The sequence below is a fragment of the Labeo rohita genome, chromosome 6 (assembly GCF_022985175.1).
Source record: "Labeo rohita strain BAU-BD-2019 chromosome 6, IGBB_LRoh.1.0, whole genome shotgun sequence".
NCBI lineage: Eukaryota > Metazoa > Chordata > Actinopteri > Cypriniformes > Cyprinidae > Labeo > Labeo rohita.
In genome coordinates this window covers 35041851-35169350 of record NC_066874.1, presented here as the reverse complement: position 1 = coordinate 35169350, position 127500 = coordinate 35041851, and the positions used below count along the sequence as shown (strand labels likewise).

Sequence of the window (127500 nt, the reverse complement as noted above, 5' to 3'; positions counted from 1 at the left end):
AATTAAGAAAAAAGATATATATATACTGTACTAATGTGCCAAAAATCACTGAAGAATTTGAGAAATTATTGCAATGATTATTATTAATGTAACTTTATTTTAGTATCATTGCAATACTGTTTTATTCATGTTTTTTATGTTTTATTTTTATTTATTTTTTTCACTTAAAAAAAAAAAAATAAATAAAAATATTTTATATATTAATTTTGTATTAATTTTATGCATTTTTTAGTTTCAGATATTTTAGGATATCAAGTTGAACTAAATTAAAACAAAAAAGGTGGCATGGCAATATTTATTTTATATCATTTAGCATTTATTTCAAGTTTGAATGTTTCATCCAGTGAATTTTACATGACATTTTAAAGACAGACTGTTTAAGTTTTCCTGCTTCCAAATTTTATATTTAATTAATATCTTTACAAATTTCCTGTTTAGTTAACATCTTTATATAATAGATAACAGTTTTTTTTATTTTGTAACACACTGACTCTTATTTATTGCACACTTGCATCACTTTTTTCAGTCCAGGTTTTATCTTAACCAGCATTATTGTTAATGGACATTAAGTATTCTATATTTTGAATGTTTGTTTTTCGGTATATATGTATACATATATACATATATACATATATATACATATATATATATATATATATATATATATATATATATATATATATATATATATATATATATATATATATATATATATATATATATATATATACACACACACACACACACACACACACACATTACACTTCTTTTACTGTGGTAGAATTACTAATGTGGTTCACTGCATTTACATTCATTCATTCATTCATTTAGCAGATGCTTTTATCTTAAGTGATTTATGAGTACGTGATTGATTGTTTCTGTTCTTGTGTGTGTGTTTCAGTGGGTTGGACATGGCGGCTCTGCTGTGTAAGCTGGGCTTCAGTGAGTCTGTGGTTCAGTCCAGGATGGCGGCGGGCACCAGCACGTTTGTTTTAGCGTACGCCGTCCACAAGCTCTTCGCTCCGGTGCGGATCAGCATCACGCTGGTGTCCGTGCCGCTGATCGTCAGACACCTCAGGAAGACGGGACTCTTCAGAGCCGGCCCGTCCGGCCCGTGAGCTCCGACGACACGTTCATAAGCTTCTCCAAAGCGCTTCATTCATACTCGACTACGACACTAATTTACTGCGGTGTGCAATGTGACCGTGATGCTTTGGGTGGAATGGTGTAGAGACGAATCGAGTGCCTCTCGCAACGCGACCGCTGATTCGAGTCATTTTCTGATCAGGACTTTCATGAATGTTCTTCAGTTTTAAGCTCTACAGTCCTTATGTGATGTTTGATGACATTTACTGATTTTATCAGCTGTGATTTTTCTAAGTTTATTAGTTAATAAAGGACTGTGATGTGTTGGTTTGTCTTATTGTAAGACAGTTGAATTCATTTAGTTCACACTAATGTTAATCACCTCTATCAAACAGGCTTTTTAGGAGATTTCAGGACTTTTGTGACTGTTAATTATATTGAAATTTTCATTGTATAATATTGGAAATCTTAATATTGTAAAGACAATGTTATATTTGGCTGTTTAATTATATAATAAAATATATGCCTTATAAGGACTAACTGGTTTTGTTTCTTTTTTTTTTCTTCTTTCCTTTTTTCTTATGTGAATAAGTATCACGGGTATATTTGTAGCAACAGCCAACAATACATTGTATGGGTCAAAATGATTGATTTTTCTTTAATGCCAAAAATCATTAGGTTATTAAGTAAAGATCATGTTCCATGAAGATATATGAAGGTATGTTTCCTACCATAATTTTATCAAAACGTTTTATTAGTAATATGCATTGCTAAGAACTTCATTTGGACAACTTGGTGATTTTCTCAATATTTTTTTTTTTTTTTCGTTTTCCCCACCCTCAGATTCTAGATTTCAAATAGTTGTATCTTGATCAGATATTGTCCTGTCATCAGTGGAAAGCTTTTTTTGTTCAGATGATGTATAAATCATGCTTTCAATGGTCACATGGGTTTGACGTCTCTGCTGGTCTTCAGTTTGCACAGAAACCAAAAACAACAGCACACTTCATTTTTTTCAACACCACAGTTTATTTGCATGCAATTTTTAAAATCATGTGATTTCATGCAGAGAAAAGTACATTTTATACCATCTCAAGACTTTTCACATTAAAAGCTTGTTTTTTGTTTAGTTTTATATGGGTTAAAAAAAACAGGAAATATTTCTCAGAAAAAAAAAAGAAAAAATTTGAGATGGTATGTAAGATAATCACAATGATTTGAAGCAAGACCTTTTTTTCCTTTTAGGTTTATTACACGTTTTGCACATTTGAGACATTAAACAGCAACTTTGTATGGCACATTTACTCCTATTAAAAAAAAGAAAAATACACAAAAATACAAAAAGTATATTAAATAAATAGTAGTAGTGATGCTAAAAACCATGATTTGAAATAGAATAGTCACTTCAACAAAGTGCATCTCAGGACAACATTAAAAGAGTAACTAATTTGACAGGAGAATTAAGTTTTTCTTTTTTTTTCTAGATGTAAAACAAGACTTCACTAAATGTTCACTAATGTTTTTTTCTTTAAAAACTCGAATGTTTTCACAAACACAGCACAATAAATAAAAAGAAACATTTAGAGGCATTTTTTATTTACTCATAAATTCTGAAAAAAGATCTGAGGAATGTACATATTTACTTTTTTAAATTTTCTTCTAACGTTTTATCAAGAAATGTGTCCATTATGACTTTCCTTGTGTTACTCCTTGAAAAATAAAGCACAGCAAAAAAGAACCCAGAACATGTTTTTGCAGCAGTTTCTATATTTATTCATGGATCAGTGGTGTTTCTGGAAATGCTTCACATTGAGTAATAGAAAACCAAAACACAGTCTGTGCCAAAGCTTTCATTATGTCAGCAGCGCCCTCTAGTGCTCAGAAATCAGATGGACATCACTAAAACTCATGGTCCATACCATACAAAAAAAAAAAACTTCATATAGATGTTAAACGGATAGTTCACCCAAAATGAAGTCTTAAGTTTAAAATTTTAAGTTTTTTTTTTAGTTAAATTAAAAAATATATATATATATATATATGTTTATTGTGCAAAATTCTGTTCAACTAAAAACATAGTTGATATACTCAGAGAAAAACCTGAGGAACTCTAACGTTCCACCTCGACCTATACAAACACCAGCTAACACGTATTTAACACTAATGACGCTTCACATACGTTCATGAATCGCAGTACCTTCAGTCGCCAGTAGGTGTCAGTGTTTGATCATCATATTCTGTTCCGATCACAATATTAATATTCCTCCATGTGTGATTAATCAACAATGAGTGTTCAGCACAGAAAGAGACGCTTCAGAAAGAAGCATATTTATTATGTCAACAAACACTAAACATTATCATAGTTAATATTAATTGAATGAGTCCTAGTAAAATTAAGATCATCTTTATATTTACAATATTAATCTTGCGGCTCTGATTATTTAATTGCATTCTCTATATGGGAGTTCAAACATCTCATTTCTTGCATGTGCAGATACCAGTGTACGCATTTCAGAAAATGTCCATTACTGAGTGTGTTTAAAATACAGTCTGCAGAGACAGAGTGAAGCATCTGTCTGTGAGTGAGCACCTGTGTGTGTGTGTGTGTGTGTGTGTGTGTGGACAGAAGGCCGTCCTGTGAGGCTCATTACGGAGCAGCGGGCCGGCCGCATGTCTGTCCCCTGCATGGCCCTCATGGCTATGTACAAATTGGTGACAGTGATCGGCCGTCGCAGCGCTGCTCGCCCGGACGCTGTCAGAAAGCGCTTTCAAACCCTACAGACGCCAGCGAGGCCTCCTGGGAGCCGCTGTCTGAGGAGCCCAAATGTGCCAATATGGAGGCAGTTCTGGAGAGTTTCGTACAGCAGAATCTCCTGCAGACGGTCAGTGTGTCAGCGCATCAACCCCAACTCCAGCGGCCCATCCACCGACGGACCAGGAGACGTCAGATCCGACACACATCTGAACATTTAGATACAGCGGCGCTTCTCAAGAACCCTCAGCACCCACAACAACACTGGAAAACACAAACCTAGCAGGGCTGTGAGCGTTAAACAAGATGCCAGGACTTTTTTTAACCAATGCATTTACATGAATGTTCCAGTTCTTCCTGATTTACTGGAAAACAGGATTTTAAACCCTGAAAATCTGTTTTCTAATTTGGTGTTTCTGGACAAAAATGGCGGCCTTTTAAAATCACCGGTCAATCTGATTTCAAAAGTATTAGAAGTGAAAAACAAAAGCGAGGAGACTCCAACGAGGCCTACGATCGATCAGCTCCAAAACAAACACAAAACCTGTGCTAATTGAAAGAAAACAAGTTTGAAGTTTGAAAAAGAACCTCTGAAAAATATCTTCTGAAGATTGAACCCAGTATTTGGTGATTATATAACATCATAAGAGATTTAGAAGCAGTTTTTAAAAGGTTGGTCATTTTTGACCAGAAAACACCACAAGTACAACAAGATGCAAAAGTTTTTTCTATTTTTATTTTGTTATTTTTACCTGATATAATATTTCAGCATGTATTTTAGAAAAGAAAATTGTAAGTAATGCATAAAAATGGTTTTACCAGCATATTTTCATTTGCTTCTGAATTTTCAAAAATATTTTTTACACAATTTTTACTGGATACAATATTTCAGCATTCATTTTTAGCTTGGCACAACTAATAAAATGTAGATTAATTATTAAAGTGCCTATGGAGATATTATTATATTTTATTATTTTCCAGCTCTAGAATTCAGACTTTTAAATTGAGGTTATTTCTACGTCGAGATTTTTGCAGACTGTGGGAATTCTATGAGATTTCTAGTTCAACGCAGTTGATGTGACAAGAATAAAAAAACTCTTTTTGTGATATTTCAACCTAATTCAGACATTTTTACATGATTGAAGTGTAGGAAATTAAACATCCATTTGATTGGTTAAATTAAAAACAAAATGAAGATCTGAAAATTGAGAACACTGCAAAAAAAAAAAAAAAAAAAAAAAAAAAAGTCATAAATATCTAAACATTGTTACATCAAGATTTTTTTTTACTGAAGATGCAAAATGACTTTTTGTTTTCAAAAAACAAAATGAAGTGAGTTTATGATTAAAACAAGATCAAACATCTGCCAAGAGACTTTTAAGTAGAAAAATCTACTTCATTCAATGGCAAACAAGTTCTCATTCCTCATTGACAGATATTTATTCTTGTTTTAATCATAAACTCACTTCATTTTTCAGAAAATAAGACTTGAAATCTGAAATCATTGTTCTTCCAAAGAATGAAGAATTGTTGATATTTTTACTGGAAGCAAAACAGAAACACAAAATAAGAGGAAAATCATGTTTTGAGATTTGATTAGAAATAAATCAAAAGCACTAAAGTCACACGATGGTCTGAAAGGACAGGATCGTTAGTGGACGAGCTGCTGATCACATTCCTGCTGATTTTATAAACATGATCAAAAGAATCACTTCAAACAGCAATCACTCGTTCTCATCCGTCCACCTTCCCTTCGGTTTCTCACATTATCTCTCCACATCTCTCTCTCTGCACTTTTGTCATCTGTGCATCATGGCTGAGGTGTGTGTGTGTGTGTTAAATGCAAACACACAAACACACACACCTGATTTTAAATGTGCCACTCTCACAGGACCAGTTATTTATTTTTCCACAAAGTCTTTTGGGATGCGTTTCTGTGCCGATTTGACTGTGAATATTGAATCAGGCAATTATTGGGAGTTTCAGTGCTGGAGATACGAGGTGTTCCAGTGCTGACAGAGGAATAAAGCGAAGGCAGAAGAAAGGCGCAGTCGTGTCAGTGTTTTCTGACAGCTCGGGGTTTGTGTGTTTCTGCCTTTAACTCACCGACGCTGGTCTCGGGCTGCGTTTCATTCGACATACGGCCACACCAACATCACTGACCGCAGATCAGCTCCACACACTCAGAGCAGATTACAATCCAAACTACGACAAACATCAGTTTACTTCACCTTACATTTACTACAAATACAGTTGAATCACCACTGAACCGACTGGAGCTCAATAATCCCACTATTCTTGTTCTGTCTAGAGCTGCTTTACTGATGAGTTTGAATCAATCTCTTTTTTGATGTTGTTTACATCACTGATTTCATGTTTATTACTATGAATCTGCTATTAAACAACATTTTTTTTTTTTTTTTTAAATAAAATGCTATATTGTATATGGCAATTTTTTTTCTGGGCAAAATACATTTAAATATATGTTAAACAGATTGTTTAACACTGATGCCCAATGAAATATACTTTTGAAATAAAAAACATATTAGTTTCAAGCTTTATATACCAAAATAGATGTCTGAATGTATTTCAGGGACAAGAAAATATATTTCCAATCAAACAGTAGCCTATATTTCAGCTTTCTTCATGACTTTTTTTATTCATTTTTTATTCTGTTTACACAGAATAAAACTTTCTTCAGTTGTGATATATGTGAATATATTTTCTTGGAATGAAATATATGGAGGGCCAAATGTACTCTCTCTCTCTCTCTCTCTCTCTCTCTCTATAACTGGATCAGTAAGGGATCAGTAAGATTTTGGATGTTTAAAGAAGCATCTTCTTCTCTTTAAGACTGTATTTACTGGATCAAAAATACAGTAAAAACAGTAAAAATTGTGAAATATTTTTTGAATTAAAAATAATTGTTTTCTGTGTGAATATACTGCAAAATATAATTTATTCTTGGGATCAAAGCTGAATTTTCAGCATCATTACTCCAGTCTTAATTGATCCTTCAAGAATATAAATATAATACATGTAAGCTATATATATATATATATATATATATATATATATATGTATGTATGTATGAAGAGTTCATTTACAAAAACACATAAAATCATGTTTTTTCATTGTGCATTCCAGTTAATCCCATTTAATCAAATAGCAGTTCAGTTATTTTGATTAAGTAAAAATAAGTAAAACATGCAGCTAAAAGCAACAAAAAAGTAAAAAAAAAATTGAATGAACTATATATATATATATATATATATATTTGAAAATACATAAATGAAATATAAGAACTGGATGATAATATAGTTTACATTTATTATACTTATATTTCTGAAGGATGATGTCACAATTAAGACTGGAGTAATGATGCTGAAAATTCAGCTTTGATCACAAGAATAAATTATATTTTAAAGTATATTCACACAGAAAACAGTAATTTCAAATTCTAATAATATTTCACAATTTTTACTGTATTTTCGAGCAAATAAAGAGAAGAAGATGCTTCTTTAAACATTCAAACTCTTACTGATCCTAAACGTTTGAATGAGAGTGTATGTGATAATACAGTGTTATGTGATAATGGTTTACATATATATGAACGTACTTTATACATGCAGATAAAGTTGGATAGATTTATAGTAGTTGAATAATTTGTCAGTTAAACCATTGACAATAAGCACAGGAACATATTCTACATATAACAGGTGATGGTGAGTGATTGAGGTTAGTTACCATTGTTGGTTTTCCTGCTGAAGTAACGGCGCTGCGGTGTGGCGTTACTCCTGCATCCGCTGGTCTGTAGGTGGCGCTCACGAGCCGCCGCTCCTCACGCGTCCACATGCCACCGCGCGCGCTCCTCAAAGCGACTGGAACGCAAACAGACACACAATTTCTTTCAATTAGCAGGAGTCGGGCAGCTCAATAAATTTGAGTTTGTCGTGAGAGACGCGAGGGCGCTGTACTTCGACTCGCTCATAATGAAGAGTAATGTGAGCGCGAGCCGCTCCTCGGCCTGCTAACCAGACGCTCACAGATGACCCTCAGACACACACACCAGCGCTTTCACAACGAACCGGCGGCCCGAGAGTTCACGAGGAGAAGAGAGTAAAGCAGATGACACGAGATCATCTGAACGACAGAAGGAGAACCGCAACGTCTCACGCCTTCAGCTCTCCTCATAATGATGGAAGATATCGAGCGTTCCTCCTCAAATGAAAGACATCTGTCACGGATCGAGGGTCTTTCCTCTCGAAAGCGGCGTAATATCAATAATATTAACTTCAGCACATAATAAACCTGCGGCTCGGACACAAATCAGCCCACACGCGCTCGCTGATATTTCACTACCGCGAGGAATCGATTTTGCAATATGGGGGTCTATCAAACGAAAACGTGGACCGGTGAATCTGTGCCATTTGCCTGGGCGACGCATTAAAGATGACGCTGTTGTTTGAGATCTCCACACCAAAGAAATGGGATTAACTAAAGGTGGAGAAGAAAAGCTTTTGTCTGAAGCCTGAGATTCCCCCAAAACCTCTCATGAGAAGAACAGAAGCAGGAGAACGATGATCTTCCCTCAACAGATGATGCTCGGCCTCCTTTCCACTGAAGCGGAGCCAAAACTCAACCGGAGGAGCGCTGAAACGCTCAATACGGGCCCATGATTCCACCGACTGATGACCGACTACATGACCCGCACACAAAGAAACACTTCACATGTTATCATACAAAAGCAAACAAACATGATCTTAAAATCAGTCTTATTTCTGCCATTTTTGCCAATATTGTATGGGATGGCAGAGGCTTACTATATATATATGTATATAGCCTAGTGAATAATAAATATACTAAAATGTATTTAAAAATATTTTTTCATGCTAAGTATATTACAAATACATTTATACATTATGTACTTAATAAAAATACCATGCAATTATACTTTTAGTATACTAAACTGGTATAAGTCTGCTGAATTGGAACAACTAATTTTATACTTAATGCACTTTAATTGTGCAGAAGTGGTGCTGAAGTTCAACTAAAGATATACTGACGTGTATTTGATTGTGCAAAAGTGGAACTACTGATACACTTTACATAATATCAGTCTGTAAATGCAAAATATTTAAAGATCATACAATACTCATCAATAGTTAATATTCATCAATATTAAAACATAATTTTGGCTTAACATTAAGAAATGTGCATTGTGCACAAGTAGCGCGCCAAATAAATTTTAATTACAGTTTTTCTATCAGTAAGTCTCAATATGTCAGTAAATATGTTAATAGACTTTAACGATACTTAGTATAAAATAAATGCATTTTAAATCTATTACTTTTTCTACTAAGTAGAGAAAGAGATACATACATGTATTCAAAGACTTATTATTGCATGTTTGGAAATGGTATAAAAAAGCAGAAACTAACAGAAAACAAACATATAATAATAAATAATAATAAATATTTAATTTTTTTATGTTAAGAATTATTAATTTGCTTGACATTATTAATTCATAGAGTCTTTATTATATATATTGTAAAATAAATTCATTTTAATAATATATATTAAGTACTAAATATATTATTAATAATATATTAATACAGATATATGCATATATTTAAAGTTTCTTTTTTTTTTGGTGATTGTATAGGACAGCCGAAACTTGATTATATGTGTTATAATATTAATTTAATGTAATATTAAAAATTTTAATAACATTTTTATATTAAGTAGTTATTATTAATTAATAGTATTTATAGTTAATTATTTATTTTAATGCTCACATTATTTAAATAAATATAAATATAAATATAAATATAAATAACTAAGTCTTTAACAATATTCAAAAGTCATGTTTTTTCATTTTACATTCCAATTAATCTCAATCAAACTACAGTTTGGTTATTTTGATTAAGCAAAAAAAAAAATAATAATAATAAAATAAATAAAATAAAATAGCGCTAACTGACACAATAAAAAAAAAAAACATGATTTTTGAAATGATCTATGTTTGCAAATAAACTCCTCACATGTGTATATGTATATATATTTGCCCTTTTTGACTATATTATAAAGACAAAGTGGATAGAATGTATGTGAGAGAGGGACACAGCTATGAACATAATACGTTTAGATGGATTGTTATATATTATGTATTTCTCTGTGTGTTTCTGCCTCAGAACAGACCTTAGACTCGGTTTAGTGTCAGGAGCATGAGCCGAGAGCAGCTGAGCAGCAGAACAGGTCATCTGATCAAACCAGAAGAGCTTCATAAAACTACAGCAGAGAGGAAAAGAGAAGAGAGGAGCACAGAAATACTAGCAATCGTTGGTGCGATTGTGCCGTCGGCTGCAGGCTGTCGTTTGGCGTCGGCGCGGCCCGTCACGACTCGAGCCACAAACACACCATCATCACTCACACAACCAGCCGAGAGAGAGAGACAAACACACACACACACAAAGAGACAAATAATTCAGTTTGTAATGACTTCTCTGCACAACACCTTCATGTAATTCCATTATGGATTTTGCCATAAAGTGATAAATTCATTATTGGGGTGGACAGTAAAAAGCAGCAATAACATCCTCTAATATGCACATTATTCACGGCGTTACTCCGAGAGCTGATTTCTGCTGCTCTCCTCTTTCATTTATGAAGCTCTTTTTTCGGGGTGAGATGGGAACGGGATGCATTGTTCTAAAAACTGAATTACCAACGGCGTCCCGTCACTTTAGCGCCGCGGCTAATGTGAACTCGCCGCGCTGAGGCTTTTTGCCATCATCCGTTTAAAAGGTTTTTTTTTCTGAAAGACATTGGCTGAGTTTTATGACACTGACACGCGTGTGAAAACCGAGAGCAAACGCTGCAAGATCACGAACAACCGCCTCACCAATCTGGAACAGAATCAGCCTCGCACAGTTTCTAGAGCTTCAAACTCTGAAACTTCTTCAGTGTTAAATACTGTATTTCACTGTATTAGATAATAATTACATTTTTTTTAAGAGAAGTTATTTTTAGAAAATAAAGGAGTAGTGCAAAACCCACTGCCAAAAAAGTTGCAGGGTGTTGCTCTGTGGTTGTCAAATTGATGTTATGCAGTTGTCAGGGTGTTTCTATGCTGTTGTCAGAGTGTTGCTATGTGGATGTCAAGGTGATGATTGGCTGCTGTCAGGGTGTTGCTATGTAACTGTCAAAATGCTGCTATGTGGTTGTCAGGGTTTTGCCATGTGGTTGCTATGCAGTGGTCAGGGTGTTGCTATGTGGTTGTCAGGGGGTTGCTACACAGTAATCAGGGTATTATTATGTGGTTTTCAAGGTGTAGCTGTGTTGTTGTTAGGGTGTTGCTATGTGGTTTTCAATATGTAACTGTGCAGTTATCAAGGTGTTTCTATGCTGTTGTCAATGTTGCTATGCAGATGTCAAGGTGTTGCTATGTAACTGTCAAAATGCTGCTATGCGGTTGTCAGGGTTTTGCCATGTGGTTGTTAAGGTGTTTCTGTGTGGTTGTCTTGGTGTTGCTTTGTGGCTGTCAGGATGTTGCTGTGCAAATGTCAAGTTGCTGCTATGCAGCTTTTAACGTTTTTTGAGTGGTTGCCAGGCTGTTGCTATGCAGTTGTTACGGTTTTGCCATGTGGTTGTTAAGGTGTTGCCATGTGGGTGTCAGGGCGTTGCTACGCAGTAATCAGGTTGTTATTATGCAGTTTTCAAGGTGTAGCTGTGTGGTTCAGGATGTTGCTATATGGTTCTCAATATGCTGCTGTACAGTTGTCAAGGTGCTGCTATGCAGTTGTCAGTGTTGCTATGCATTTTTCAAGGTGTTGCTATGCAGTTGTCAGGGTTGCTATGCATTTTTCAAGGTGTTGCTATGCAATTGTCAGTGTTGCTATGCATTTTTCATGGTGCTGCTATGCAGATATCAAGGTGTTGCTATGCGGTTGTCAAAGTGTTGCTATGCAGTTGTCAAGGGGTTACTGTGTGATTGTCAAGGTGTTGCTATGCAGTTATCAAGGTGTTGCTGTGCTGCTCTCAGGGTGTTGCTGTGCAGGTGTCAAGGTGTTGCTATGCAGTTATCAAGGTGTTGCTGTGTGTTTGGCAGGGTGTTGTTGTGCAGTTATCAGGGAGTGGCTATGTGGTTGTCAAAGTGTTGCTATGCAGTTGTCAAGGTGTTACTGTGTGATTGTCAAGGTGTTACTATGCAGTTGTCAACGTGTTGCAGTGCTGTTCTCAGGGTGTTGCTACGCAGGTGTCAAGGTGTTGCTATGCAGGTGTCAAGGTGTTGCTGTGTGGTTGTCAAAGTGTTGCTATGCAGGTGTCAAGGTGTTGCTATGCAGTTGTCAAGGTGTTGTTGTGTGGTTGTCAAATTGTTGCTATGTTTTTTTTAAGGTGTTGCTACGCAGGTGTCAAGGTGTTGCTGTGTGGTTGTCAAAGTGTTGCTATGTTTTTTTTAAGGTGTTGCTACGCAGGTGTCAAGGTGTTGCTATGTGGGTGTCAAGGTGTTGCTATGCAGGTGTCAAGGTGTTGCTGTGTGGTTGTCAAGGTGTTGCTATGCAGGTGTCAAGGTGTTGCTATGTGGGTGTCAAGGTGTTGCTATGCAGGTGTCAAGGTGTTGCTGTGTGGTTGTCAAAGTGTTGCTATGTTTTTTTTAAGGTGTTGCTATGTGGGTGTCAAGGTGTTGCTATGCAGTTGTCAAGGTGTTGCTGTGTGGTTGTCAAAGTGTTGCTATGTTTTTTTTAAGGTGTTGCTACGCAGGTGTCAAGGTGTTGCTATGTGGGTGTCAAGATGTTGTTATGCAGGTGTCAAGGTATTCTGATGCAGTTGTCAAAGTGTTGTTGTGCGGTTGTCAGGGTGTTGCTATGCAGGTATCAAAGTGTTGCTGTACTGTTGTCAGGGTGTTCAAATTAAGGAACTGAATGTTGTTTTGTTTTGATTGTACAGTGATATACTATACTACAGCAGTCAGTGATATCTGGTGTCAAGCGTCATTCAGATGTGTCTGGTTGTGTAAGTATTTGACTGTTGAGAGTGTGACTCACGGAACTGTTGCGTGCGGTTGTGTTCCGGTTCAGGACGGTGACTGACAGACTCACACTGATCAGACTCACAGATGGCTTCAGTTCTTCATGTGAGCGTTCACTGCTGCAGACGAGCCGCCCACTGCTTCACGTCCCTGTTCCTCCGTCTGTCTCCTCCAGAGCCTGAATCACAAATAATTCATTAACAATTTCATTCTTAAGAAAAACATCTTTTTATGCAAATAGATCAGATGTGGTGTTCTGTGAGCTCACGCTGGACTCTCAAACTTTCAGAACATCTCGTTTTCTTCTTGCTTACCTTCACAAATGAATCTGTAGAACAAGCTCTCCAACACACATCACACACACGTTTCTCTGTTTCTCTAACCTGTTCAAACATTTACAGCAGTGTTGTGTGAAGTCTAATGTTCACACACATAGAGCTGCTTTAAGATTGATGGAGGTGACGTGTGTGAGGTCGTCTGAAGTTTGAGATCACGCAGGTTTGCAACAGGTGCCGTTCAAACACTGACATTCTCAAACACTGATACCTGATGGAAACGTATTGATTTTGCTTTGTTAAAGATATAGAAGAGAAATTACCACTGGATTTCATTTAGAAATACATTGTTTGGTCTTTCTCAAGAAGGCTTCTCCGGATTTGCCTTCAGATCTGATCAAACCTGAAAGACAAAGAAGTTCAGCGCAATCTGTTTAAAAGTGAATCACTGATTGTGTTTATGTTCTTATTATTTTATACAGAAGCCCTGAACTGCAACCCCCCAAAAAAAAAAAATATATATATATAGATAGTGTCTTAAATCTTTCCTGAATGAAGTATAAGATATTTTTACTCTCTTTCTCCAAATGTTTTTCTCTATTAAATATTTCCTCTCTCCAATGACTTTTTTTCTCTTCAAAACAAAAAAATTGAAGAGAGAAAAAAGTTTTAAAGTGAAAAAAGTTTTTGGAAAGAGAGAAAAAAGTATTGCGAAGAGGAAAAAATTCAGATGCAAAAAAAAAAAAAAAAAAAAAATCTCAGGACCCTTGCTTTTTATATATTTTTTTCTCCATAATTCTATTTTTTTCAGTTGCAGTGCAGAGTTTCTTTTCCTTCAGGAATTAAAATCAAAGTATATATTTAAAAAAATACATTTACAGCTGTTGAAATAATCCTGCATGCAAATTATTATCCAGAATTAATACATGAACAAACTGATAGTTTTTCCACTGTTTTTCCACAGAAATACTTAATTTCAATTTAATAATTTTCATTATAGACATGTTTCCTTCTTGCATAAAAAAAATATTTCTTGAATATACTACAAAAATTATTTTCAGAAACTGAAAATTGGAGTAGGTTTGAAAAGAAATTAATTTCAGTTTATTTTTCTTTATAAAATAAATACAATTTCAGCTGTAAAGCAGCTCCAAAAGGACATCAGACTCATTATTCAGCACAATCACTCATCTGATAGTGTCAGTTAAACTGATAATATTACTGGAGTATTAGTTGTCTTTTAAATTATCTAAAGGACACGTGAAGATATAAATGGTGGATATTTTGAATATCATGACTTATACTTCAGATTGTGCACATAAAGACTGAAATGAAAGCTCATGCTAAATGACGTCCAGAGTGAGATGAGGTAAAGGAAAGTGTTGACAAAAGTTCTACAGATTCAGCTGACAGGTAAACATCGTCTCATTACACGTGTGTGAATCACATCTCAACAGATGCACAGATTCATCAGCCAGAGGCAGACGTGAGAACATGTGAACATGTGAACACAAGTGTGTGTGTGTGTGTGTGTGTGTGTGTGTGTGTGTGTGTGTGTGTGTGTGTGTGTGTTCGACCACCTGCGTTCATACGGATCCAAACATCAAAGCAGAAGGAACAGAACTCAAACGTGCTTTTCTTCAGTCTGTGTAAAACACAATCAATTCCTCAGAGATGTCATTTCTTGACGTCTTTCAGCTCCTTCATTCCAACATCTTTAACAATAGAAACCCACATGACGAGACGCTCCTGTTCAGTTTGTAATTTAACTGTTTTCAGAAAAGAGGGAAAACTACAGGTGTGATGTGTTAAAGAAATAGCTCGAAGTCAAATACAAATTCTGTCATTTACTCTCCTGTGTGATTTTCTGCTCTCTCCATGATCAAGGTTTGCTGATTTACATCAAGAGGTCTGTAATATCTGGAGACAATTCGTCATACACATTCATCTATATGTCTGCCATCACTTCTGAACAGCCTTATTTTAACCACATTCATACTTTAGAAATACATAAAATGTGTGTGTGTATTAAATTTTCACAATGAACAGATTCATGCCGATTCAAAGCAGTTTGAATAAATGCATTGTATCTAATGCAATCATAATAAATGTGATTTTTATTTATTTTGTTGGTGTACAGAAATATTACCTGTTTATTTATGTATTATGCATTATGATTGTTAGTTTGATTCAGTGTTATTTTAGCATCATCAAGATCCTCTTATAGTTTCTGTTAAAACTTTGAATTAAGCATTCATTGTAGTTTTAGTCATTTTGTTGTGTGTTTTTGACATTTTAGTTTAGTTGGATTTAGTTGGTTTAGTTTTGGTTGTTTTTAAAGATGTCTGTATAATTTGTGTGTGTGTGTGTTTTTAAGCTTTAGTTTTAGTTCAATATAAACTAAATTAAACTGAGATAAGGTAGTGAATAGAATAAGATAGTGTTAAAATAAGCTTTAATTATTATTTTGTATGTCAAATAACACTGTGTGATCCAAATGAATGTGAATTTGATATGCAGTTTAAATAAATACATCTCAAATGTATGCCTAAATATTGTTTTGAGTGCTCATTTGGTGTTTTTGTTGTTGTTCCAGTCACACAAACTCTAAACATCACATGAATCTGATGGAAAATGCCATGAATGTCTCTGATGATCTGATGACACACGTGGTCTGTATGCGCTGATAATTCTGTATTCAGCGTGTTGTAGAATCACCTGTAATTAAGAGTGTCGGCGCTGCAGGCTTTAAATCGCAGCTTTTAATGTCATCAGAGTGTTTCAGAGCAGCTGACATCAGATTATGGGTTACGGTTCGACTCAAAGCTTTTGACTGTCAGTCTGTCTGTGTGAATATTCCCCGAGGTCAAAGGTCAGAGCTCAGGACAGGCTGTTAGTTGGCAGAGACTCTGAAACGTGCCAGAAGACGGCAGACGCCTCGTCCTTCTGTCGCAAAGACCTTCCGGTGACTTTAAAGACCCGCGGCTTTAAACACGACCCATTTAAAGAGATGAATATTCATCACACCTACGATATATACAGCATACAAACGGGTGATATTTTACTATCACAGAGACACTGTTATAATATTTTAAATGAGCTTTTATTAATCAGCATATTAGAATGATTTCTGAAGGATCATGTGACACTGAAGACTGGAGTAACGATACTGAAAATTCAGCTTAAATCGGAATAAAAGTGCACAATTTTTACTCTATGTTTGATTAAATGTCACGTCACTGGGTTTGACTCGCAGTGGTCAGTGCTGATTGGATCTCAGTAACTGTCCGTCACCCGTGACTCTAACCCTCTTACATAACTAACTCTCCACACTTGTCCTCACTTTCAGCCACATTGACTGCATTCACTGTTGCTGTGTTGTGGAAGACAAAGATGTTTAAAACGATGTACAAGCAGGCGAAGAAACATCCTGGGGTGAGTTTAAGCCTCATTTGACATTTACTCCTCATCAGTAATGAGAAACGCTTAAATGACTGCAGCTTCGGCGTCACGCTCGCTATTGTGATGATGCGTCACTGGAATAGATTGTTTTTCTGAGAACAGGTGAGGTTTGTGAAAAGATGTTATTGACTTTCCATTTAATATGAGTATTGTAGATAATCCCATCTCAAAATGAGCATCACATTGAACGGTTTTTAATATTAGTCAGAGTGAAAGATTTATTTCCATGCATATAAAACAAAGGGATAAAGGCCTGAACATTACCCCAAACGGACAAAACAGACATTGTTTGCTGAAACAATCGCTCTATTAATGACAATAAGCATGTGATGACCCAGATTCATGCCGCTTGTTTGGCAGGTTACCAAGACCAAATGAACGACCGTTACGTAAACGTCACTGAACCGCATTAAGCCGCCAGCGTGTTTAACGTTGACATAAATTAGGAGTGATTATTATGTAATCTGTGCCGTTATACATCAGTATCATTTCCACAGCTTAATCTCTCTTTCAGAGGCTTGACATGATGTGAAAGGAGCAAGAAAAACCATACAATAAATACATAAATAAATAAATAACTTCTTAATCAGCCTGCTTAAATATTATTTAATTATTGCATTTCTGAAAATTGTTTTATCATAAATACCACAGATTTTTCTGGATGTAAACTAGTTTTAGGATTTAGGATAAGATAACTTTACGATGTTTAGATAATTTACTGGAAACAGTACAAACATACCAATTGATAAAGTGATTTTTGCAGTCTTTGATATTTAGATTTATGGAAGCTTGTTCCAGCCACAGAATTTAAAAAAATGAATGAATGAATAAATAAATAAATAAAATAAAAATTTCTTTCAAATTCTTAGTTTATATCTCACAATTCTGACGATTTACCAAAAAGTAAGAATTACAAAATAAAAGAATTGCGAGATATAAACTCACAATTTTGAAAAAAGTCAGCAATGCAATATGTGCAATTGCAGTTTTATAACTCACAACTGTGAGAAATCCAAATTGTAAGATAAACAGTCACAATAAAAACAAAAACAGAATTGCTGGATGTAAACTCAGAGAAAAAGATATAAACTTGTAATTATGAGAAAGTCCATCAGAATTCAGACATTTCACTTTTATCTGAATTGCAAGTTTATATCACACAGTTATATAACATGAAGTCAAGAACATCAGCCAGAATTCAGAGTTTAAATCTTGCAATTCTGAGTGTTTCAAATTGTGAGATGGAAAGTAACAATTCCCTTTTTTTATTTTTTAATTCCAAGGTGGAAACAGGCTTCATCTACTTTCATAGCAAAGACTCTCTCTTTCTGTCAGCATTTATTGTACGAAAGGACAGAAAATTCTTGGTTTTGCGGCTGCTGAATAAAGTTTAAGAGTTGTTGCAGGTCAGGAGCAGATGTTGCAGCAGATGCTGTTAAAGCTGTCTATCTCTCTCTCCCCCTCTGTCTCTGTCTCTGTCTCTCTCTCGGCCATCACACAGGTGTTACAGTGACTAACAAGTGTGACTTCACAAATAAATAAGAAAGTTGTCGTTTTCCTCACTCAAAAGTGTGAACGCTGAATATGACGCTCATGAGTAGAGCAGAGGAGCAAAGCAGCACGTCTGATGTGTTCATACAGTCTGTCAGCGTTTGTACAGTTATCACGTTTGATCATACGTGTACAGCATAAAAACACCTAAAATGATCAAAAATGGAATCATTTTAAATAAAGCGTTCAGCAGAAGCGCAAAAAGGTAATCGTGATAAACAAAAGTGCAAAACAATGCAAACTAATTATAGAGAAAATTACTTTCATTTTTGTACTTTCAATCGATGTTTCTTTTTATTCACACAGTATTAAGAGCCTGCAGCACTAGAACACTAAAACTCTAAAAAGCCACAAGCAATTAAAAATCTAAATCTAAAATATAAAAAAAATTTATTATTTAGTTACGCTTTATTTTAAAGAGTCCTAGTTGCAGTATAATAATCCTAATACAAGAATAATAGTCCTAATCTATAGGGTTAGGATTACAGCTCAAGTAAATGTTGATCTGAAACTTCATCATCACCATCATCATCATCAGAGAGCATAGATTTGATTTTGGTTGTCTGCTCTCAAACCAGCTAGGCATTTGTTAAAACCGCAGGTGTGTGTCCGACAAACACTAATAGACATCAAATGACCACAGAACGCCCGTCAGGATGGAGTCGAGCTGCCAGATGAAAGAGGAACCAAAGCAAACACATGTTGCGCTCGGCTTACGACGCTTAAACATATTTGATAAGCTAATTTGAATATCTCCCAGTAACCCCTGGGGGATTATGCAAATCACTGTTACAGGAGGCAGTTTTGACAACATAAGGCTAAGTCTGTGTCTGCCTGTCTCTCACTTTCTCAAACGCAGGAAAAATGTGGCGATTTTGGCATCCAAACTGATGCTTCGCATTTCCTCTTTTAATATGTATTTCTATTCTAATCCCTGTCATCATTTACACACACACACATACACACACTGAAGTCTCCCGGTAGGGTGTGTGTGTGAGATCCTGTCACTCAGTCTGATCGGCAGCGGAGTGTGTCACACGCACACACACATTAGTGGTTGCATCCTTGTCCGCTCAACCCAGACTGACACACACAGTGTGTCTCCATGCATATAAAAGAGTGTGTGTGTGCATATTTGTTCATTTAGACCTGAAACCTACTCAAGTACATGAACACACACACACTTCTAACTGCACAAGCTCCATTTCACACGTCGCTGCGTTCTGAAACGTGTCAGACGGCATTCATAACACACCTCATGCACTTCCCTTCTTCAGCTCAATGATGAAGCAGCAGTTTTTGCTGAGCAAGTCAGTTTGTTACTTAAACCAGATGAGTCATTACTCAGGTATTTACATTTATGTATTTGGCAGACACTTCTATCTAAAGCAAACTTACACTTCATTCAAGGTATATATATATATATATATGCATTTTCTTGGAATTGAACCCATGGCTTTGGCATTGCATGCACCATGCTCTACAATTTAAGAAATGCTACAGGAAAGCTAGATATCTACACTTATGCATTCGGAAAACACTTTCATCCAAAGCCACTTACACTGCATTCGAACTGTACAATTTATCAGTTCATGCTTTCATTGAGAATCGAACACAATGCTCTGCTATTTGAGGAATGCAACTAGAAAGCTATATATCTACATACATGCATTTGACAGACTCTTTTCACAACTCACACATTTTCAATTCATGCACTGCCTAGGAATCAAATCCATGACCCATGAACCCATGCTCTACAGTTTAAGGAACGCTACAGAAAAGCTATATACCTACATTTTCATGTAGGCATTTGGCAGACAATTTTATCCAAAGCCACTTGCAATGCATTCAAGGTTTACATCATTTCAGTTCATGCATTCCCTGAGAATCAAACCCATGACAGAAAGCTATATATCTACATTTATGCATTTGTATCGACATATCGACATACACTGCATTCAGGGTAAATAATTTATCAATTCATGCATTCTCTGGGAACTGAACCCACAACCTTGGCGTTGCAAGCACTGTATTCTACAGTTTGAGCTACAGGAACGCAGATCAATCTAGATATAAACATTCTGACGGTGTATCTATTTTTTAAGTTTAGTATAGCATTACAGTAGCTCAAAAAGTGAATCACGACTCTTGCAACACCAATGTCGTAGGTTTGATTCCCAAAGAATGCATAAACTGATAAAATACACCTTGAATGCAATGCAAATTTCTCTGCATTAAAGTGTCTACCAAATGCATCCATGTAAACATTGTTGAGATGTTGCTGCATGATTGTTTATAATTTTGCAAAATGTAAAGTATATTATCATCCAGCTCTAATGTGCTAAATGCAACTATAAGGCCTGAAAATATTTAGACAATATAAACAATAACAATTTCTGTAAATCCACTTTGACAGTCTATTTAAAAAAAAAGCGCAATACAAATAAATTTGACTTGACTTGAGTAGCACTGGGATACGCTCACCTGAACTCACACTGACGTCTGATGATCGTCTTGTACTTTCAGCTCATCCCTCAGTTCCTCTTCACAGTAGTGGGTTTGAGTGGAGCTGGTCTCTATCTGATCCGACTGGCTCGTGCACCTTACGTCAGGTGAGATGAAACCAGACCAGACTAGCAGAGAACACCTAGATAGCACCTACAAAATCATCACTTTACAATACAGTGCTCATGTTACTGAGCATTTACCGTATATTGTGGCATAACATTAATGAAATACACATATTTAAAGGGATAGTTCACATAAAAATGATCTGTCATCATTTCCTTACCCTCATGTTGTTCCAAACTGTTTGCATTTTTTCCATTGGATGTTCCAAAAAAAAAAAAAAAAGAAGAAAATGACCATATGATGAAACTTACAAACTAAAAGACAATCAGTCACATGACTTCATATTATTGAGCGCTGCTACTTTAATCTTGTAACAGCACAGTGTAACATGTAACATGGGTGCTGTAATGTAAGTGAAACAAACTATTAACTGTTGCAAGTGTTAAAAAAGTGTTGCAGACAACAAAATATTTTTCTTCATGTCTGATGTGTGAATGTATTTTCTTGGACCGAAATATATGGAGGATAAAATATAATATAAATGCTTTTAAAAATATATTTAATTTTTCTTAAACATAATTTTAAAAATATGCAAAAAAATGACCAAAAATATATTGGTAGAATATATAATTTTATAAATATATTTTTGCATATTTTGAAATATATTTGCTTTTCTCTTTTTTTGCTGTATAGGTTAAACACGATTATTTTAAAAATATGTAGAAATAATGTAAATGAAAAGCTTCAGTGGAAGCACAGATCTTCAATTAACAACACTGGAGCTCAAAACAGGTCTGTTTTTAATGGTTTGTAACTTACTGTTACAAATAAATTTCCATATATGGAGAAAATGAAGTTCCAGACTGTTCTGATTATTATTAATAAATTTAACAATTTATTGGACATTGACGCCACGTTGCTGTCGCCATGATTTAATAAAATGCCACTTGAGGCTGTTCATTAGTGATTTTACCATAGTAATAGGGCGAAGAACACTTCTTACCCGAGGTAAAATCATAACCGTTATGTTGGTTTAGTCTGTTGTGTGTTCATTCTTCTTCCTGAAGAACAAACTTTGCTTAATGAACGACGGCAGGTTGCCAAATAACTGGCCTCCGTCACCTCCGCCTGATAATTACCCTCCTTTACAGCCGGTCCTCCTCCTCCTCCTCCTCCTCCTCCTCCTCCTCCTTCCACTGCTCTGTTTTCACTCGCTCTCTCTTTCCTCTCCGGTCTGGCCTTACCCTCATTCTGTCAGCTGGGACAGGAAGAATAACCCTGAACCGTGGAACAATCTCGGCCCGACCTATCAGTACAAGGTAAACAGCCTGGCGACTGCTCTGTGATCAGCTGCAGACTGACAGGGCAGACAGATCCGTCACAGATCCGTCACCCCCGCTGTTCCCGGATCAGCCCAGTTTCATCTGCTACACCGGAGCGATGCGTGACAGGAGCTGCACGCTTGCAAACACGTTTGTGGAAACCTGCAATTGTAAGGTTTCAAAAATGGCGACGATTTAAAGGGGTTGCGAAATGGAGTGAAAACATCTGAGATATTTACACATATGACAAGTTACTCTACAATAAAGATGTACACAAGTTTCAGAACTCAAACTATCTCCCCAGATTGAAATATTTATATGTCTCGTGACGTCACGATTCCCCTCAACACGGCCTTGTGGACTGGGGGCCAAAAGTTTACCATTCAAATTTGTCAATTTAACACAGTAAAACAGTGTCTTTATATGTACTAAAGCAGCACAGTAAAAAAAGTCAGTATACACACAAAAAGTTAAAAAAATTAGGAGCAGTCAAAATATCAGGAGCGCCTTCTAATAGTCAAAAAAATCTCACTCCTTAAAGTGATTTACAGGGGAATTTTGATTTTACCTTTGTAATGGCATTTTTCTAACTTTATTAAAAGTATGTCATCTTTTATGTCAATTAAAAAAAAAGATATTAGCTTTTTAAAATTTCTAATTAAAACAACAGAATAAGAATAAGTTACCAATCAAATGAAATCAGTATTAACAAAAATAATTTGTACTAGAGGTGCACAGAAGAACACAAAGTGTCTTGTAGGTGTATTTTCATGTGTTTAATGAGGCTCAGAGGGGCATGAGTGCAATCAAATTCATAAATGCATGTTGAGATTAATGTTTAAAATATTAAATGATCTAAATAACTGAAAAGATACTTTAAAAATAAAACTAAATCTGCCAGTAGGTGACAGCAAATCACTGATTTAATTACTGAATCATTCATTCATTTGATTCGTTTGAACGGCTGATTCATTCAGGAATAAAGCAAGTGACTGTTTTTACGCATATTCATTAACGAAACAACATTGTGTTTGAAAGCAATTGAAAAAAAAAAACAATTGTGAATTGTTTCAAACTATTTTTGATGACGAAATAGAGCAAAATCAGACAATAGCGTTATAATCAGATGATGTAAGTCACTTCATATTAACTTCTTGTTTATTTAACTGTTGTATTAATCAATATCTCATTTACAAACTCTCTTAAAAATCATTAAAAGCTCATCTTAGTTCATCTTTATAATCGACAAATCTCTTATTTAAACTCTATCTACACTTTATGAAAGGTTTCGTGGAATACATGTCAGTGATACATTACTCTTATGTTGAAAAAACACGTAGAAACCTTTAAATCTCCCCTCATGGCAAACTCAGATAAGCTGATCGTGTCAGTCGCACTGATGCTCCGAAATATCGTTTCATAGTTGCACGCAGTAGTTTTCAGCAGCAAGTGCGACTGAAATGGTCACATCGTAGAGTCCTGCACATCCATCAATCCCAAAATCCAAACTGCTTTTGAATACGTCAAGTCAGTATAGAAATTGGATGGGGGCAAAAGTTTTTAAAAGGAACATGTGAAATTTGACTAGGTCAAGATGCACTTTTTCGAACATGTTACTGTTAAAACGAGGACAGCAACCAACAGAACCGCTGTATCTGTGACGATACATGCATATGTGACACAATGTTATGTTGGTGTCTATATACACCATTACACAGACAAACAGTGTGTGCTGATGCTCAAATTTCACCTGTTCCGTTTAAAGATTTTTGGACCTGTCAGCCTTCCATATCCATCAATCACAAGATCCAAACTACTGTTGTATAAAGATGTCAAAAAAGGCAGTCAAACTCAAACTGAACCCCTAAAAACTGCATAGCTTTCCTAAAAACACCAGCATTAGAAATGCATGGCTTAGGTTTATTTTTAATGACGTGCCTGAGAGACTGAAAAATAACGCTTCCATTTGTTCTTCACTTTTCACCACACTTACAATATCTTTTATTGAAAGATGTGCCACTGCCAAGCATTTTGTCCTAGGAGGAAACACAGATAATACATCTATTTTTAATCTTGCAGTGCGTTTGTAATAAACGCCAAACCAGCGTTTAACGCTACAAAGACTCCAAGTGTATTACCATGTTGTAATATGACAACTAATGACAGTACTTTTAAAACTATAGACCAAAACGAGCTATTTGTGCAAGCAAAAGCAATTCCCAACACTGCAGTCATTATGGTTGCATTATTTAAATTTCTTCTGCCTCTGTAAAACTGTAAAAGAGGGCGTGGCTATGATGCAATGAAATTAGCCAATCACAGCAGTGGGCGTTTACTTCTGTTTCTGCCACTTCAAAATTGAGTTTTCACAGAGAGTGAGAATGAAGATTCTCACTGATAGACCTTTTTTGTGCAAAAACTTTATGAACTAACCTAGAGAAACAATGTAAAATCTGAAACTGCATTTCATGACCCATTTCAGATGCACTTCTAGATGCACCTGAGGCTCGTGTGAAAAACAGCGCTCGTTCACGTCTAAAGAAGGAATAATTTATATCGCAGCGGGAGAATGTTCTGTTCTCGTTTGGAACATCTTGATCACCTCCAACGATTAATGAAAGTATTAACACAGGCAGATGGAGAGAATAAGAGAGTTTCCTCTCCTTCTTCCGGGAAGTTTGCGTTCAGGCGCACGAAAGGTCACGATTCGACATGTTTGATTCTCAACAGGAGCCAAAGGTCAGAAATCAAGAATCCAGCGGCGTCTCAACATTAATCATAATGAGAGAAACAGAAGCAGAGAGAGAAAGAGTGCGATCAATGAGAATATGAGAATAAAATAACAGCGGCTGAAGAACGTTTCTCCTGTCACGCATTCACAACGGAAACACGCTTTCTGTCATATAAAAGCTGACGCCCCGAGACCTTTTCACAAAAACAGCAAAACACGAACGCGGGAATTGCGCATCTGTGAGGTTTTTCAGCCTGAAAATGCTGCGTCTGATCACTGAGGAACAGCTAATTCTCCCCAACAAACATTTACAAACTCAACTTCTTCTTAACATCACACTGATCAGTAGACATGTGCATCATGCACTGACAAGATGTAAATATTCTGGATTCATTTCCTTTATTAAATCAGCTCACAAACCCTCTCTTATACACTTCCTCTGAAAAAAACAAACAAACACAAACACGGAGCCGGATCACGTAATGAGGGCCAGCGGAACCTGTCAGACAGTCTGTGTGTGCGTGTTTGCGCTCCTGTTTGTATGCATGTTGTTTTGTCTTTTATGATATTCTGATGATCTTAATTTACGCTAACTACATTTAAATGTATTCTCTCGCTCTCTCTACACAGTTGGTGGCCGTCACCACAGACTATGAGAGTCTGAAGAAGGAAGGACCTGACTTTTAAAAGACCTCAGTGGAACTACAGGCGCACACACACACACACAAACACACACACACACATTTTACTAAACGATGCATCCCTGGATGCTCCTGCTGCCACTGCAAACAAATGAAATCAGTTCTTTTAATAGCTAGAAACACAAACAAAACATATTTTATAGCCATTATTGTTCGTTCAGAAAAAATAAAATTAAAAACATTCTAATTGTAAAGAGATCATGAAATGATAAAAAAATACCTGGCAAACAATCAAATAGTCATTTCTACTAGATGATTTCATACCAACACTGGCATGAGTTAGATTCATAATAGACTTTCTTGTATCTCATCCACCATCCTGTGTGCATTTTCCCACTGATCTCACTGTAAGTCATTCTTGTGTTCTTTAGCCAGAAGAGTAGTTTTTGGTGTCTTTCTGTTCTGTATCATCAAAGATCTGAAAATAAAGACATATTCATGCAAACACCAACACAACATGTTTTTTTTTAAGGCTTAAAGGGGTCATCGGATGCTTATTTTCCACAAGTTGATATGATTCTTTAGGGTCTTAATGAAAAGTCTATAACATGCTTTGGTTAATGGTAGTGTAAAACAACACTTTTTTTTACCTGGCCAAAATCAGTTCTGAAAAATCATCCTGTTCTGGTCGATGTTGCTTTAAATGTTAATGAGCTCTGCTGTCCCCGCCCCTCTCTTCTCTCTGTGGAGTGACGAGCCTGTTTACTTTAGCCGCATTTAGCCACAAAACTTGCTAACTAGCACATTATTAGGAAAGGCGACTGCAAAGATTCATAAAAAAACCCCCGCTTATACTCACTTCTGTAAGTGAAGCTGGATCACAAATGATTCATGCAAACATAGACGGATATATGTAGATCGGGAGGCGCATTCCCTTCACAAACAAACGTAATCCACTGCATCTTTAGCAGCTCAGATGTCGGGAGTAAATGACGACCACTATGTTTATTATTATATCCAACATTCTTGTCTACGTCCCTGTTTTGGCATCAAAACAATGACGATCGGACCGTTTCAGCTCATCAGGGCGGGTCTAAGGTAAGACGGCCGTGTCAATCAACTATCGTGGGAGCGGCCTCTGATGGTGTGTCGTCACAGAGACGAGATGCTGAAAATGCAGATTAAACAAAAATTTTCAAAATCATTATAGGGTGCTTGTGTACACACACTGCCAACACACATTTATCTTCAAACAACATGTAAAAGTGAATTTTGCATCTGATGACCCCTTTCAAGAAGCTGTTCTGTCATCATTCCAAACCTGTATGAGTTAGTTTCTTCCGTCTTCTTCATTTAACTCATATGCTATGTTCCAAAACGTATAAAATCATTCGATAAATTTGTGTGAGAAACAAAGCCAAATTTACTTTGAACATCACATCTGTGCACGATCACATGTGATGTGTGAAGATGCAGAGCGGTTTGATTCTCAACTGATCAAAACTTTCCGTGAAAATGTTCATTTCTGTCTGAACTATTCTGTGAAACAGCATGAGAATGAAATGTGTTTGTGACACGCATCGCAGTTTTGAGTCTCTATTTGTTTGGGAACACAAACGTGCGGCGTCTTTGTCCAGCCGTCGAAAACCAAATTCCTGTGGCCCTTTAGAAAAGCTTCTAAGTTTGTTGTGGGCATATTTGCGGGACATTAGGAGGCAGAATTGCCGGCCGGCGTGCGCATAGTGAGAATAATGCATGTTATCTAGCAGCAATCACTCCTGTCCTCCGCACAGCTGGGTACCGACACACACATCCAGCGCTTCAATAAAGGATACGCTCCTCGTCTCCCCGCGTTCACACACACGCTCTCCGCTCACCTGCGGCGTGTGTGCGCTGCTTCTGTCAGGCCTCCAGCACATGCTGACAGGTAATCAGGCTGCTTGAAGAAGCGCATCAGGCATAATCACACACAGACACACACACAGGGGCCGTCATTACCTAAGCGGAAGGCGCGGCGACCCGTCATGATTGCATTGCCTCCATTTGTTATTCTTTGTATCGCTATTCATCTGCAGGCCAAAGGCAATCTACACACACAGCGAGCACGAGACAGTGAAACACCTCAGACCGTCCCGCAATACAAGCACAGATAACTACAACAGCTACAATATCAGAAATAAATACAAATATGCATATTCTGCTTTGATATATACGTGCAAGCTGTAAAGATTCATTCGAGTCTCGAGATTCGTGATGGTCGCGTTTGTCAGATCATCACTAATCAATCAATCAATCTATGAAAAATGAAAAAAAGAGCATGCTTTTTAGTTTAATTACACCTTTTGTTGCATGTCATCAGGGTGAAATCTTATGCGTTTGTATTTTTATGTTCATTTGAATTAAAAAAAAAAAATTATCTAGGGAACAGAGATGCTAATTAACTTGTACTTTAAACGTTATGTACAATGCATTGGTTTTAGTGTTTGTGCTATAATCCCTATACAAATAAACAATGTCAAGCATCTTGATGAATTGTACTGAATGTATGCAATTAACAATTATTATTTAACACTTACAGAATAATATGAAAAAACTCATTTTTTTAACATTATACATAACATACTTTTTGATTACTTAAAGATTAACCGGCAACAGTGAACATGCAAATGTTGTTAAAATACTGAAATTATATTTCGGACGTCACATTAATAGTCAGTAGATGTGCAGTTCACAAAATTAAATCTAACTTTATCACACTAATGCAGTCAGTTTGGCAAAATTAATGTCATTTACATAGTAATAAATGGTTAAATGACTAAAATGAGTGATAATTCAAATACTAGTATACACTGGACTAGTGGAAGGCATGTGCAATTACACAAAATCTGGAAGACTGTCCAAATGTAAGTGAACAGACTTGAATCAATGAATTATTAATAATTTACTGGCACAGTGTGATATGTAATCATGTAATCCATAAAAAAGTAACTAATCTCATTGTGAGCATTTGAAAATGTAATGTAATCTAATTACAAATACTTCATTTTTGGAATCTGATTAAATAATCCAGAAAACATGTAATCAGTTACTACCCAGCACTGAAGGCAATACATATGAACAACAAAAACATCTTAGGGAAGCGGCGCTGTCAGTCAGTTCTGTCCTCCAGCTCCATGTGCTGCATCACACACGTTTGAATGTGTGTGTGTGTGTGTGTGTGTGTGTGAGGTGAGAACAGCTCCTTAAGCCGCTGGTCACAGCTGAGACTTCAGTGTGAAAATCTGCTGCTTTTTGTGTGTGTGTGTGTGTGTGTGTTCAGCGTCACGGCTCAGGTGTAAACAAACTGGGTGTCAAACGTACACAGAAAATGCACTTCAAATATGAGTACTGGAACAAAACATCCCTCCAGTATGTAGATAAAAACACACGAGTGAAAGCAAAGATGTTCCACATTTAACTGTGCTTGATGCTAAAGGTGAACTGTCCATTAGCGATATCCTGCAATTCCAAGTTCATATCTCACAATTCTGAGTTCATATCTTGGAATCCTGAGTTTATATCCTACAATTCTGAGCTCAAATCCCGCTATTCTGAGTTCATATATCACAATTCCCAGTTCCTATCCTGCAATTCGGTATTCATATCTTACAATTCTGAGCTCATATCTCACAATTCAGAGTTCATATCTCACAAATCAGAGTTCACATCAAGCAATTCCAATTTCAACTCACAATTCCTATTTTATCTCACAGTTCTGAGTTCATATCTTACAATTCCAGTTTCACATCTCATAATTCCAAGTTCCCATCCCACAATTCCAAGTTCACATTCTGCATTTCCAAGTTCATATCTCACAATTCCGAGATCATCTCTCGCAATTCTGAGTACATATCTTGGAATCCTGGGTTTATATCCTGCTATTCTGAGTTCATATTCCACAATTCCGAGTTCATATCTCACAATTCCGAGTTCATATCCCACAATCCTGAGTTCATATTTCAGAATTCTAATTTAATATCCCGCTATTCAGTTTATATTCACAATTTTGAGTTCATATCCTGCAATTCCAAGTTCATATCTCGCAATTCCGAGTTCATATCCCGCTATTCCTAGTTCATATCTCGCAATTCCGATTCATATCCCGCAATTCTGAGTTCATATCCCACTATTCTGAGTTCATATTCCACAATTTTAAGTTCATTTCTCGCAATTCCGAGTTCATATCCCAGGATTCTGAGTTAATATCCCGCTATTCTGAGTTTATATTTCACAATTTTGAGTTCACATCCTGCAATTCAGAGCTCATTCTCACAATTCCGAGTTCATCTCGCAATTCCGAGTTCATATCTCGCAATTCCGAGTTCATATCTTGCAATTCCGAGTTCATATCCCACAATCCTGAGTTCATATTTCAGAATTCTGAGTTAATATCCCGCTATTCAGTTTATATTCACAATTTTGAGTTCATATCCTGCAATTCCAAGTTCATATCTCGCAATTCCGAGTTCATATCCCGCAATTCCTAGTTCATATCTCGCAATTCCGATTCATATCCCGCAATTCTGAGTTCATATCCCACTATTCTGAGTTCATATTCCACAATTTTAAGTTCATATCTCGCAATTCCGAGTTCATATCCCAGAATTCTGAGTTAATATCCCGCTATTCTGAGTTTATATTTCACAATTTTGAGTTCACATCCTGCAATTCAGAGCTCATTCTCACAATTCCGAGTTCATCTCGCAATTCCAAGTTCATATCTCGCAATTCCGAGTTCATATCTTGCAATTCCGAGTTCATATCCCACAATCCTGAGTTCATATTTCAGAATTCTGAGTTAATATCCCGCTATTCAGTTTATATTCACAATTTTGAGTTCATATCCTGCAATTCCAAGTTCATATCTCGCAATTCCGGGTTCATATCCCGCAATTCCGAGTTCATATCCCGCTATTCTGAGTTCATATCCCAGTATTCTGAGTTTATATTCCACAATTTTAAGTTAATATCCCGCAATTCCGAGTTCATATCTTGCAATTCCGAGTTCATATCCCACAATCTTGAGTTCATATTTCAGAATTCTGAGTTAATATCCCGCTATTCAGTTTATATTCACAATTTTGAGTTCACATCCTGCAATTCCGAGTTCATATCTTGCAAATCCGAGTTCATATCTCGCAATTCAGAGTTCATATCTTGGAATCTGAGTTCACATCCTCCAATTCTGAGTTCATATCCTGCTATTCTGAGTTCATATTCCACAATTTCGAGTTCATCTCTCACAATTCTTGTTTTTTCCAGAATTGAGAGAAAACCGCCTGAATTGTAAGATAAAAAGTTGTAATTACCTTTTTTGTTTGTTTATTCCATAGCAGAAACAGCTTCCATATTATAGAAATAAAAAGTGACTTGATGTAGGCCTATTTGTGCAAGTACAGTAATGCTGTACAACGACTGTGTGTGTGTGTGTGTGTGTGTGTGTGTGTGTGTGTGAGGTTCTGCTCTTCATGGTGTCTCCTCAGAGTCTGTCAAGCTCTTAATTGATGTGTGAAGCGTCTTCCTCTCTCATCTTTCCTCCTCCTCGTCTCTCTGCGGGACTGTTATTGCTCTATAAGAGACACTTACACTTTATTATAGGATAATTACGGCACATTAGCCATTGTTTGGAGTTTAAATGGGACTCTAAAACGCCACTTAAGCCATCGACTCCGTAACGCCACATCACGGTCCTGCAGGGCTTTAATTATGACACGCGTTCAAACGCCGACGTGCCACTCCAAATAAACGAGCGCAATTAATTACGGCCGCTGCCGTTAATCCGTCCCTCGCTGAACGCCGCTGATTTATTGTCAAATTAACGGCTGTCTGTGCCTGCAGGAGGAGGAGAGAGAGATTCCCGATCATGTCAGCTCATCCTGAGATCCCGACACAAACACAAACCGACACGGACGAACGACGCGAGCGAATCCTGAACCCGCGACACGAACACACTGGGATTCACTCATCATCAGCTGCTTCAGCTTCCACTGGGATTTTACCTAACCTGACACACAGAATGACAGAAAAACACTGACATCTCAGTGAAAAACTCACATCCCACCCCACCCTCACATCCCAAAAAAAAAAAAAAAAAAAAAAACAACCTCTTTTAGGACCATTAAGACTTAATAGTATAGTAGAATATATAAATATTCTACTATTAAAATAAATAATATTATTTTCACATCACAGCAATTAATCAGGAGTTAAAATGGGGATAAAATGTTTAATAAGAGATAGTGTGTGGAAACAGAGTTTGTATTGTCAACTACAATAAACTACAAAAAAACTAATATCTTTAAAAAAAGTTCATTACTTGAAGTAAAAAAAAAAAAAAAAATTACTCAATTAAAATAGAAATATTTCAGCTACTGTAGTCGCTAAGGTAAAATTTCTCATTTTAAGTAGAAAGATACTGTAAAAAAAAAAAAAAAAAGTATATTTTAGAAGACCATTTCATTTTCTAACTTCAAAATTTCACATTTAATTCAGTGTTACTTGCTACTTCCTTGTAATTATTTTTAATGTTTACTAGCAATTTCCGAGTGAAAATTGTTTCTACAGTATTTATTCAGTGTATTAAAATAACTAATAAATTAATTAAAAAAACGAATAAATAAATACATTTTAATAAAATGATTTTAGATATATTTAATAATTAATATATAGACATTTTAAGAAACAATCTGTAAATCTAACAGATTTTAATATATTTAAAAAATCTATATAGACACAAAAAACCTAATAAAAATGACAAAAACAACAAGAACAACATCAACAAAATGTCTAAAACTAAGTAAAATTAAACAGAAAATATAAAAGATAAAAGTACAATCCTACATTGAAAGAAATGGTGTAGAAACAATTTTCAATAAATTAATTACAAAAAATAAATGTGTTTTCTTGCTTCTTTATTTAAAAAAAATATTATTATTAATAATAATTATAATAATAATAATATTATATATATATATCCTAAATCTAAAATAATCTCTAAAGCACTGGTGAAACTGGTTTAAACCATCAGTAAATGTACCTCTGTAAATGTAATGCTAAAAATAGATTGGATTCAAAAAAAGTTTCGTTCTTATTATTGTTTCTTGTGATTTTGGGCTCTGATTTGAGCTGGACAGACTCTCTCCACAGATGCTGCGTTTTAATGCTCCCTTTAATCCACTGATTAACAGCAGCTTTTTCAGTCTGTCACATTACGGCGAGATGTATTTTTAAATGCACGTTCCTGAATAATCCTCTGACTCAAAACACATTATTCCTCCGAGGACGACGGGCCAGAACGACTGCTGCGATCAGAACGCAGCCGATCGATCATCTCCACCCACGGCGCACACACTTACACTGAAAAAAAGAGCAGCCAAAAGAGTTGCATTTTCCTACGGCACGATTTTATTGGGATTAGAGGTTTTTAGAAAATCATTTGTAAAGATCTGTCCATTTAAAAAGAATCATTTTGTGATAAAAAGGTGTTTTGTCAGGCAGAATCCAGGAGAATGAAGGTGGAGGATTGCAGACGTGTGCAACGTGAAGAAGAGGCTGAAAGTATTTATCGATACCAGCGCGTTTGTTCACAATCGCGCCGTACGCCACTGCGGTAAACGCTCAGAAATCGCTCGAGATGAGAGCCGACCCATACAAACTCCAACAACACAGTTACAGTCTTTACACACACTACTGTACATTTACAAAACAGCTTCGATTATCAAAGGAGGAGAAGAACGCAAGTAGAAAAACGGCTCAGAACGAAAATGAGAATCGCAGTCTGTAAACATTTAGCATCATTAGTCTGTTAGAAATCTTTGTTCCTCGCTCCAAATGTAAGATAAAGATGTTAGTCGAGTCCTGAACAGCAAAAAAGGATCATACGTGAGGAATAAATCATCCGCAGCAGGGAAACTCGCTTCTAATGTCACTGAATCTACCGTCACAAACCGTCCAGCGCGTTCCGTTCCATCTCGTTCGATCCGTCCGGATTCTGGAGCTGTGCTGTGAACGTTCACGTCAGAGTCTATGCGCACTACTGGTTGTTTTAAGACTTTAGTTCCAGCAAATGATTATTAATGTAGTGATTGATCTTAAAGCTAAACCTAAAAAAAACAAAACAAAAAACAAACAAACAAAAAAAAAGAAAAAACACGCATGTTCGCAGGTCTAACGGTTGATCTGCTCCTGGTTACCAGGATCGGCTGCTTTAATGGTCGTGGAATCCAGGCATGGGGAACGGACGGGCGAAAGCCTCCACGCGACCGCGCAGATCAGCGATACGAGACGCCGTCTCTGCGTCCTCCAGCAGGAAACTCTTGAAATCTGACAGTTTTTCTGAAGGGAAAAACAAAAAATGTAAGAGAGACTGCATAAGACAGAACAACATTAAAGCTGCAATAATGTTAATTTTCTGCATATATCGGATCAAAAATACAGTAAAAATGTTGAAATATTTTTAGAATTCAAAAAGGCTGTTTTCTATGTGAATATCTGTTAAACTGTAATTTATTTCTGTGATGCGCAGCTGAATTTTCAGCATCATTACTCCAGTCTTCAGCGTCACATGATCCTTCAGAAATCATTCTAATGTGCTGATTTGATGCTTATTTATTACTATATAAATAAACAGCAAATCAGCATATTAGAATGATTTCTGAAGGATCATGTGACACTGAAGACTGGAAGAAGAGATGTCTTTAATGTCACTTTTCATCAATTTAATGATATAAACCATGATATTTAATAGGGCTGAACAAAATTACAGATGCCACAACTAAGTAATCATTAAAAGCCACAATTACAAAAAAAATTATTCTGCTTTCTTAAGATGTGTGTGTGTGTATTTTTCATATTATTAAGGGTATATTAAGTTTTTTTTTTTTTTTTTTTTTTTTTTAATTTTTACTTTTTTTATATTTAAAGAAGACACTATATATAAAAATGTGGCATGCAGTTGCTTCAAACAATGGTATAAAGCCATTCAAAATGTCATTCAATGTAAATTGTGATAATCATAATTGATAAACGCATTATGAAGGGAATAATTGACAATTATGATCATCTCTAATATTTAATAATAACAACCCATGACTGAGCAGAAACACTCAGATCTCAGAGTCTGTACTCACTGGTCTTCTTCTTGACGTCCAGAGCGATCTTGATGCCCTGATCGATGAAATCCACCACCTGCTGGAAATCAGACTCCTTGAACTGGCGGGACGTGAGAGCAGGGGTTCCTGGGAAACCAGAGGCATCAGTATTTGTGTGCGTGTTTGAGCATGTGTGCGTTTATATCTGTGTGTGTGTGTGTCTCACCGAGTCTCAGGCCGCCGGGCGTCAGCGCGCTCTTGTCTCCGGGACAGGTGTTCTTGTTGGCCGTGATGGACACCAGCTCCAGAACCCGCTCCGCACGCGCTCCGTCCATCCCCTGAGGCCTCAGGTCCATCAGAACCAGATGATTATCGGTTCCTCCTGAACAAACCAACACAACACTGATCTTCAGTCAAGTCAGTCCATCTGGAGGACGCTCTACGGCCGCTTCAACACATTTACAATTTCCTGATATAACAGCTCTGGATTATGAGGTTATTACGCATTAAATAAACATGAACAACCATTCACAACCCATTCGACTGCCATTATATATATAAAACAAAACCTGATTCTCTCCCTGATGAACTGACTGCATGTAAAAGCATCTCTACATGAGGGACTGATGATGTCAGACGAGGAGGACAGGTTTTTCAGAGGTGTTATGACATGTTATAACATTGTGATGAAAGATTATGAAGACAAACACCTATTTGTTATGAAAGCCTGTTTCCACCACAGAATTAAAAAAAAAATAAAAAGCCTATCAATAACTTTGAATTTCTCTCTCACAATTCTGACTTTTTCATTTCCAAATTGTGAGAAAAGGTCACAATTACTTTTTATTTTTTTATTTAATGTTTTCTTAATCAATGTCTTTAGAATAAAGTCACTGATGAAACTGAAACTCAGTGACTGTAATGAAATGTTTCCACAGTTATTGAAATGCACATTTTGTAACACTAAACGTTGCCAGTTATTTTAGTATCATTGAGATACTATTATTTAATTATTTTTTTTGCTTTCATGTTAATTTTAGTTAAACTCTTAGTATATTTGTCGTTGTTTTAAAATATGCCCATATAGGGTTTTTTTTTTAATACATTTTGTTTTAGTTGTGGTTTTAGTTATTTTAAATAACTAAAATACTAAATAAAGAGAAATGCTGCCTTGGAAACTTAAAAATAAATGAAATAAAATAAGTTTAAAGTTTTTTATATTTTATTTTATTTCGAGAAACAACTGTTACAAAAATTAACCATGGCTTTTACTATAGTTAAACCATGGTAACTACAAATGAACCATGGTTTTGGTATTCTAAACGTAGTTTAACCATGGTATTTGTTGTAAAACTGTGGTTTTAAAAATGTTAATCAGTATGCCCCCCCCAAAAAAAAAAAAAAAAAAAACACGTTTACTACACTTTTACTATAATAAAACCAAGGTTCATTTTGGTATAGGAAAAACATTTTTTTAAATGGTTTTAGTTTTAGTTAACTATAATAACCTTGTTTTTTTTATTATATTATTTTAGCATTAAATTACAGAGAACGAGTAACGCTGCTGTATGCGAGTTTCTAAATTTAGTCTCTCTATTTTTTCCTTGTTTGTAAAGTCAAACAAACGCAGTTGTGGATTTGTTTTGAGATTTTATTAGGGGAACACAAAAATTACATTTACACTTTATAGTAAGGTGTTAATCAGACTATTAATCAGACTTCTGCTTATGAGAACCTCAGAAATGTGCCAACGCTTAAAGTAAAGAATAGTGCGAGTTTTGCCGTTTATCAGTTTAACAGCAGTCGAACATAATCGTGATCCAGGTGAGACTGAGTCATAAACTGATCTGCAGCTGCTTCACACCATCAGAACAGAACGGAAGCACAACAACAACATGTGCGTCGATATGAAGCGCGTCCGGCGCGCGCAGACGTTCAATTATCCCTGCATATGTCATTCCTGCAGCGGTTACCAAGGAAACACACGGCGGGAAAAACGGCAGCCGATTCACGCGCGTTCACCGAAGGGCCGTTCGCACCGAACCAATAACATCGAGCGCACAAAAACATCATTAAAAGCGCTTCAGCGCCATAAAATCATCAAGACTTCAAATGAAGAGCGCAGCGCTGGACAAACATTCGTTCGGCTGCTGTTTTCTTCAATAAAAGTGATTTGGATGCGCCTCGAACCGGCCGACGACACATGAGAGAGCCTTTCTGTGAAACTATAATGAGGAAATTAGCAGCAGAAGAGATATTCTTTAAATAACCCAGTGTGAAAAATAAACATCACAAACAATTATTAAACTGAGGACTCTTAAATTAACTCCTTTGCTTTAGGTGGAAGAATGAAGTAAGTCTGACATCAGTGCAAGTATGCAAATGAGTTAAGAACTTGATCAATTTTACTTCAACAACAATAATAATAATAAAAAAAGTCTCATTTTAATATTCATTTAAATGTATCTCTGAGTGTTTTTTCCTCTTATGGTCAAATAAAGACGTCTCCAAGTGTCAGCGCTGCACTCCATCATCCTCAACACACAGGACTTTTGCATCACTTATTTTACACTAAATATACACTAGACCAGGGTTTCTCCAGGTTTTATGAGGGTACATTTAAGACTTTAAGACCTTTTTAAGATCAACTAAAATTTAAGGGAAAAAAATTAGGGGAAAACAATACAGCAATATGTTCTCCAAGTATAATTCAAGTTTTACTTTCAAATTAGCAACAATTCAGCGTCTAGAAATTGTTTTTAGTTCATTTGAGTTTTCCCTCTTTTCCTCGCTTTCCTTCGGTAAAAGCGCCGCGCACATTTTACTTTCACTTTCAAATTAGTAGCAATTCGGCGTCAAGCAGTTGTTTGCTTTTTTAGTTCTTTTGAGTTTTGCCTCTTTTCCTCGCTTTCTTTCATTAAAAGCGTTGTGCGCATTTTACTTTTCAAAATCCAAAATATTTTTTTAAAACAGGCGCATTTGCATTTGGTTTTGAAACTCTTCCGCCACAGTCTCATGGTCTCAGGTCTCTCTTCTTGTCAGTCAGCTCCACTCACTCCTTCAGGTGATAAATGAAATGTCTTTGGCGCACTGCATTGAGCAGCCGCGTTCAGTTTTAATTGTATTGTCTGTTCTCTAACTGAACTAAATTATTTTTATTACTATATAAAAAAATTTAACCAACAAGTTCTTCAGGTGACTGACAGCACATGCCGCCACCTATTGAAAGACCTAAGTGCAGAAATTACATTTTCACTTCACTTTAAAATGAAACACACAAGGAAACAATCCCTCATGAAAATTAATGCCATGATCATATGAATTTAAGACTTGCTGCTCTAATTTAAGACATTTTTAAGGAAAGGCAGTTTAAGACTTTTTCAGCATCAAAGTAGAGACACAAAACTCTCAAAATAGTTCCGTGAACAAAAACAGGGTTTCTGCAGGTTTTTAGAGACCTTCAGCAGAAAACTTCTGAAGGGAAAACAACACATCAACATGTTCTCTAAATGTCTGGAGAGCAAAATGAGTTGTATTAACAACACTTCAACATTTGAAAACACAACTACCAACAGATCTCTATTACTTTTTAATTAATTTTACAAAATAAACAGTTTATGTCTTGAATATCTCTGCTATCAAACACTAGATTATTCAAATAATGTTTTCTGTAACTTCTGATCACACTGCAAAAATTAAGTTTTTTAAAATCAGTGTTTCTGTCCTGTTTTCCAGTGCAAACGACTGAATATTCTTAAATAAAGATGCATTTACTTAAGGAACAAAATGACTTATAAAGTCTTTTTTTTTTGAGAAATTGATCAAAACTCACTTCATTTTTTGTTAAATTTGTCAGAATATCTTCATTTTGCATCTCCAGCAAAAGCGTCTTGATTTAAGGACGTTTAGATACAAGACAATCCACAGGAAGAGTTTAGATTTTTTTGCAGTGCATGCAATATTTACTATCATCAGTTTATGAATTTAAGACTTTCTGCTCCAATTGGAGACCTTTTTAGGCCTTAATTTGCAGAAGAGTGAATTAAACCTCACAGAAACCCTGAAAAACATCCTCTACACGTTTTTAAAAGCACTGAAGGGTCCATTTGACGGTTCAGCACGAACCACATCTATCCTCACTACTGGTTCTTAATGTGATCTGGGTTGCATTTCCTTCTGTTCATGTTTTTGAGGATAAGCGCGCCTCACAAAGCCTGTCCACTGCATGATTATATGACAGGATGACATTTAAAGAAGCACCAGATCTCAACCATTAGTAGAGCTTCATGCGTCTGAAGGTCTTTGGTGTGTCAGTGTGTTATGAAGACGCTCCCTACTGCTGCACTCCACACAACAAACACTGAATGATTAACAGAACTGTTCATTAATACTGCAGAGTATAATCACCTGCTTTAGTTAATTAGTTCATTAAAACCTTTATTTGTAGAGGTTTGAGTCTCACTACTGCAGCACACACTGACAGAACCGAGGAAAACTAACTTCATCTTCCAGGAGGATCCGCTGGCGTCGTCTCGGTCCCAGACGGACACGTTCGGCTCACCTGAAGAGAAAACCTAGAGCGCGGAACCAGACGGCAAGCGCGCGAAAACCCACCCGAGACCAGCGTGTAGCCCTTCTTCAGCAGCGCGTCGGCCATGGCCTTGGAGTTCTTCAGAACCTGAGCGACGTATTCACGAAACATGGGCGTCGTGGCCTGAGGAGAGACCCGATGAAGAACTATCAATTATCAAAAATCATAAATGAGCTCCCAAGCGCACCAGCCATTGTTCAGAAGAAGATGAGAGGGAATAGAAGAGAGAGGAGCTCCAGAACTCAGATGATGCTGCATATGGAAGCGCAGGATATTAATTCAGCGTGAATCAAAGCAGAAAGAGGGGTTGATCGGTACATCACCATGGACAACATATCAGCTGATATTTGGCAATTTAAAATTATTGTTTAATTATTTGCAAAATAGAAAAAATAAAAAGTAAAAATAAATTCTTTATGTTACACAATTATCAAGTACATTTTTTTCATATTCATTTTCTAAAAATAGAATTTAGTAAATATTACATCTGGCATTTTTATTTTTTTTCTCGCCCAAAAAATACTGTAATACCATTACAGAATCCAAAGTTGCGAAATAAATTTTAAAAAATTATTTGTCAAGCTCTTTTTCAATATGTACTCATTTCAAATTAAATACCAGTCAAAAGTTTTTGAACAGTAAGAATGTTTTTAAAAAAGTCTTTTCTGCTCACCAAGCCTGCACTTATTTGGTCCAAATGACAGCAAAAACTGTACAATTTAGAAATATTTCTAGTATTTAAAATGGCTGCTTTCTATTTTAATATATTTGAATATATTTTTGAATTTATATCTGTTATCAAAGCTGAATTTTCAGCATCATTACTCCAGTCTTCAGTGTCACATGATCCTTCAGAAATCATTCTAATATGCTGATTTGCTGCTCAACAAACATTTATGATTATTATTATTATCATCAATATTTAAAACGGTCGACTTTTGCTTTAAACTGCTGTTTTAAATTGATGATAAAGACATTCATAATGTTACAAAAGATTTCTATTTCAGATAAATGCTGTTCTTCTGAACTTTCTACTCAAAGAAACCTGAAAAATTCTACTCAGCTGTTTTCAACATAACTAATAATAATAATACATGTTTTTGAGCAGCAAATTAGAATATTAGTATGATTTATGAAGGATCATGTGACTGAAGTAATGATGCTAAAAATTCAGCTTTGTAATCTCAGGAATAAATTACATTTTAAAATATACTCAAATAAAAACAATTAATTTTAAATAGTAAAAATATTTCAAAATTGTACTGTTTTTGCTGGTAGTGTATATTTAGAAAATATTCTATAAAATAAATATACATTTTGTTAAGGTGGAGTGGTACCTGTCTGAGAGCCACGGCGACGCCGGCGATGGCGTGATTGTGCGGGCCGCCCTGAAGTGAAGGGAACACAGAGAAGTTGACCTTCTCCTCCAGGTCGTACATGACCTCCTTGCCCTTCTTATCCACCGAGCGCACGCCCTTACGGTAGAATATAAGCCCCGCCCTGAAAGAGGAGGAGAAACCATTAATGATGGAGATCACCAGAAAAACACAGATCAACCACCCACATCATCTAGTACTTTTTCTAGATTTTTTGTTTTATATTTGTTGTACAGCACTTTGGTTTCAACGCCTGTTGTCTTTTAATGTGCTTTATAATTAAACTAAACTTCTAAAAATGTGCAGTGCATATTGCATGAGATCCCACAATGCAATGTGCTAAAACTGACCTTCAGCTACCTCAGTCTGATGTGATTTTAATAAGGTTTTGATCAGGCATCCGACATTATGACATTTTTACACTAACCTAGATTAAAAATAAAAACTTTTTTTAATGTAATGTCAACATGTGACAATGTAACAATGTTACAAACTTATAATGTAACTGTAACTTACTGCATGTGTTTTGTTACACTACCATTCAAAAGTATCTTCAAAAATTGTGAAATATTATTATAATTCACAATAAGCGTTTTCTAAGTGAATATCTGTTAAAATATAATTGATTTCTGTGATGCGCATCTGAATTTTCAGCATCATTACTCCAGTCTTAAGTGTCACATGATCCTTCAGAAATCATTCTAATATACTGATTTGCTGCTCAACAAACATTTATGATTATTAGCAATGTTGAAAACAGTTGTGCTGCACAATATTTTATTTTTCAGGATACACAGATGAATAGAAAGTTCAAAAGAACAGCATTTATCTGAAACATTATAAATGTCACGTGATGAACCAAACTACTAATTTCTTTTAAAAAATGAATCATTTGTGCACCGAACACTGGCGGTGTACCAGTACTGCACACAGGCTTTGAGTAATGGATCACGGCGTCACTCGTTCAGCCGTACCTGGATCCTCGCAGCGATTTGTGGGTGGTCGTGGTGACGAGGTCGGAGTGTTCGAACGGCGAGGGAATGGCTTTCCCGGCCACCAGCCCGCTGATGTGAGCCATGTCCGCCAGCATGTACGCGTTCAGCTCGGTGCACAGCTGCCCGGAGACGGAGACAGACGAGAGTAATAAAGAGCTTTGAGTAGATTATGAAAGCATTTAGAAGCTCAGATCCGCGCCGCTCGCAGCAAACATCACAATCAAAGCGTTCCCGTTATCGTCCCATCGGAGAGTGACCTGACGAGATCCGCGCGCTTCTCCGGGGAACGAGACCCAGATACCGCAGGCGCTTCGCAAACACTTCTGAGCATGACGCCACGCTTTCAGGGTAAAAATAATCTCCAGATGATTATACACTGATAATTTTATGCACACTGATACTCTTAATCTGTCGTGGAGTGTGTGTGTGTGTGTGTGTGTGCGTGCGTGCGCGCTGCTGACCTTGTGTTTATCTTGCAGTGAAATCAGGCCACTGTGAATTCGAGCAACAAACATGAAACACACACAATCTCAGCCTCCAGTAGAAACCTGGAGCACGTCACACAAAATATGAAGAAAGAAGCTCTCAGAGATACAGATACCCTAGCGAGTGCCCTACATAGACAGCACACGGCATAGTGAAACATACATGCATTTTGACTTAGGAGGCATGACGTTTGGGCCTTCACATGCTGTCTATGTAGGGCACTCACTAGAACACATACAAGCTTAATAAATGAGAGTCGAGTCGTCATGAACTGAATGAGTGCTGCTGAATGGGATTCCGTGTATTTGACCGTCCATCAAACATGTTTAAACATCATTTCATCAGTGGTAATGAGAACAATCATCATTCTTATGTCTGTTTGTGTGTCTGTGATAGGAGATGTGATTAAAAGCTGACAGTGACACTGCAGTTAGAGTGTGTGTGTGTGTGTGTTCACTGTACTGTGATCAGAAAGTGTGAGGATCAGTGAGTGTGTTTGTCGTCTCTGAGGCGTCAGGCTTGAGCAGTTAAACACAAATGTGTCAGAGAGACAGACGAGTGTGTGTGAATAAAGAGCAGTCGAGACAGCAAAAATAAACTCAGGGAAAAAAAACGTTCAGCGTTTTTATCTAAATGTGTGTTTGCCCTGTTTGCACAGTTTTAAATGCAAACGCTTTATCAGTGTAAAAATACTTAAACCATTAAAAACAAACAAATTCAAAAAACCTGGAGAGGAAATCTTACAGTATAAACATTGTCATAAAATAAACTCTTATTTAAACGTCTTCATTTCATGCAAATATGATCAACCAAGATGTAGATGAGTTTGGATCCTCTGCAGTGAACGGGTGCCGTCAGAATGAGTCCAAACAGTTGATCATTTTTTTTTCCTCCAGTGAAAAAGTCCATCAGAAACCAGCCACATATTTGTTTAAAGCCGTTTTGTTTTGTAAATGGTGTTTGATCTGTGTAGATTTCTCTCCTGATTCAGACCAGACCACTTTTTCACTGGAGGAAGTGTTATTATGGATTATGGCCTCGTATTTTAGTCAAAAACATCCATTAAAGATGGGTTTGTTTCATCTTTTGTCTTCTCAAGATGTGAACTGATGGACTGGAGTGGTGTGGATTATTTGTGGATTATTGTGATGTTTTTATCAGCTGTTTGGACTCTCATTCTGACGGCACCCATTCACTGCAGAGGACAGTAATGGAATGACACATTTCTACAAACCTGGATTAATTGAGGATGAGCACATTCTGTGGGTGAACTATTCCTTTAATTTATGTGTTTATTTACGTGCAGCTAATCCTTTACGCAAATTAAAATGATCAAAATAATTGAATATTCAGAAATGAAAGAGAGACAGATTCAGACCTTCTTGATGCGGCTGTAGTCGATGAGGCGAGCGTAAGCGCTGGTGCCGGCGATGATGAGTTTGGGTCGGAAGAGTCGAGCCGTCAACTCCATCTGATCGTAGTCTATCAGACCGGATTTAGTCTGCGATGAAGAGACAGAGACTGTTAGCCATTAACACTATATTTCTGCATTCAGAAGCACTTTTTTGACATCCAGGTTTATCATCAACAGTTTCCCCAAACACACAATTTATTTATTTTAATCAGAAAATTAATCACAAATGATTCATCATGAACATGTAAATGTGCTGAATAAAAAAACGTATAAAAATACAAATAATAGACAAATTAAATTATAAATAAATTAAAACATAAAAACATTCATTTTTAATTAATTTAATACTTTATTTTTCTTTATTTACTTACTTTTCAATTTAATTTATCTTCTATTTATTTGTATTTTTATTATTTTTTATTCATTATAAATATAAAAACGAACAAAAATAATTAAATACAAATAAATCAAATCAATAAATTAAAAATAAAAAGCAAATAAATAAAAATGACAAAAAATACTTATACATAAAAATAAAATAAAAAAAACTGTAAATTAATTAAAAATGATAAAGATTATAAAAATTTATAAATAAAATAATTATAAATATAAAAACAAACAAAAATAATTAAAATCGCTACATTAAAAATAAAAAGTAAATATACAAAAATTATTTTAAAAATACAAACAAATATTTACAAGAAAACTCTTTTCTTCATTTCAATCCTTTAAAAAGAGCAATTGCAAAATACTCATACTTTCAGCTTATTTTCTTCATCGGGCAAATGGATTTACTACAAACACACAGTCTGTCTCACTGCTCGTCCCGTCTCACTCTCAAGACTCTCAGACTCTCAGTCTTCTGTCCTGTCTTAGTTTCTCTCTGAGATCTGGACAGCAGATAATCTCTCTCTCCGTCCGTCTGTCTGGTCACTCCATCACACTGACACCCGTCTGAGGGTCACGCTGAGTGTGTGTGTGTGTGTGTGTGTCTGAGGGCCGCCTGTCGATTTCCTATTATCTCTCCTATAGAGAGGACACTGACCACTCATCCATCACACACACACACTCTCTCTCCAGTTAACTCTTTATTAGGCTTTTATTATTTAGTGTCACTACGGTTATAAACAAAGCCACAAACAGCCGTAGTAAGCAGGAGGGTCAGGCGTGATGTGAACTTACGTTGAGTTTGTAGGGCATCGACTCAAAGTAGATGGAGGTGGCCGAGATCCGCTTGACGTCAGACATGTATCCGTGAGTGAGACTGACGGAGACACACAATTCATTACAGTCTATCAGACGAGCGGCTGAACGAGAGAGCGAAAGCGTGAACGAGTGAATGAGGGTCACTCACTGTCCGCCGTCGGGCAGGTCCAGGCCCATGATGCGCTCGTGAGGGTTCAGGACGGCCGTGTAAGCGGCGAAATTAGCTGGAGATCCGGAGTAGGGCTGAACATTGACGCCCCACAGCGCCGGGTCGAGGTCAAACGCCTCCAGCGCCCTCTTCTGACACAACAACTCGATCTGATCAACCACCTCCGCACCGCCGTAATACCTGCACACACACACACACACACACACACACCAGTGTGATCCAATCAAGCTACCAACCATCAGCTGAATATCAAAATGAATAGTTTTTAAAATGAACCATCAAATAAATACATATATAAATACATTAAATATAAAAAAAATTAAATGTATCAATTAAATAAAAAAAGAAATAACTAAAAACTATAAAATTAAATAAAAATGCCAATAGAAATAGCTAAATAAAACATCAATGAATCAAAAATAAGAAAGAAAACAAAAAAAAATATTACAAATAGAAATAAATCATATAGAAATCAAATAATAATAAAGTAAATGTTACAAATAAGTAATACAAACTAAAATAAATAAATTAAATAGATGAATTAAGCATAACAAATAAAAAGAGGTAAATAATAAAATGATAATACAGATAAATAATAGTTAAGTTACATAAAAATGAAATAATAAAAATATTATAAAAATACAAATACATTAAAAAAAATGAATGAATGAATGAATAAATAATGAAAAAAAAACAATGAAAGACAAAAATTAAAGACTAATTAAGGAATAATAAAATTCTCATGTAATTTTAAATAAATTCATATATTTGTATCCAAAAATACACACACAAACACATGCACATGTAAACCACATCAGACTAGTGTGATCCAATCAACCTACCAGCCTCATGAATAAATTAATTATAACTACATGCATAAATACATTAAATACAAAACCTATATGAAATAGATATATTAAATAAAAAAGTAATAAATAAATAAAAACTATAAATTAAAATACAAATTCAAATAAAAATAGTTAAATAAAACATTAATTAAATAAAAATATGAAAGATAAAGAAAAAAGTAAACAAAAAATGATAAAATATTACAAATAGAAAAAAAAATCATTCAGAAATCAAATAATAAACTAAATGTTACAAATAAATAATACAAACTAAAAATAAATTAATTAAACAGATCAGATAAATTAAATAAAACAAAATATATAAACTATAAATATAAAAAAGAGGTAAATAATAAAATAATGACAATACAGATAAGTTATAGTTACGTTAAATAAAATATAAATAAATAAATAAATAAATAAATAAATAAAAAAAAAAATATATATATATATAAATAAATAAACACACATAAACACACATACATTTATATACAAAAATGAATGAATTAATAAATAACGAAAAAATACAAACACATATGAACGAAATAGATATATTAAATACATAAACACAAAAAAAATAAAAAGACTAATTATTAGAATTAATGTACACATAATTAATGCATTTTTAAAAAAAATTAATATATTTATATCAAAAAAAACACACACACACCTTTTTCCCGGGTATCCTTCAGAGTACTTGTTGTTGAGACACGAACCTTGAGCCTCAAGAGCCGCACGACTGCAGAAGTTCTGTTGAGACACACACACACACACGGGGTGAACACTTGTCGTTCACTGCACACTCCAGTCATCATGTGGAGAAAAACGATCTGCCAGCTGCAGACAGACAGACAGGTGTGTGTGTGTCTCTCTGTCTGTGAGACGCTCACACAGCGTTATGCTAATGTCTGACCCCAGATCAGAGCAGATAACAGCTCTCCACAGAACACCCACAGTCACACACTCATGCAGAGAGCAAAATAACAATACAGCTACCAGCACAAACACATCCAGAGCTGGAGGAAGATGAGAATCGTGTGATGAAGATCTCAGGTGTGTCGGTTTCTCATGAGCCATTAGATTCATAATGAGTGAATGATTCAACGACTCACTCATTAACACTTTCTGACACCTACTGGTGCTTTTCAATTTTCTCAGCCCAAATTCATGTGCAATTCATTTGTGATTAATTCAATTAATTAATCAGCACATCATGTAATGAATTAGACTAATCTGAATGTCATGTGGAGTGACACGGGTCAGTCTGTGTGTCTGTGGGTCACCTCAGAGGCGATGAGCTCCAGTCCTCGGCACTGTCTGTCCTTCTCCTTCTGCAGAAGGTCCCACATCTCCGGGTCGTCCTGAGCCAGACTCTCCTGTCCCGTCCACGAGCGCTCGTCGTCGGCGAACGCCGCCGCCGAATGCTGGGATCTGACGCCGGCCGTGGCCGTAACGCGCCGGCACACGGGCTGAAACGCAAACACAAGATCAATCAGCACCAATCAATGACTGACAGAAACACAAACAGCACTTCTAAGAACATTATGAATATATAAGACTGCTCAGAAAAATGACTACAAATAGATCAATTCACTCACAAAATATCACCAATCAAATGCAAAATGAACCAATATATTATATCTATTATAGATATTTAAGTATTAAATAAATACAATGATACATTTATACTATATAATTATAATAAAAAATATTTTAGCATCTTTATTTAAACAATGTCTTTACATAAAATGTGTGTGTACTGTGTATATTAATTATGTATATATAAATACACATACAAGAAAGCAATTTAAAAATATTTACAGATGTATATTTGTATATGCATAATTAATATACACAGTACACACATATTTTATGTAAAGAATTTTTTTTTAATATATAAAATATATAATTTAAATATTTGCTTTTTTGTAAATGTGAATCATTATATATAGAAATATAAGTAATGTTTTCATAATAATATTAAAATATATATGTAATTTCTAAACATTTAAAATATTTTATTGAAATATTTGCTTCTTTATTTAAACATGCAGCACACTTTATATTAAATAATATTTTATAATATATAAAATAATATAAAAATATAAAAATACACAAATGCATATCATATAGCTCTTGCTATTATATAAGAGCAGCATGATTCATATGGCTTTATGATGGTGCAATAATAAGCACAGTATAAATATATTCTTATGAAGCACAGATCTGATGCCTGAAGGTGTGTAAACAACAAATCTTTTTTTTTTTTTTTAAGATGCAGAATATGACTGATGAAAATATGGAATATAGAGAACAACTGAGGCCAGAATATCTGACATACAGACGGAATCAGAGAGAATTAAATGAATTCTACAGTTCTACAGTGTGTGTGTGCGTGTGTAACGGGCCATTGGTGAGATACAATAATCAGCATGACGCTTTAATTCTGCTCCAATCAGCAACTCTCAACAGAAACTTTACAGCCGAGTGGAAATTCAGCATAACTGCTTATCTAATCTCACACACACACACACACACACACACACACACACACACGTGTCTGGTTCTCCAGCAGTGCAGCAGATTAAGGGTTTCTGGGTGTTGTTTCTTTCTTCGCCGTTTCATGCTCGACACATTTCAAGCGTTCTCACTTTCTCAACTCACAGATCTTCCTCCTCTGTGTTCAAGATCAGAAAAGCACTAAAATTACCACAGTATTACTAAATGCACCAAGCTAGTACCACAGTACAGTTTGAAGTCCATGGAAAACCAAGTAAATGTCTGGAAGTGGAATAACGTGCCGTCAGCTGCTCATTCTCACACAATCCTTCTGAAACGGCTTTATATTGTGAAAATGATCAAACCCACTTACACAACAACTACATACAAACGCATAAATAAACAAATAAACACATGTACCTGTATGCAGTGAGAAGACGTTTTTATCCAAAGCCATTTACATATGATGAACATCACATGCACTTCATCAAAGTCCATTATATTCACAGTACACAATGCCAGATTTATTAGAAAGTAAAATAAATAAATAAATTTACTTATTTATATATTCATTTATTTATATTAAGTAAATATTAAATAAGAAGGGCATAAACATACTGTTAAATTAGTAAATTCAATAAGTAAATAAAAAGTATATAATTGAAAAAAAAAATACGTAAATAATTAAATACAAATTTGAAATGATTGTGAATAATAAGTACATAATAAAATAATTAAATAATAAGTAAATAAATGACTTTAAAAATAAATAAATAATAAATACATAAGTACACAATGAAAAAAGGTAAGGCTAAAAAGTAAACAATAATATTAATAATTAAAAAAGTAAATTTTAAGTATATAATTAAACAAACAAGTAAAGAAATAAAATAATGAAATAAGTAAATAATACAACAAGTATACAATGAAACAGTTAAATAATAATTAACAAAAGTAAACAAACATGATTAAAATAAAAATTATGATTTTTTTTATGCAATAAGAGAGCATGAGTGATATGAGATTAGCATTTGTGTGTGTTTTGATGAGTTTATTATAATTTCAGAGCATCAGTAAAGAATTTTTAATGCTAGTGTACCATGGTAAAACCACCTCATATCATTACTGTACCGTGGTATTAATTCTCTCTCTGTAGCTCCTCCCACTTTGACCTCTGACCCCTGATTCATCTGAACTCTTTTTCAGGACACACTGTGCGGCACTGAACCGAACATTTCATAATTAACAGTAATAATGCTAATGAGCTCCCTCATGGGGTCCTGACGAATCGCTCACTTAAAAACTGTTATTAAAAAACAATTAGCTCAGCGACGCTACGCATTCGTCTAAAAGACGGACTCCAGCATCACAGCGGCCGAACGCCGGACGTCCGTCCGTCATCCGGCGCGACCGCAGGGCGTAACGACACCCGGGCGTCCCGTCACCTAGCGACTGCAGCACAATCATCGGAGAGAGTTCGAACGGTCGAACGTGAGCTGATTGTGAGACGTCTGCATGTTCCCATCAGCCCCTCTGACTGAACACACACAATCTAATTGAATTATGTAGCGAACGCCTTGTTATTGCAAACATGTAGAACAAACATCCTGCTCCATTTCAGACTCAATTTCCTCTAAACACAAACACACAGTTTGCAGTAAAAGCATGAAGTGATCACACACATTCAACACAACACAACCTGCTCCGTCAAAACATCTGCAAAATGCATCAATGCAAACAGTTGAATAAGTAAATAAGTACAAAATGAAGTAAATAAAAATAAATAAATACTAAGGCTGCACGATTATGACAAAAATCATAATTGTCGATTATTACCTTGAAATTGTAATTGCGATTATTAATCTTAAGCACGCAGAATAATCTATATGGATTTATTTTATTTCATTTATTTGTAATTGCGCCTTTGAACGATTGCATAATTGTGGCATCTGTAACTGTAATCACGATTAGAAATTTGTTTAATTGTGCAGCCCTAATAAATACATAAATAGACAAATAAATAAATGTATAAAATAAAGAACATATTAAATAACTAATAAATAACTATATAATAAACCCTTAAATAGGTCAATAAATAAACAATGAAATTAATAATTAAATAAGTAAAAAATAAAAAATAAATAAGTAATGAAACTATGAAATAAGTAAATAAGTAAAACAATAATAAATTATTAACTTAAAGTAAATAAAAATGTAATAAATACATAAATAAACAAATAAATATATATAAAATAATGAACACATTAAATAATTAATAAACACGTATATAATAAACAGTTCATAAATAAGTTAATAATAACAATTTATAATTAATAAATAATAAATAATAATAGGTATATAAAGAAACAGTTAAATTAGTAAATAAGTGAAAAAAATAAAATAAATGAGTACATAATGAAATAGTTAGGCAAATAAGTAAAACATTAGGGAAATAAATAATGAAATTAATAAGTGCATAATTAAAAAGTATATAATTAAACAAATAAAGAAAAAAAGAAATTAAACAATTAATAAATATGTATATAATGACACAAGTACATAATGAAACTAAGTAAATAAGTAAAACATTGGGTAAATAATGAAATTAATAATTGAATAAGTAAATGATTAAATTACAAATAAGCCCATGATTAAAAAAAAATCATTAAAATAAATAAAAGTAAATAAAATAATAAAATAATAAAATAAACACTAAAATAAAATAAATAATAATACATAAACAAATATATACATATAGAGAGAAAGACAGAAACTCGGTTTGTTCTAAAGACACGATTTAGCATCTGCTGGCTCTGATTCCCAGTGAAAGCATGAATTGATCACATGCACACCTTCAATGCAGTGCAAGTCACAAAAGCATCTGAAAAACGCAAAAGTGAAAATGTAATGAATGGAGTGGCATGACTTCTGTTAGTGTGTTCACCCACCCCTCTCACACACACACACACACACACACACGGGTCACCACAAACTGATGGGCCGCGTCCTTTGCTGTCGCCACTGCAGGGACACAGACGTGTGTGTGTGTGTGTGTGTGTGTGTTTGTCTCTGGAGTCACTGTAGTCTCACAGACGTGGCCAAAAACCGCCCACTTAGACTGGAAGAGACCATCTGACTGACATGTGACGTGACCAACCACTGATCGTCATCACACACTCGCTCTAAAACAGTCATAATCGAGAATAATAATAGCTTCAAACCCTACAATAACAGAAGTGGAAGTATGTAGTGATGAAAACATGACATTTAAATATGTTCAAAGACTTTGAAATGAATACTTTCTAAAACAAATGAATGCTTTTATTCATCAAGGACACATTAAACTGATCAGAAGTGCCAGTAAAGACATTTATAATGTTACAAAAGATTTCTATTTCAATTAAATGCTGTTCTTTTGAACTTTCTATTCATCTGTGAATCCTGAAAAATAAAATGCATCACAGTTTCCATTAGGGCTGCACAATTAATCAAATTTCTAATCGTGTTTACAATTACAGATGCCACAATTATGTAATTGTTCAAAGGCACACACATACAAAAAAATCATCATAACAATAATCATAATCGTGCAGCCCTAATTTCCATAAAAATATTGGGCGGCACAAGTGTTTTCAACATTGATAATAAGCAGAAATGTTCGTTGAGCAGCAAATCAGCATTTTAGAATGATTTCTGAGGGATCACGAATGCTGAAAATTCAGCTTTTAACACAGAAATAAATTACATTTTAACAGATATTCATATAGAAAACAGCTGTTTTAAATTCTTATAAAATTTCACAATTATTAATGTATTTTTGATCAAATAAACGCAGCCTTGGTGAGCAGAAAAATCGGAATATTTCAAACTTGAAAAACTTAAAAGAAATGGTTTTGCAGCAGCTTTAAAATAAACACTTTCCCTTTTACAGTCATATACTTTTAATCTGAAATTTTGATGCTGCAATAAAAAAGTTAATGGAAAACAATATTTGTCAACAACTAAAGTGCTTCCCCATTCTATAAAAAAATGAAATAAATAAATATTCAGCACTTTACCAGCTATTAAGACTATTATTATAACACTAAGAGAGAAAACAGGATGAAACAAGAAATAAATGAAACGAGGGTCAGATCTGAAATATTTTTGGGAGCCACAGAAAGACGGATGACAGACACACACACACACACACACACACACACACAGAACTGATGGATGTATTGTTTCATCATTTCAGGCGTTGTCTGCTCACATCTGCTTTTACGGTTCAGAAAAAAGCAAGAAAACATTTCATTTTGCTGATTATTTTTGTTATTTCCTTTCTCTTCAGAGCAAAGAGTCAATTTTACAGATGACTGCTGTCCATCACGCCGGCGCTAGACAACAATCAGCGGCGTAGCGCGGGTGTCGGAGGTGTCAGGAATATCGCTCGGGATGACACCGGCGCTGCCAGCGACTAATGGGCGAGCGGCCGCGACAAATTGCCGTCCGATTGGGCTCAGAATGACACGGGCGTCAGGAGGAGCGCGAGTGTGAGCGAGAGGTCGGCCGCTTCCTCCCGTCGGGCCAAAGGGAGTGACACGAACAATCAGGAGTGTGGAAAGCCAATTTCCCAGAGCGGCCCGCGACATTATCGCGCTAATCCAGGGAGATGGAGCCGGCCGCGGGGAGCACGTCTGCGCTTCGCCGGTGCATGATGGGACACTTCTGCGCTCGCCGAGGTGAAAGAGCGGGAAACCTCGCGCCGCGCGCCGGAATATTTCACGCGCCAGCGCTACGACAAATTAATATGTATCTAGTTTAAGGCTCCGAAGCGGCGGATTTGAGAGTCCAGATCTGCCAGTGAACCCCGGAAAGCTTCAAACCGGGACTCTGCTGGCTAAAAATACAGATGAAAGCATTAAAAATATATCCTGATCAATTATTAAACATGCATGAATATATAGGCGACAATCTGAATATGAAAATGAGCTTCTCACACGAGAGCTGCTCACTCAATCATCTGTGTGGCGCTTTTATCGCATGATGATGTAAAGTCAGACTGGGATTTGAGAAGAGATTCGATTCCATTTGTTAAAACCTACTGAAATCAAACGATTCTCATGGATCTTGAGAACACTTTCCTGAATCTACAGCAAAATAAAAAGGTGTTTCTATGTGAACTGACTGTGATGGAAGACTGGACACAAAAATATTAAACATAAAACACATCTTTCTGTCATGTTTTAAAATTGCACACAGCGTGAGCAGCACAGTCTGATTCACAAACGACTCTTTAGAACGAATCAGTCAAACTCATGAGTCGGATTCAGCTCAGTGATTATTTTTACTCACTCAGTGAATCAGTTTTTATTGTTGTCCATCTCCAAATATATATATATATATATATATGGGGTGTCGCAATACACATTTGCATTGAATCGTTCGGTACAAGACTTTTGACTCGGTACACATTACAGACCGAGCGATTCGTTGGACTAATCCTTTTATATTTGGAAAATAAAAGAGCTTAAAATGAGGTACTTTTTTAGAGTTTTCCCTCTTTTCCTCGCTTTTAAACCGCATTTTACTTTCACTTTCAAATTAGCAGCAATTTGGCATCAATTAACTGAATGGACAACAAACTCACTTTTATTAAACATAGAACCTTTAATTCATTAATAAAACGAAAACAAACACACCATGCTATAGGCCTAATATAAAATAACTAATAACTTACACAAAGTTTAAATATAAAACACTGAAAATCAGCAAAACATGGTGGTACCAAATAAATAAGAAATGAAAAAAGCCTCCAAAATCATCTTAGATAAACAGCAAAAGTCAGAAGGTCTTCCAAATTCTAACATATTTTTAAAGCAGGCGCTTTTGTATTTCGTTTTGAAACTAAATCTTTCAGCAACTTCTTGTCTTTCTCACCTTATACTTTATAATGTTAGATTTAATAATTAAAACAATTGTAAAAATCAAGGAAATTACTCTGGCATTTCTTTCTTTTTGAAGTTATGAACCATTATATTAGGGATGCACCGAAATTTCAGCCACCAAAAATGATTTTGTTTTGCTAGTGTTTGAACAGCACACGAATACTGCAATCAATCAGCATCACAGATCACATCAATATACCACAGTATTACCATCTGACAGCATTACTGTACCATGGTACCACCATGGTATTTCTACTGTAAGCTTATTGAACAGCTAACATGATCTAAACACAGAAACACACTAGTCAAAGCTAAACTCACCACACCAGATGACTGCTTAACTAGTCTCACATCACTTTTACAACCCGTCTGAATGAACCGGAGTCCTGAGGTCTGTTACCACAGTAACTCACCAAAGCATAAAGGCATGTACAACTACACAATAAGGACGAGCCGCTGATCTGAGACCAGTGTGAGAGAGCTTCAGACCAGCTGACACAAACTGAGCCGAATCTGATGATGACACACAAACACACGTCTTTCATAAGCACAGAGTTTTCTGTGTTCTGTTTGCATTCTGCTGTCTGGATGAATCTGCAGGAATGTATTTGTGAGAGGTGTGGACACAAAGCTGACGTCTGATTGGCTGTTCAAAGTATGAGCTTTGGCATATTATGTAGAACAACAACAGGTTAATTATTGAGTCGTTCGGCTGCAGCTGCTTATGAAAGACGACTGATAAGAAGACGGCTGGTCAGCAGACGGTCGAACCGGACTAAATAAAAGTGCGACCCTTTAAAAACCGGTTTACTGCACGCAGAACAAACCAGAATGAAAACAATTTACATTTATTTGAGAAGCAAAACTGTGCATTTGATTGTTTTTTTTTTCTCTTCACACACTATTTTTAAAATATTTTTTTAAAAATAGCTTTGTTTTTCTGTTTTAAGCACTAACCACACATTTTGTTCATATGCTTCTTTGCATTAATATATGCAGTATTGTTAAAAGAGATTAAGAAATATAATGTTAAAAAAAGATTAAATCAAATAAATTCACAACAGGGTTTTGTAATTAATGGTAAAATGATAATACAACAAAGAAATAAATAAATAAATAGATAGATAAATAAATAAATACATAAACAAATGCATTTAAATAATGCATGTAAATAAATAAATACATACATTTTTGCATTTGGCACATGCTTTTACCCAAACCAACTTTTACTGCATTCAACAACTTTATTTTTATTGGTTCACGAATTTCCCAGTACCAACAAAACAGGTTTAAACATCCTTAAAATGACTTGCATTTACCTTGAATGAAAAATGTGGAAGATGCTATGACTTGTTCTACAAAAATAAACTGCATTTATTCTCATTCAGGTTTACAAATATCGTTCTACAAATATTTTTTCCACCATTTCAAGCAAAACCTCACAGCAGTTTGTTAAAGTTATGCTTAAAGCAAGAAAACCTTTCATTTTACTGGAAAACAGACAAAATACTGATAATGAAAATGATTTTTTTGGTGCAACAACACTTGAACAATCAATATCAAACACTCCAGACTTTGATGGCAGAAACACAAACAGCAGATCCAAATGGTCAAAGCTGCTCAGAAAACACTTTCTACAGAACTCAAGTGACTACTAACTAACGCCCTTCAATAAATCGGGTTAATTCAGTCATCAGATCAACGACAAACACAAAAGACGCATTTGTTTCACATTCAGAAGCACGTTCAGCTCATTTCCCATAACAGCAAAAGCACGAAAGCACGTGAATCACAGACATAACGAGAGACACGCGACTGATGAACCACACACACTTCTACACACCACGGTATCAGACAGGAATACCACGGTACTCTCTTGTCAGTGGTTTAACAAACCAACAGTTACTAGCAGGAAATCAAGTTTCATAAAAACATGCCAGCAAGTGCCAAATACAACAACTCTGAGCTGAATGTTTTTCAAAAACTCTGAAAAATAAATTCAGTATTATTAGCTGATTGTAAGAGCGTGTGTTAGTTAAGAAATACTGTGCTGTACTTCGCACTGAAACACATCTGATCTCTGAAACATGACGTTGCTCTTACAAACTCAGCAGAAAAAGAAAAAAGACAAACACACTCAGATGCAAAAGACTGTTTATCTCACAATTCAGACTGCTCCGAATTCCAAAATCTAAACTCTGAATTCCAACTTTCTTTCATGCAATTCTGACTTCCTTCTCAGAGTTAAGACTTCACATCTTGCAATTCTGTTTTTCTCCTTTTTCCATCTTAAAATCAAACATAAAAAGGAAAGAGCAACTTTTATCTCACAATTCTGTTTATAACTTGCAATTCTGTGTTTACATTTCACAGCTCTGAAAAGAATTGGAATTGAACTGAAAAAGAGATAAAGTCGCAATTATCTTTTGATTTTTTTAATCTAATAGCAGAAACGGGCCTCCATAGATTTCAGATGTAAAAGCACTGTAAATAAAGCACTGCATGTGAATGTATGAAAATGCATGTGAGTGTTGAAGAGGAATCATGCTGAAACACATCACGAGTGGTTGCATCATCTAACTAGTATGACCAGACTAGTTAACACAGATCTGCTGTTTACATCCTCACAAGCATTGCCTGACGTCTCAGAGTTCAGTAACTTAATGTTCACTGTTTGTAAGTTTAATCTTAAGTTAATGACGGATCACAAATCCAAACATTCGAAACTGTCAGAGATTGTTATGCAGCTGAAAAGTTGCAGCTTGTGAAACTTCTGCCGGAGGACAAAACTACACCCACAAACTACACTTGTAAACACCAGTCCTTTTAAAAACCATAGAAACGTGATTTAGAGACTATAATCGAGCAGTGAATCCCGTGTGGAGCTCACACTCAGATCAGACTCTCGTGCCACGTCTATCGGATCCTCCGCGACTCCACACGCGCTCCAGACACTCAATAACACACTCATTCACGGGTCTGCAGGTAAAATCTACATCGACACACAACGCTTGTTCTATCATGCATGCACACTGATGAATATTATCGCTGTATTGATGCGATCCGGAGCTTACAGCGATCATAACGCGAGCTCTCCGTCCGCTTTTGCGTTATTGTGCATTATAATACGGTTATGAGTGTTTAAACTCACCCTGATCAGCTGTCTCAATGTCAATGTCAACATGGTAAAGCAAGTCAACTTCTCCGGTTCCAGCAGGTTTTTGCGTTCGCACGTTTTTGTCCGTCGCCTTAATGACAGCAGCGGATTGACGATAAGCGCGAGTGCTCATGGGAAATGTAGTCCTGTAAGAGAAGCGGCAGCTGCGCAGTAGGGAGTTTACGACGCTGGCCTACAAACTGACGTCATGACTAACGTCCAATACATGAACTGAAGTGATCTTTCTTTTTTTTATTTTATGCTGTACAGAAAAACTACAGTTGATTGCATTAGATTTTATGATTTATTTTCTTTTTTTTTTTCGAGTGTTTCCTACACGGGACGAACTGAAGCAGTTATTTTATTTTAGTATGGAGATACTATTATAGTTTTGTAAAAATATTTTACATTTGTTTATATATATATATTAGTTTACATTTGTGTTTTACCCCTTTTTAACTATCCTTAAATTTTAATTGAGGTAATTTAATACATCAAAGTAAACTATAAAAAAATGAGAATTTTTTTGCTGAACAAATATAAACAAACAAAAAAGTTATGTATATTATTTAATTCCAGTTTTTAGTTTTTTTTTTTTAAATAATGGTTTAAATTTGAGTTAACTGTGGTTTTCCATAAAATATCTCAATTAATGTAACTTCATAAAAGTTGCATGCATAGACCAATAATTATGTAATATTTGTTGCTGACACGGATTGCTGAAATGTCACCTCAAAAACTCACAGAGATAATTTTACATTTTGCATTGATTCATTATTTATAGTGGCATTAATTAAATACACTATAGTCTTTTATTTGTAAATAAGTTGTAAATAAAACAAAGATTATTAGAGTTTATTTCACAAGAAAATACTGGTGATTTAATTAAAATTTCATATTTAATTTAGTGTTACTTGCCTTTTCTTTGTAATTAAGCTGAAATTCAGTAGGAAACTGTACACTGTTTTTCCAGTATAATTACATTTATTTACATATATGACCCTGGACCACAAAAACAGTCAGAAGGGTCCATTTTTTTTAAAAATCTGAATAAATGAGCTTTGGATTGATGTATGGTTTGTTAGGACAGGACTGTATTTGGCTGAGATACAGCTATTTAAATCAGGAATCTGAGAGTGCAAAAAATCTAAATATTGAGAAAATCACCTTTAAAGTTGTCCAAATGAAGTTTTTAGCAATGCATATTACTAATCAAAAACGAGAAAGTGAAAATGGCACAAAAATCACACTCTATGAACTCAAACACACTTACCGTCTGCTAAATAACTAACAGTCAGCAATTAAAAGTGCTGATAAATGAGCCATTTTTTGCTCTTTCAGCTTCTGCGATGTGATCAGAGTTCAGACGTCACCCGACGACCCTAAAAACAAACTGATCATGTAAAGAAAATGCACTCTTTACACTATATGCACAATAATTTACCATGGTAAGAAGTCATGTAAGCACATGTGAACGGAATGTAATCTTGAATCTTTCTTAAAGCAGAATCATCATCAATCATATGATAATAACAGCAGGTCAGTCAGGTTAGATTTAATTATTTATTTGTGATACATTATTTACACACAATTTCCCCCATGTATACTATACACGTCATCAAGCAATACTTTAATCACAGAACTGCTGCGTTCCTCTCATATCTCTGACGGCCTCGGATTCACAGACTGATCGGTGTCCAAAAATAAAGAAAGACGCTTCCGTTCGGTGCTCGACTTGAAAAACAAGACAGGGAAAGTAAAGGAGAATGAGACGGGAAATCATTCCATCTGCGTCAGCGTCTCACCCATATATTTGTCTCTGTGTCTCTTCAAGCTTTATTCAGAGTAAATAGATATGTCTTTAATTTCATCATATATAAAGGTAATTCATACGGGGGTGGATAACATTCTGTTAAATACATTCATTTGGATCTGTTTATTATTCTCTCACACACAGAGTTCCCGCAGGTTTTTCCTGCTCAGTGTTTTCAACATTAAACCTGGTTTTAAACCCACAATGACTCAAGTAATCTGTTTAACCTGAAAGCTGTGGAGCTTCTGCTGATGAATCTGGACATGGAGCTACACTCTTCAAAATAAAGGTTCGTTATTGGAATCCATGGTCAATGAAATGCTCTTCCGACTAAGGAAAAATGCTTCTTATTTTAAGAACTGATCACTGAAAGGTTGAGGAACCAAAAAGGTTCTCATCTGAAAAAAATTAATACAACCTCACATTGTGTCAATCACGCTTACACACTGCCTCCGAAATTTTCGTGTCACAAAAAAATTCTGATTAGGTCCAGTTTTCTGTGTTTCTGCATCCGTAGCAAGCCTTTTGATAGGAAAGGATGACAAATACGAAAAGACAAATACATATGAAAATTTCGGACTCAGTATGCAGTGACCTTTACACACTGACTCTGAAACTTTCTTCCGTCATAAAAAAAATTGGACTGGTTTGAAGTTTCTCCGTTTCGCATCTGTAGCAAACATTCTGAGAGCTGTTTTGACAAATATGAACATTTCAGACAAAATAAAGTTGATAGTTCCATGAAGAACCATTAACATCCACAGAACAAATACAGGCTCTTTATAGTCTAAAACGGTTCTTTAGATCATTAAAATGCTCTTCGGACTAAGACAAAATGCTGCTTCTTTTAAGATCTGATCACTGAAAGGTTCTTTGAGGAACCAAAAATGGTACTTTAAGTCCGAAATTCTCGTCTGAAATTTTTGCAAAAAAATAAATACAACCTCACATTTACACACTGCCTCCGAAACTTTCGTCTGTCACAAAAAAATTTGGATTAGGTTCGATTTCCTGTGTTTTTGCATCTGTAGTAAGCCTTCTGATAGAAAAAAAGATGACAAATACAAAAATGGGAAAAATGCATGCAATGCAAATGAAATTTCCGGCTCAGTATGCAATCACCTTTACACACTTCTTATGAAACTTTCGTCCGTCATAAAAAAATTTGGACTGGTTTAAATATTCTGCGTTTTCACATCTGTGGCAAACGTTTTGAGAGGTGTTTTGACACCTTGAGGCTCTGTGCGTGACGAATTTTGACGAATATGACAAAAACACATACAAAAATCTCAGACTCAGTGTGCAACTTTAAAATGAAGTTGATAGTTCCACGAAGAATTATGGTTCCGTTCCATTAACATCCATGGAACCAATACAGGTTCTTTATAATGTTCTTCACACTCAAACAAAAAGTTCTTTTAAGATCTGATCACTGAAAGCTACTTTGAGGAACCAAAAATGGCTCTTTACTCTTCAAAATAAAGCTGATAATTACATGAAGAACATCTAATGTCCATGGAAAAAAAATACAGGTTTCTTTAGATCATTAAAATGTTCTTTGAAACATTTGAAACTTTGAAAATGTTCTTTGAGGAACCAAAAGGAACCTTTATTTTTAAGAATGTAGTTTAAGGGAAAAATCTTACACTGTAAAAAAAAAAAAAAAACTTTCAAAAAGTTTCAATATAATTTGTTACCCACTTCTTTAACATTTTTAGTTCAGTCAACTTGAATTTTTTAGTCGCTTAATGTTAATTTAAGTGACTGGAATATTTAAGTTGACTAAACTAAAAATCGTAAGTCAGCTGGGTAAAAAATGAAGTTGAAACAACTACTTTTGTTTTACACTGTAAAAGAGGTTCTGCTTCAATAAAATGTTCTAATTTTCTCAAACGAATACCAAGATTTTGTTCATCATCATATTTCCGTGAAGTCATAACTAATTAATGTTCCTGGTTGACTCATCGCTCATTCTAAAGAAAATAAATGTTTGTCTTCATCACCTTCCTTCACGACTGCCATCAAAAATCAATATTTTTCATCCATCTGTTATTGAAACTCTATATTTTCATCATCATCATCATCATCCAAGTCTGATGGCATGTTGACTTTAACTAGCGGCCTCATTTATTAGTCAGTGAAACCCTGATCAGACCGTTAACAGGTTTGTCATTAGACGCCAGTGAAGGATCTGAAGAAACCAAGCGCTGGTTTTCGTCTCTGCGTCAGTTTCCGTTCTGAAATACGTACGCGGGATCGGTAGAAAAACGACACGTTCCCTGTTGGTCTAACAGTCGACGGACGAAAACGGACGAAAGCAAGAAATAACTCAAGATTAAGAGCAGGGATCAGGGCGGTTCTTTCTATATACAAAGAAAAGGTGGATGGAAAACGCCTCGTGAAGTCCCAGCCACACGTCAGCACGTCGCGAGCTTCATCCGAAATACGGATGTTCGCTCTGAAAGTTGTAGTCCGGACAGACCTTCTGCACCAGCTTGTAGTCGATGCTGAAGAAGGAGATGAAGATGCAGATGACTTTGAAGGGTTTGGCGCAGAGCCAGGACGAGTGCGACTGGGTGTTTTCGGTGAAGCAGGTCTGGGACGGGTCGTACAGGCAGGGTTTGGGCTTCTTGGAGCGGTCCGTCTTCTCGTACTCGACGCGGCAGTTGAAGGTTTTGATGTCTTTGGGGTCGATGGTGGACTGGTGCGGCTGGTGGAACTGGATCTCCGGGTGAAGCGGGTTCTGCTGCTGGAGAACCTCGAACTCCACCACTTTGGACGGCGGGACGATGCTCACCGACACGTTCCCCAGGCTGGAGGAGTTGTGGCGGAAATAGACGGTGAACGTCCCGTTGACGTGGTCCACGATCTTGCCCGTCACCAGCAGGCTGAACTTGAGCGTCTTGACGTTGAAGTAGAAGTCGCCCCAGCCGAAGATCTTCTTAGTCTTCATGGAGGTTTTCAGGGAGGGTTTGCGTTTGGGACGGTAGCCCGTTTGGTCCAGGAGCTGCGACTGGTTTCGCAGCCATTCGTACGGGTTCTGGATGCCGAAGGTGGGCGGTTTGGGCTTCATGGGCGTGTGGTCCATCGTGGAGAATATCCTGGACGTCTGGTACGGAGGTTTGACGCCTCCTGAAGGAGCCGCTCCTCCTCCTCCTCCTCCTCCTGCCGGAACTCCATACGGGAGGCTCTTGAGGACTGTGCCGGACGGTCCCTGCTCCAGGTAATCCAGAGATTTGCCCACCTGTTTCTCCAAACCGTGCACCTGCGGAGACACACACACACACACACACATGGAGACGTCAGAATTTGTGACCTTTGACCACAAAACCAGTTCAATTTTTGAAATTTCCATTGATGTATGGTTTGTTAGGACAGGACAATATTTGGTCGAGATACAACTATTTGAAAATCTGGAATCTGAGGGTGCAAAAAAATCAAAATATTGAGAAAATCACCTTTAAAGTTGTTCAGATGAAGTTCTTAGCAATGCATATTACTAATCAAAAATGAAGTTTTGATATATTTACGGTCAGAAATTTACAAAAAATCTTTACGGAACATGATCTTTACTTAATATCCTAATGATTTTTGGCATAAAAGAAAAATCTATCATTTTGACTCATACAATGTATTTTTGGCTATTGCTACAAATATACCTGTGATACTTGATGGATTTTAAAAAATAAGAAACACAAACATTTGATTTAATTAGGACTGTATTTTTGGACTAATTCAGAATCAGATAAATTTAGATAAATAGTTAAACATTTAAATATAACAAATTGAAAAAATAATAATAAACTATTTAATTTCATTTAACCATCTCTATATTTTAAATATAATGATTGAATATTTTTTAAAAAGTCAAAAACAAACATTTGACTTTGAAATAGTTAAGTAAGAAAGAGATCATGACTAATTCACTTCTTTTGAAATTAATACTAATTTCATTAATAAACTGACATAAAATGTCAACATTTAGATATAATTAATATTTTTTAAAAAGTCTAACCAATAAAAATGACCAACACAAAGATTTAAATTTGAAATAAGAAATTAGAAATATAATAATCATCATATCATCATGACTGTAATTCAAGATAATTAGATTTATAGTTTATAGACATTTAAATATAATACTTTAAAATAAAACAATAATTATAAATATATTGAATTATATTTAAACATAGTATTTTGTTCTATTTAAACAATATAAAATATTTTACACATTTTGAAATCACAAAGATACTTATTACATTTAAAATATAATATTTAAACATTTAAAGCATTTTGAAACACTCTTAAATGACAAACATTTGACTAAGAAATATGATAAAGATGACCATTAATTCGGATTCAATTGATTTTTAATGAAATAAATTATAATTAGCATTTTGAAAGAAATCTCTCAGATCCTGTGCAGTGCACACTGTGTTCTGTGTAAAAAAAAAAAAAAAAAGCCCTAAAAAAGCATGCATTATATGAAATGATGATGATGTCAAACAGTAGTACAGTATGCTACACTGACGTCACATGTTTAATTTAGTGAGTACTTTGCTTAGTATAAACACTGTGTAAACGTCTTAAATCACGACAGTCCAAACATACAGAGTCGAAAAAGAGATCACAGCTAACATTACGTCCACTTCACTTGTCACACTGGAAATAGAGGTCAGGTTTCGTGCAGTGCATTGTGGGATACAGTGTTCTGTGCTGTTTTTCAGTCATCTGTCACACAGAGACATTTCCAGCATCCGAACGTTTCCTCGCATATAAAATCGAACCATGTGCTACAGTCCCACATAAACATTTGTCCAAATAACACACACAACATATAATAATGTAATCTTCTGAAAAAGCATGAATCAATAATAAATCAGCAATGCATTGATTCTGCGATGTGTTCAGTCCTGATGGATTGGGTATTAATTGCTGAAGACAGAAACACAGAATAATTAAAGAGCCAAAACACAATTGGATTTTGCACATGTACTGTTAGAGTGAAGAAATGATTACCAATGACTGAAGAAAAGCACATTTACTGTTATCAGAGTGAACACGCAGCACGCCATCGATAACGGCCACACGCATCCAGAATGTTCTGCGGAGACGGAATCATTCTAGAACGACGTTCATAATTCATACGCTCATCTCTCCGGGACATTTCTATTTTTGCAGCTCAGTTCATGTTGTTGTGGCTGCTCTATTTACACAGAGAAGTGAGCTGCAGATCTGTTCTCATGTCACTTCTGCTCCGTTTGCTGCTCGTCTTTAATCCGCTGAGTGTGAGAATATTAATAAAGACTGATTGACTGGAAACAGAGACGCTTCTGCTGCTTACACTGTCTGATAATGTTCTGTTCTCATATACACTCATCAGATACTAGAAAACAATACAGAACATGTCAAGAAAACCATGCACACGCACACACACACACACACGCATGTTTGTTTTTGTGAATTGTGGGGACTTTCCATAGACTTCTATAGTTTTTATACTGACCAAACGATATTGTCTATCCCCTAACCCAACCCTAACCCTAAACCTAGCCCTCACAGAAAACATGTTTGCATCGTTACACTTTCAGATAAACATCATTTACTATTTTTAATCATTTTTTAACATTGTGGGGACCGCAGGCCGGTCAAAAATATCAGGTTTTACTATCCTTGTGGGGACATTTGGTCCCCACAATGTAGCAAAAACAAGTACACACACACACACACACACACACACACTCATATGGAATTAAAAAAAAGCAGTAAGTGTGACTTTTTATCTTGCAATTTAGATTTTTTCTTATGATTCCCAGTTATCTCACAATTCTGTTTTTTTTTTAAAAAATGTTAATTATCTTGCAATTTAAACTTTTTCTTGCAATTCTTTTTTTCTTGTGATTTTGCATTTATATTTTGCCATTTGTTTCTCACAATTCTGTTATCTCGCAATTCTGACCTTTTTCTTATCATTCTGAGTTTACATCTCAATTTTTTCATGTGACTTCTGAGTTTATATTTTGCAATTCTCTTTTTTCTCGCAATTCTGAGTTTATATCTCACAATTCGTTTTTTTCTTGCAATTTTGAGCGTTTTCACGCAATTCTGAGTTATCTTGCAATTCAGACATTTTTCCTCATAATTCTTTTTTTTCCTTTTTTTCTTGCAAATCAGATTTTTTCTCACAATTCTGCCTTTTTTTCCTTGCAATTCTTGTTTTTGCTCACAATGACTTTTTTTCTTTCACAATTCTGACTTATTTTCTTGCAATTTAGATTTTTTTTTGCTCACAATTCTGACATTTTTCCTGCAATCCTTATTTTTTTCCTCACATTTCTGACTTTTTCCTTTGCAATTCTTGTTTTTTTGCTCACAATTCTTACAGTACTGACTTTTTCCCTCACAATTCTGACTTTTTTTTCTTTCACAATTCTGACTTATTTTCTTGCAATTCTGATTTTTTGCTCACAATTCTTACATTTTTCATACAATTCTGTCTTTTTTTCTTGCAATTCTGATTTTCTGCTCACAATTCTTACATTCTTCATACAATTCTGTCTTTTTCCCTGCAATTCTTTTTTTTCTTACAATTCTGTCTTTTTTCTTGCAATTCAGATTTTTTGCTCACAATTCTGACTTTTTTTCCTCGCAATTCTGACTTGTCAGACTGAATTTCAGTTCATATCTTGCAATTCTACGTTTGTATGCGTCCATACTTCTCATTTAAAGGATCCAGCATGCACATTTTCAACGTGGCGCTCTTGTGTTTTGTAGTGAAATACGGCGAATCTGTATATGTGCATATGTGAATGAGATTTGAGGATGAAGACTTTGAAATGAAGACTTTAATGAACAGCTTCAGCGATCGGGTCAAAAGAGCAGCGGAGCGGTCGTACACCTCTGAATAAACATCCCATCGCACACGATCCGCTCTCGTCTTCATTACGGCTTCATCTTATTTCCATCCGGATGGGCTCCGGAGACACAAACGTCCATACGTGCGCTCATCAATCTCCAGCAGCCGAACGCAAACGCGTGTCGCCGTTTGTAACGACATTCATCAATGCGACTGCTAATGTATTCAATCAGTAAATTAATTTAGCTGCGGGATCGAACCGATCACAGCGATTGATTAAAGCTGAATAAGTGAGGGGATATCGATCACTGACAGCACAGATTAAAAAAAGAGCTGATGACGGATGCGTATCGAGCGGACGATGACTGGAAGTGTGTTTAAACAGTCGTTTCTCACTTCAGTGCAGGAACTGCGACTTTCGGCACAGCTTAATGCAGATTATTGAGCTCGACCAATAAATACAGAAAATCAAGGTAACATACGGACTGAATAACTGCAGTAAATAACCCCAAACTTTTGAATGTTAGTGTAAATCCTTCCATTTCAATCAATAAAAGTGCTATTTTGAAGCTCATATACTGTAATTTCCACATTCACACAGTATTTTGAGTGACGCGGGTCAGCATATGCTCATCATCCGCACGTCTCGCTGCATCAGCACTGCCGCAGACACCATCTGCTCGGCCCACCTCACCCTCTCTGACCTTTGACCTCTATGACAGACGCTCTCGGGTCACCCTCACACTCACGTATCGGTACGGGAGCGTCGACCGAGTCGAACGCCGATCAATGCTGATTTCACGCCACGGATAATGGATTGCAAGTTCGTGCCGCACAAGATTAAATATGAGCTTTAAAACACGAGCGTGACACTGAATGTGAGGAAACTTCAGATCCTGATCACAGGGTCTTAAAGAAACTGTCAGTCACTTCACAGACACAAAAACACTGCAGCTGTTTCTTTAACAGGGATAAAGAATCAGATCCTCATGGTATAATGTACACAGATGCAGTTAAACAGGGAGTAAAGACAAACCACTTACTGGTTGATTGAGATTTTAACATCATTATTTTTTCTTGCAAGTCAAAACTTTATAAATGAGCAAATTAAAAACTTGTATCAGGATTTTAGAGTTTGCTTTAGATAAAAGCTCTAAAATAGATTCAAGGTTGACTCGGTTGGAAATGTCTTTGCAGAGTAAAATCATTTCCTCAGAGAACTTAAACCAGCACAACTTTATAAAACATTTGAAAAATTTAATTAACAGATTACATTTTTTCCCTCATTATTGATGGCATACATACCTGGTAACAATTTTATAACGGTATTAATATTAATGTTCTTGTTTTAGTGTGGAAATGACGTCTATGTTGGTCACTGCATGTATTTTTCTTGTATAATTTCTTATACTACATTTGCGGATTTAGCAGATGATTTAACGACTTACTAAAGAGAAACAAAACAATTCATCAAAGAGCCAACAATATTGTAATATAATAACTGTTTCATCATTGACTGACTTTCATATAATTGTGATTGTACTTTAAGAAACACAGAAGATGCATCAGAACCTAGATAGTGACTTGCTTTCCTCCAAAAAGCAGAATAAAAGTAACATAAATTCAGTCCATACAGCATATGAGCCCAAAACATAGATTTGCAAATCACAAATCTATCTTTTTACATTCACGTTTGGTTAGGGGTCCAAAACATGCACAAGACAAACTCCTAGAAATTCCTTTCATTTGATCTTTAAAAGCTTTGTGTGTGTGTGCACCAAACAGATTTGACGATTTTCAGCAAATCAGCAGCAAATATGTATCTTTTTCTCACATAAAGCTTCATATGACCTCGGAAGAGCTGAAATACAATGCATCTGGAACATTAAAAATCTGGAACATTCATTTGTTTTAATACAGTACATTGTGCCCTATTTTTTATTTATTTATTTATTTTCTACAGATTTTTTTACAGCAGTGTCGGTCATATAGACGACTGCTACAGTGCTAGAAGATATTGGCAAAATATGATCACAATATTTTTTTCATAACATACTATATTGATGTTTATCATAATATTCATTTAGCATTAATGTGGAAGGCAATGCTTGTCAGATCTTCAGAATGAACGTTCATACATAAACTCTACAAAGTAGAAATCAGTTTGATTTTTCCTTAAATTCTGTGTTTTCCATTTTGCTTTTTTTTTGCATTCACAGTTTACTTATTCAATACAACTTTATAATACAAATGTCATCTAATAAAGTGAATGAATAAAACTACCAATTTAATCAGTCTTTCATAATGTCACCAGAAATACAATTATTTTACAACAAAGTATTGCATATTTATTTATTTTGTTCTCAAATAAGATGCAACACAACAGAACTGTTTAAATGAAAACATGGATGAAAAATATTTTGATTTCTCAAAAATAATATTATGATTGTCTCTCATGTATGGAGACGCAGATGCCTAAACACTGCGATCAAACCGCAGCACTCATTCACACAGAACATACAAACCTAAGTACTGACACGACATCATTTTCTGGGTGAATTATTACTTTAACAATGGAAATGGAGGTGGTAAGGACTGTAAATGTTATTTTTGGTTTCCAGTGTAATGGTTCATGGGATGTGAGCCGTGGATTCAGTCATAATGAGGTTAACTCGCTCGTGCCCTTCATGTTTGGCCAGCTCAGCACAGATCCTCCGTCCCGGGACGCGTCCACAGCTGTTCCTCCCGCTGAAGAAGTGATGAAATGCGCGAGGCTGGAGTTTAAGGAGTTTGGCTCTGAAATAAGAGCAGGACGTTCAGTTCTTCCTCACTCTTCACTGTCAGCATTATCATCGACCAGCGCTTCACACGCCAGCACAGCACCGCCGAGTCGAGTCGGTGCTAAAACACACTCAAAACCTTCAAAAATTTCACTCAGAGGCTGGACTTCTCTGGGTGAAATGTCTTCATGTCTGGATCAAAATGACCAAAAAACTAAGACCACAACAGTCCAGAAAACTGCTGTCAGGAACATATTTTGCTCTCAAGGAAAGAAATAAGATATCTTGGTAACACTTACACTCCCTTTAGTTAATGCAATAAGCAATGCATTTGCTACAGGATTTATTCATCTTTGTTAATGTGAACTAACAATGAACAGTTGTATTACTAACTAAAAATTCACATTAGCTCAGGTCCACTTACTAATGTTGAAAAATACAACTTTTGTTTCTAATAATGTACTAGTTTAACATCAGCTGAGATTAATAAATGCTTTAGAAGTATTGTTCATTGTTAGTCTATGTTCATAACAAATGGAACCGTATTCTAAAGTTTTCTGGTGCAAAATACAATGAGGCCTGTTTTAGGACTTTATGACTTTTTTTTTGCACTGTAAGTTTATTTTCATGACAAAATAATAATTATCCCCTCCAGAATTCTAATGTGAAAAAAAAATGCTATTTAAATTCTTAAGTATTTCTACCTCATGGGCTGTAACACTGCTTTAAATTTATGCTGACTTACATAATAAAAATAAACTGATAAAAAAAAAAAAACCCAAATGTAAAATCTGAATCATGCAAAAAGGGTGTTCATTCTCTTTTTGCAAATTACTATTATAAGTTTTCCTCCATTTAGATCAGTTAGAAATTAGCAAGATTTACACAGTTATGCATTATAATAAATTCTATAAGATTGGACATGGACCAAAAAACAAAAAAACAAACTAACAAAAAAAGTAAAGATTGTACATCTTTAGAAAATTTGGATGAAGAATGTGATATTGTTTCGCAAAATAAATAAATAAATCTGAATCATGCAAAAATGGGATATTTCTGATCTGGACATGCTTGTGAGATTCACCCAAATATTAATAAAAATTCAGATGAATTAAAGTAATGATAATTTATGTGAAAAACTGGACATTATTTTGCAAAATAAATAAATAAATACATACATACATGCATACATGATAAAATATGATTTCTTTTTGGGAATATTTGTGACTTGGACATGCCATTGCAAGATTCACCAAATTATTATTATTATTATTATTAATAATAATAATAATACAAAATATTATTTCTGATCTGGACATAGTTGTGAGATTCACCCAATTATTAACAGAAATTCATATCAATTAAAGTAATGATAATTTCTATGAAAAACTGGACATTATTTTGAAATAAAATAAAATTAAATACTATTTCTTTTTGGGCAGAACTGTGACTTGGACATGCCATTGCAAAATTCACCAAATTATTAATATTAAATAAAAATAATAATAATTTATTACAGTAGAGAGAATCAGCATTGATGATAAAAAACAAAAAAAAAATTCTGATGCATTAAAGTAATAAGAGTTTATGTGAAAATGTGACATTGTTCTGCAAAAAAAAACCATTGCAACTGTGCAAAAACAGGCTTCATTTTCTTTGTTTCTTTGCGGGCAAGCCATGGTGAGCTTCACCCAATTATGCACGATATTAAAAAAGCAGAATTTCACGCAGGACGAGAAAACGCAGCCCTGAAAGCAGTTTGTAGGACAGATAAGAACCGGGCGCGAGTTCATAACGCTGAAGGAGGTTGTTAGCAGCATTTCAATTTGAGTGATACATTTACAAGTCTGTAGACAGCAATATCAAATGGAAAGCTGCTGTCGATTACAACAGCTGGCACCAAAATACAGCATTTCTCCTGATGTATAACACTCTCACGCTTTCCTTCTTCTTTATGCGCCATCTCTTCGCCGAGGAGGAATAATAACCCGTCGAGTCGAAGGGAAGATGGAGTAATCCAGCTAGACGAACTGTGTATACATATGTATGTCTCGGGGAATTTAATATAAAGAAAATTTGATTACGGTGGCTTGAGATCGCGAGCGGTGGAGGGAAATGGCTTTATTGGTGCAGCGCGAGCAGAAGGAGAGGCTGCTGCGCAGTTCCAGGGCCATTAATAATCGCTAACTTCATTTGAGACACTATGCGCAAAAAGCATCTTAAGAAAGTCTTTATGAGGGGGTGGAAGCGCCAGCGGAGCCGGAAATGAGGCGTCGGATCAGACCGCCGCGGCTTTAGGAACCCGCCGCAATTAAGCCGACTCTTCATCACTCGCTTCGCTACCGGAGAGTCCGGCGGCGGCGGCGGCCGCACCCACGCTCGCCGTCCCACAGGGCTCATGGAGCTCGAGTGCGGCCCGCTCGCGCCTCACACGGCCTCTCGGCGCTTCCCGCCTCTAATTGGAGTTTTATTTCACACAATCAATTTGTTTCTACCTCAGACGCTGATGCATTGATCCTCTGTCACACACACACATTCTGAACTCTTCAGCTCAGTGATCACATGCACACATACTGTATGCACCAATGTAAATAGCCATTAATAAAGATGCTCTACCTTTCAAAAGATTTTTTAAATGTTTCTGCCGAATAAGTCTCTTCTGCTCACCAAGGCTGCATTTATTTGATCAAAAATACAGTAAAATTGTCAAATATTACTACAATGAAAAATAGCTGTATGAATAGGTGTTAAAATCTGCTGCTCAGGAAACAAATCTTAAGAAAGCACATGGATCAGAAAAATGTGGGTAAAGAATGTGACATAATTGTGCAAAAAAACAAAAAAAAAAAAACTGAATCATGCAAAAAATGTGACCCTGGACCACAAAACCAGTCATAATGGTCAATTTCTGGAAATAAATAAGCTTTCTATTGATGTATGGTTTGTTAGGACAGGACAATATTTGTCTGAGATACAACTATTTGAAAATCTGGAATCTGAGGGTGCAAAAAAATCAAAATAAAAATATTGAGAAAATTTGCCTTTAAAGTTGTCCAAATGAAGTTCTTAGCAATACATACTACTAATCAAAAATGACGTTTTGATATATTTACGGTAGGAAATTTAGAAAATATCTTCATGGAACATGATCTTTACTTAATATCCTAATGATTTTCGGCATAAAAGAAAAATTGATCATTTTGACCCATACGATGTATTTTTGACTATTGCTACAAATATACCTGTGATACTTATGACTGGTTTTGTGCTCCAGGGTCACAAATGGGCTTCATTCTCTTTCTACAAAATGTTATTTCTGACCTGGACATTCTTTTGTGAGATTAATCCAGTTATATAAAAAATATTTTATAATTTATACAGTAAAAAAATAATTTAATACAGCAGTGATAACAGATGAGTTAAAGCTAATTGGTGTAAAAAAAAAAAAACATTGGCTAGAAATGTGACTTAGACATGGCCTTGCGAGATATTACAGTATTGAGCATTGATAATTAAAAACATGTAAAAAATCTGATTAATTACAGTGATAATAATTTATGTAAAAACTAATTGTTCAAAAACAGGCTTCATTTTCTTTGTGCAAAATATTATTTCTTTTTTCATTTACATTTTGTGAAGAAATGTGACCTGGACCTGCTCATTCATTGCTTATTCATTAATAAAGATATTCTACCTTTCAAAAGATTTTTGAAATTTGTCGAATAAGTCGAAATATTATTACAATATAAAATAGCTGTTTTCTATGTAAATATCTGTTAAAATTTGCTACTCAACAAACATTTCTGATTATTATCAATGTTGAAAACAGTTGTGCTGCACAATATTTCTGTGTAAACCGTGATACCTGTTATTTTTCAGGATTAGAACGTTCAAAAGAACAGCATTTATTTGAAATAGAAATCTTTTGTAACAAATGTCTTTACTGTCACATTTGATCAAGTTAATGCAGCCTTGATGAATAAAAATATTGTTTTTTAAAATCTTATTTACCCTAAACTTTTGAAAGGTAAAACATCCCAGTTTCCACAGAAATAGATGGAATTAGCCAGTACAACTTTTCAACATTGCTAATAATCATAAATGTTTGTTGAGCAGCAAATCAGCATATTAGAATGATTTCTGAAGGATCATGTGACACTGAAGACTGGAGTAATGATGCTGAAAATTCAGCTGCGCATCACAAAAATAAATTACACTTTAACAGATATTCACATAGAAAACAGACATTTTAAATTCTAATATTATTTCACAATTTTTACTGTATTTTTCTTAACAAATCAATGCAGCACTGGTGAGCAGAAGAGATGTCTAAAAACACTGAAAATCATAATGATTCCCAACTTCATTCAATCATTTATTCAGGACAGCGGTGAGTCTTCATTCACCTAGACAGTGTTTGCAGCACCACAGTTCTCACATTTAACGCTTCCTCTCGGTTCCACTGACAGAGAAATAGTTTGAGAACTCTATATTTTGACAATAATCTCATAAGAAACTTTTGCCTTCTTTTCCTTTAAAATGAAAATGACATTTAATTATGAGACGAGAAATACAGCCCAGAGGAAAAGAGATAAACCACTGGAGAGAGAGAGAGAGAGAGAGGGAGAGAGAGAGCTGGATTATCATGGAAAGAGAGCGAGTGAGTTATAAAGTATCAGAGACGAGAGAAATGGAGCCGAGACTGATAACACGGAAATAAAACGTGGAGGAAAAGAAAGTGAGAGACTGAATTACCACAACAGAAGAAGAAGATGATCTTATTAGTGAAAGAAAGAGAAAGTTGAAGGAAGAGTTCAGCCAGGAATGGAGATTCGCTCATCATTTAGTCAGTGCTCAGGAGAATGTTCAAGCTGCTCCGCTCCACATCATGCTTCAAAAATGACCAAAAACATCATGCAATATATTTAAAATCCTCTGAAATGTTATGAAGCTCAACAGTCACTGATTTGATTGTAAGCTGCTGGTCAGGTCACAAATTTAGGTCATTTAAAACACTGTGGGAAAACACTGTTTCTAAATGTTTCATTCAAATATTATTCAAAGGTTAAAAACATTTCTTAACACATTGTAACATTATTTGAATGTCCAGTTTCCTTGTTGTGATTGTAACATTTATAGGTTACAAGAACATTTCTAGAACCTTCATCAAATACAAAAAAAGGACATGTTGAGAATGTTGATCTAAGAATGTTTTCTCTCAACATCATGAGAATGTATTTCAAATATTAACAAAGTTCTAAGAACATTCTATAAACATTAAGACTGTTTTATCTAAAATTTTATACAGCATAAATAAACACTGTGAGAACGTTTTCTGTTCGCTGCTGATCGTCTCCTGATGTTGTGTTGAGATAGAAGCTCAAACGCTGTGAGTTTAGTGTGAGTAAATGATGACAGATCGCTCACATACGGGTCACTATCGCTGCGAGAGGTGTGTGTGTGTGTGTGTGTGTGGCAAATGAGTTCAGGTGTAAAGCGCTTTCTGATTATTGACTCTGAAAGTGAAGAATCTCATTAAAAGCAGACGCGCTGGTTGCAGCTCTTGTCATAACAGGAGGATAAAGAGACAAACAGCCGCGAACGCTGCTTTAATCACACTAACTGTGTAAAGATCCTGTCAAAACTGCTGCTTTCTACACACAGAATCAACTCAGTCAAGCTGATCGAATCAGGAGAACAATCAACATTCATCTCTAAGAGAAACAGATCCAGAAAAAGTCCATCAAGAGCATCTTCATGTGTCCTCCAGCTCTATATTGTTAAAAATCTAAATCCTGCCATCATTTAGCTTTTACAAAACCTGTATGAACTTCTTTCTTCTGCTGAGCACAAAATAAGATATTCTTAAGAATGTCTGTAACCAAACAGTTAGTCCCCATTGACTTCTATAGCATTTTTTAATTACTGTGGAAGTCAATGGCTGCCAGCAACTGTAATCAAAGTGCTGTACAATAAAGAGAAATGCAGTAACTACAAAAATAAACAACAGCTGAAATACACTCTTAAAAATAAAGGTGCTTTAAAAGGTCGCAGCGATGCCATAGAAGAACCATTTTTGGTTCCACAAAGAACCATTCAGTCAAAGGTTTTTTAAAGAACCACCTCTTTTTTATAATCTGAGGCACCTTCTTCAGATATTAAAGGTTCTTTATGGAACCATTTAGACAAAAAAGGTTCTTCTATGGCATCGTGAAGCACCTTTATGTTTAAGAGTGCAGCAGATACTAAAATAAAATACACACACATAACCCTTATACATCTCAACAACTTCAAAAGCTACAGAAAAATATTCTTAATAATAATTCATATTAAAACTTCACTATCATTAAACCGAGTTGCATATAATGCATACAAATATTAAAGATAGTATGAGATGAAATACTATTAAAAATCTATTACAATATCCAACAACTTATTTTGCAGCTATTTTCTGTAAATGTGCAAGACTTTCGATTCATTAGCTGCAATATGTGAATATATGTGCAGAAAATGGTGAAAATTTGCGCTACAAATCAGTGTGTTGATGACTATAATAAAAACATTTTGAATTAGTTAAAAAAAAAAGCTTTAGTCAGTGTGAGGGAAAGTAACATTACAATATTGTGTTACTCCCTAAAAAAGTAACTAATTACAATACTTAGTTACTTTTTATGGAAAGCAATGCGTTACATTACTTTTGTGTTACTTTTTAAATCTGGCCAGTGCTTGTTTGTTTTTAATATAAAACGTTCTATTTTGGCAAATGTAAAAGCTCTTTCACATCAAAAAGTAAAATGAATACGCCTCAGGCTGAAGGAAAAGTAAATTCATGTCTATACAAAGAACGCAGGAAAACAAAGTTTAACACTCTTCCGCAATAAACTAATGAAGCACAAACGTTAGTTAATCTGAAGTAATTCTTGCTTATTAGTATGGTTGATTTAGATCATCAAAGGTGAGCAGCAAATACATTGGTTAATAAAATGGGATTAAATACATAAAGGATATTTGTGTTATTTAACATTTAATTATTGCAGGTTTACATCACATTCTGAGTCTTCATTTCTCTGTTTCACAGCGTACACAACACCTCTGTCCTTTCTCCCGATTTCTCTCAACACATGTCAGTCAACAAAAAAGTAACTGGCGTTACTTCATTAAAAAAGTAACTCAGATATTTTTTTGTAAATAAAAAATAATGCGTTACTTTACTAGTTACTTTAAAAAAGTATGCCGATTACGTAACCCGCGTTATTTGTAATGCATTATTCCCAGCTTTGGTTTTAGTTGTAGTTAACTACCAGTTTGTACTATCAAGCAGCTTGTTTTCAACAGATTGTTTTCATACTGGAAATCACTGACAATGGAAATTTGACACATTTAAGTTACAAATGGCTGTTGCATTAAAAATAAGGTGGATAATTACACCAGTATTCCTGCGGTAAAGACAAACTGTGACTGAACTTCATCAGTCAAATGTTTTATATTTACAAGAGTGTCATTCAGCTGAACTAATGTGTGAAAATAAGATGCAGGATCACACACACACACACACACACACACACACACACACTCTCTCTACGCTTCACTGCACGAGACACAGGAGTCAAACCTTCAGCTCCATTATCTCATTATGTGTGTGTGTGAGACAGCGGTTCAGCAGCAGATCTCACCGTCTCTCTGACCTACACCTGTTCAGTGATGACCCGCTCAACCACCAGACCACCGCAGACCAGCACAGACCACCGCCGCGTCTCCACACGCCTTGACTTTCACCCCTCTGGCCGAGGTCCATCATTAACAGACGCACCACTGATGAACAACGAGCAGGAGATGAAACTCTGCTACCATCAAGATCACAAATGAGCTTTTACATGATGTTTGTTCTCATAAATGTGCATTTTTACCTTTAAATAATCATCAAATAATCAACTCAAGTTCCAAGACAAACTGTTACCAATAAAATCAATATCTGTCATAGAAATCATATTTATTGCAACTGCGTCTGAATGCAAGCCTGTGCCGAGTTGCACAAGCGTTGAAACGTGATGCTCAAAGTTCAACTTTGACCCTGTTTGCAGCTGACCTTTAAAACACGGTCAATAATTATTGGACAATCACATGATGTGAGTCTCAGCATGAAAAATGGCTCCGTATAAATACACAATTGTTAATTTAAAGCAGAATGACAAGAGGAGAAACACAATTAAAACATTAAAGTCACACAACAGAAGAATTTCAAGCTTTGCAACAAAACATTATTCACACAATAATTTCCCCTTAGTTAACATGTATCCATACGTTGTTAATGTTAGTTAATAAAAATGCAGCTGTTCAGTGTTAGTTCATGTCAGCTCAGGTTCATTTACAAATGTTAATAGATTTTTTATTTATTTGAATTTTTATTGAAATGAACTAAAACTAACACAAGCTGTTAACTAATGTTGTTAACTAATGGATCCTCACTGCGAATTGTTACCATTAATTTGCCTTCAAAGTTATTTTTTCAAACTCAATTGAATAACAATAACAGCCATCAAATCAGACTGTAGTTCTGCTAGAAAAAAAATCTAAATGAACTGATTTTATTCAAACAGGAATCATACTTTAGCATCACTGAATCAACCGAAATGTATTCATTTATACCAACAATTTTTGATAGATTCAACACAGTTTTCAGATCTCTTTATAAAAATCAACTTTGTAAGTGAGATTAATCCCGAATTCTAAAACCAATAATGTGCCTTTGAATTTCAAATCTGCATCCTGTTTGCCACCCACATTCACCTCAAACTGAATCGGAATTGAAAGTCGTCTTGAGTTCTGCTGTAAACGGCAGCGGTGTGTCGTTACATGAGCATGAAAACTAAAGATGGAGGAGAGACTGATCCTGTAAAAGGTCAATGTGGCGCTCGTGGTGCGTTAAAGCTCTGACCGAGTCACGTGAAAGAGATTTCAAGGCTTCAAACATTATGAACCCCAAAACAGCTCATTTTATTGGTAGGATCAGATTTTTATCCGGAATACAGATTTGGTTGAGCGTGACTCTCCGCATGCAAACTGGGGAAAACGGAGCCGGAGGGCCGTAATTACCACAGCCTACAGGTGAAGTTAAGAAACGGTGACATCATTCACGTCAGGGACGCCCGGGGTCTCGCGGCACGATGGGTAACCGGATGAAAGCAATTCATTTTTATCTTGGCTCAGTCATGGCTAAAGAGATTATTTATTACTCATGAAGTATAACGGTCTGGAGGCTCTCTGTCGGGGGATAACGGAGAATTCATAAAAATACGGCTTCGAGACCTGCTAAAATAACAGAACTTCAGATGTGCTTAGATCTGAGGAGAAGATCGTCACAGCCACCGGAGAAACATCATAAAGACATCTTCACTTTAACATCTCAACTTAGTTTCTCTCAGACAGAAATGAGAATAAATGGAGAACAAATAGAGAGATGTGAAACTGAAAACTGTGCTTAGATCTGACACCATCAAAATCTCAACATGAACTCAATTCTCATCAAATGATCTGAGTTGTTATCCTCATTCATTTATACATCTAAACTTTTGCTAAATGACAGTTACTGACTCACTGTTTCTCCTGAGGACTCTTAGATTCATCTGAGACGACAGACTAAAGCTGAAGCTCAGAGCAAGAGGAAAGTGAAGGAAAGTCTGGTCTCTGCGACCTTTCGTGCTGCTGTATTGATTTCCTAAATGGCAAAGATTCCATAGGAAAGTTTACATGGTTCAGTTCGATATACAGCAGATCTTAATTAGAGCATAACGTTTGAGAAAAGAGATATATGTATTGACACAGATAGAGGGAACAGAATAACAGCCAAACCACAAGAGAAGAGACAGAGATTTCAGCAATATCACACTCGTAATCTTGCTGCTCTTTTCACTCAGACCGACAGTGCAATAACCAAGACGTTCATATGGAGGAACTTAGATTTAAACACAGTATTCCCAGTTTGATCCACCAATGATAATACAGCAGTTCCAAACAAAGTTGCATGCGAATTAACATCTGAGTTACTGAGAAACACACAGTAGAATGTTGTGAATGAATCATTTAAATGAATGATTCAATGACTCAATCATAAAGACTCCAGGATTAATTCGTGTTTTTGAATGAACCATTTGAATGAATTACTCACTGACTCACACATCCCTTGTTTTGTTCCTAAATTAATCTGTGTTTCTGAAGAAATTGGTCAAGTGAATGATTCAGTGACTTCTGTTTCGTTCCTGAATGAATTGTTGTCTTTGAAGGAATCGGATTAGTAAATGATTCAGTTACTCAATCATTCCTTGTTTTGTTCCTAAATTGGTGTTTTGAATGCATTGGTTGAATGAATGATTCAGTGACTCACTCATAAGGACTGCAGAATGAATTCATGTTTTTGAATTAATTTGTGTTTTTGAAGAAATCGGTGACTCACTCATCTTTTGTTTCGTTCCTCAGTGAATGTGTTTAAGGAATCAGGTGAGTAAATGATTCAATTACTCAGTCATCCCTTGTTTTGTTCCTAAATTGGTGTTTTTGAATCCATCAGTTGAATGAATGATTCAGTGACTCACTCATAAAGACTCCAGAATGAATCAGTGTTTTGAACAAATCATTTGAATTAATGACTCAATGACTCACTCATCCCTTGTTTTGTTCCTGAATGAATCAGGTCTTTCAAGAAATTGGCTGAGTGAATGATTCAGTGACTCACTCATAAGGACTCCAGAATGAATCATGTTTATCATGAATTTTTGAAGGAATCATTTGAATGAATTATTCACTGACTCACGCATCCCTCGTTTTGTTCCTGAATGAATCTGTGTTTCTGAAGAAATTGGCTAAGTGAATGATTCAATGACCCACTCATCTTTTGTTGTTTTCTTGAATGAATTTGTGCTTTGTGATTTGTACACGCATAAAAATATATGCATACAATCTACATCATATAATAAAATCAAATAAAAGGGCCTTGAATGTAATTATATTATATATCAAAATATGTGTGGATTATGTAAAATCCACATGCTAAACATAAATGTAGCATTTTAAACAGGTTCACAAGACTAACTAATGTGTCTGAAGATGTGAAACCGGAGCATGGACTCTAACTTTATGCTTTACAGAAATTCTGGAAGTGATATTCAGCCCTAAGTACAATGAAACACAGTCCTCTGGCTTTCTTCTGGAACCAGAACAAGACTAAAATCTTGTAGATTGCAAGAACTTAGAATAGCTTCAGCTGGACCAATTTAATTCTTAGCATATGAGCTGGTTTGGAACCTCAGAATTAGATTTAGGAGCTAATAAACAGGTGCACATATCGACAGAGTGAAGTGAGATAATATGATCTGCGTCTGATTTCCTGTTAACCGCATAGAGCGTCCATAAAGACATCTGCTGAAATACGATCAAGACGCAGAAGAGCTTCACCTTCAAGCAGTTTGTTAGTTCGATAATGCCAAAGGCATCGCTAAAGACGCATTAGATCTTAGATCAGCTCTTAGACCTTCCCACATCATAATGGACACGGCCTAGAAGAACCTGATCCCAGAACCGCTATTTATCAGTCTGAAATATGCCACGGCTTTGATCGGTGGCTCCACGAAGGCCTGGATGAACTTTAACAATCAAGATCATTAAACCGACCGGTCAATTTAGGACTGTATATAAAAGCTGCTCTACATTTGTCAAAATAATTGTCGGTAGTTTTAGCAGCCATGCCACAGAAGAACCATTTTTGGCTCCCGAAGAAGTGATCTGTAAAAAACATGCAAGTCCTCAAACATAGAGAGAGTGATCTGCTGTGCTTATGTAATCAGATTACTTTTTCACCTGAGTTACTTTTTCTTCCATGTATTGACTGACAGTGTTGCCATGTTGAGAGAAATCGCGAGTAAGTGCAGAGGTGTTGTGTGCGTCGTGTGAACATGATGTTACTGTAGCTCTAGACTAAATGTCAATACGCCTTTCCTCATCTCACCTGCACAAAAACACATTCAGTATTCCTCGAAATGAATAAAAGCAGTGAAACGCAAAAATGATTAACACTGGTGTTAACAGCACATGAGGACTGGGTGGTTTCTAGGACGTTGCTATGTGGTTGCAAATGTAGATCTGTTTCAATGCCTTCTAACAAAACCTCAAATGACTAATCTGCGACGTGCATAAGGACTCGCAAGCTCGAAATGAATTTTAATACAGGTGATGTGTGAAGAATGACACGGTGCTCTAATTAGGCAAAATTTTGGTGCAAAACGCTGCTAATTAAGTGGAACTCTGTGCCTGAGAATTGAAAATAATCCCATCTGTTGGAGTGTGACTGGAGGAAACACTGATGGGAAAGCAGGAAAGAGAAGAACTGTGTTGTTTATGTCATCGCCTGGTGCTTAAGCTTCGGAGGAGAGCTCTATTTCAGGCTTGATTCGCCTCTCTGGCCCTGAAGGACTCGACAGATAATGCACGTTCTCCTCACAGCGCCCCGGAGAATACACAGCCCTGTTACCGACCACCAGGACTGAGAACTTCACGGGCCATAGATCACCGGCACACGCGCACATCCCACAGGAGCCCGACAGGGAGGAGAGCGAACCATCATACCGACAAAACCCACAGCGATCCATCATTCAGAGAGAGTGAAGAAAGACACAGAGAGAGAGAGACGGAGAAAAGAACAAGGGAAAATCATAACAATGTGAGCAGTAGCTGGGAGTCACAGCCAACCGAGTGACGCGACAAAACCAGAAAAACACACAAAACCGCAGAGAAACCAACCGTAACAAACCATACTAGCTATGTTAAAAAAAAAGCTACTATCAGAATTTGAAGAAATAATGAACACAGCATAACATAAAGTTATTCATTTTCATTTAAACCATGAATGTCAGTGAGCGTTCTTTTATTATCTTTTATAAAACTTGATTGAAATCTAAATCTCACCCTCTCTCTCTCTCTCTTTATACATATATATGCAGAGCTGGACAGTAACTGATTACATGAATTGTTCATTACGCACTCAGATTCCAAAATAAAGTGCTTGTAATTAGATTAAATTTCATTTTAAAATACTCATAATCAAACTACAGTTACTTTATCGATTACATGATTACACAATAGCAATAAGTTAGTTGATTCTTTTTTATATTTCTTTATTTTTATCTTTTACATGTTCCTTTCTTAAATAGCCTATACTGCTTATAAACATTCATAAGTCTAGTTTTGTGGACATTTACACAAAAAAAACATTCATCAGTTGAGTGGAGACACAGCATTTGACCACTGGATATACAAAGTGTTTCAAAATTGCATCAACTACTGATGAACACATAGATTTTTATTTGAACTATCACTCTGTATGATATATAACCGTGTATTTCTATGTCTGTGGAAGGCTTTTTTGATCCTGATCCTTTTATATCCTCTTATATTTACTTATAATTTCAATAAGTATTTTAATAATAAAGTATCACATTTGCATGTTTGTGGTTCTCTGACGTTGGTTAATGTTCACATGACATACAGGTAAACACGTTTATTTTTATTGATTTTAAAACGATTTATTTTAATTAATTGTTTTAATGATTTAATTCATTATTAGCTTTTACTTCAACTCATAAACCCCCTGCTGTTCCTTCACAAACACCAGTTTGGGAAACCTTGACATAATGTTTAATGCACTTCATGTTGTTAATAACAACAACTGGAATGTATTTTCTAACTGATTATTCTATTGACATCATTGTAATAAACAAGTTTCTAAAAGTAGTCTGATTATATTACCTAAAATGTGTTGTGAAATGGTTTACGTTACAGACTACAATTTTTGTCATGTAATTTGGACTCGGTAACGGATTACACCTTGTGAGTAATCTACCCAGCTGTGTATATATGTATGTAGGTATCATATTTTATATTCATTCAGGAAGCTGCTTTCCTGTTTCTAATAACATGAATAAAATGAAGAGGTGCCATATTTATCTTTGTGAATAAACTGATCAACGTTTGGCTCGGTCCATTGTTTTCACATGAATGTTACATTAGACGTTCATATGTAACGGAGCGGAGCACGTGACCTGCACTCGTTTGCATTTAGTAAAACTTTCCTCAACTGTGTCTCCTCGCCAACAGTCACTGACATTCCTGCACCTCCTATTCGTGAACACTAAACACAGACAGCTTTTCTAGCGGTTTTGCTGCTTGAGAGCGCAGCAAGCTCCAGGATTGACGCGGGTTCGCGCTCTCGCGCCGGTGAACGCGCACGCCTCCTCTTTGCATGCGGGACGGCGGGCGATGCATCAAAAGATGACAGCTCCCCCATTCTTCTTGAAATAAGATCACTGGGCGGAGAGTCCAGGCTGGGCCGTAACTTTAATCATTCATCTAAATAAGAGCCGCACTAGCACGAGTCCCGCGCCGCGCGCGCGGCCCGCAGGAATCAGAAGTGACGGCGCTCCGGCGCGTTCCTCATTTGTAAACGTGTAAACATATATTTGAGTCAGATTGCCGTCGGGCGCCCGAGCCCTCCGCAGATTTATGTATTGAGTGAGTTTTAAAATTCAGATGGGTGGCGGGGTGAGAGCGAGAAGTATCCCGTCTTTAAGATGAGCGACACTAAGTGACAGTGATTGATGCCCTCTCCACTCCCGCTGCGAGACAAATCAACAGAAAAATATACCGAATAAAAAAGGAATATAGCAAACGCAGACAGCAGGAGCGCGGGAGCGCAGAGACACATCTACATAATGAAAAGAGGAGGGGAGGAAAACACACCCGAGGGAAACATCGAGGAGCGATTGCGCAGACCGAGGGGTGGCGGGGATCCGGAGGCTGGAAGAGGCGAGGATGACGGAGCGGTGACAAACACAGCCGGTGTGCCGCAGCTTTGCAGGCCGCGTCCTCGTGCGCTCATTAGCGGCGGTGTGACGGATCTGACAGGCTTCACCTCACTTGAACACAGTCTGACCCGCCACCGAGACAGCGCTTAACACCGTTTCAGCCTGTGGATCACACAATACTGTGTGTTTGTTGTGATTTTTGTGGATAGTCTAGGACTAAACTAATATCTGATACTACTATAGACCAGTGTGTGGCTCAATATTTAATTATTCAAATAATGAAAAAGGAGTCTGTGTTGCCAGATTGGGTGGACGACTTCCCTCCCAAAACATTCACTGCCCAAAGAATTCTGTTGCCATGTGAGCCAAGGTTGATAAGGACCGATTTTACCTGCTTAAACCTAATAGTGACATTTAAAAAATGCAATGTCAGAACAATACGACAGGAAAATTGATGGCAAATACAGTAAAAGAAAATTAGCAAACATGACAAAACATATTTCAGGGTTCCTTGAAATCCTTGAAAGTTTGTGAATTTGAAACATAAAAAAAAAAAAATATTCAAGGCCATGGAAAGTTATAGATACAGGTCCTTGAATTTATTTTGTGCAGTTTTCTGGAAAAATGACATATTATTCCCTCCGGTCCGCTAATGTGTTATTGAATTGAAGTTAACCAAGGTGTGGGAACACCAAACAAAGTATTGAAGTGTGTCAGATGTTTGCAATTGACAGTCAATAAACTGTCCTTAACCCTCAGATACACACTAACCATTACAGTGTCAAAAGCATAAATCTACATATGCAGTACAATTAGTGCTACAAGTGAATTGTTTGGGTATTTTGTCAAAAGGTTTTTTGTTTATACAGTGGAAGTCAACGGGGTCCAGCGTTGTTTGTGTCCCAGCGTTCTTCAAAACATCTTCTTTTCTGTTATGTTTATTTTTTATTTAAATGTTTATTTTTAGGTGCACTATCACTTTAAAGAAGCAAAACAATGGACAACTACAACAACATACAGTATGGATTTAAAATGACATGAACTTAATTTTTTAGATTAATGTGATTCTTATGCAACATCTGCTCTGCCATACACTGAAAAAAAAATCCAACTTCCGAAAAATTCTACTAACAAATAGAAAAAAGTATCCTGAACAAATAATTTTTAGTAGAAGTCAGTTTATTATTTTGTGTGAACTGAAAAAAAAAACACTCTAAACAAGCTGCTAGCAAAAGTTTTCAAGTTTGCAACGTGTTCAAATGTTCTCCCAGCCTTTATGTTGAACAATACTGTACAAGTTCCCAGCGTGCACTGCAACTTGAAAACATTTTATATTAATTATTATTAAAATATTATCATTGTTTTACATTTTACTGGCTTAATTTATGCTGCTGCTGTCATTGTCAGCTGTCATATGGATCAGAGTTTATATTTTTACAGATTTAGCATTTGTTGATTAGTTTTAAAAAGCAGATACTACACATATTATGTAGTGGACTTTGAAAATAAACAAAGCTAAAAGAAAGAGGATTGCTAACAAAGCAATTGCCGAATGCGAATTAATCTTTAGTTGATCTGACAGATCTTTTAAAATGAAATAGACTGACTTTTATTCATTACATGAACTGATGTTTTTGAGTTGTCAGTTTCTAGTTGAGTTAACCTGAGTGTGATAGGTTGCTTTATTTTTTGAGTTAGGTCAACTTTTTTTTTTTTTTTTTTTTTTACGGTGTCAATGAAGATCTTGACGTGAAATGAAATAAACTAGTGAGAGTGTAAAAAGTGTTGTAAAGCAGCCAAACATTCTAAAGTAAAGCACACTCTTTATGACCTCTAACCTCGTTGCTCATGAAGCTTTTGCAAGACAACAACCTCTGAGATTTTATTCCAAAACCTCACATCCATTGCAGAATGAATGAAGAGCTGTTCTGAAAATGACAAAAACTATGTATGTAGAAGTTGGAAAAACGAATGAAATAAACTAGAGAATATGAAAAAATGTTAAAGGGACAGCTTACATCAAAATGACAATTCCGTCATAATTTACTGAACCTCATGTCATTCTAAAACTTTCTCAGAAAGATGATATTTTGAGAAATGTCTTAGTGTTTTTGTCAGTAGGGTTCAGTGTTGTTTGGTTTCCAGTGTCATACAGGTACAAGTTGACAACGTTAGAACCTTTTCTTCTTTCCAGATTACCTTTTTAAAGTTGTGAAACATTCAAAAGTGAAAGACTGTCTATGACCTTTAACCTCATTCCTCTCTTGTGCTCGGGTCACACGGCTGTCGCTGAATACTAAAATGAATTTCAGATGTGAGTTTGTGTGATTGAGTTGATGTTGTGCTGAACACACTCACGCAGCATCACTGAATAACGGGAGCGCAGCAGTGTGTGTGTGTGTGTGTGTGTGTGTTCCTAACCCGCATCACCTCAGCACCGGTGAGCATCAGCAGGGTCGGCGTCTAACCGAGCACTCGCTCCTCCTCCAGACTCCAGCGGTGGAAAAACCAAAACCAGGAAACACAATTTCACTCCAGACAAAGAATCAATAGTCATCTGAAAAGCATTCATCAAAACGCCCCTCCGCCGGCGAGCGCTCTCAAAGAATATTCATGCTTTCATTACTACGCGCTTCCCTCCGCTCGAGCTGCTGATTTGTGGACGTGAACCTTCTTCAAGGACGAAGCGTTCAGACCCCTGGCTGAGCCAAGCACGCACGCCATCTGCTATCAGCGGACAGTTCTGCTGATCGCCGACACGCCGAGAGACGGAGATGATGCTGCGCTCTCAGATACTGCAGATACTCAGAGATGTTTCTCCAGGGCTGAAACCGAGATCGCTGATTGGTGTGGAAAACAACGTGGAGAATCAGATCTGAACTGGAGCTCGTCTGCGTTATCAGTCTGAAATTGAAGCTGTGCTCAAATATATATAGCGTCGATTTGTTCGTGAGACAGAAGCACTTCCTAGAAGAGTTCAAGCTAAAATAATGGCTGTCTCCATCCAGATGCATTCAAGCATTATATTACTCTCTCAACATCACAACCCGACATCTACCAAACAAGTCAATCTGACTCCAGAACACAAGACAGAAAAATAACTGCAGAACATCTTAAAATTACACATACGTGTAACTGTGCATGCACTGTACTTAATATGTAACCCTGGACCACAAAACCAGTCAAACATCATCTTAAAGCTGAATTAACAAGCTTTCCATTGATTTGTTATGATAGGACAATATTTGGCTGAGAACTATTTGAAAATCTGGAATCTAATTTCTGAAAAAAAAAAAAAAAAAAAAAAAAAATCAAAATATTGAGAAAATCACCTTTAAAGTTGTCCAAATGAAGTTCTTAGCAATGCATATTACTAATCAAAAAATACGTTTTGTTATATTTACAGTAGGAAATTTACAAAATATCTTCATGGAACATGATCTTTACTTAATATCCTAATGATTTTTGACATAAAAGAAAAATGTATCATTTTGACCCATACAATGTATTTTTGGCTATTGCTACAACGTACCTTTGATCTTTAAGACTGGTTTTGTGCTCACAAATGTAAATAAAAAAAAATATATGGTAACTAGAATGCATTTTACTAACCTGTTGGCTGTTTATTAGTACTTATTAATGCCTTATTCTGAATGACCATATTTTTGATTAGAACTTAAGTTGTTAGAACTGAACAACTATCTTAATAACAATTAATACACAGAAAATTAGGAATTTTCATTTTACTGAGGCAAAATGCAGAGTTAATAATTAGTTAATAGTGAGAATTGGAAAATTCTCTTAAAATAAAGTGTGACCAAATATACATACATATAATACACACACACATATATATAATACAAAACAGTATTCATTAAATCAGTGTTATTTTAGTATAAATTGATAATTGAGATACTATTATAGATTTTAGTAATATTTTACATGAGTGTTTAACTTTCCATTTTCATTTTCATAAGTCTAAGCATTTTTTTATTATTATTTTGTGTTTTTGTATGTCTTTATAGTTATATTCATTTAAAATAAAATAGTTTTATTAATTTGCCTTTTAGTTCCAAGTTAACTAAATAAAAATGAAAAATGTTGCCCTGCCAACTAGTTGAAATAAATAAATTCTATTTTTATTATTTATATTTTATTTATTTGAGTTCATGTTCATTTCAAGTAATGAAAATGTTCAGTTAACCATAATAAATCTTGTCTCACTCAGTTTAAAGTGCTTCATAGGCTTCCATTATTATTCCAAGAGTAAATTAAATAAAATATTTCCAGAAGTGTCTCCATTGTGTGACAAATGTCAGTTTTCAGATTGCAGCCGGTCTCATTGCGATGTCTTGTGTCCCAAATTACAGCATTTCTGGAACAAAATATTCCATGTTTTTTCAGATACACTGTACATTATTGAACCAGATCCTTTATAAATTATATTTGCAGTTTCCAAAATGTACTCACCCCCTTGTCATCTAAGATGTTCATGTCTTTCTGTCTCCAGTCGTAAAGAAATTATGCTTTTTAAGGAAAACATTTCAGGATTTTTCTCCATATAATGGACTGATATGGTGCCCCGCTTTTGAACTTCCAAAATGTAGTTTAAATGCAGCTTCAAACGATCCCAGCTGAGGAAGAAGGGTCTTATCTAGCGAAACCATCGGTTATTTTCATTAAAAAAACACAATTTAAAACGCTCATCTCGTCTTTCTCTCCCTAAACTCTGTGTATTCTGGCTCAAGACAGTTGGGGTATGTCAAAAAACTCGTATTTTCATCCCTCAACTTCAAAAATCATTTCAGTATCATCCTACATCGCTGCAGAAGTACAGACCCAGTGTTTACAAAGTGAACATGCAAAGAAGATCAAGCACCCTTAAGAAAAAAGGTAAAACAGCGAGGGAGAACATGAGAACAGTCCAGGCAGAGAAAGACAAGACGAGCGTTTGACATTAAAAAGTATATAAATTGTATTATTTTTATGAAAATAACTGATCGTTACTCTAGATAAGACCCTTCTTCCTCGACTGGGATCGTTTACAACCGCATTTGTGATCGTTTGAAGCCGCATTTAAACTGCATTTTGGAAGTTCAAACTCGGGGCACCATATCAGTCCAATATATGGAGAAAAATGCTGAAATGTTTTCCTCAAAAAACATAATTTCTTTACGACTGAAGAAAGAAAGACATGAACATCTTGGATGACAAGGGGGTGACTACATTATATGTGAATCTATGTTCTGGAAGTGAACTTCTCCTTTAAATTACAAGTGACTGTTTGTTCAAATTTCTAATAATAAAAATATTTATAGCAAAAACCATAATAAACCTGCTATACATAAAATAAAAATAGTTATTTTTTAATGTTTTATAGCATGTGTTTGTAAAGAATAGGAGAGAGTTTCTGCTCTGTGAGAAAAGTAATGTGAAGAATCACAGGTATTGTGTGTATGTGTGTGTGTAGGTGCCAGATGGGTGTTTGTGTCTCTCCTGCTCGGGTCACCTGACCTGCGGGACGGGATGGCGGGGTTTCTGACAGCTGGCAGCACGAGCGACACACAAACACCTCAAACCCTCGAACAAACACGCCGAAACTCACCCGCTGCTTTCCAATGAGGCTCGCCATTATTCAGTGTATAAAAAACGTGACGAGTCGCATCTGCGGCTCACTTACTGACGAAATAGTCCGACAGAGCCTGAAGAAACACCTAATGGATTCCTGAGACGAGACGCCTCACATCCACTGATTACAGAGCCGTAGGACGCGCGCCGCCGCCGCTACTGCCAATTCTGATCCGAACAGCGGGTCCGAGAGACACAAACGCTGAGATAAAGACGGAACGAATGTTTACTGTGACCTGGACAAATAAAACCGCCGGAGGAGGACGGCAGTGAACGATGAGGGCCTTCTGAGTGACCTCTCGCAGCACAAACACAGCAAATTAAGAATGAGCGATGAGGACGCGCCACCGAAGGACGCTCCTGCATCGACACTTCAACAGTCGCTTTAAAACAATTACACTAACAGAAACTCAACTACGTTTCCCATCATTCCCTGTGACGCACAACATCTTCATCTTTTCTATGCATTTTTTGTTCTTACTTTAAAATCTTCCTGTTTATTGGAATGAAAAAGAAAGAAATATGTAATTGCATCCGTCTGTCCATGTTTTTCCTGACCAAAATCACTAGATGCATGTGCATAAAATATCAGTTTGTGCAGTTCAAAGTGTAGATCATGCCGCTAGCAACAGCAAGGTCGTGGGTTCGATTCCCAGGGACTGCATGAACTGATTAACATGCGTAACACTCAATGCAGTGTAACTTATAAACATCAGATTTTTTGCAATAGTTATCAAGCACCAAAAATGATGTGTGTCTCAATTAGAGTGTCCGTATTAAATATTTTAGCAGCTAGATTTACAAAAAAAGTGACCAACACAATGAAAAAATGTATTTCTAAAATGAAAATGAAAATAAAAACTAAATAAAACTATTACTAAAAACTCTAATATTAACTGAAATAAAATTTATATAAAACATTTAAAAAAAATTGTAATATAGCTTCCAAGGCAACATTTCTCATTTTAAATGGGACGTAATAATTTAATTTAATGTGGTGTGTTGCAACGTGATGCAATAAAATAACTAAAACTGAAATAAAATTAATAACAACTACACTTATAAACTTATATTTTCAAATATTTTTTTTTAATTAAATAAAAATAACTAATAAAATAAAATTAAAATAAAAATAAAAACTAAATGAAACTATTACTAAAAACTATAATATTATTTGAAATAAAACATTTAAAAAAAAAAATGTAATATAGTTTCCAAGGCAACATTTCTCATTTTAAATGGGATGTAATAATTTAAGTTGATGTGATGTGTTGCAATGTGATGCAATAAAATAACTAAAACTGAAATAAAAATGAATACCAACTACACTTATAAACTTATATTTTTAAATAAAAATATTTTAAAAATAAATTAAATAAAAAAACTGATAACAAATGAAAATGAAAATAAAAAATTAAAATGAAAATGATAATAAAAACTAAATGAAAACTAAAAACTATAATACGTTACATCCGGATACATTTGAAAATAGCATTTTTGTTTCAAAGCGCTCTGCGCTCACACTAACATAAAATTCACCTCCTCAACATCAGAAAACATTAAATTCACCTTACTGTGCACATGTAAATCCTCATAAAAGCTCACTTAGATGATACAGACCGAACCAACATGATCAGTTTTCATGCAATTCTTCAGGCAGGATCAAATATCTCATCATTCACTGACACGTCCAGGTTGCTCTCACTCATCATTATACGTCTGATCTAAAACGCAACTGCCCTCATGTTTTGCCGCAGGACAGCAATTTTGAGTACATTTTCTGTCAGTTTTCAGGACTTTAATATGAAGAATGTACAAAGTGACATCTTTAGCAACAGTGTGAAAATAGCACATGAAAGGCACAATACTGGTGTAAACACACATATCTATTGATACAATACGTGTCACGTGACTAAACGTGTCATTGTTTCTAAAAGCGTTTTCAAATTTATCCATGTTGGAGAGCGTTTTCAAAAAGCTCAGTTTTCTCTGACAAAAACACCATCTTGGTGTGGACAAAAGGCCAAACAGAGAGAAAAGAAAGTGCTTTCAAAATAAAATGTATGAGTGTGGACAAAACCTTAATGAGACTAAAAAAAACCCCCACTGCAGCAGAATCCAAATATACTTTAAAACTCACAAAAACAATATTACACTATACTATATTATAAGTAAATATTTTAAGACAAAATGTTGTGCAGGTTCTCAAATAAACTGGTTCATTTACAGCTATCCATTAAAACAACTGAGTCTGTCAGCGCTCCAGACATTCAGTCTGGCCTGTGAATCTCCAACACAATGAACAGCAGATGCGCTGAAAACATCTGAATGTTCATCTTTCAGTTAGTTAGTGCTGAGCGCTTCTTAAGAGTCTGACGGGTCTGAGACGAGATGAGAGCTTTCATTCTCTATCAATGAGCGGCCGTTTCTTGTTCTTCTCGTCCTCGTGTTCTCTTCTCGTCCATTAGCGCCGGATTCAACAAGACCCGCGCCGAGACGAGGATTCGATCCGAAACTCTCGTCTGCCGCTCAATTCTCAGTGTTCTCCTGCAGTGAAATGTTTATCTGAGTCATTCAGCTAATTATGAAGAATGAAAACGAGCTCACGCATCAGCGTTCATTAAGACAAACGGACCAATACTCTTCATCAACACTGACACTGATCAGACGAGCACATGAGCAATGAAGACTGATGAAGACATCACACATCTGTCAATCATATTTAGTGTCACTGATGTACTATTATACACTGTAATTTTACAGTAAAAGACTAAAAATGCTACAGTAAAAACATATTCATTGATTAGTGGTAAGTTCCCCCACTATATACAGTGAAACACTGTATTGGACATTACAGCAGTATACCGTTTTTGTAAGTGAAAAAGAACAGTAAATAACTGTAAATGGAAATTTCCAGAATTCCCTGCATTACATTTCACATTTTAAGTTTTTTCCTTAAAATAACTGTTTCTTCTTAGTTTTGTCTTATCAGTTGTGCACACCATAGGTTTACAGCTAATGTTGTTAAATGAATATTTATTGCATTATTTCAGTTTGATGTGTTTTATCATGATGGTGTTTAGTGTTTGTGTACATGTTTAGTATTTAAAAGCTGTTTGTGATGGGCTTTGGTTCATTATGTGGCTTTTTTCATCACCACCTGCTTTTGGTACTAAACAGATTTGACTACTTCCATAGGCTCAATGTAAAAAAAATTCTGTGAAATTCACGGTAAAAAACTGGCAGCTGTGTTTGCTGGAATTGTACAGTAAAAAATATGGTAGCAATGTTTTTGGTTTTACATTTAAATACCGTAATTTCATGAACTGATATAATGTGAATATACCAACCTATTGAAGTACTGAAATCTGTTTTGTACCTTTGTAATACACTGATAAACACCAAAAGCAGGTGGTGATGAGAGTCACATCATGAGCCAAAGCCCATCACAAGCAACTTTTTGATATGAACATATATAGAAGGTGCACGGTGCCATTCACACAAACACTAAACACCATCATGATAACACACATCAAACTGAAATAACGCAATAAACATCCTTTCTACAACATTAGATGAAACAAAACCCTCATGTACAAAACTGAAAAGCAAAAACTAAGACAACAACAACAACAACAACAAAAAAAAAAACATTAAATTTGAAATGTAACACAGGGAATTCTGGTAATGTAAATTTACACTTATTCACCATAAATTATATGTTCTTTTTCCACTTACAAAAACAGTACACTACTGAAAAATTACATGCAATGTCCAATACGGGTTTTCACTGTATATAGTAGGGGAAATTACTGTTAAACATTTAAGTTTTTTACTGCAGCATTTTTACAGTCTTTTACTGTTAAATCCACAGTCATTTTTTACAGTGTTGGCATATTAACATTATATCAGTTAATAAAATTGCGGTATTTAAATGTACATTCATGATACACCTGTAAAACCTAAAATGTTGCTACCGTATTTTTTTTTTTACAGTAAAATTCTGCAACCACAGCTGCCAGTTTTTTACTATAAATTGCACTGAATTTTTTTACAGTGTAGATTTTCATCATTTTTTAATTTGATTTTGTTTTTAATTTTAGTTCATGTCATTTAGTTTTTTATTCACCTAGCTTTTCTTTCTTTAAATGTTTACATTTTTTTATTTCAGTTTACTTATTACATCAAATTAAACTAAAATAATTGTTTTAAATAATTAAATTTGTAATATTTTAATCTTTTAGCTTGCATTACTTAAATGTTTGATTAATTTTTATCAATGAAAAAGTTGTTTTGTTTTAGTCATATTTTCTCATATTCATACTTTTTTTTAAAAAAAATATTTTTATATTTTCCATTTTAATTTAATTTTTTTATTTTAGGTAATGTTTCTCTGTCTCTTTTTGCATTTTTTTGTTAGTTTTGCCCCCTTGAAAATATGTCTAGAATTGTTTTATTAATTTTTCAGTTTATTTTGGTTTTGGTTTTGCCTGATTTTTTGAACGATCATTTGAGTTCAGAAGCTCTTCAGTTATCAATAACAATGGCAGTAATGATAGAATTGAATAAAATCTCCAAAAACTGCAAATCACACACAAAATATGGACATCTGGTGTGACATCTAGTGATCTGGTGACTGCAAGGGAAACGTGAGAGCAGATCTGTGTGTGTGTGTGTGTGTGTGTGTGTGTGTTTGTTTGCATGAGTGTTTGTCAGTGGGTGTGTGAAGCATTAAAGCAGGACAGGTCAACATCAGGATCGGTTCTCACACACAAACACACACTCATGCAAACAAACAAACACTCATGCACACACACACACACACACACAGCGGTTCTGCACTCCTTCCACCTTCATGAACTTTTACAAAGTCGAAAGAAAGAATAAAAGAATGAAGGAAGGAAGGAAAGAGAGCAGATATTCTTCAGCAGGCCTGCAGTCAGTGATGAATTCTGGGCCAAAGTCAAAGACAAACTACACATTCATTCTGACTGGGGCAAATTTCCCACAATGCACCGCTGCAGACCGCTGACCTTCAGGAGACGCACAAGCATCATTTCTCTGCTCATATTTACACATCAACAGACTGACTCACAAACATTTCTCTAGATGAGGCCTGTAAATCTGCTCTGATGAAATTCAGTGTGCTGACCGCATTAATCACACTTCATTATTAATATTATCTCATGAATCGTGTTCATTTCTTATTCAAAATACAGTTCTGAGAATGTAAATCTTCCAGTATGGTTATTCCATATTCACAAATGATTTAACGGCTTGCATCAGTACGATTATGATCAAACACACTCTCTGATTCATTTTAACGAGTCGGTTCATTCAGCCAGCTCATTTGAATAACAAAATGATTCATTTGAATCAGTTCCTAAAGTCTGCGTGCAGCATTTTTGTCTTTTTGTAAATAAATAAATCATTAAGCGCCGCCGTTCAGCTCTGTGATTCGGTTTATTAATGAGCGCTGCTTGTTTTATTGGTTTAGCGTTTAGTGTGAATTTATGCGGCGCATTAAATGTGATGCTGTCACTGTAATTGAGATGTAAGATGAACAATGCTGTTTTTAATTCAATTCAATAATCTGATCTACTGAATACATCTGTAAACAGTCAGCAGTAATATACAGTAAGAGACAAAGATTCATTTAAAGCAATTGTAATCCAAACATAAGCATTTCCCTGCTTCAGCCATGAAACGAAACTGAATCAGTGACAGCAGTTCATTCACTTTCTGAAAGAAGTCTCTACTGCTCACCAGGGCTGCATTTATTTGATCAAAAATACAGTAAAAATGTGAAATATTATTAGAATGTAAAATATCTGTTTTCTATGTGATTATCTGTTAAAATGTAATTTATTTCTATGATGCGCAGCTGAATTTTTACAGTCTTTAGTGTCACATGATCCTTCAGAAATCATTCTAATGTGCTGATTTGCTGCTCAGCAAACATTTCTGATTATTATCAGTGTTGAAAACACAATATTTTGGTGGAAACCATCACACATTTTATTTTTCAGCATATCAGAATCATTTTTGAAGGATTACATTTTAACATAAAACAGCTGTTAATCAAATAATGCATTTGCATTTGACTATTGAGGTCAGCTGAATGAAAACAGGCAATGCATTTTATGTTCCGTTTGAGCAAAAACTACACACACATCGTATAATATATTCTTCATTTTTCTGACAAGCAGGAGCTTCCACACAAACGGTTTCAGCTCGTTTGTTTTCTAAAAGCTCTCGATCAATGACTGAAACATCTCTGTCCTCACAAACACTGCAGACGGAGTGGAAACTCTGATGTAATGCCTCCATTATCACAATCATTCGCTCTGTTCTAGATGTTAAACATCACATCAAAGCACGCTTTAAATGCAGACATTGTAGCTACATGTTACTACACTAATCAATAGTCCGCTAGAAAGCATTTGAAAAGGGTATTTTTTAATATGAAGACCAGAAACGTGCATTAAGAACAAAATGAATATTTTTATTCATCAAGGACATATTAAACCGATTGTAAATTTCTATTTCAAATAAATGCTGTTCTTTTGAACTTCCTATTCATCAAAGAATCCTGAAAAAAAAAAGTATGACGCTTTCCACAAAAGTATAAAGCAGCAAAAACTACAACACTGATGATAATAAAAAGATATTAAGATGAAAAGACTATTGGGCAAAAATAATAATTGTGACTTTCCATTTTCCATCCCTTTTTTACTTTTTACACTTAAAATTAATTAAATATACTGACAGTAAAGCAGGGTTATTATAGTGAACAAAAACTAAAATAAAAAAATAATAAAATAAAAATTGTTACGTCAAAATAAATGTTCCCTGACATAAAATAAAAATCATAATTAAATTTAACTTGATGTAATAAATTGGCTAAAAATGCAGTAAAAATATATTTATTTATTTTTTATTTTTTTGGCAAAATTACAAAATAAATAATATAATATAATATAATATAATATAATATATTTATAAGAAATATGTTATTTATGTACAAAATATTTTTATTTATATATCATATAAATTTTACAAAAATTATAATAAATACCTATACTTGTAAATATTTCTTAAATATATACATGAATGTGCTTGTATTTTATTATGTATATATACATAATTACACACACATATATTAGGCAAACTCCAACTTTTATTTTGTATGCAATTAATCACGCCCTAAATATAATGTAATATAATGTAATATAATATAATATAATAATTATCCAAAACACTAAAAATGGCTCAAACTTGAACAAAAAAGAAATATATAGAAATAAAAATGAATTTAAAAAACATATTAGAGCATTATATTGCTCAAATGTTGCTCTTTAATTGCTTTGGAGACTTAATGCTTCTAACATTCACTAAAAAAAAATGCATAAAAACCACAGACGTGTTTAAAAAACACAAAGCAGTGAAAGTAAATGAGCTGCATTGTTTTTCTGCTCCGGTGTGCATCAGCTCTAATCCAGACGCAGATTAGACAGCAGAAAGTTAAAGTATAGATTCTGGGGCAAATTTCATTTCTGTCGCTCGTCGAGCGCTCTGATTTATGAAAGCATGCACATTTCTCTCGTCTCTCTCTCTCTCATGGCCTTGTGATCAATATGCTTCACCTGCGAGTGAATCTGCAATAATAAAAGCATTACAGGAGTGGGAAAATAACAGGGAATCTTATTAAAAGCGTGTGTGTGTGTGTGTGTGTGTGTGTGTGTGAGACAGACAGATCTGAGGACAGACGGTTCAGGTACATCAGCTTAGCATTCACTTTGCCTCCCGTGCCGTATATATATTTCATACTCTGTCTTTTATATTCCGGCGGCTGAGACCCAACACCACACTCATCTTTATTTCATTTTGGGATGTTTTTAATTTTGCCTGAGATTATTATTTTTCTCCTCCTCTCTTTCTCACTGTCTGTATGTCTGTGTTTCTCTGAAGATCAGGGTTCACATGAGGCCTGCACTTCAGACACAGTTCACCATTTCAGTCCATTCACAAGCTGCTGATTCGATTTCAGTTTGATTCGGTACTGATTCGTTTGGATGCGAAGACAATCAGGTTCAGCGTGTCAGTTTTATCTCAAGGATAAAATATCTCAAAACTATCATAAACTCTCCTCGCTCATTACACTGCTATTTTAAAATCATTTGGACACATTTTTAAAATAAAATAAAATATTAAAAAATACAATAAATATAATATAAATATATGATAACATTTCTAATATTTTTTGATCATATAATTACATTTTTACTCCAGTTTGTTGTTGAAATATAAACATTTAAACAGTGGCTGTCATAACTCGTTTTCATGACTCATTTATTCAAACGCAGCTACATTAAATATTGAATCACAGGTTCAGTAAAAATATAATTATTGCATGTAATTATCACAATGCTCCTCTCTAGTGTTATTTTAGTGGTAAACGTAATGTTGTGTGATCTCAAGCTGTTTTATCGACGTCATTCTGTGTTTGATTCACTGATTGATTCCATGATTCCTGATTGATTTCAGTGAGTTGTTCTGATTCTGATGTTCATGTTGATTTGCTGCTGTAACGTATCTGAAGTAACAAAGCACAAACATTACTGTGATTATTAGATGTGAGGAGCTACAAACAACATTTCATTAAGTTTAGCTCAGACATCAACTGAGAACAGCTGAGCAATTCTTGCAATTTAAGAAATGATATTGGTTCATCAAATTGAGAATCAATTCAGATGGATACTGTGAACCCAGCTGTAGTTCACACACCTCAGACACATACACACACATGTGTTTATTCTCTCTAATGACTGATGTGTCTTCATTCATCATAATAGTTCTCATATCTGCACATTATTCTGTCTTTATACAGCAGCAATAACAGGCAGGTGTATTACATGTAAAGCACATTAGAGTTCATAATTCAGTTCAGCATGACACACAGCAGTAGCTCATGACTTAATGAACACTGCGCAGTGCACACTGCCTGAAACCTTTGCAACAGTAGCACACTGTACCGTCACATGATATCATGATCTCAGCCCTGGTTATTATAGTAAAAAAAAAAAAAAAAAAACATAAATAAAATAAAATAAATACATAATAAATAAATAAATAATAAAACTAAAAAAAAACCCTAAATAGTAATAAATAATAATAATAATAATAATAATAATAATAATAAAAACAAATAATAAAAGTTAAATAAATAAAAGTTAATAAAAACATAACTTACAAAAATGACAAAAAAAACCCAATAAAAATGACAAAAACACAACATAATTACTAAAGGTTTACCTAAAATTAACACAAAAACAGAAAATATAAAAATAAAAACTAATTTAAAATATTAATACTGTAATAGTATCCCAATTATACTAAAACACTAGTGTAAAATAATAAAAACACTAATGCAACTAATATTTAAGTTCATTGTTATTAAAGACTAACTAAATAAACTAAATAAATAAAAAAGGAAAAAACTATAATACTATCATGATACTAAAATAACATTATGCAGCTTGATCAGCTTGAAAAAAAAAAAAAAACTAACCATAAACATAAAAACATAAAATAAAATAAAAAAGTTAAAAACTACAACAAAAATCAACACGAAAACAGAAAAAAAAAAATAAAAAAAATAAATTCTAAATATTAATAAAGACTGTAATAGGATCTCAATGACACTAAAATAACATATTCAGCCTGATCTCATGGCAATTCGTACAAATTTTACGAGGTGGCTCAATAAAATTGATTAAATTTTGGCCAATAAAAAAAAATTAAAAAAGCACAACCTTGTATAAAGTATTTGCATTTTTGACCAAATCATTGCATCTTTGCTAAATAGAAATTTAACTAAATAGAAGTTTAACTGAAAAAAAAAGTATTTTATTACAGCTAGTGAATTAACATTTTTATTTAGTTTAATTTGATATGCAAAAAGCCCCTGAAATAAAAAAAAACATAAACCATAAACAAAAACATAAATAACAAAAAATAAAAACAATAAAAATGACAAAAACACAACAGAATTACTAAAAGTTGACCTAAAATTAACATTAAAACAGAAAATATAAAAATAAAACTAATTAAAAATATGAATAAAGACTGTAATAGTATCCCAGTGATACTAAAACACTGGTGTAAAATAACAAAAACACTAATGCAATAATATTTAAAATACATTGTCGTACGAATGCGTACAAAGTAGCCACCTCGTAAAATACGAACGCATTAGTTGTGAGATAGCGTTGACATATCCGAGTGGAATCCAGTTCATTTTCTTATCATTTAAAAGCAATTTTGCATTTTTAATTAAAATTGGAAAAAAATCTTATCAGCGGCCTGATGAAATAATGAATGAGAAACAGATGTTTAGCTGTATTTCTGGTTTGTTGGTCACACTGTACGGTCAAATCAAACACTGCAGTGCAGATTCTAAACAGAAAACTGAATATTGTGAGCACAGCACAGACCACAGACAGACAGACGAGTCCCGCCGCATTATTGCACAGATATTCCGTGCGTCTCTGAGGACGAACTATAACGCAGAGCGGCTCCGGCTCTTCCGGCCCTCCAGATCTCTGTTTACTCATTTGTTTTTAACTCCCTTGTTCTTAGACCTTCTGGAAGTTCTGTAATTAGCGTAAGGCTTTAATCGTTCCCTCTGGATCTACAGCCTTTAAATAATGTTTCCGGAACAAACCCACAAAACCTCTGCGTTACTCACAATACGGCGGCCCGTGAACTACTGAACCGACACTCAGACATAAGCAGGATCTCTCATCTACATTCACGGAACAGCACACGCTTTCTGTGTTCTGGATTTCAATGTCAGTCTGAACACTTGCAGCGAATGAATGAAGTTTTCCAGTGAGATGAAACACACACTCACCGCTTTAATGATGTTGTTTAACAGCGCCGCTGACGTCTCTCTTCTGTCCTCAACGGCGAACACCATAATCTGAGATTACACCGCAGTGCGTGTTCACACAGATTACACCGACACGCTGTATTTCTACAGATTTCAACCAATAACTCAATCACTAAACCAGGCCACAGAAACAAGCCAAGCATTCATTCTTCTGCTGTAAAACACAAATACTGATTTATCTCACATGTACCAACAATCACAGAACAATCCCAACATGTGAACATCTCTACACACACTAAATCTGCTGCAGTCAATCTGATTACAGTCATTGAAAAATAATGTTAACTGAGAAGGAAAAAAAAAAAAATTATATAATTATATATATATATAAATTATTTTATTTTAGCTAGTTGACCATGCAGCATTTAGTTTTACTGAAATAATACTAAAAATAGCATTTATACATATAATAATGAAATATTTAGTTCACTCTGCAGGTATTGATAATTGCATTAAATGTATGCTGTGTGTATGGCGCACTGTTCTCAAAATATGTGTTTGCAGATATTTCAAGTACATTATTTTGCTAAAGTAAAATGATTAGGCTTGAATTATTACTATTATTTTTTAAATATCTAAAACATTTCTAAAATACACAGAGCCAGTAAAAATATTTTTGTGCATGTGTGTCAGTGCTATTTTAGTATAACTTTTTAAATTAATATTTTGAATTTATTTTTATTGGGTATTTGCAGTTTTTATTTTCATTTTAGTTACATTTTAAGTAAACTGTTTGTGTGTTTTTGTGAATTTTATTTTATTTTTTGTAGAATTAATTAAATTTGGAAAAAATATCTGATGAAATAATGAATGAGAAAAATATGTTTTTACATCTGTAATTCCAATTTTTTTTTTAAATTAGTTGTTGCAGTTTTTAGCAATTTCATTTCAATTTTGATTAGTAAAAAAAACTAAACGAAAATGAGCTGAAATAAAATTTACAAGTGTATTTGTTTTATTTGTTATATATTTAAATTTAATTTTTAATTTTATTTTAGCTAACATTTATTTTATTTATATTTCAATTTTATTTCTAACATTTATTTATTTGTTTTATATTTTAATCTTATTTCATTTTAATTACCATTCATTTTAGTTGTTCATTTGTTTTGTATTTTAATGTCATTTATTTCAAGTATCAAAAAATGCATTTTTACGATTTAATTTACTTGTCATAACCGTGCATCATAAGTGTTGTAATGTATTTTCATGAGGCTCGTGCGAGTCGCTGGTGAAAGGTTAGGCTGTTGTAGCACTGTCACGATGGCATCCAGGCTGTCAGACGCTGAAGCTCCATGAACACGCGTGTGCTCCTCAGGGACGCGGCGCGTATGAGCGAGACGCAGCAGAACATATGGGGATCCGTCACAACAGCAGCGGCTCCGACATCAGCACTTACGGACGCGGCTAAACACCTCAACGACAAACCAACATCAACACACGCCGGCACAAACAAAACCGATAAGAGCCGGAGTTTCCACAGGAGTCTGAGACTATGATGGGGAACCTCAGTCTGTGTGGGAGTTTAAAAGTTTAAATGCATCAACTCAGAGCACAAATTTTAAAAAGTGAAACACATTTTCAGTCCAAAATGAATAGAGTACAAAGTCTTTGCTTTGACGTGTAGCTGAACTTTAAACCTATTTCAGTGGAGAATCATTTCTTATACAATACTGGTTTTGGAAACCAGCATTGTAACAAATGCAACTACATATTTTCCAGTTTATGGAACCTTTTGAGTCACAAATACTATGTGAATTTCTTGAAAAGCCATGTTAGATCAACAGAATCCACAAATGTTTGCCCAACTAGTTAAACACAGTCGTCTGAACAGAATGATCTTGCCATTATTGGGTTTTTGTATTCATGCTGTCTTGAGGTTCTTGAGGTTTGTGTGTCAGGTGTTGAGCTCTAGATGCACAACCATTCAAAACTACATCTCAGATTCCTCAGCTTCACCTTCAGAAGCAAAGATAGCATAAGTTAACCTTATGTTTTATGTACGGCTGCCAAAAAAAATTAATTTAGTGAACAAATTCAAATAGTTAAAAGTATTATTAGACAGTAATTCTAATTATTATGGCAATACACTCTTCAAAATAAAGGCTCCAAAGGGCTGTTTTTGCAGTGACGCCATAGAAGAACCATTTTTGGTTCCCCAAAGAACCTTTCCTAAGAACCATTTGGAAGAACATTTTAAAAATCTAAAGAACCTTTTCTGCATTCGAAAGGTTCCATGGACGTTCAAGGTTCTTCATAAAACCATTAATGCCAATAATTTGCCACTTATTTTATAAGTGTAGTTGAGAACGCATCATTCTGCTTTGAATGTTTAACTTCTCTCAATAATTCCTTTCTCAGTCTATTTATTTGGCACAACAAGACACTTAATAAAAGCAATGAATGTAATGAATTTACAGATGAATTAACTAATCAAACAACTAATAACACACCATAATGAATATAATTGAGCCCAAAATAACATCAATATATCAAACCTCCCAACAACACACATTAAATGAAAGTTTCTGTCACACTTGTTCAAAATAAACCACATAAACCGTCTATAATGGAGATAAATGGAAAGACAGATAAACTGGTTGACATTAGGCCATTTTGAGCCCGGTTAATATAACTTTAAATCTAGTTTATCTAATAATCAGGCCATTGTGAATTACGACTGTTGTTGGCTCTTTGACATAATTGTTTTGTTCCCCTATTTGAACGTCACTTTGGATAAAAGTGTCTGCGACGGCATAATTATTAAATTAATTATATACAAATATGTGCTAAATAAAAAAAAAAAATAAATGTTTGTAAAATTGTACAAAATATTTACATATTTGATTAATTTATTGCATCTTTGATTAATAAAATATAAAAAAATTTTTTTTTTGTAAAATTGTATAAAATATGTACATATTTGCTCAATTCAATGCATCTTTTGCTAAATAAAAATATTATGTATCACAACTTGTAAAATTGTGTAAAATATTAGCAAAATTCACACCTTTGGTAAACACTTTCCTCAATCTTCCAGCCATTATTTTCTATTAAACATATCCACTTTTGATCAATTTAATCCACCTTTGCTAAATAAAAATATGCAGGACAACTTTTTTTGTGTGTAAAATATTTACATCATTTATACATTAACTAGACACTTTCATCAGTTTTCCTGCTATTAATTTTTACTAATTACATCCACATTATACCACGATGCTAAACTGAATTAGAGCATTTTACCATGTTAAAGTAAAGAAACGTGCTGATTATCCTCCAGATCAGTGCAGAAAAGAGCAATTAAATGGCTGATTAAATGACAGAAATGAAACACAAAAGCGGTCTCCTGACACACAAAGTGTCCGTGTGGAAGTAGAACGCTTGAGACGCGTCACAATGCGAGACGTGAGATGGTCCGGCGTGTTTCTGTCTCTCTGGGTGAATTTGGACGCAGTTAAAGGAGCCTGATGCCTCCTTCAGTCTAATTAAGAACAACCCAAGCTGAGCATCTATATTATTCAACACTTCAGGCTGCTGTCGGCCGTCCAAGAACAGCCACCAAAGACCCCAAAAAAAACACACACACACACACACACACACACACACACACGGCCGCTGCAGCCAGAGCTTCATGCCCAAACACTCACACAAACTTCAGGCCGTAAGACATGGAATCCGTCTCGCATTTATTATTCCGACAAGGGCTCCATTTTAATCAGGGGCCGCAGCGAGGCCCGGGGAACGGAGGCGCTTCAAAGACGGAGGAGGAGGAGGAAGAGGAAGAGGAAGAGAGACGGGGTGAAGGGAGGATGCTGAGGAAGAAGATGGAGATACGAGTCTGTCCTAACGCTGGAAGAAAAGACGAGACTCTCCTGGGAAAATCCCATCTAGAAATATATATGATTCACATGCAGTGAAGAGAATATTTTACAGTCAACATCAAACAACATTGTTTATAAACATATCGAGAGCAAAACGAGTGAAATGTGAATGTTTTCTTTGTGCCAGGTTGGCAGCATGTGATCTGACAAAAATATGAATATTTTGTCTATTTTCTGCAAAAAAAAAAGGCCTGTACTTTTTTAAAAACATGCACATACTACCAGTTGAAAGATTGGAATAATTTAGAGTTTTTAATTTTTCAAAGAAGTCTCTTCTGCTCACCAAGGCTGGATTTATTTGATCAAAAATACAGTAAAAATTGTCAAATATTATTACAATTTGAAACAGCTGTTTTCTATGTGAACATCTAATAAAATGTAATTTATTTCTGTGATGCGCAGCTGAATTTTCAGCATCATTACTCCAGTCTTCAGTGTCACATGATCCTTCAGAAATCATTCTAATATGCTGATTTGCTGCTCAACAAACATTTATGATTATTAGCAATGTTGAAAACAGTTGTGCTGCACAATATCTACGATGGAAACGTCTTGCATTTTATTTTTCAGGATCCACAGATGAATAGAAAGTTCAAAAGAACAGCATTTCTTTGAAGTAGAAATCTTTTTCACATTATAAATGTCTTTACTGTCACTTTTGATCCATTTAATGAGTCCTTGAAGAATACAAATATGAATGTCGCTGCTCAAATATGTTTGTTGAGCAGCAAATCAGCATATTAGAATGATTTGTGAAGGATCATGTGACACTGAAGACTGGAGTAATGATGCTGAAAATTCAGCTGCGCATCACAGAAATCAATTACACTTTAACAGATATTCACATAGAAAACAGCTACTTTAAATTGTAATAATATTTCACAATTTTTACTGTATTTTTGATCACAGTGAGCAGAAGACAGACTTTTAACCGGAAGTGTTTATCGGGAATAAGATGCACTACTATGTCATGGATGATCACAGAACTACAGACACAAAATCTGACCTGATGATGTCTTTAAAATACAAAATGAAATGAAAGTGGGTGTTTTTCTTCCTTTTCGACCCGAATGGCCTTTAATATCCCCTAAAAAGGAAAAATGTGCCAGCACGAGCAGACGTCCACCTTCGCCGAACAAAACTGGACGAGTCGGCGTGGATTCAGGCCGCCAATTCCATCTGAAACGACACAATGTCAACAATGTCCTCTTTTCTTGTGTTCCCTTTTACTCATCCTTCTTTCAAATTATAATTTGATTCGGGTGGTACAAGGGCTTTGATATTAAAATTTTTAATAAAAGCCCTGATACTCGTGTACGTCGGCAGGATTTGGGGCCGATTTTCATCCTTCTATTTGTCATTATTATTATACTTCTTTTTTTGTCCAGAGGCACTGCCTACACAGATCATTATTTCAGAAAAAAGACTATTGCCTTTTTCCCCCTCACCCTCTCTCCAATAAATTCAATGTGTGTCTAAATTAATGCATTACAAGCCATGGGAGAGATATTAAAAAAATGATAAAAACTAATCCTTGATGTTGAGCCGGTGCGGCGCTCTGACCCTGAGCGCGCCGGTGTTATAGTGCCGAACATCGCTCGGATTACTCCGTAATATTTCATTACACGCACAAAATCCACAGTCATATATCAGCGCAGGTGTGTCGTTATTAATCACCGAGGACCGCTGGAGCACTACGACTGCAAACAAGGGCGACACGCCAACCTGCGCCGCACGCGCACGCCTCTAAACGCCTACGGATCGCGCAAACGCGAGGTGAGGATGGAGATACACAGACATTATCAAGTCTGTACTACAATGCAAGAGAAAAAAGCAGATTCTCCTGGGAAGATCACATCTGGAAATCACTCACTGAACAGAATATGTTAAAGTCAACATCAAACAATTCATGTGCAACTCACTGATTACAGTTATTTCACATATTTAAAGTAAAACATGAGTAAAATGTGGGGGTTTTCTTATGCAAAACTTGACACATTTTCTGTATACACTGGACAAAAATGTGTAGACAATATTTGTCATGAATAATTTTGTCTATTTTATGAAAAGAGAAAAACTGTACACACTAAATGCACAAACTAATGGTGGAATAATTACTTTTTTTATGTTTTTGTCTCTTCTGCTCATCAAGGCTGCATGTATTTGATCAAAAATACAGTAAAAAAATTGCAAAACATTATTAAAATTTAAAATAGCCATTTTCTGTGTGAATATATTGTAAAATGTAATTGATTTCTGTGATCAAAGCTGAATTTTCAGCATCATTACTCCAGTCTTCAGTGTCAACTGATCCTTCAGAAATCATTCTAATATGCTGATTTGTTGCTTCTTTATTATTATATTGCATGCACACACATTTACAATTTATGCACTCGTGTGGACAATATGAGTCATGAATAATTTTGTCTATTTTCTGGGAAGAGAAAGAAACATTTTAAAAACATTTGCACATTTTAAATGCATGCACTACAAGTCAAAAGTATGGAAAAATTAAGGTTTTTATTGTTTTTGAAAGAAGTGTCTTTTGCTTCCCAAGGCTGCATTTATTTAATCAAAAATACAGTAAAAATTGTGAAACATTATTCCAAATTAAACAGCTGTTTTCTATGTGAATATCTATTAAAATGTAATTTATTTCTGTGATGCGCAGCTGAATTTTCAGCATCATTACTCCAGTCTTCAGTGTCACATGATCCTTCAGAAATCATTCTAATATGCTGATTTGTTGCTTCTTTATTATTATATTGCATGCTTACACATTTACAATTTATGCATTCGTGTGGACAATATGAGTCATGAATAATTTTGTCTATTTTCCGGGAAGAGAAAGAAACATTTTAAAAACATTTGTACATTTTAAATGCATGCACTACCAAGTCTGGAAATAATTAAGAGTTTTATTGTTTCTGAAAGAAGTCTCTTCTGCTCACCAAGGCTGCATTTATTTAATCAAAAATACAGTAAAAATTGTGAAATATTATTCCAACTTAAAATAGCTGTTTTCTATGTGAATATCTATTAAAATGTCATTTATTTCAGCGTCATTCCTCAAATCTTCAGTGTCACATGATTGTTCAGAAATCATTCGAATGTGTTGATTTGAGGCTGAATTCTGATCATATTGCATATGGTTTGCACAAATGCAGGCTGATGAAGGGGAATCCGCTCGTCCTTGTGTTGACGCCTCGCTGTTTAACGCAGTTTTGGCGCATTGTCAAACTTGTGGACAAGGACGCATGTATGCGGTTCAGCGCGTCCCTGCTGATGTGAACTATTTTCCTGCTTGCGAGTGAGTGAATGTGTGTGTGCGTGTGTGAAAACACATTGATGCCAATCCGCCGTATCTCTGATGATTTGCTAACTAGGGCAGCGATGCAATCTTAATTTAAACTGACCATCAGATCATCTCCATCTCTGCCACCACCTTTCTCTTTCACTTTCACACTCATCACAGCAGCTTCAACAAACTCAGATTCACAGGATCCCTGTCGTTCTAAATACTTACATTTAACACTGTATGACTGTATGTATAACTATAATATAGTTAGCTGTGTCAGGAGTAACTGACACAGATAAAACAATTATATCTAACATAATTGACACTATATCTGGATATTTGTGACCCTGGACCACAAAACCAGTCATGAGGGTCAATTTGTGGAAACTAAAATTTTATACATCATCTGAAAGTTGAATAAATAAGCTTTCCATTGATGTATGGTTTGTTAGGACAATATTTGGTCGAGATACAACTACACTGTAAAAAAAAACAACAACAAAAAAAATAGTTGTCTCAACTTAAAATAAATTGTTACCTTGCTAACTTAAAATTGTTAGTTTAGTCAACTAAAATATTGCAGTTGTCACTTAAATTAACATTAAGTAACTTAAAATTTCTCATTTTAAGGCAGCTGAGGTAACAAATATTAAGTTGAAACATTTTGAAAGAATGTTTTTTTAAAGTGTATCTGAAAATCTGGAATCTGAGGGGGCAAAAAAATTCAAATATTGACAAAATCACCTTTAAATTTGTCCAAACAAAGTCCTTAGCAATGCATATTACTAATCAATTAAGTTTTATGTATTTACAGTAGAAAATGTACAAAATATCTTCATGGAACATGATCTTTACTTAATATCCTAATGATTTTTGGCATAAAAGAAAAATCATAAATTATTTTTTGTCACTTAGAGGTAGGAACATTACTGTTAACTAAAACTAAACTATTACAAAAATTGACTTAACTGAAATACAGCTGAAATACAATTTACATATTAGATGAAAAACGTAAAAGTAAACAAAATTGGAAATGTTGCGACTAACCGCAAAGTTCAATTTGCAGCACTAAAATGACTGAAAATATACTGAAAAATGGAAATAAATTAAAACTCAAATTGAACTAAAACTAAAACTGAAATAAAAATGAATTAAACCTAATTAGTAATATTTAAAAATAAATAAATAAAAAAAAAATGACAAAAGCACTCCACCATATTCTTAACAATGAAAAGAAAAACGGAAAAATATAAAAATAAAAGCTAATTCTGATATTAGACATCCTAAATCTTTTTCAAAATCTCTTAAAACTTACTTTTTCAGAGCAGCTTTTTGCTTTTATTTTATATTATATTTTTCTTAAATAATTTAATTTTATAATATTTTGTATTAATTTTCTATATTTTTGTAAAGAGCTTTGAGACTCCAAAAATAAATAAAAAAATATTATTACTATTATATAAATACCTCAACAATAAATAAATATGTATGCATATACGCATGTGTTAACATAAGTTTATCTAACTGAACATGACAATGATTCGAAGAGGACAAACACACCAGTTTTGCTTCTCAAATAAAGCAAAAAACAGCATAAACATCATCTTAATGTTGCTTGGCCCAATCTCAACTTCAGCACAAACTCCACACTTCAAACTCTCAAAACTACAACATCAGTTTCTAAATTCATCATGTGAAAAACACATGAAATAACACATCATTTACATCTACTCTCCAGAGTTTCTAAGTGTTTTCTGATGACTGCTAACCAGTCCTCATCTGGACTGACCAACGATCATCTGCATCTCCATCTCGTCTCGCTCTCGTTTTCACGCTCATCGCACGTTTTTGGACGCGTCTATCCACCGCCTTCTTCTTGGTCGGCGGCCAATCGTCGTCTCACCTCACCCCCCGTTTCCTCTTTCTTTCTCCCGGTGGCTTCATTATCACATGCAAAACAGACACAAAGAGTGGAGCGAGCGTCTCAAACGCAGACCTTCACACCAGCGCTCCTCCTGCTGACGGATGAGAGCGAGGAGCTCAGAGAAGCTCCTCCAGTCAAAGCTCTCGTCAGGATAACAGAGGCTCGGCGCCGTAATTGTGCGGTAATGGGAGTCTTTGTCCTCCTTTATACGTCTTGTAACCGCCTTGACAAGACGCCACCTGCTAACAGAAAACGCCTTCGTCTTTTGTTTCTTCACTTCACAGGCGTGTCGGAGGAACCGCCGTTCCTGATAAAACTATTATGTTCCTGATAAAGCTATTGCTATCCTCCATACTCTACAGCCTGTAGATAATCATTTATATTTATAATAATATTTATCTATTTGTTATGATTTTTTTGGTCAATTAGGGGCAGGGTTATAGCTAAATAAAACTAAAAACATATATTAAAAATCATTTTTACTTGAAAAAAAAATTAAATATTAAAAACTTTAACTTATTTTATTTCAGCTAGTGTTTAAGGTAATTTAATAAAGTATCTAAAAATAAAAATTATGCAAATTTAAAATAAAAACTATATATTTTGTTTAAAAACAACAAAACTAATAAAAACGACAAAAACACAACAAAATCACTACATTAAAGCAGAAAATTAAATCTCATTTAAAATATGAATAAACACTGTAATATCTCTATCATATCTCAATGACACTAAAAAAACACTGAAACTTTTTGTTAGCTGAAAACTGAAATAAAATACAAATATTTAATGAAAAACTGAAATTAGTTTAAGTTAAATAAAAAACTGAAAAACAATTACATATTAAAAACTTTAACTTATTTTATTTCAGCTATTTTTTTTAGCATTTCACATTTTCATTTATTTTAATTAGATTTAATAAAGTATCTGAAACTTAAAATTAGTTAAAAACTATATAGACATGTTTAAAAACAACAAAATAAAAAACGACAAAAACAACAAAATCACTACATTAAAGCAGAAAATTAAATCTCATTTAAAATATAAACAAAAACTGTAATATCTTCATCATATCTCAATGACACTAAAAAAAACACTGAAACTTTTTTGTTAACTGAAAGCTGAGATAAAATACAAATATTTAATGAAAAACTGAAATTAGTTAATAAGTTAATACCAAAAGTAAAATAAACAGAAAAATGAGAATAAATAACTAAAAATGACCTAAAACTAAAACTAAAATAAGAACAAATCAAATAATAAATAGTCATATATAAAGACTATGAAACTGACAAAGATACATTACCATATTTCTAAAAATTAAATTAAACTACTGATAAAATAATACTAAAATAACACTGATTAGAGGAACTGTTACTTTGACCATGCATCATTTGTTGCCAAGTAAATTAAAATGTAAAGTGCAAAAAGCAAAAATAAATAAATAAATAATATTGTTCTGCGTGATAATGCCAACAAACGAATCGATTCACTGAAGTGGACAGTCTGAACTGATTCACTGAAATGAATCAAACGTTCCAACTCTACAGCTGTAATTGGCACTAAAGTTAAAATCTGGACAAGCTTAATAGCCAAAAAGCATTAAAAAACCGGTGCAATATTCACAATGCAAATGCACTGCAGTATTTTATATTCGTCAAAATCCTGATGAATGTATTAAGAGTCTATCAGCCCAAGAGAATCAAGATCAGCTTCACAGTGTTTTCAGCAGTGACTGTAGATCTGCTGATTCAGAAACAGTGTTAATGTTCCAGTATCGAGACAATTTTCCATCCAGTAGTTCAGTGAGAAACACAACACGACTGTATTCACACAGCAGCTCCAGATCATCATCACACGATTCTCTAGATCAGAATGAAATCCAGAAGTCATTTCAAAAGATCAGTTCAAAAAGATTCAGATTCAGTCTCTGTAAATATTTCACTAAATTTAACACAGCCCAAAAGTTCCCAATTTTGAGAACTAAATAATAAAGCATCTATTTTACAAATTTAAACTGACTGAATGAAATTAACCTGTGATAAAATGTTCAAACACCTTCTGAATTATCTCATTTTAAAATTTTCTAGCAATTCTATATAATATAAGTTATTGAGTTATAACTTTGTTTTATTAAGTACAACAAACTTTTAGTAATATTTCATTCAGGGTTAAACTATTCAAAATATATTGTTACTTGAATATAAATAACACTTTCACTTCAGCTAGCTGCCAAACCAACATTTCTCTTATTTTAAAACACAGTTTTACATGATGTGCTAAAATAACACAGAAATAAAATGTAGTAACATGTCACAAAATAAAACAAAATTGTAAATAAAAAAAAAAAAAAAAAAAAAAACTAAACTAAAAACAGACAAATTACTACAACTTTAACTAAAAGAAAAATGAAAAAATAAAAGCTGGTTTAAAATATTAATAAACCCATAATGGTATCTCGGTGCTGGTAACCCTGTTTTGAGTGAAATGATGATTTCCGTTAGTAAATGTCACACTGTAGTTTAACTATTATCATCTAACACATTCAACATCAGCTTCCAGAACACGGCAGCATCCGATGCACACTTCATTTAGTAGGCTACGAGTGCGGCTGGGAATATTTCCAAACTGATTCCCATTTAGACATTATCATCTATTTGCATCTCCTCCCTCTTTGTCTGGAAGATGTAAAACGTAAAGCTTGAGCCAGCAAACGGGCAACAGAAAGGATCATCCGTTACGTGACCTGCGCTGTGACTTCTGACACTGTGGTGAGGTGAGAACACACACACACACACACACACACACACGCACAACACGCCACAGCTGTGTTCAAAATAATCTGACCGCTGCATGCTGGGAAATTTGGCAGAAAGATCCAGAGCAGAAGAGCAGAGGAGCTGCATTACACCACTACTGATGTGTACAGAATAAGAAATCCCTTATTCAAACACCACACAGCATCACTAACCATATACACTCAACTAAACTTAGATTAGAAACAAGTTTCAGTCAGCAGTAAACTTTGCACAAAAGAAAAAAAGAAATGGCAAGTAACACTGAATTTGAAACACTGAAATAGTTTTCTTGTAAAACATAATTCAGTAATCTGTTTATTTACAACATTCAGATTAAATTAATTAGATGATATTTGGCCTTTTTGAGATGATCTGCATTAGTCAATAACTGTGAACAAAAACTGCTCATGCACACTGGAAAATGTCACTTTTTGAAGTCGTAAATAAAATAAAGATTATAAGAAAATACAACAATTGAATTTTGGCAATTTCACTCAAACCTGCTAGTAAATTACAAAGAAATGGAACATAATGAATTGAATTAAATGTGAAATTTTGAAAGGAAAATTACATTTGTTTTATTTGTTTACCACAATTTACAATTGTGAAAATCATTTATTTACAGTGTAGTTTTTTTCCTTTAAAATTGCACATTTAATTAAATGTCATTTGCCATTTCTCGATAAGTATGTAAAACTGAATACTGAATAAAAGTAATTTGTGAGTGAATTGTTTTTCCCAGCATACAAAATCAGGTGGCAGTTCTAAAATGTATTCATTGGACTAATAAATCTGTTGATGACTCTATGAAAATTATTATTATACACTTAACACAACAACACAAATTTTATAACAGTATTTCCCACAAATGCTCCTTTTGCCATCAGATTGAAGAAATTGGTTATTAATTTGTTTTGAGACTGTTTATTCAAAGTATTTTGGAATGATTTTTCAAAAAAAAGTTTAAAAATAATTTATCGACAAAGACCACAAAAATTGTGTTTTTGGCGACTCTATGAAATTAGACCCTTCTCATTTTAACTTTAAAACTAATTCTTGGCCAATTTTAAATTCAAAAATGTAATTTTTAAATGAAATTCCTTTCTTTTTTTTGCATACTACTTAATGTTTTAACTCTTTAATGAAATCTAAAAATTCACTTATATAAGACACTTTTTAGGGTCTAATACATATAAGCTACAAAAAAAAAAAAAAAGTGAAAGCAGGGCACAACGTTCTGTATTAACTTTTTTAATATATTTTTTACAGTTGTCTTACCAGTATTTTGAATTTAACCCTGCACTGTTATGTGTTTTAAAATTAAAGTAAAAACATATTTTTAAAAAATATTGTACAATTTTTGTAATATTTTATTCTTATAATAAATCACTTAAAATCAATAATTTTATTTAATATCAAATACATATCAGTCGCTCTGCTCGACATATATCAGCACCGGCCACTGCAAAGCCCCTGGCGGTCACCAACTAACTAATTCCACAGAAATCAAATATATTCCCTCAAATATTGCCACAAGATCGTGGTTTGGACGAGCGCCTGTGAAGAAAGGCGTCCTGGAGCTCGACACGGCCGAGTCTGATTAAAGCCAGACCTTCTGCTGGACGAGACTCAGAGCGGGCCGGGCTCTCTCCGCGCGGGGCGGCAGCTGGCCGAGGCCCGTCCTGGCGCTCTCCGGAAGGTCTGATGTCGAGCCCAGCGCTTTCGTCTCGCTCCGCGAGCGCCTGGGGAGATCCGATCCACCTCTGTGAAAAACACCACGCATCTGTTCAGCCAGGCAGCCGGTGGGCGGGCCGGCGTAATTGGCGCCGCCCGATCGGGTCGCCGGCTCGGAATCGAGCGTCGCATCGCTTCTGCCGTAAAGGTCGTGTTAGTGGAGACGCCAGCAGAGGTGAGGCGAGGAGACCTGGAGCCGTTCCTGGATAGACAGATAGCGGCTCGGCGTCTGTTTTTCTTGTCCCGCTCGCCTCGTCATCCGTCAAGCTGACGGAGGTTTGATGAATAAAGCGGTCGCTGAGAAAGACCTTGGGCAGGCGTCGCTTCACGAGCGCTTGTAAACGCAGCCATCGTTATTCATTTCTGTATTTTTAACTCAAACTCACATCTTTAAAAAATGTTTCAGCGAGAGCGGCTGAGAACGTGGCCATTTATATCACTTGCCTTGCTCTTATTTATTGATGAACTGGATGTGCGATAAATAATGTAATGAACACAAGGAATCACAGTTACGCTTGTTACTCTGGGCCTTCGCCGCAGCTGAAGTGATGTAGAGGCAAATCTCACAGGTATATATATATATATTTAAAACGTCTGCGCGATCAAATCATCTGAACTGACGCTAACGCTGAGTACTAACCGGCCGTGACAACATAAGAGAACAAAACTCTTCTGAACGCTTATGCGTCTCAGATCAATCAGGCAAAACTTCAACATCTCTACCTATTTTCATCAACACTTCATACAGTCTGAAGCAAAGCATGCTGGGAACTTGAAATCTGCTTTCAATACAGTTCACACGATTAAATTAGGTTGTGATAAAATGGTTATGAATTGTGCTGCATTAGCTCATTTTAATTAGATTGCAGTCTGAAGAAACTATTATCTATTTGTTTTTGGACTGTTTTACTGCAAAGTATTTTGAGTTGATTTTCAAATTGTATTTAAAAAAACACACATTTAAACTTCTGTATATGCCAAAAAATTGTGTTCTTTCCCTTTTTTAAAATAAACTTCTTACTCATTTAATTCATAAATGTGACCTTGAACCACAAAACCAGTCATAAGCTTTCATTTTTATTTTATTTATTTTATTGTTGGCTATTGCTACAAATATATTTGTGCTATTCAGGGTCACAAATGTACATTTTCAAAAAAAGAAAAAAAAAAAAAATTAAAATAATTATTTTTCATTTTCAAGAATGTATATTGTATATTGAAATTCTTTAAGGAAATCTAAAAATTCAATTTTTAATTTTTTATAGTAAGCTACCATAATATGCGTTATTTTAACATTATGTAAGTCTCTTTGATTTGTTTGTTTTATCTTTGTATTTGTAAATGTTGTTTTATCTTGCATAATAATTATTGTTATCATTTTTTTCTAAAAAATATTTTGTAGTAAATTATTCTTATAATAAATGACTTAAAAATCTATAGAAATTGTAATAACTGGTTCAGTTGAGTTCTGCTTCCTATAATCAGCTATTTCAACAATAATCAAATAAAATTAACTTATTTCAAATAGTAAATTTTACTGTTGAGTTTTCAATCAATCAAAATGTATTTTTATGCAATAAAACACAATTTGGTTTTGTAGTAGTTTAACTGTAGCTTCAAACAGCTGTTTTGTCATAATCTGCAAAGACTAAAACCAATGACAAAACATTTAGTTTGAACTATTTATGCGGCATCACACACATGATTGGCTCCGCCCATAGTCAGCTCTCATTGGTCCATAATCCTGTTCCCCATCACTATATATAGAGCACAGGCGTGTCAGTGAATCACTGCTTATGACGTCATCGAGTCTCACAACACTCCCACAATGCTAGTAAATATTTTTATTTAAAAATTGCATAAATATTGTAAATATTAGTTTTATTTTAAGAAAAATATATATTCAATGATTTATGACAGAGTTTAAGTACAAAGTCTTGTATTTGAAATAAACGGTAAAACAGCTGAAAAAGTGTGCGGCGGTCACTGCTGCGCTCTATGACACATTAGTCACCGGCTTTCAGTGTGGACAGATGAATTACTTGTCGCAGGAATCTAGTCGTGTCGCGCCTGGTTAGGACACGTTTAAGTGAGACAAATCCACTGCCGCGTCAATATGAAAACCACAGCGCAGGGCTTCCCCAATAATTCACTTTAATTGCAGACTTCATTCAACTGAGAGCTGTTTATTTACTGTATTCATTAACCTCAAGACACTGTCAATCAGCTGACACATCATCATTAGTCAATAACTCCGAAACCACAAAACACACCAACGTCGTCCTCTGAGATCTTCTCAAATCAATTTCCAACAAAACAGCAAAGTCATTAACGAATCACTGTTTTTTAATGAACGCATACACACATATGCATATGCAAAACCACACCGCATGACATCTTCAGCATACATACGACCATCACAACCTGCAACCTAACAACACTCAGATTCCACCACCCGTCAATCAGAGCGACAAAACAGCAGGACCCGCAGAGTAAAAGGGCAAAAATAAAGCCTTCTGACAGACTACTGTGAAAAACATTAAGCACTGCTCTTTAATAGCAACACAATCTCCTCTTATCATATCAATCATTAAAGATGAGACATTAAATTCAGAAATAAAGGCACCACTCAGGCTGGAGTCAGTAATACGATTGCTTTTATCATTAATATGATGGATTACACAAGTACGCGGGTGGGGTTTGAACGGGAGGGTGAGAAGAACCTCCTGCTGCTGCAACTTTTTTTTTTGAATACAGCTTTGTAAATTGGATCCATTTATTAGGAGCGGATAAGACAGCATTCATTTCACAACGCTCTAACACGCCGTTCCGCTGAGCACACTTATGACATGTGATGGGCCCTGAAAACCAGCCTAAAATACGTGCAATTTTATATGCACAAGTTGCATTGTGGGAACAAACATCAAGAGATGGGCTTGAGAGCAAACCGCTGTAGATCTCAGCCTCTCGACGTGCGCTGCCATAAAAATGTAGGCTAAAGTAAAATATGCTTTAATAATCACTCCACTTTTAAAGCACGAGGTATGGATCGTTGATGCCTAAAAGTGAGTCATATTAAAAAATTAGATTATCCTGAACAAATGTGGAGAGGAGAATAAAGACATTAATAAAGCAGACCCGAGCGAGCATAAAAGATTCGAGCCATATTTCGACTGTGATACATGACTGCGATTTACTGTTGGGTCATTATGACATGATCACACTTACAGAGGGAGGTAATGGGATCATCAATAAGATCCTGCGTGCCTTCTAAAAAAAAAACAGCCAACACCTAATAAACTGCACTCGCCCAACCCCAAAACTCGCCTTATTTCCTTATTTACGTGTGTGTGATTTAAGCAGCTGATTGTGTATTTGATTCCTCAGTGAATAACAGTTTGGAAGACGTGATGGTTTGAAGAAAAAGTGATGACGAACGGTACCATAAACAGGAAAGCGTAGCCTTTTTGTGCTAAAAATGCTTTTAAGTCTCCAGACAGCTGCAAGTTGTCAGAACGACTCATTTTTGTTCACATCCGATGATGAAACGTCATCACAAAATGTTTTATTTCAGAAAAGCTGTGACATTAATGCTGTTCTTTCCAGCCTGATGTTGTTATCAGTAGCATGATTCTGTCATTTCTAAACAGCTTCAAGGAAGCTGTTCTTTAAAGCGTGATGCATAAATGAGAAAAAAACACAAATTTTTGGTATTCTTCACATTGGGCCATTGCAAGGCCAGCATGAAGTGAGGAGATGAGGATCAGCGTCTGAAAGCAATATGGGTGTTACTGCTCACACAGATGCATGTTTATTAAAGAACACTGTGCTGAAAACAGACATAATTCTGCATGATTATAATGAGAGAAATTATATTTGAACTGAAGTAGCATTTCCAAATGTGTGCATTTGGTATCAACTGCATCCAAGAAACAGATTCACATCTCAACACTCTCTATTTTCTCCAACACACACATGCAGTTTAAACACAGTGCGTGAACTCATAAGTGCTACTAGATATGAATATTTAAAACGTTACGTGAACTTACATCCTCAGAATATTAAAGTTATTAGGAGATCTTCAAGCGAATCACCTGAAATCTGTGATTTTTCTGCTTTATGGTTATCACTTTACGCGCAATTACTTGAACAAGTTCTGATTTGGAACGGAACCCACAGTGATCTACAAGTTCGCAGAAAACCTCGTTTTGTCCACTCTCGTTATTTGTCACATTTACAGATGCGAAACTCACAGAAACGCTTCGTACCTTTCTTAGAATCCATTGGATGAGCAGCAGAACGCTCCAGCAGAGCAGCCTCATCGCACCTTTCGTTCGCGACCTCCGAGAGAACACTAGTCCCGTTGAGTAAACATATACCGGAGCAAATCAGCGACCAGAAAACATCCGAGAGGAAAGAACTCGAGGCAGGTGGTTTAACTGACTGTGCGAATAAACCAGAGTTATTAGGGCAGCCAGGGAGGTTCAGCTCTTGGAGTCCTTGTCATTAGTGAAGTGCACATCCATTCGCGGGTTTACGGAGGTGAAAAGTTGGCGTGGGAACGGTGGCAACTTGTGCTGTCAGCTGGCGTTCGCGCCTAATGCCCTCATTACCGCGCCCGTTTGCTGTTTAAAAAAGAAACTGTGTTGCGTTCTCCCTCACTCCAAAGCGCACGCCCAGTGTAGACTTTGCGTCTTGTTCTCTCCGCTCTCTCTCTCTCTCTCTCTCCCTCCCTCGCTTTACCGCTGAACGTGCGAATATCGATTTTAAACGCCAACAGGTCAAACAACCTCCCGCACGTCTTTTATCATCACTTCGAGCACGCGCACAGAGCGGTGCCAAAAGTTGGCGCAGTACTTCTCCATATTTCAAATGAATTTTGCATTCGCTAAAAAGTTTTCCCGAGTCACATACTCAGTTAATACAGACGAGATTCTTTCAAGACGCCCAACTTGGCAAGAAAGCGAAGTACAAATAACACGAAAGAGATGAACAAATCTTCCCAAAGGCGATTTTAATTTTGAATGGCTTTAAAGTGCATCTTGTCTCACAGCTGTTCGCTGTGTTAAAATATGAAACGCGCAATCTGTGTCGACAGCGCGAGACATATCCCGTTAGGAAAAAACGCTCTTCTTTTTCTAGTCAATTCAACATCCTTAAAAAGCATCGTTTACGCATAAACACACAAACGAGAAAGAGAGGCGAGCGGATCTTTCTAGCATATTTCTGAGGCTGTATGTTAGGGAATAAAGGTGATGAAACGGCAGTCTTTAGGAACAAACACTAACAAGTCAAAGTTTACGTCCATCTGAAGATGGACAGATCTGCAGATGGAGACCAGTGAAGCCCTTCATCGCCCCCTTGCGAATGACTGACAGAAAACATCTGAATGTCGACTTCCAATTAAACCAACGACATAATTGTGAGAGAAAATGATTAATCACACCGAATGACCTTAAAAACTCCAAGGACAGAATGTAAAAACACCGAAATACGCGACCCGCAGCGTCGGCTCTCCTCACTACTGACAAGAACACTAGAAAACTGATTGAAAATCCTCCGAACAACACACTTTCACAATTCCACCACATTTTCTAAGTAAATTGCCTTCATGGATACATATTTTTGGACTATCGAAATAAATGTTCCGTTGGTTTCGTTTCCATTGTGATCCCGCGGCTCGTGTTGTATTGAAGTTGGCAGGTGAATTTGGCGGGCTGCTAAAGCGCGCGCTTTCTATTTCTCAGAGAAGCACGCCGCGCGCTTTAGCACAAATGAATGAACATGCCCGGGAAAAATGAGCGCAATTTTCTCACATATCCACTCATCTTTCCACTTCGCCCTCTGCAAATCAACGCACTCATTCCAGAACGACAAAAGGAGAGAGTTCGCCTCTATCACACGGTGTGTATGTCCACCAATGGACAAATACACCAACTGACAAATACTGAAGACCAGAACGTTTCGACACAACCGATCGCCATATTTACGAGCGTACAATCCACAGTTGTGTGCGCATTTGCATTTTCTTAGCAATAAAACACACTTTTTAAGCAATCGTTTGTCGTCATATACTGCGATTTGAATAGTGTTTGCACCTAAAATCTTGTTTTCTCCTTTAAACAGAAGCAGTCCAAGTGTGTACAAGTCTGAAGGAGCTTTAAGATCACAAAGTTGAGATCACTTGCACTGTTCATTTCCATAAACAATCCACCGCCATTAGCATACAGTAACTTTTGCAGCCTTAAGATATGAACAAACAATAATGCAGCAAGCAAAAAGTTCATTTAATTGAACAGCTGAACATCTATGCATGTATTGACAGTGCTGAAGGTGCTTGGATTCTGTCGTTTGCAAATAGAAAATCACACAGTGGTAAAGATTCTTTGTTTGGACTTCCACTGTCGCCAGCAGAGAGAAAGCAACAAACAGTAAATCACAATGACAAAGCTAAATTGCTAATTACATCAGCACAATTTAAGAACAGAACGAGCCAGATTCGCTTTAGAAGAACACAAATCATCGAGAGAGAGGGTACAGTGTGCTTAAAATGTACAGACGACCTGTCAGAGTTTGCTATAGGTTTTTTCATGTATAAGTCACTGGGAAGTTTATAAAAAGTCACTATTTTGTTGTGCTAGTGTTGTGAAAGAAATACACTTATAAAAAACAATGTCACTAGAATCTTATAGGCAAATGCTCAGTATACCGTAATGTGCTTTATCTGAAGTGAAATAAAACGAATGGTTTTGTGATTCGGCACGCTGGCTTGATCCTGCTCAGATCTGATGAGAAACTTACATTAGCATTTTGCTGACCTTTAACTTATGATAATATAAACTATCAGCATTATCGATTAGGAAAGAGAACAACACTGCAAGTTGTTGGGCAGTTCATTTCATTTGTTTGCAGAATAAAAAACAGTTTAATATCAAAGAACGTTCCAGTTTACAGTTTCCTCTGGGCTGTTATTGGACAAACGGCGAGTTTAGAAACATGTCATCAAATTAGAATTTTTCAAGAACCAATGTTTAGCCAAGATGTTTTCACCTTTTGCAAACATTTCCTAGATAAAACGGCATGTGCTGCATTTCGAGATATAACAGAAATATGAGACAGATTAGGAAACAAAATGCTCCATGTACACCTGGGATCATCTCATTCATCTCATTTATCATTTAATCAGATTTAATAATCAGATCAAAATCAGACGGTGGTAAATACAGCACTGTAAAAAAATAATTTTTTAGTTATGGTTTTGCACTGACTTAAATTGTATTTGCAGTACTTAAATAAGCTATCTGAACTTATAAAGTTTAGTTGGAATAACTTTATAAAAGCAAGGTGAACTTAAAGTTTTCTGCACCAAAGCTCACAGTAAAATTTTATTTTAAAATTTAAATATAAAAAAAAACTAAATGTAAAAAAAAAAAGTAAACAAACATTTTGGGAATGCGAAAAGTTGGAACATTTGAAATAAAAGAAGTATTTATAGTTTAAATAAAATAACTTTTTTTTTTTTTTGATAGAATTAAGAAAAAAAGCCAAATTAGATTAAATGAATATACTTTGGCATTGAAAACTTTAAAAAGTAAGTCAAGGTGAAAATACTTAATATAAGTAAATAAGTAAGTAATACAATACAAATACAAAATACAAAATAAGTAAATACAAGTTAACTGAGAAATAAGCTATCTGAACTTATGAAGTGTAGTTGGAATAACTTTATAAAAGCAAGATGAACTTAAAGTTTTCAGTACCAAAGCTCACAGTAAAATTTTATTTTAAAATTTAAATAAATACAAAAAAAAATTAAATGTAAAAAAAAAAAATTTAAACAAACATTTAAATGTAACATTTTAAAGTAATTCAAATGGGAATGCAAAAAGTTGAAACATTTGAAATAAAAACAAGTATTTACAGTTTAAATAAAATAACGATTTTTTAGAATTAAGAAAAAAAGCCAAATTAGATTAAATGAATCTAATATAAGTAAACACAAGTTAGACAACTGAGTCAAAACGTTAACTAAACATAATCATTTATTTATTTAACAGTGAGATGTAGATGCTGCGCAACATGTTTTTGTCATTGAATCATTCAACCTTCATTCAGTTTTCCATTTATAGTGTACTGTAAAGAAAACAAAACAACTATCTGAATGAAACAAGACAGCACAGAAAACCCTTACTCGCTCTGCTGTAATGTCTGGAGTGAACAGTGATGCATGTGTATATATATATATATATACTGTACGTATGTGTTTGTGTTTGCTGGAATGTGTGTCTCCAGGCTCAGCAACATTTCCATGATGAGGTGACACGGGCCACACATCTCTAATGAGAGCTTTTGTTTGTGTAAAACCCTCATTTCCCCCGCTGGGCGCGCGAGTGTGTGTGTGTGTGTGTTTTCATCCTGCTACGGCCGACTAATATGATTGGAGAGCCTGTCATATAGTTGTGTTTATTCAGATGGATACTGCGGTGCGCATTACTGCAGGACTGGGATGTTTAGAGGAATTATGATTATATCTTTGTCATTTTAATGCGATTCAGGCCGATATTTCACTGGCTGAGAGACAGACATGTAATGGGTGTCAGGTAGAAGTAGAGGAATGAGATTATATTATATCGTGCTGACAGGAGAGAGAAGTGATTTCTGCACAATTTTTTCTCATTAATCGGTGATACTTCCATGTGTTTCAGAGCGAATCTTCAAGAAAAAGAGCTTCACAGACCGGAGACTTACAGCAGGTAGACTGCAACCTCATGGATCCTTGGGCAATGCAATGCAATTTCTATGCAAAAACACGAACATACTGCATGCAAACACACACACTCTATGATGGAACAGCAGAAATGTGTTTTTATATATAACAGCAGTAAGGCAACATCTTTATATACTGTGTATTATGAAATTTTGTATATTTTGTTTTATATACATAAATAATATATATAAAAATATATATATAATTAAAAAAAATAAATCATGTAAATAATATAATTAAAATAATATTAAATGATAATATATAGTTATATATGGAATTTAAAAATGATATTATATGAACTTGATATATATTTATATATATCACGTTCTTAATAGATTTGCTTTTATTTTTTATTATAACAATAATTATTAATTAAAATATTTTTTAATACGTCTATTTCTTCTATAGTCTATTATATTATTATTATTATTTATATTTTATATTATGTATCAAATTCTAATATTTTAACAAATAATAATATTAAATGTTTTCTGAAGAGTTAATTTGCAAAAACAGAACTCCATTTTTAACAATTTTCAAAAATCATGTTGTTTCATTGTGCATTCCAATTAATCTCAATCAAACTGCAGTTGGGTTAATTTGTTTACATAATAAACATGATTTTTGAAAATTAAAAAAAAATCTGTCTTTGCAAATAATAATATATACTTTAAAACTTGATGTAAGTTATAACACATCAACTAATAAAACAAAGAAACACGTAATAATGTGAAAAGGTCAAAACAAGTCCAAGGACAAGTTATTGAAGGGTATTTGTTTGGCATTTAGTTGTTTATGGTTATAGAATAACGTAATAGCTTTTTGTATTAACATACAATACAATTATGTTAATACAATACAATTAACGTGCCATCGCAGGTGTTTGTGTATCGGCTATTTTAGCACCTTCAAATGTCTCATCCAATCAGAATTTGGAGTCAAAACTCCCTATTATATACTACATGATTTTTTTTGGTTCACAACGTGAAGCTTTTTTGGTTCACTTTACAACAAGAGAACACTCAAGTGAGATGAAAACTTCCATTCACTGGATAAAATGAACGCTGTCACTGAATTATACAATTAGCGTGATATAAAAAGATTCATAAAGTGACATAAGATGATAGTGATATCAGATGAGTGCGTGTCATGGGGTTTTTGGCCGCGCTCGAGGCTCTGTTGTGCCTGTGCTGGATTCACAGCACAGTATTTTTAAGTAACTATAGTTATAAATGACCAAAAATAATCTGGCAGCTCAGCGGTATGCTGGCCTGTCAGACCTCCACTCCTCCCCATCTGTCTTGGCTTCCCCCCCACCTCATTAGGATTCATATCCCAGAAAGGTGACTCTTCCAGCGGGCACGGTGACAGCCGGGTCCCCCTCCCCTTCCCCGGTTCAGCTGCCTGCAGGCAGAAACAGTGACAGGTAGCAGCGAGCTCTCTGGGGGGCGAGCGAGGGAGAGAGAGAGAGGGTGAGACAGAGAGAGAGAGAGAGAGAGAGAGAGAGAAAGCGATGAGCAGGATCATCAAGTCAAAGATGCTTCCTACAGATATCAGGCGTGCTGATATTACCACCAGAGACCGGCTCTCTCTCTCTCCGCCGCTCCCTGTGGAGAGCATCACCATCATCTCCAGCGAATCTCAGTTGGACACTTGACTTGTGCTCCTCGTGCCGCCGTCTCATCCCTGACTCCACACGGGGCCAAAAACACAGTCACAAACACAGGTTTACAACCGCAGCCATAAACTGACACACTGTACAGGTTGGGCAGAGCAACACACACACACACACACACACACAAGGAGAGCTGGAGTCTCTACACTGATTGTAACCTTTGTAAAAGTTTAATGCAGCGAGTGCTGGAGTGTTCTGGATTTCTCTAGGGAAGAAACCAGTGGTCCTGCTCTCTGTGGACGTTAGTCAGGTTAGACACTACATGTAATTAGACATTAATGAATGTGAACGCTATTTTTTATGAACATGCCAGACTTCTGATTCATTAGCTGCTACTGGTAAATAATTAAGAGTAAGTAATTGCACTAAATGGTTAAAACCATTTGCACTACAAACCAGTGTGTTTGTGATTACACAAATGATATGTGATTCTGGACCACAAAACCAGTCATAAGGGTTAATTCTTCGAAACTGAGTTCTTCTTACGTCATATGAAAGCTGAATAAAGATGCTTTCCACTGACAATATTTGGCAGCTATTTGAAAATCTGAGGTGAAAAAAAATGTTTATGATTAATTCAAAAAATAAAAATGTATAAAAGAAAATAATAGTAAAAATAATGTACTGGAAATAATGATTATATAAATTAATGTTATAAAATGTCTAAAAATAAAGTATAACATTATATTATTAATTCCAAGTGTAATTAAGTATATATTTATTCTTCAGGTTATTCAAACAAACCTGTAAACTGTAAAAACATTTGCACTAAAAACAGTGTGTATTATATAAAGGATAAATAAATAATAAATAAATAAAAATCACCCTGATGAGTGCCTGTCTGTTGAAACTTGTTGGTAAAATAAAAAGTATTATTTTCAGTTCCACTCTTTGATTATTTTGACTTCTCCACTCCACGTGTTGCTGGTATTGCTTTAAAAACACCTCTGTTATTTCTTTCCATGCACCTCGTAGATTTGTACATTAAAGTTAAAAATGCCTGCACCTGCTATTACTTTAAAAATATAGATAGATGTGGATAAAAAACCTGGAAAACGTTGATTGTGCAAAATGAGATGTCACTTAAGACCTCAAAACCGTATGGCACGCTGAACAGACTATCTGCCCCTCACCGCCTGGCTTTCATTCGTGTCGAATTAAATCTGCCATCTACTCTGACTAAAGCTCCACCGCTGGACCCCCTGCGTCTGCCGTTCAGCCAAAATACTAGTCGTTTTTAAACCAGAAATCCTCTCACACACGTTTTACTCATCACCCGCGGCCAGAATCTGATAGAATTCACAACTCTTTACTGACCATCGTGACATCTTTTGCATTCAAGGTGACTGTTAAAGCTCCGAAATGGATAAAAAAGCATCATAACAGTATCCAGACTCACTGATGTCACTCTATGACCTAAATTTATTGCATTGGTCAGTTAAAATATCATCATCTGCTGCAGCTAAAACCATAAAGACAAAAGAAGTATCCAAAACTGATATCACATGATGTACAGTATTTTATGGCATTACTCACAATAAAGCAAAACATACTGCAGAACAGCAAATCTCAACTATTTAACTATTATTTTAAAAAAAATGTAACTATATTATCTTCCAGCTCTAATCATGACTTTATATATTATAAACATTAACATCATAAGATGCTTTGAAGAAAAAAAAAATTCAGAAGGGTTTTTTGTAGCAAAAAATAAAAGGTTCTTCAAAGAACCTCTCAGTGATCAGTTCCCCACACTAATCCATTTTGAGTTAGTGTAAAAAAAAAAAAATTCTTATTGTGATCTAAAGAATGATTTTTCCACTATAAAGACTCTTCTGTGCAATGGAATCATTTCAAGGTTCTTCATGGAATCATCATGCCAATAAACAACCTTTATTTTGAGGAGTTAAGAACTATTTTTGGTTCCTCAAAGAACCTTTCATTGATCACTGAGAACCATTTTTTAAAAAATCCCAAATCTCATTAATGCTTGCGCATAATCAAAAATCAGGATAAACATGATAAAGATGCATCAAACCAGGTTTGAGCTGCATGATGATTCTCAAAGAAATAGAGGTTTGATAGAGCCAAATTTCCGTTCCATTAATGCACGGCTCAGAGAATATTAACGTACAGGATGAACAGAAACTTTGCTAATATTTCATTCAACTCTTGACTGTATATAAAAGAGCATGAGGACAGAGATTCTCATCACACTATAAGGAGGTTAATGGTTCTTTCTGAAGCCGTGTGGGTCGTTTGACCCTTAGAGAGTGGGTGAAGGGCTTGAGAGGGGCATTATGGGATAAGTGTGTGTGTGTGTGTAGGGACAGACCCTGCTTAGTCATCAAGCGAATAACAGAGAGTCTTAATAACAGAGCTCACGCAGGCAGGCCGTCCTCGACTCTCACACCCGCGTGATTAGTGAGAACAACCCCACCGAGCTCCAGTGACCGACGCTCATTATTCACAGAGAAAGCGAGGGTCACCGCGACGCTGCCGGTCCGGCGTGAGGAGACGCACGACTGATGAGCGACACGGGACATTAGAGTTCATTATTCTCCGCTCATTCGCAGACATACGGACGTGGTAATGAACGGATGTCGGGTCTCTTCCGCCTCTCTCGGTGACGCCGCAACACTCGTGAACTTCACAAAGTCTGCGATTAATAACTAAACAACTAACCGCTGTCCACGCGAGAGGACAAAAAGCAGGCAGAAGGCACAGAATATGTATTTTTTTATGATTTTCACACCCTGAGAGGAGCTGGAGACATCAGCTGGCAGGAGCAATTAAAATGTGAAACTGTGGAGAGATGCGTTAATTACATCGACTAGTGTTGCAGAGGGAAGAGAGAAAACCCACGTGTGTTAGTTTCCTCAAAACACTTTACAGTTCCTTGCATTTTGTATATACTGCTCATTTGACATTTGCACATTGTAAAGCTTAGAGAAAGAACAAAAAAAACACAAAACAAAAGATTGGTAAAATATAAATTATATCTTTATACTTGAACTGCTGTTTTGCCATCAACCTTTACACAAGGCATCAATTTGATCATTTTTATGAAATAATTAATAGTTTATAATGACATGTTCAATTTGGGTTTGTTCCTTTGTTGCTTTTTTGTCATCTTCAGGTTCTTTAACATTCTTTAATGTTTTTAAAAGAGTCTCTCCTGCTCACAAAGCAGAAGATGATCACATGATCCTTCAGAAATCATTCTAATATGCTGATTTGCTGCTTAACAAACATTTCTGATTATTAGCAATGTTGAACAGTTGTGGTGCACAATGTTTTTGTGGAAACTGTCATACATTTT

At 35.3% G+C, this 127500-nt stretch overlaps 4 protein-coding genes across 7 annotated transcripts in view; 2 read left to right on the top strand and 2 right to left on the bottom strand.

Annotated features, from left to right (window-relative positions):
- fam210b (family with sequence similarity 210 member B) overlaps positions 1–1622 on the top strand; it is a 5693-nt gene extending 4071 nt beyond the window's left edge. For both annotated transcript variants that reach the window (XM_051113330.1, XM_051113331.1), the window contains exon 3: positions 902–1622. In XM_051113330.1, the coding sequence (XP_050969287.1) occupies positions 902–1118 (217 nt within the window). In that variant the 3' untranslated portion in view covers positions 1119–1622. The remainder of the gene's footprint in view (positions 1–901) is intronic.
- A 14803-nt stretch (positions 1623–16425) lies between these two features.
- On the top strand, positions 16426–25927 carry LOC127167248 (NADH dehydrogenase [ubiquinone] 1 alpha subcomplex subunit 4-like 2). Its single transcript, XM_051113169.1, has 4 exons — positions 16426–16579; positions 20684–20769; positions 21987–22047; positions 25412–25927. Exons 1-4 carry the CDS (start codon positions 16538–16540, stop codon positions 25466–25468), a joined length of 246 nt encoding a protein of 81 aa, XP_050969126.1. The 5' UTR covers positions 16426–16537; the 3' UTR covers positions 25469–25927.
- Positions 25928–32842: 6915 nt separating this feature from the next.
- shmt2 (serine hydroxymethyltransferase 2 (mitochondrial)) lies at positions 32843–57354 on the bottom strand. 3 transcript variants are annotated; one of them, XM_051112618.1, is made up of 12 exons: positions 57213–57354; positions 46919–47104; positions 46306–46385; positions 44767–44967; positions 44595–44676; positions 43377–43499; positions 41492–41631; positions 40479–40641; positions 39165–39264; positions 34777–34932; positions 34590–34697; positions 32843–33795 (listed from the first exon to the last, which is right to left on the bottom strand). In XM_051112618.1, exons 1-12 carry the CDS (start codon positions 57243–57245, stop codon positions 33668–33670), a joined length of 1500 nt encoding a protein of 499 aa, XP_050968575.1. In that variant the 5' UTR covers positions 57246–57354; the 3' UTR covers positions 32843–33667. The 3 variants fall into 3 exon arrangements, with proteins under 3 accessions (XP_050968575.1, XP_050968576.1, XP_050968578.1); XM_051112619.1 differs by lacking the exon at positions 57213–57354 and adding an exon at positions 54383–54501; XM_051112621.1 differs by lacking the exons at positions 32843–33795; positions 34590–34697 and having other exon boundaries at positions 34793–34932; positions 39051–39264.
- Positions 57355–58800: 1446 nt separating this feature from the next.
- On the bottom strand, positions 58801–118348 carry LOC127166355 (neurexophilin-2). Its single transcript, XM_051111551.1, has 2 exons — positions 118005–118348; positions 58801–62296 (listed from the first exon to the last, which is right to left on the bottom strand). The coding sequence occupies exons 1-2, from the start codon at positions 118056–118058 to the stop codon at positions 61466–61468; spliced, it is 885 nt and encodes a 294-aa protein (XP_050967508.1). The 5' UTR covers positions 118059–118348; the 3' UTR covers positions 58801–61465.
- Positions 118349–127500: the final 9152 nt, after the last annotated feature.

Excerpts from the sequence above, each read along its gene's own strand:
- LOC127167248 (XM_051113169.1), top strand. The coding sequence starts at position 16,538 with ATGTTTAAAACGATGTACAAGCAGGCGAAGAAACATCCTGGG. Across the intron at positions 16,580-20,683 it reads AGGCGAAGAAACATCCTGGG|CTCATCCCTCAGTTCCTCTT; the intron begins GTGAGTTTAAGC and ends TTGTACTTTCAG. Across the intron at positions 20,770-21,986 it reads GCTCGTGCACCTTACGTCAG|CTGGGACAGGAAGAATAACC; the intron begins GTGAGATGAAAC and ends TCATTCTGTCAG.
- shmt2 (XM_051112618.1), bottom strand. The coding sequence starts at position 57,245 with ATGTTGACATTGACATTGAGACAGCTGATCAGG. Across the intron at positions 43,500-44,594 it reads CGATGCCCTACAAACTCAAC|ACTAAATCCGGTCTGATAGA; the intron begins GTAAGTTCACAT and ends TCTTCATCGCAG. Across the intron at positions 34,698-34,776 it reads GCCCGGCGGCCTGAGACTCG|GAACCCCTGCTCTCACGTCC; the intron begins GTGAGACACACA and ends CTGGTTTCCCAG.
- LOC127166355 (XM_051111551.1), bottom strand. The coding sequence starts at position 118,058 with ATGAGGCTGCTCTGCTGGAGCGTTCTGCTGCTCATCCAATGGATTCTA. Across the intron at positions 62,297-118,004 it reads TCCAATGGATTCTAAGAAAG|GTGCACGGTTTGGAGAAACA; the intron begins GTACGAAGCGTT and ends GTGTCTCCGCAG.